This window comes from Erinaceus europaeus, chromosome 1 (genome assembly GCF_950295315.1).
Source record: "Erinaceus europaeus chromosome 1, mEriEur2.1, whole genome shotgun sequence".
Lineage (NCBI taxonomy): Eukaryota > Metazoa > Chordata > Mammalia > Eulipotyphla > Erinaceidae > Erinaceus > Erinaceus europaeus.
The window spans coordinates 120063584-120207762 of NC_080162.1; the positions used below are offsets into that span (position 1 = coordinate 120063584).

Genomic DNA, 144179 nt, shown 5'->3' on the forward strand with positions numbered 1-144179 from the left:
AGTGAGAAGTAAGGAAGAAGGTCTGTGTGCATTCTTTGTCTAGTTTTTGCTCCACTTTTCAGCCTAAGATGGTGCTAAGATTTTTGTTTGTTTGTTTCTGAGCTAACTTCATAGCTGGTATTATGGTATACATGTATTTTTATTCTTGACTTACAGTTTAACAATATTATGAAATATGCTTTTCATGCCTATAAAAATAGTCTGTGGATATGGTGAAATAGCTCACTTGGATAGTGTGTTGCTTTGCCGTGTGCAAGGTCCCACAGGAAGCTGTGGTCTCTTTCACTCTCTCTCTCTCTCCCTATTAAAATTTAAAAAAAAGTGTGCTTTCTGCTCCAAGCCTTCTTTCTTTCTTTCTTTCTTTCTTTCTTTCTTTCTTTCTTTCTTTCTTTCTTTCTTTCTTTCTTTCTTTCTTTCTCTTCTAGGGTTATCACTGGGGCATGTACCCATTCATTGGGGAAACTGACGATCCTTCTTAGCCGACTGAATCCACATGGATCCCAGTCACTTTCAAAGCCAGCAACAAGCAGCTCCTGACAGCTTTCAACCTGATGCTGTTGACTGGCTACGGAAGAAGGGCAAATGCTAGAAGAAGAAGAAGTGCCAGCATTACAAATTACTGCTCCCGTCGGCCATTTTTGTCCATTTTATTGGATAGGACAGAGAGAAATCGAGAGAGGAGGGGAAGACAGAGAGGGGGAGAGAAAGATAGACACCTGTAGACCTGCTTCATCACTTGTGAAGCCGTTCCTCTGCAGGTGAGGAGCAGGGGCTTCAACTCAGATCCTTACACCAGTCTTAGCGGGGCCCACAAACTGGAGGAACAGGGAGCCCAGAAGAAGCTGCCACCCTTTCCCTGCTGCTTTCTCACCAAGGTCTGCAGTAGCATGAAAGGGGAGTCTCATCACCAAATGACCCAAGAAGTGCAACTGAGTTGAAAATGTGTAGGCATAATTAATTGGACAAGTAAATAGCTCCCTGTCAACACCAATCAATCCATCTTGCATATCAACAACTTAGTGATGGCAGGCCTGGAGCTCCCTGCAGCTGCCTCTTTTGCTGGCTGAAGGGTGGATGGGGAACAGGCAAGGGGGCAAGCCAGGTACCATAAACTTTATGCTTTTCATAGAAGCAACCTCTCCAGGTCATCCTCACTTTCTCCGCACTCAGCAAGACCTGTTGCTCCTTTAAGTTTCCAGTGGATTGCTGAAGATTTCTGACAAGACAAAAAAAAAAAAAAGAGAGAGACAGTTTCCATTCTTTTTGACTAGTAAATTTGCAAAAGCTTTTCTTTCTTTCTTTCTTTTTAAACAAATCTATATTTCCTTTTAAAAAATATTTTCACTTATTTATTATTGGGCAGAGACAGAGATAAATTGAGAGGGGAGGGAAAGATAGAAAAGGAAAGAGACAGAGAGACACTTGCAGTAACCACTCATGAAGCTTTCCCCCTGCAGGTGAGGACCAGGAGCTTGAACCTGGGTCCTTGAATACTGTAATGTGAGTGCTTAACCAGGTGTACAATTGCCTGCTTCCCCCTCCTTTTTCCCCCTTTATCATCACTGAGGCTTCATTGCTCTGGGAGCTTTTCCAGAGAAAGACAGAAACAGAGAGACACAGAGAGAGATTGAAATAGACCACAGCTCTGAAGCTTCCTCAAGTGCTGTGGGGGGTGAGGGAAGGGTTCAAACCTAGGTCATGCACAGAGCATAATGACTGAATGGACTATTTTCATCAGCCCATGAATATATACCTTTATTAATTTTCCCAATAAGTTTAAATTCTTGACAGGCATAGTATCACTCAGATTCTATGTACAGTGGCCTTAGCAGGAAGGTTGCTTTGGAATTTGGCTCAGACCACAACACTGTTTAATGAGCACAGGTTACCTAGGCAGGGGAGTTAGTACAATGATTGTGCAAAAAAGATTTTCATGTCCAAGGCTCCACGTTCAAGTCCTAGGTTCAACCCCTCACATCGCCATAAGCCTGAGCTAAGCAGGGCTCACGCAGCGGGTATTCACGTAGTGGGTTAAGCGCAAGGATCAGCGTTAAGGATCCTGGTTGGAGCCCTGGATCCCCACCTGCAGGGGAGTCGCTTCACAGGCGGTGAAGCAGGTCTGCAGGTGTCATCTTTCTCTCTCCCCTCTGTCTTCCCCTCCTCTCTTGATTTCTCTCTGTCTTATCTAACAACAATAATAGCAACAGCAATAACAATAACAACAATAACAATAACGGCAACAAAATGGAAAAAATGGCCTCTTGGAGCAGTGGATTCCTAGTACTGGAGGCACTACGAATTACTGGAGTCAAAAAAAAAAAAAAAAGTGGGCGGTAGCGCAGTGGGTTAAGCGTACATGGGCTAAGCTCAAGGACCGGCCTAAGGATCCTGGTTCCAGCCCCCAGCTCCCCACTTGCAGGGTGGTTGCTTCATAAACAGTGAAGCAGGTCTGCAGGTGTCTATCTTTCTCTTCCCCTCTCTGTCTTCCCCTCCTCTCTGAATTTCTCTCTGTCCTATCAAACAACAATGACAAGAACAACAATAATAATACAACAATGATTAACAACAAGGGCAACAAAAGGGAAAAAATAACCTCCAGGAGCAGTGGATTTGTATTGCAGGCACCGAGCCCCAGCTATAACCCTGGAAACAAAACAACAACAACAACAAAAGTAATAACCTAGATGCAGTAAAAATTTGAGCCTATTACTGTACAGTTCTGTGAGTTTTGATAGATGCAGATGATCCTGTAATCACCTCTCCAGCCAAGGTATAGAACATCTCAAGGCCTTTCTGGTGCAAACTACTGTCCCCGCTGTGGGCAGCCACAGTCTAATTGTCACTTCATGAGGTTTTGTTCCTCTTCTTCCTTCCTAGTACTAAAACACCTTCTTCAGCTTTCTGGTCCTTTTCCCAGCTATGACACCATCTCCCCAGACAATAACTTGGATCCACCTACATATTAGATGTCAGGTACAGGCAAAAACTAATAAAGTCACGGGCCCCTTGACTTACCAGCTTTTTCAGAAATGGATACCCCAAATCTTCATCTTCAATATTCATGCCTTTAGGTTCATGATTAGTCAACGATTTGTTGTGCTTTATATATTAACTCTTTTTCAGCCACCAAGTTCCAGATGATACCATGATGTCAACCTGACTTCCCTGGGCAGACGACCCCATCCTGTGTCTTGGAGCCCTACCTCCCCAAATCCCTGCCCTCTAGGGAAGGAGAGAGACAGGCTGGGAGTATGGATTGACCTGCCAACGCCCATGTTCAGCAGAGAAACAATTACAGAAGCCAGACCTTATACCTTCTGCACCCCAGAATAACCCTGGGTCCATACTCCTAGAGGGATAAAGAATAGGGAAGCTGTCAAGGGAGGGGATTGGATATAGAGCTCTGGGGGTGGGCATTGTGTGGAAGTATACCCCTCTTATTCTATAGTCTTGTCAATATTTCCATTTTATAAATAAAATTTTAAAACATTAAAAAAGAATAAACTTACAATATCAAGATCAAGTAGGAGATTTTAATACTTGTTCAACAAAAGGAGAAGAGAACTCTTGTTCCGTGGTTCTCCTCCTTGAGCGAATAAGGGATAGGTTCTATTAAATTAAATTAAATTAAAATTTTGGAACCATGTGGTAGTGCACCTGGTAAGAACACACATTACAGTGCTCAAGGACCCAGGTTCAAGTCCCTGGTCCCCACCTGCAGGGGGAAAGCTTCACTAATGGTGAAGTAGGGCTGCAGGTGTCTCTCTGTTTCTTTCCCTCTCTGTCTCCTCCTCTCTTCTCAATTACTCTCTGTCTCTATCCAATAATAAATAAACAAATAAATAAATAAATAAACTTTAAAAATATTTATTTATTCCCTTTTGTTGCCCTTGTTTTTTATTGTTGTAGTAGTTATTGTTGTTGTTATTGATGTCATCGTTGTTGGATAGGACAGAGAGAAATGTAGAGAGGAGGGGAAGACAGAGAGGGGAGAGAAAGATAGACACCTGCAGACCTGCTTCACCACTTGTGAAGTGACTCCCCTGCAGGTGGGAGCCGGGGGCTTGAACTGGGATCCTTATGCTGGTCCTTGAGCTTTGCACCACCTGTGCTTAACCCGCTATGCTACTGCCCGACTCCCATAAATAAACTTTTATTGTCACCATTGTTATCTCTGGGGCTCAGTGCCTGCACAACAAATTAGTACTCTTTTTCTGCCTTCAGGTTATCGCTGGGCTCGGTGCCTGCACTATGAATCCACTGCTACTGGGGGCCATTTTTTTTTTTTTCCATTTTGTTACCCTTGTTGTTATTGGATAGGACAAAGAGAAATGGAGAGAGGAGGGGAAGACAGAAAAGGAGAAAGACACCTGCAGGTGGGGAGCCAGGAGCTTGAACAAGGATCCTTATGCCAGTCCTTGTGCTTTGTGCCATGTGCTACTGCCCAGCCCCCAAACCCAGTGCTTTTGATGATCATTTTTTCCTTTATTTTTTCCATTTTTTATTTGTAAATACTAATGGGTTTCAAGATTTTTAAAACTTTTTTTTAAGTAATAACTTTTTAATCTTTATTTGTAATAATCTTTTTAATCTTTATTTGTTTATTGAGTAGAGACAACCAGAAATAGAGAGGGAAGGGGGTGATAGAGAGGGAGAGAAACAGAGAGACTCACTGTAGTCCTGCAGTGCTGCTTGGCTATTCACAAAGCTTTCCCCTTGCAAGTGAAGACCGGGGGCTCAAACCAGGTCCTTGTGCTTTGTAACATGTGTGCTCAACCAGGTGTGCCACCACCCGACTCCTAAAATTTTTATTTGTGATTAAAAGCAGATTACAAGATTGTAAGACTACAATGTATATAGTTTCACATCATATCCACAACTAAAGTTTTGTGTCCCTACCCTTCTACGTTCCAGAGATAACCACCGTACTTCTCATAAGTCTTAGAAACAGTTTGCCTCTCTCTCTCAATCTCTCTCTTTCCCTCTCTGTCTTTATTTCTTAAGTTCCACCTATAAGTGAGATCATTTTGTATTTTGTATTTGTCCTTTTTGTTTTATCTCACTTGACATGATGTCTTCAAGATGAACTTTAACATTTATCTTCCTCAAATTTATTTATTTATTTACCTGGGAAGAAAGAGAACAGAGAGAGAACCAATACACTGCTCTGACAAATGTGATGCTGGGAATCAAACTTGGGGCCTCATATCTAACAGACCAATCTTCTCCTTCTCCTTCTTCTTCCTACTTTATTTTTATTGTATAAGATAGAGAGAAAGTGAGAAGAAAGAGGAAATTTAGAGTGAGAGTGAAAGACAGACACCTGCAACCCTGCTTCACCACTTGTGAAATATCCTCTGTGTAGGTGGGGAGCAGGGGCTCAGACCCAGATCCTTGAGCCTGGTGATATGTGCACTCAACAGAGTGTGCTGCGCTGCCTGACCCAATCAATTCTTTATCCCTGGCACCACTTTTGTTCTTCTTCTAGCGTTTGCCCTTCTTCCGTAGCCAGTCAACAGCGTCAGGTTGAGCCTGATGTAAAGTTTCGAGACCTCCTTTGAATCTGGAGAGGTGGCAGTGATCACCCATTTCTCTTTATATAGTGCAATGCCATTCTAAATGCAAATAAGAGTTTTTAATTTATATGTGGAATTGTTAAAATTACTCAGTCTGTATTATGTTTGTACAAGCATATGTAAATTTTTTCTTAATGAAAATTGGAAACGCTCCATAAAAAATGACTCAACTGTTATTATTTTACTTTCCTTTATGTGCACCTTCTACAAACACTCGAACTTTGGCTTAGTAGTGAATAAGGAAGGACAGAAATAAGAAGAAAGTATCTTTTCTCTTTCTCTCTGTGCCATCATTTTCAACTTAAAGTGGTTGTCTAGCACAGAGAAGTAAAGCAAGTGAGGAAGCAGATGGTAGAACTCCTTGCTCCTTTGTTTTTCTGCATGTCTAGCAAATTCTAGTTCCAAATGAAAATGAGGCCTCTGGGGTCTGTCACCTAGTCATGGATGTGAAGCACTTAACTCATCTTCAGCTGGAGTCTTGTTGCCTTCTCACACATGTGGGCCCATGGGAATTCATTGGGTTGGGCACCGTTCTATGTCAGTGAGGTAACAAAGAAATGTTGACAGGGATGCTGTCTGCACTTTTTCTGCTCATAGTGCAGTGAGACTTCACTTAAAGAACCAGAGTCCAATGAGCAAATCATTGCAAATTTCAAAATGGGAGGCCTGGAATGGAAGGCCATAGTGGAAGAGTGCAGGACTTGGCAAGCGTGAGGTCCTGAGTTCTGAGTGTACCACGTGGTTCTCTCACGAATTAATGAGCAAACACAACTTAAAATTTTTTTTTCAACATGGGGCCTGGGGATTAACTGCAAACTTTACATTTATGAAGCTCTCACTTCAAACTCTGGCACTTATCCCAACCCTAATAATGAATATCAAGATGGCGACAGACAACAATAAACCAAGGGGGCACTGCATGAGGATGAGACATCAGAGAAAACACATGTTTGAAGCCGGCTCTTGGTGACTAGGGGGAGAAATGGGTTTTCTCATCTGTGAAAACATTTTTTTGTAGTGTCAAAAAATCCAATTCTCAACGTCCCATCTAATTGCTTTTAGTTTCTTATTGCTACCAAAGTTATTGCTGGTGCTCAGTGCCTGCACGATGAATCTACCGCTCCTGGTGGCCATTTTATTTACTTATTTATAGGAAAAACAGAAATTGAGAGGGGAGAGGGAGACTTAGAAGGAGAGAGACAGAGAGACACCTGCAGACCTGCTTCACAACCTTTGAAGCTTCCCCCCCAGCAGGTGGGGACCAGGGGCTCAAACCTGGGTCCTCATGCATATAATGTATGTATTCATTTGGGTATGTCATTGCCCTGCTCTTCTAATTACATTTTGTTTATATATTTATTTTTTAAAGATTTATTTCTTGTAACATAGAGAGTTTCATGTGAGAGAGAAAGAGGTTTCTGTGTGTGTATGTTTGTGTGTCTCCTGGATCAATTTCCTCATTTGGATAGAGAGACAGAGAGAGGGAGAGGGAGACAGAGAGCCACACAACACCAGAGCTTCCTCTAGAGTTGTAACTCTCCTATATGGTGCCGGGAATTGAACCTGAGTCACACACATGGCAAGACATTCACTTTACACAGTAAGATCTCTCTTCTGCCCCTTGTGAATTTCACTAATTCACAATTAATTAGTGTCTTGGAGAGTACTAGGGTTTTAACCCAGGTCTTCATAGATACTATGCGTGTAGCACTGAGTTACATCCCTGACCTCTCCATCATGGATATTCACTTTATTTATTTGTTTATTTATCTCCAGGGTTATTGCTGAGGCTTGGAGCCTGCTCTGTGAATCCGCTGCTCTTGAAGGCTATTTTTTTTTCCCTTTTGTAGCAGCAACTTGGGGTAGAAATGTGCCTTCTGGTGACAGTCTGTGAAGGTGAGGGTGGATAGTGACAAGACAGCAGGGAGGTTCCCCCAGGCCAGTCCATGATGTGTGTTGGGTTCTCCCCGACAGGTAGTTGTGAGGAGAGAGATCTGGACCAGCCGGACCCTCCTTTTGGGGCTGAGCAGGAGGGAGAGTGTTGACGACTTGAGAAAAGAAAAGACATCAAGTCGGGAGTTCTGTTAAGGCAGTGACTCGCTTTATTGAGGAAAAGGCCACTCTTTATAGGTGGGGGTGGGGTGGGGATGGAAAGATAGGGTGAGATGATGTTAGAGGTGGTGTGAGGTGGCGTTGTGGGGCCTATGCTCTTTACACATTATCAGTTGGAGGGCAGAGGTGAATTCAGGCTCACAGGAAGTGCTGGGTCACTCTGAGGAAGTTAGTGACCATCAGTGAAACTCGAGCCAGGCTTAGGGAGTGTCTGCTGGGTCTAGATTGAGGCCAAGCAGGTCCCGACAGATGTGGCCAGGCATCTTCTCTGCTGCCTGTCCCTGTCTCTGACATATAAGTGCGGGTCCTTAGTATGGCTGAAAATTCTCTTGAGGACTCATAGTCTGCTTATCTAATTAGAAATAAAATTCTGTGGGCTTAAATGAAGAATTCAGCCTTTGGGCCTTCACTTTTGATAGGAAATTTCCAAAATTTTAGCCTCAGAATATGATGGCATATAATTGTGATGTATTTATCAGAATACCTCAACACAGAACAGAATAAATGAGAATAAAAGGTTAAGAATGTGTAGAAAGACTCAGAGCAGGTGGTTGTGTAAAAGTAGAAGGTGAAATAAATGAAAAGAAAATTGAGACAATGAAGGTCAGACTTAACTTTTACTTAGAGCAGAAAGCCAAAAAAAAATAAGATGTTTGATATATATATATATATATATATATATATATATATAAATGTTCCTAACTGTATTTATAGTAACCAAGGTTACTGCCATATTTTGTATTTAGTTGCTTGTCATGTTGGTTTCTGTAACCCTGGCTAGCTTCTGCCCTCCTAAAGGTACCCCCCCACACCACCAGTAGTGTATCTTATACTGAGGCTAAACTTTCCCAGATACAGCTACACAGGAAAGATAGCAGTAACTAAGGCAACCAGACCCTGAGCGATGGGTACAAGTCCCACCCCTTAACCTTGCAGCCTCTGCTTCTGTGATGATGCTTTATGCTCCCAAGTCCACACCATCCCTTTATAAGCCTGCACCATCCCTTTGTTCAAGGTCAGAGTTATCAGAGAGATTTGAACTCTTGCCCCACAAGTAATAAACTTCCTTTCTCCCTTCACCCACCCCAGCTCCAGTCTTCTTGATTTATAGCAGAATTCCTTAACACTTTCTTTTAAAAATTTTTTTCTTTTATTTTTTTATTTGTGATTAATAGTGACTGATTGCAAGATTACAGGGTAGAATTCCACACTGCACGAAAGTTCTGTGCTCCTACCTTCCCTATAACCACTATAGTTCTCACAAGTCTTAGAAACAGTTTGTTTCCTTTTCCTCTTCCTCCTCCTCCTCCTTCTTCTTTTTGTTCATTTGTTTTTGCAAGTTCATGTGTATCAGTTCTCTAGATTTCACATATGAATGAAACCATCTGGTAGTTGTCTTTCATCTCTTTGGTTATTTTGCTAAGTATAATCACCTTTAGTTCCATCCATTTAGTCCCAAAGGACACATCATATTTTTGATTGCAGAGTAGTATTCCATGGAATATATATCCCATAACTTCTTTAGCCAGTCATCCATTGATGGGCACTTAGGCTGCTTCCACTCTTTGGCTGTTGTGACTAATTCAGCTATGAACACAGAGGTCTGTATGTCCCTTTGAATTAGTGTTTGCCTGTTCTTTGGACAAATACCTAACAGTGGTATTGCCGCATCATAAAGTATTTGTTTAAGGGTTCTCCGTACAGTCTTCTAAAGAGGTTGCACTAGTTTGCACTCACACCAAGAGTGTGAGAGTCCCTTTTTCTCTACAACCTTGCCAGCAGTTGTCATCTCTGTTTGCACAGGTGTTGGACCTTAGCTTTTTATTAACTCCTTTCTAGCACACACTTTAATCTGGAACTGACTTTTTAATTGTATTTGTTTGCCTACTTAACATCTTTTAATGAGTAATATCATAAAAAGGAATTACCTTTGTTTATGTGTTTGTTTGCCTACTTAATATCTCTTGATGAGTCATGAACCAGTTACATCTTGTTCACTACTGGATCCTACTGACTATCTCCTGGAAGCTCTGGGTGAAGATCTAGTCGGTAAAATGTTAGGTAGGTTACATTCCAGAAGTCCTTACCTGCAGGGAAAGTATAAGTCCTGACTTCAGTTTCTTCTACAGAGCAAGTGAGTTGTATGTCTTCTCTTTGTAACACCCCCTGTACCCAACTTGCTATCATCTATTTATTACATATAATAAATACATAATAAATATTTATTTATTGGATAGACACAAACAGAAATAGAGAGGGAAGGGGGAGATAGAGAGGGTGAGAGAGAGATAGAAACCTGTAGCCCTACTTCACCACTTGCAAAACTTTCCCCCTACAGGTAGAGAGACCAGGTGCTTGAACCTGGGTCCTAGCACACTGTAATGTGCACTCAACTGGGTGTGTCACCACCCAGTTCCACCTTTTATTTTTTAGAAGAAGAAATGTTCTAGAAGGTTCTGTCATGTTTTCCTCTTTTTAAAAAATATTTATTTATTTTACCTTTTGTTGCCCTTGTTTTCCATTGTTGTTGTAGTTTCGTCTTTGTTGGATAGGACAGAGAGAAATGGAGAGAGGAGGGGAAGACAGAGAGGGGGAGAGAAAGATAGACACCTGCAGACCTGCTTCACCGTCCGTGAAGGGACTCCCCTGCAGGTGGGGAGCCGGGGGCTTGAACCGGGATCCTTATGCCAGTCCTTCCGCTTTGCAACATGTGCGCTTAACCCGTTGCACTACTGCCCGACAACCATGTTTTCCTCTTTAATTCCAATGACTTGAAGATTATAATGATAATTCAACTCATGGGGGCCAGGCGGTGGTGCACTGGGTTAAATGCACATAGTACGAAGTACAAGAACCCACACAAGAATCCCAGTTCAAGCCCTTCGACTCCTCACCTGCAGGGGGATCACTTCACAAGTGGTGAAGCAGGTCTGTAGGCATCTATCTTTCCTTCTCCCTCTCTGTCTTCCCCTCCTCAATTTCTCTCTGTCCTATACAAAAAATTGAAAAAATGGCCACAGGAGCAGTGGATTCATAGTGAAAGCATTGAGCCCCATAGAGATAACCCTGGAGGCAGAAAGAAAGAGAAAAAGAGAGAAAGAGAGAAAGAGAGAGAGAAAGAAAGAAAGAAAGAAAGAAAGAAAGAAAGAAAGAAAGAAAGAAAGAAACTCTGTTACACATTCTAAAGATGACTCAACTGACTCTGGACAATTCTCTCATCCAGTATAGGCAAAGATCTGTTCTGTGGTGGGTGGTGTGTGAATGTGTGTGGAGGTAGGTTTACTTAATAGAGGAAAAACTACTGACTTAGGTTAGTATCACTGTATCATGTCTTCATTTCACAAATACTTGCTGAGTGCACTTTTTGTGTTGGAGGAACTGAAGGAGACAGTAAATAGCACTTCGTAGTCACGCTTTCCCCATTTAGCCATCCTGTCACCTAAATTAGCTGAAGCCTCTAAGCCTTAGAGTGTGAGCCAGGTGGTGCAACTTTGTCTCAAGGCATTGTGCAATTTCAGGCACAAGCATTGTTTGAAGTTTGAAATACAGATGAGGGGTAGATTTCAGTGATATGATTTGAAGAGATGAACGTTTAAATAACCCAGCCCCTGTAGGATTGGCTATTGCAGGTAGGAACCAGCACACAAAGCCTGTGAAGAAAGGGGGCCTCGTGGTTTTGAGTTCCAATACAGCCTGGGGTGCCAAGACACACACTATTTATCTCTTCCCCTGCAATTATGCCTGTTGGAACCAGGAACAAAACCAAGCCTGAGCCTGGAAGGAGGCTCAACTCCTTGGGGCCCATAGCTGGCAGGACCACACCTTCTTTCAGAGAGGACAGAGTGGGGAGGGCCCAGAGGGAGTGCTGTAACTCTTTCTTCTCCTCTTGCTTGGTGGTTGGCCTGCCCTCCTCACCCTGTATGTGAGAGAAGGTGATAGAGTCTACTCCCAGACATGTTATGGAAGGGCCCACTTGGTTACTGAATCAGCCTGCACATCTCGGTTAGATGGTCTTTGGTTAAAGAAACAGGTATTTTATTAGACTTATGGTCATCAATATAGAAATGATCCTAGGTTCATACTCCTGCAGGGATAAAGAATAGGAAAGCTATCAAGGGAGGGGATTGGATATGGAGCTCTGGGGGTGGGCACTGTGTGGAAATGTACCCCTCTTATCCTATAGTCATGTCAGTATTTTCATTTTATAAATAAAAATTTTTTTTAAAAAAAGAACCAACTGGACTAGGGAGGGAACATAATGGTTATGGAAAAAGACTTTAGTGCCTGAGGCTCTGAGGCCCCAGGTTTAACCTCCCAGTGCCACCTTAAGCCAGAACTATGTAGTGCTCTGATAAAAACTACATTAATAAAATAAAATAGAAGGGGTCCAGGCATTAACGCACTGGGTTAAATGCACATAGTGCAAAGCCCAAGGACCTGTGCAAGTATCTCAGTTCCAGCCTCCAGCTCCCCACCTGTAGGAGGGTCACTTCCGGACCAGTGAAGCAGGTCTTCAGGTGTTTATCTTTCTCTCCCTCCTCTATCTTCCCCTTCTCTCTCAATTTCTCTCTGTCCTACCCTATAAAAAAATGTGCTCCAGGAGCAGTGGATATGTAATGCTGGCTATGAGCCCTAGTGATAACCTTGGAGGCAAATAAATAAATAAGATAAAATAAAATAGGATAGAATTAATCCAACAATTCTTTTTTAAATTTTTTATTTAAAAATGGAAATATTGACATGACTATAGGATAAGTGGGGGTCATTTCCACACAATTCCCACCCCCAGAACTCCATATCCAATCCCCTCCTTTGATAGCTTCCCTATTCTTTATCACTCTGGGAGTATGGACTCAAGATCACTGTGGGGTGCAGAAGATGTAAGGTCTGGCTTCTGTAATTGCTTCTCCACCGAACATGGGTGTTGGCAGGTCGATCCATACTCCCAGCCTGTCTCTCTTTCCCTAGTGGGACAAAAACCAACCAAAATTCTTATCCTCCAGAAAAGACAAGCAGTGATAGTAATTCCCATTCACCATTAAATCTCAAGATCCTGGGACCCATCATGGACTCTGCATGGTTTACTGTGATAGTGGGAAAGAGCACATGAGAAGTCATGACTTTAAGCTAGAATGAGTGTTAATGTCAAAAAGGCATGAGCCAGGTGACTGACAGAACCCAGGGCCCAGGAAGCCAGTCTGAAGCCCTGACAGGCAGGTGGAAAACAACAGAATAGTAGGAATTAACTGCTTATTGGGTTGGAAGGGAACTGGAAACTGGTGCCTTGGGCATGTAGAAGGTGTGTGTGTGTGTGTGTGTGTGTGTGTGTGTGTGTGTGTGTGTGGTGGTGGTGGTGGTGGTAGGGCTGATAAGAGAGGACCCTGAAAGGGTGAGGGGTGACAAATTTTAGACTTGGAAGGTTGGTCTACTTATGGTTGATGTGAGATACCAAAGTTGCTAAGCAGGTCCTAAGAAGAGGCCACACTGGAGTTTATAACACTTTGTCTAGCTAAACTGTAGATAGCTGAGCCCCTCAGGAAGTATCTGGGCTGCAGTAGAGAGGCCTTCCTTCTTCCCACTCTGTCAGCAGGGCTCAGAGTAATGGCTGTGGCTTCCAGCAGCAATAGTTTGATTTACTCTACAAATCCATTCGTCCAGTCAAATAGGAGCTGGGAGGACTGTTTCCCTCCACTACCCTAGAGAGATGACAAAAGAGCTTTGGCTATTCCCCACAGGGCACATCTGAAGAAAAAGCCCTCCCTCCTCCCTATATTCAGCCTCTCTTGGCCTCCCTGGACTTGCCTAGCTGGCTGTGCCTTTACTTCTGACTTGTCACAACCAGAATAATGAGGTGAGTGAGACACATGGGCCTGCAGCCAAATCCAATCTCCCCAGTACGTTTGTTGGGAAGGGGCCAGCTATAACTTAGAGGCAAAAAAAAAAAAAAAAATTGGTGAAAGAAGACTGTAGGGGGAGGTCAGGGTCTAGATCTGGGAAGACTTTGCTGCTTCTCAAAGGTCCACAGAAGAATGTCCATCGCCAACATGGCCTTTCTCCTGACCTTCCTTCCTTCCCCTATTACCTTTCTCTTAATTAGCCTCTTGATATCTTCTCCTCCTCCTCCTTCTTGTGCCTCCAGGGTTATGGCTGGGGTTCAGTGCCTGCATTATGAATCCACTACTCCTGGTGGATATTTTTTCTATTTTATTGGGTAGGATTGAGAAAACTGAGAGAGATGGGGAAGGTATAGGGGGAAAGATAGACACTTGCAGACCTGCTTTACTGTCTATAAAGCGACCCCCCCCTTGCAGGTGGGGAGCCAGAGGCTTGAACCAGAATCTTTGAGCAGGTCCTTGTGCTTTGCACTATGTGCACTTAACCCAGTGTGCTGCTGCCCCCCCCTTCTGTTGTTTTTATTTATACATTTTTACTCTGATTCAAAGTAGAATGAGATGGAAAGGAGCTAAGAGTCAGTGAGGATAGCTTCTGGAAGTCACCGTGACATCCTTTCAGCTGCATCAGTGAATGAGGAAAGATGGGCTATGGCCAAGTTAGATGCAACCCACATCTGGTGCTGAGCCCTGCCAAGCAGATGGAGGCAGTGGCCTGTGGGTGGGAGAAAGTTCAGGGAAAGGTCACTGGTAAAAAGAAAAGTCCCAATTTTAATAGCTGTGAATGCCCTACACAGACAAATCCAGAACTTCTGGTCTTCACCTTCAGGTAAATGAAAAATTCTTCATGTATTCCCTTGAAGTTGAAGCAGCAAGCCAACTAGAATCCAGGACAGGATTTATTTTTGGCTAACTAGTAGCTCCACTATCAAATGCATGGACAATGATGTTCACTACAGGATTTGTTTCTGACTGGAAAGAATGAGATGCTTTAATGTGAAGACCTAGAGCCTCTGGGACTACCATAATGAAATACCACAGAGGGGGAGGCTTATGCAACAGAAATGTACTAAAGGTCCAAAATCAAAGTGTCAGCAGGGGACTGGAAGACAGTTCACCCAGTAGAGGTGCCTGGTTTAGCCCCAGATCACCGTGTAGAAGGGAGTTCCACACAAAAAGGAAGCTTCTTGAACAGCGGGGGTGGAACTATTGTGTCTCTTTCTTCCTGTATCTTTTTTTTAAAATTTATTTCTTTATTAAGGAATTAATGTTTTACATTTAACAGTAAATACAATAGTTTGTTCGTGCATAACATTCCCCAGTTTCCTATATAACAATACAACCCCCACTATGTCATTTATCATCCTTCATGGACCTGTATTCTCCCCACCCACCCACCCCAGAGTCTTTTACTTTGGTGCGATATGCCAATTCCATTTTAGGTTCTACTTGTGTTTTCGTTTCTGATCTTGTTTTTCAACTTCTGCCTGAGAGTGAGATCATCCCATATTCATCCTTCTGTTTCTGACTTATTTCACATAACATGAATTTTTCAAGGTCCATCCAAGATTGGCTAAAAACGGTGAAGTCACCATTTTTTTTTACAGCTGAGTAGTATTCCATTGTGTATATATACCACAACTTGCTCAGCCACTCATCTGTTGTTGGACACCTGGGTTGCTTCCAGGTTTTGGCTATTACAAATTGTGCTGCCAAGAACATATGTGTACACAGATCTTTTTGGATGGATGTGTTGGGTCCCTTAGGATATATCCCCAGGAGAGGAATTGCAGGGTCAGAGGGTAGGTCCATTTCTAGTCTTCTGAGAATTCTTCAGACTGTTCTCCACAGAGGTTGGACCAATTGACATTCCCACCAGCAGTGTAGGAGGGTTCCTTTGACCCCACACCCTCTCCAGCATTTGCTGCTGTTACCTTTTCTGATGTATGACATTCTCACAGGAGTGAAGTGGTATCTCATTGTTGTCTTTATTTGCATTTCTCTGACAATCAGAGACTTGGAGCATTTTTTCATGTGTTTCTCAGCCTTTTGGATCTCTTCTGTGGTGAATATTCTATCCAAGTCCTCCCCCCATTTTTGGATGGGGTTATTTGTTGTCTTGTTGTTGAGTCTGGCAAGCTCTTTATATATGTTGGTTATTAAACTCTTATCTGATGTATGGCATGTAAAGATCTTCTCCCATTCTGTGAGGGGTCTCTTGGTTTGGGTAGTGGTTTATTTTGCTGTGAAGAAGCTTTTTTTTTTTTTTTTTTTTTTTTCCTCCAGGGTTATTGCTGGGCTCAGTGCCTGCACCATGAATCCACCGCTCCTGGAGGCCATTTCCCCCCCCTTTTTGTTGCCCTAGTTGTTGCAGCCTTGTTGTGGTTATTATTCCATTGTTGACGTTGCTTTGTTGTTGGATAGGACAGAGAGAAATGGAGAGAGGAGGGGAAGACAGAGAGAGAGGGGGAGAGAAAGATAGACACCTGCAGACCCGCTTCACCGCCTGTGAAGCGACTCCCCTGCAGGTGGGGAGCCGGGGGCTCGAACCGGGATCCTTACCCCGTCCATGCGCTTTACGCCACGTGCGCTTAACCCACTGCGCCACCGCCCAACCCCCCAGAAGCTTTTTAATTTGATGTAGTCCCATAGGATTATACTTGCCTTAGTCTTCTTTGTAATTGGATTCGTTTCATTGAAAACGTCTTTAAAATTTATGCGGAAAAGAGTTCTGCCAATATTTTCTTCTAAGTATCTGATAGTTTGTGGTCTAACATCCAAGTCCTTGATCCACTTGGAATTTACTTTTGTATTTGGTGAAATACAATGATTCAGTTTCATTCTTCTGCATGTTTCAACCCATTGTTTCCAACACCATTTGTTGAAGAGACTCTGCTTTCCCCATGTAATAGTCTGAGCCCCTTTGTCAAAGATTAGATGTCCATAGTCTTCCTGTATCTTTTGATCTATCTGTATCTCCCTAAGTCTGGGGCTGGGGAGACAGCATAACGATTATGAAAAAGGAATTCCATGCCTAAGGAGCCAAAGGCCCCAGGTTCAATCCACAGCACCAGCTTATGGTAATAAGCCAGAGCTGAGCAGTGTTCTGGTAAAAGTGAAGAAGGAAAAAAAGTTATGATGAGAGTGATGGAGTTGTACAGGTTAAGCCTCAGAGAAAATCCTAGCTTGCAAAAAACCAAAAATAATAACAAAGTGTCAGCAGGATTGATTTTTTTACTGAGACCTCTCTCCTTGACTTGGAAATGACCAGTTTCCCCCTGAGTGAAGACTAAGCCACCCTACTGAGCAAGTCTGTGTCCTAATCTCTCCTCAGAGAGAGATACAACTGTTTGTTACTGTTATAAAGAACAAGGAAGAGGGGCTGGGTGGTGGTTTACCTGCTTGAACGCACATGTTACAATGTGAGGATCCTGGTTCAGGACCCTGGTCCCCAACTGCAGGGGGAGAACTTTGAGAATGGTGAAGCAGGGCTGCAGGTGTCTTTCTGTTTCTTTCCCTCTCTATCTTACCCTTTCTCTCAATTTCTGGCTGTCTATCCAATAAACAAATAAAGATAATAATGAGGAAAAAAGAACAAGGAAGACGTGCATTATCAGGGGAAGGGTCCCTAGTTTATTGCTACATGGAAAAAGTAAATCCTATGGTCTGGTTGTGCAATGGATAAAGTTTTGGACTCAAGCATGAGGTCCTGAGTTTAGTCCTTGGCAGCACATGTACCAGAGGGATGTCTGGTTCTTTCTTTCTATCCTCCTGTCTTTCTCATTGATAAATAAATAAAATATTAAAAAAAAGAAGAAGAAGAAAAAGAAAATCCCAGGACCATCTGATATTGATACTAGTAGTAGTTCTTTCTGGAAAGAGGATATGATTGGTGAGTGTGATGAGGGAAACTTCCTAAACCTGTGTGTCTATGTGTCAGATTCTTCACTGTCTGGATGGCCTTAGCTTTACAACCTCTCCTGATGTGTGCAGACGATATTCCCTTGCCCATGGATACTGAATTTGGCATGATCAATGGAATGTTGATGAATGTACCCAGAGTTGAGGCCTTAAATATGTTTTAAGAGTCAAGTCTCAAACCTTCTGTGGTGCTATGGGGAAAAATACAACCTGGGAAATGGTTGGTCCAAGGAGAAGGAACTAGAACATGCTAAATAATGCTGCACTCAACTTCCAGGTAGATCTAGCAGCTTCGAACCACAGACCTATAAGCAAGAAAAGGACATGCTTGTTTGAATATACCATGCCGAGCAAAGTAACTCAGAGACTAAAGGACAAATGTATGGTTTTAAGTACGTGAAATATGTAGACTAGAGCCAACAAAATAGCTTTTCCTACATAATGTGTCTGCTTTGTCACAGTACAAGTTTGAGCATGACCTCTTCCTCACTCTGGGGGAAGACGGTGCTGTGGTGTCCTTCCCTTTGTCTCTCTCTGAAAAAGTCAGCTTGGAGCGAAGAAGCAAGCCCCTGAGCTGACGACTACAACAACAGCAGCAATGGAGATATCTAGAATAAGCAAATTCAAGGAAAGAAATTAGACTCGAGGCTAGCAGCAAAGGATTGGTGGAGGGGCACAGGGTCTATATTACTTAACAGGTACAGAGTTGTTGTGTGGTGAAATGAAAACATTTTGGAAATAGATTTTATGGTTGTACAACATCACATATGCACTCAATGCCACTGAATTGTGCACATAAAATGGTCAATTGTGTGTTAGATATATGCTTTTTCAATAAAAATAATAATAATGCCTATAGCCCAAAGTACTGTTTTTATACTTTATCAGTGGGAGTCTCTGCAGAGCCTTCTTCTCTTCTACCTTATTTTCCTTCCTCTTCTCTTTCACATCTCTCGTCACCCACAACTATACTTTCTTCCTTCTGTTCTATCTTTCTTTCTACCTTCCTCCCTCCCTCCATTTCTTTCTTCTCCTTCTCCTTCTCCTTCTTTTTGTTTCTTCAGTGAACTGAAAATACTCACTGGCTATGAAACAATTCAAAAATAACTTTATTAGTGAGATTATCCAGAGCAAACTGAGGATTTAAAACTGGAGGAGCATTATATATATATATTTTTTTTAAATTTATTTATTTATTCCCTTTTGTTGCCCTTGTTGTTTTATTGCTGTAGTTATTCTTGTTGTTGTCGTTGTTGGATAGGACAGAGAGAAATGGAGAGAGGAGGGGAAGACAGAGGGGGACAGAAAGAGAGACACCTGCAGACCTGCTTCACCGCTTGTGAAGGGACTCCCCTGCAGGTGGGGAGCCAGGGGCTTGAACCAGGATCCTTACACTGGTCCTTGTGCTTTGTGCCACATGTACTACCGCCTGACTCCCAGGAGCATCATATTTGAGTGTGGGCCACACCCTTCCGCTATTGTGGCCTCAGTTATTCAGTTAATGCAGATGGCTATATGCACAGGATGGGGTACTTAAGTTCTTCTCCTTCTCCTCCTCCTTCTGTTTTGTTCATCTGGGGGTCTCACACATGCATAATCTCACCGCTCCTGGGCTGGCTGACTTTTTCATTGAGAGACAGAGAGAGTGGGAGACGTCACAGCACTGAGGTGTCTCCCAGTGCCGTTACCACTTCCTTTTGGTGCTGAGGTTTAAACTTGGGCCATGATCATGGTAAGGCTGGTTGCCCTCCCTGCTGGACTTCTCCTTGGCCCCAGACACTTGTTTCTTCTAGAAGAGATAAAGACATTTAGTTACACGAGAGAGGAAGAATGTCATACATAATATGAGAAAAGGATTCCTTCTTCTGCAGAGTCAGATATTAGCTGTCTGTGGGAATAGCAAAAGAACTGGGGTTTTTAAAGATTTCTTTGTAGTCTAGAGTGTTCCCGCACATGTGAAGGCCAGACTGTGCAGTTTGTTTCTGGACACTTCTTCCAGAAACTTGCAACAGAACAAAGCAGGTGCAGGCCTTGGTGTGAGCAGACAGAAAAGCTTCGTAGTTGTTACCTATGGATTTTCCTTCTTTCTTTTGCTGACTTCAGGCCTTTGTAACCACTGACTCAGCAGTTTTTCAGAAGAGGGACATCTCAGATGAGCAGCTGGACAGTGAGATTTTTGTTCAGTCCACACATTTTCTCATATACCTCCCCTTCTTCTCATTTCCCAAAGTTTAAGTCTTTGGGATTAATTTAAAATTTTAAAATAGGTAATATATTAATACAATGGAGATATTTTTCAACTATTCAGAGCTATGCAGTGAAAAGTCTTCACCAGAAAAACATCAGAAAAATTCCTCAGTTGAAGAACTTTCTATGCAATGCTGGACAAGTGTTTCCTCAAAACTGGTAAGATCATCCAAAACTAGCAAAACCTGAGAAGCTGTGAGAACTAGGACGAGCCTAAGGAGAGGCAACCATCACACGTGACCTAAGATCCTAGAGAAGAAAGGAGACACAGGATGGCCTAAGGGGCCCACCCATCTTTTTTCTGCTGGGCATCCACCTGCCCCTGAACTCTCAGCATTTCACCTCCTGGACCCTGCTGACCTCCCACTACAGCTTTCTTTAACCAATTTTTTTTTTTTTTTTTTTTTTTTTTGCCTCTAGGATTATAGCTGGGGCTCGATGTCAGCACTACGAATTCATTGCCCCTGGCAGCCATTTTTTTTCCATTTTATTGGATAGGACACAGAGATATTGAGAGAGTAGGGAAAAATAGGGGAAGAGGAAGAGAAATACAGACACTTACAGACCTGCTTCACCACTTGCAAATAGACTCCTCAGCAGTTAGGGAGCCAGGGGCTGGAACCAGGATCCTTGAGTGGGTCCTTGTGCTTTGTGCCATGTACACTTAACCTGGTGTGTTACCACTCAGTCTCCCTTTCACCCAATTTAGGGAGACCTCCTCCACTTATCCTTCCCCTTCTTCTCTCCCCAGAGGAAAGCTCATGCCTGCTCTTCAGACATTATTTTCTTTATTTCCCTTATTGTCATTTGCCTCCACAACATTCCACCTTATCGCCCCATTCTAAGTCATTAAAACAGTTCTTTCTGTGACCTGGGAGGTAGTACAAGGAATAAAGTGTTCTAGCATCTCAAGCATGAAGTCTTGAGTTGGATCCCTGCAACTGTATGTGTGGGAGTAATTCTCTGTTTCTCTCATAAATAAACAGATAAACCTTGAAAAAAACAGTTTTTGTGGTCCAGGAGGTGGCACAGTTGATAAAACTTTGGACTCTCAAGCGTGAGCTCCCAAGTTCAATCCCCAGCAGCACATGTACTGGAGTGATGTCTGGTTCTTTCTCTCTCTCCTATCATTTCCCGCACCCTGTCGTTTTACGAACATCTCATAAAAACTGCAGCAAAGGTGGGCGCGAGGAATAACATCATTGCAAGGCTGGCCAGCGCCTCATGGGGCGCAAGCACTTCCACACTACGATCATCATCTCTGGCATTATGCTATTCCACGGCAGAATACTGTGCCCCAGTATGGTTCCGTAGCCCCCATGTCCACTTGGTCGATTCCAAATTATATTCCTCCATGAGGATAATTTCTGGAACCATCCGTTCCACCCCGGTTCCATGGCTGCCAGTTCTTAGCAACATTGCCCCGCCAGATATTCGTCGGGATGCGGCATCATCTAAGTTCATTTCCCACGTCTACGCTCGACCGGACCTGCCAATATACGCGGATATCTTCGCCCACCCTGTCCAACGCTTGACGTCTCGTCATCCAATCTGGCCCCTACGCCTACACTGAACTTCTCTGTTCCAGACTCTTGACGTAAAGAACAAAAACCTCATCACAGACCCCTGCAAGCGTCAACCCGGCTTTGACCTAGCACGTTATGATCGGGCCCTCCTCAATCGCTATCGAACAGGCCATGGCTGGTGCGCCGCTATGTTCCATCGCTGGGGAGCCAGAGACGACCCGAACTGCCCCTGCGGCTACAGACAGACTATGACCCACATAGTCAACGACTGCCACCTCTCCAGATTCAAAGGAGGTCTTGAAACTTTACATCAGGCTCAACCTGACGCTGTTGACTGGCTACGGAAGAAGGGCAAACGCTAGAAGAAGAATAAATAAATCTTAAAAAAAAGAAAAAAGTTATTCCTCCTCCCCACTCGACATTTTATAAAGAGAGTTGTCAGATAAGTAGACACTTTGTAAGACTCAAATATAGTGACTATCTGTATACCTGACCCCTGAGTTCTACATTCCCCTGCCATCACTCTGGTTGTCTTTCTAATCCTTCCACCACAGCTGTGCAGGTTCATCACAGAATGAAGCTCCTATAAAGCCCTTCAACACAGAACAATTGTGCCACAATGGGACTGATTTCTGAGGCATACTTTTACATTCTTTAAATTTATTTTATTTATTTCCTTTTGTTGCCCTTGATGTTTCACTGTTGTAGTTATTATTGTTGTTGTTACTGATGTCGTCGTTGTTGGATAGGAGAGAGAGAGAAATGGAGAGAGGAGGGGAAGACAGAAAGGGGGGGAAAAAGAGAGACACCTGCAGACCTGTTTCACTGCTTGTGAAGCGACTCCCCTACAGGTGGGGAGTCAGGGGCTTGAACTGGTTCCTTACACTGACCCTTGCGCTTTGCGCCACCTGCGCTTAACCTGTTGCACTACTGCCCGACTCCCCATATTTTTACATTTAATGGTTATGCCTATTCTACAACATGAATTAGAAGGGAAACACCCTTTTTTCATTCAGGGCAGCAACAGTGTTATCTTTTTAAAAAATAATTTCATTAGGAAAACGTTATTTACAAGAGAGTTGTCACAGTTTCGTATCTCCCTATGACAGATGTCTTCACACTACTGCCAACTGAAGTCCTCCACCATCATGCACTGGGTCCCCAATGCCATCTCAATTTTCTTTTGCCTCCTCCCTTCTCCTGGATTCCTTGGCAACAAAGCACATCTAGATCCATATTTCACCCTCCATTTTCCTTTTATTTCATTTCTTGTTTGTACCTGCAAGTGAGATAAACTGGTGTTTGTCCTCTTCCTGACTTATCTCACTAAAATATGATTCCTTCAAGTTCCAATCAATACTTGGCAAAGGAGATACTATAATTTCTTACAGCTATGTAGTATTCCATTGTGTAAATACAACAACTTTCTTGACCACTCATATCTGATGCTTTTCAACTTGAAGTACGTCTATATATTAGATTCTTTTTTGAGTGTGATTTCCCTCCTCTTTTCTTGTCCCCTTATATATTTTGTATTTCTCTCTTCTTTCTTTCTGGAGAAAGATCTCCAGCAGTGAGATGATATACTTGTTATTATCCTTATTTTACAGGTGAAGAAACAGGTTCAATGAATCTGGGAAACACCAGAGGAAGCCAGGCACTGTTTCTCTTATCTGAGAGAGAAGAGGAAAAACAGAAAGACACTTTGAAGTAGTAATAAGTGTAGAAGTTACTTAGGAAGGAAGTGAGGACAGGACCGTTGAAAAAATGGGGTAAGAATATATAGTTGTAGAGTTATAGAATCAGCCCATATCTGTGACCTTGGGAGAACTACTGCGGTTTCCAATGTTGGGGATGGGGACACAGAACTCTAGTGGTGGGAATGGTGTGGAATTATACCCTTATTATCTTACACTTTTGTGAGTCAATATTTAACCACTCATAGAAACAAACGATTGGAATAAAGTGGCATTAAACTACCCACCTTCATCTTGGAAAGCTGTCGTGTGTTTAAATTTTAACTTACGAGCAAGGAAAAAACACAAACTCCTTGTAGGCGCAACCCTGTCAGTCTTATATTTCTAGTACTATGTACCAAAATATTCTAAATAAACTTTAAGTATCTAAAGAGAAGAAGGAGAAGAAGGAAAAGAAGGAGGAAGAAGAGGAGGAGGAGAAAAAAGAAAGAAGAAAGAAAAAGAAAGAAAGAGCAAGAGAGAAAGAAAGGGAGTAAGAAAGAAGAAACAGGCTTCAGAGGCTGGGTGACTAGTAGACAGTGGGCAGTGGCTAGTAGACAGTGGGTTGGGTGACTAGGTAGTACGTACTATGCAGCATAGTAGTACTGTGGCAGGTACTATGTAGGTACTGCAGGCTGGGTGACTAGTGGTCAGGTAAGACTGAGCCTTACTGAGGCGACGTGACTGAAGCAGGCAGGTCTGAGAACCGCCCGACTTGCTGCAGGGCAGAGCGGGGACGTGGCCTGGACCGCGGTTTCTGTGCAGCGACGAAGTGGGGCGGGGGAGGGGACGCCCGGGGGAGGGGCAGGGAAAGCCCGGGCGGGGGCTGGATCCCCGGGTGGAGGCGGCGGGGGAAGTGGGGAACCGCAGACACCGTGAGGAGCGGCTGGGGGTTCGCGACCGAACACAGAGGTGTCCGTGTGTCCAAGGCAACTAACTCAGCTGGGGATGAGCTGTGAACGCGGCACCCCGCACGGGGACACAGTAGGCGTTCAGTGCTTCACGGACTGTTGACTGGCTACGGAAGAAGGGCAAACGCTAGAAGAAGTTGTGCAAACAGCGGCAGCGAAGAGAGAGTGTATGCGCTCCCCCCACAACAGCTCCCTGACCGTGATCAACCGAGAAGCAAAGCTTTCTGAGCATGCGCACCAGCCCCCGCAGTAGCCTCAGGAAGCCGCAGCAGCCTCATAAAGCCGTAGCCGGAGACAACCTCTAGGTGCCTCGTTAGCGCAGTAGGTAGCGCGTCAGTCTCATAATCTGAAGGTCGTGAGTTCGAGCCTCACACGGGGCACAATACTTTTGCCTTCTCAGAAAGGAAAAAAAAAACATACGTTTTAGTTCTTAACATTCGTGTACCGTGTCCTTTTCCTCTTGAGCGTCATTACCAAAATCCTAGTGCCAGGAAACTTTCTGAAGAAAGGTTTCCTCACTGTCTTTCAGCCCGGCGGACTGCTGACGAGGGACCTGCGATGGGGGGGGTGGGGGTGGCTGTCAGTGGGACACATGGTCCTCAGGAGGCAGGGGGGGAGGGGGATGTGCCGGCGGGGAACCACAGCCCTGGCAGGGCCACTAACAATGGGGGGGGGCTCACAACCCTTAGCGGGGGGGCCTCATAGCCCTTGGGGGGCTCACAGCCCGGGGGGAGACTCATAGTCTTTGAGGGGGCTCACAACTCGGATGGGGTGAGGTGGGAGGTGCTCGGAGCCTGGCGGTGTTCAGCCCTTGGCAGCTGGGTGAAAAGGCCCCTCTTCCCGTGTCTGGAGCATAAGCCCCCAGGAGGGCACCTGGTGGCATGGCCGGGGTGCCAGTGTCCAACTGGCGGGGAGGGTGCTGCACACCAGCGTTTGGGCTCTGGGCTGCACACTGACAGGTGGCAGGAGAGTCTGGCCCTCAAGGTCTTTGGGGGGGGGGGGTTCTGCAGGCAGCTGTTGAGACTTTAGCTGGCGGGACTGTGCTGATTGTGTATTTGTACTTATAGTCATTGCTCATCATCAAACAGCAAACTAAATGGAGACTTTAATAGCTATAACCACATCTTCATCCTTCAAGCTTTTTTTTTTTTTCCTCCTCCTTCATTTTTATTGGGAGCTTAATGGTATACAGTACAGTTGCTGATACTTGGGAACATTTTCTCATCTCCCCATGACAGGGGTCTGCAAAACACCCTTTCCTCACAACCGAGGTCCATTTCCATCATCATGCACCAGGACCCAACACCCTTTTCGCCCCTTCCAACCCCTTCTCCCCCAGACATTCCAGGTTTTAATGGCTGGGTGCATCAATTATAACAATGTCTCCCATCAGAGGATGTGAAGATACTATATTAGCTCACTGTCCAGGTAGATGAGACTTTCATTTGGTTCTGTAGCTGTTACAGATCCCGCCATTTGTCCAATATTTATTCCTTTATACATTTAAGCACTCAACAGTTGGTTTCATCACCCTATTGCATTCAGTGTAATTCACATACAGCCCAAGATTCCTTTATCATCTGACTAGCAGCCTTTAGTTGTGCTCAACATTTATTCAATCCCCAAAGAACTCACATTACTTAAAAAGAATGGTGTAAGGTTAAGGATATAATGTTAAGAGGCAGGAAGAGAGAATTAGAAATGTTGTTTCATTAGATGTGACAACTTGTCAAGTGTCAATCAAATATATATATAACCAAAGATAGTGGCATATAACTATTACCCACCAATAGAGTTCCACAGTGCTTTTCTAGTTTGCAGACACTCCCTTCACTCAGTACCACAATGAACGGAGGTATTTTGAACCCAGATGATGTTGCTGAGAGATAAGTAGAAAGTTGGTGTGATTAGTCCACTTCTACACTCCTATCTTCCTAAACCTCTGCATATACTAATTACATGATGCCATGGAAAGTCTGGCTTCCCAATCTGGATAAAAAGAGGCCAACATTACCTAATTTCTATGACTGTCACTTCCAATGCATGAGTGAGTCAGTTGTGAATTTATTGCCTTTCAGCTCCAAATCCACTTTTCAGAGTCTTCTCTGTAATAAGGAACAGGACTCTTAAGCATTTCTCCTACGATGTGCACCACACCAAACTGTCAGTAGGGGGTGCCAGAGGACATGAGAGGCAGAAGAGGGTTTCTTTCCCTAACTCTAGCATGCTGTTTCTCTGCCTATCTGTAGGGGCCCTCAGCTTTCTTCTTCTAGCGTTTGCCCTTCTTCCGTAGCCAGTCAACAGCGTCAGGTTGAGCCTGATGTAAAGTTTCGAGACCTCCTTTAAATCTGGAGAGGTGGCAGTCGTTGACTATGTGGGTCATAGTCTGTCTGGAGCCGCAGGGGCAGTTCGGGTCGTCTCTGGCTCCCCAGCGATGGAACATAGCGGCGCACCGGCCATGGCCTGTTCGATAGCGATTGAGGAGGGCCCAATCATAACTTGCTAGGTCAAAGCCGGGTTGACGCTTGCAGGGGTCTGTGATGAGGTTTTTGTTCTTTACCTCAGCTGACTGCCAACTCTGTTTCCAAGAGACTGGAACAGAGAAGTTCAGTGTAGGCATAGGGGACCAGACTGGGTGACGAGACGTCAAGCGTTGGACAGGGTGGGCGAAGATATCCGCGTATATTGGCAGGTCCGGTCGAGCGTAGACGTGGGAAATGAACAGATGATGCCGCATCCCGACGAATATCTGGCGGGGCGATGTTGCTAAGAACTGGCAGCCATGGAACCGGGGTGGAACGGATGGTTCCAGAAATTATCCTCATGGAGGAATATAATTTGGAATCAACCAAGTGGACATGGGGGCTACGGAACCATCCTGGGGCACAGTATTCTGCAGTGGAATAGCATAATGCCAGAGATGATGATCGTAGTGTGGAAGCGCTCGCGCCCCATGAGGAGCTGGCCAGTCTTGCAATGATGTTATTCCTCGCGCCCACCTTTGCTGCAGTTTTTATGAGATGTTTGTGAAATGACAGAGAAATGCGATCGAGAGTAACGCCAAGATAGACTGGCTGGGCTTCATGCCGGATTCTCGTACCGCCAAGCTGCACATTAAGCTCACGCGAGGCCGAGGCATGGTGTAGATGGAAAACACTGTCTGAACTGGAAGACGCTTTGAAGAGGGTTAAACCGGGAACTGCTGCTGGCTATGATAACATCACCCCAGAACTCATTCTTAACCTGGGTCCCGCGGCAAAGAAGTGGCTCGCTTCATTCTTGTCCCACATCTTGGAATCTGAGTCTATGCCCAAAGTTTGGCGTCGTGTGAAGATTATAGCGGTTTTGAAACCAAAGAAAGACCCAACACTGGCCGCCAGCTATAGACCAATTTCTCTCCTCTCTGTGTGTTACAAACTCCTTGAGAGGCTGCTTCTGTCACGTATTTCTCATCTTACAGAAAAATTCCTATCACCCGCCCAAGCTGGTTTCCGCCCAGGAAGATCTACCTGTGAACAAGCCCTGGCCCTCTCAACTTACATTGAAAATGGATTCCAGAAGAATTTAAAGATGGGTGCTGTCTTTGTTGATCTCACAGCAGCCTATGACACGGTCTGGCACCGTGGTCTCCTGGTCAAGATCTCAAGATGCCTGCCTCCATGGGTGGCCAACACTATATCGTTTCTTCTCCAAAACAGAAGATTCCGGGTGCATCTGGGTGACAAGTCTAGCAGATGGAGACCTGTCTCAAGTGGCCTCCCCCAGGGCTCTGTTCTGGCTCCTACGCTATTTAATATTTACATCAATGACCTCCCAGAAACTTCTCCAAGGAAGTTCATCTACGCCGATGACATCTGCTGAGTTACAACTCAGGCATCCAAGTTCGGCCCTCAGCTGAAGCTGAATGAGGAAAGTGACTCAAGAACCTAGGCCCCTACACCTATGTGATCCCAAGCCTCGAGGAAAGGGAGCTCTCGTCCAAGCTTTTCTTTTCTTTATCCTCCTCAGCCCTAGGTAGCCTTTAAAATTTTCATCTGTATAGTTACTCACTATGCTAGTTTAATAACTAAATGTTTCCTACTCAAACCATCCTGTAGTTCGTCTCCTGTTTGGACCCAGATTGCTGAGATCAAGTACACAATCTGTGACAGGAATGTCTGCATTAATAAGTTAAGGCTTTTGCTGACTCTGACCATTATGAAATCACTGTGGAAAGTCCTTTAGCAATTACTCAAATCTTACTCAACATCAGACAGGAGAACATGAATGAAACAGATGTCAAGAGGCCTTTAACTAGGTTAATCACTTGCATACCATCACCAAATTCACACTGGAAAGGTTTTCACTGTACTTAGTGTGGAGAAGTTAGCTGAGGCCCCCAATTAATACCATACTTTACAATGCACATGAGAGAGAAAACTTATGAATGTCATCAATATGATTTTTAGGAGGTGACCTTCTTTAACAAACTCAAGGGGGTACCAGAAATTTTATAGATGTAGCCACAGTGGAAAAAATTTGGGCATATTCAAGCTTTATTCAATTTTAAGAATTTACAGTATCATTAAAAAAAAGAGTGGCTTCCACCTGCAGGGAGAAAGCTTTGTGAGTGGTGACGCAGTGCTGCAGGTGTCTTTCTCTCTCCCTCCCTTTCCCACTTCTGGCTGTCTCTATCCAATAAATATTTAAAAAAAAAAAAAAAGTAGCTAAGAGATGTCTCACCTGGTACAACACCCGCCTTACTATACAGGAGACCCTGGCCTCAAGTCCCAGGCCCACATGGGAGCATCATGGCAGTGGGGCCACAGATGGTGATGTAATGCTATGGGCTCATTCCTTCTCTGTTTCTCTCTTTAAAATGGAAAAACAAAACAAACAAACAAACAAAAACCAGGAGTTCAGCCATGGAACAGGGGAGTTGCACATCTCAGGCTAAGGACATAAGAACCAGGGAGAGAGAATCAGAAATGTATTCTGTATATTTAATTAGATGTGCTTACTTATGAAGTGCCAGCCAAACATGCGATTCAGCTATCTGTGAACTCTGATCGAAAGCAGTGACTTTATCAAAATTCTTTCTGGGAGAAGTGAAAGCTCAAGAGAAACCCAGAAAAATGTGATAAAAAGAACTTCATGGGAGTCTGGCGATAGCGCAGCGGGTTAAGTGCATGTGGCGCTAAGTTCAAGGACCAGCGTAAGGATCCTAGTGCGAGCCCCTGGCTCCCCCACTGCAGGGAAGTAGCTTCACAGGCAGTGAAGCAGGTCTGCAGGATCTTTCTATCCTCCTGTCTTCCTCTCCTCTCTCCATTTCTCTCTGTCCTACCCAACAATGACGACACCAATAACAACCACAACAACCACAACAACAGAAAACAACAAGGGCAACAAAAGGGGAAATAAATTAAAAAATGTTTAAAAAAGGCTTCATTTGGTTGAGACTATACATGACACTCTTTAACTGGAGAGAAACTTAAAGACTTATTTTTTATTTTTATTTTTTTTGCCTCCAGGGTTATTGCCGGGGCTCGGTGCCTGCACCACAAATCCACTGCTCCTGGAGACTATCCCCCACCCTTTTTGTTGTCCTTGTTGTTTTATCATTGTTGTGATTATTATTATTGTTGTTGTGTTGCTGTCGTTGGATAGGACAGAGAGAAATCGAGAGAGGAGGGGAGATAGAGAGGGGGAGAGAAAGACACCTGCAGACCTGCTTCACTGCCTGTGAAGCGACTCCCCTGCATGTGGGGAGCCAGGGGCTCGAACCCGGATCCTTTAGCCAGTTCTTGTGCTTTGTGCCACATGCGCTTAACCCACTGCGCTACTGCCCGAACCCCAAAGACTTATTTTAAAAAATTATTTATTTATGAAGGTATAAAGAGAGTAAGAAAGAACCAGCGCCCCATGGTGGCATATACAATACTGCTTTAACTACTGTGCCATCTCATAGGTAGCCTGAATAGAAACTTAAAAAAAAAGAGGGAGCCTGGCAGTAGCACAGCAGGTTAAGCGTGCAAAGCATAAGGACCAGAGCAAGGACTGGCATAAAGATCCCAGTTCCGGACCCAACTGCAGAGAGGGTCGCTTCATAGGCAGTGAAAAGCAGGTCTGCAGATGTCTTTCTCTTCCCCTCCTCTCTCCTTTTCTCTGTCCTATCCAACAACACTGACAGCAATAACAAGGGCAACAAAAGGGAAAAAAATAGCCTCCAGGAGCAGTGGATTCGTACTGCAGGCACAGAGCCCCAGCAATAACCCTGGAGGCAAAAAAGAAAGAAAGAAAGAAAGAAACTTAAAAAGCTGTGAGACCAGAGCACCACTCAGTTGTTTTTCTCTTTAGTAATGCATCTTTTTTGTATTCCTGAACTCTACTTATGAGCCACCTGCCTTATGAACATAAAACATTTAAATGAAATAGCATGGTACTATTAACAGGTGTGTTTATGCAGTTGTACAGCTGATCTAATCAGGCATACATTCTAACAAAAGACACCTGAAGAGAGGTAAAGGACAAAGAAACAACAACAACAACAACAACAAAAAAAAAAACAGGGCTGGCAGGTGGCATACCAAGCTAAGCACACACACACTATAGTGCACGAGGACCCAGGTTCAAGCCCCCAGTCCCCACCTGTAGGGGGGAAGTTTCACAGGTGGTGAAACAGGTCTGCAGGTGTCAATTTCTCCCTCTTCCCTCTTGATGTCTCTGTCTCTATCCAAAATATATACAATAAAAATATTTAAAAAACAAAAATAAAATTGGCAATGGACAGCTAATTCTGGCTGGCAGAATCAACTAAAGTTGCAGGGGTTTATGCTGGTCTTGCAACCTGAGAAGGCTGAAAGAGAGAGAGAGAGAGAGAATAGAGGATTGCTTTATCATTTTATGTAGGACCAGGATCTCACAGATGAAAGGTAGTGCCTTTCCTCTGAGTCAACATCCTGCCCGCCCCCCCACCACACCCCTCTTTTTTAACTGTGAAAAGCAGTCATTAACAAGTCAAAAAGCATCAGAATTAAATAGAACACATAATTTTATACACAATTTTTCTGTACAAAAAGTTGATCTTCACAGGAGTTTAAAATAAATAATTTAAAAATCAGTGTCATTGATTGCAAAATAGGTATCTCTCTCTCTCTCTCACTTTCCCAAGGTGGTAAGCCTATATTGTCAAGAGATGAGGTGTTTGACGTCTGTTACGAGCCTGGGCAGTGAGTCTCTGGCGAAGATTTCTCACTCTTTCCATCAGATCTCGTTCCATCGTGTCCCACTGCATTTCTCTTTGACTGAAAGAACCTTGCAAACAAAATTTGAAATTAGCATTAGAAAAATAAGCACAAAGAGAGAATTAACAATAGTTTAATTTTCAGAGGTTACCAATGACACAGCATTTATTTTAAAGGTAAATATGTTTAAAAAAATGAACATTCTAAAAACTAAATTTCTAGAAGCAAAAGCATAACATACACCTGACTCTATGTGGTTCTATTTTAAGAAAAATATTGACTATTAAATAGAATGAACACTATCAGAGAGCTCACCTGCCTTGGTTACTTAGTATTTCTTTGTTTTGGGGATACAGATAATCTTTTACATTAGGTACAAAGCTTGTCCAAGAGAGAAATGATACAATGGTCATGCTTAATAGTAATGAGAAAAGGCATTCCAACTTGCCAATATTAATACTGCAGAATGTACACAATGACTTTCTTTTTTAAAAAATTTTTTTATCTTTATTTATTGGATAGAGACAGCCAGAAACCAAGAGGGAAGGGGGAGATAGAGAGGGAGTGAGACAGAGTGACATCTGCAGCCCTGCTTTACCACTTGCAAAGCTTTCCCCCTGCAGGTGGGGACCTGGGGCTTGAACCCAGTTCTTTGTGCACTGTACCAGTTCCTTGTGCACTGTAACCAGTACATGTGGGACTACGTGAAAGCTTGGTAGAGCTTAGGGGAGCTTGGATGGAGGTCTGGAAAGACACCCCGCTTGTTAGTCTCTCTCGTCATAGAGGTGAGCCAAGAGGGAAAAAGTCTCCTAGACTAAGCTTGCCTTGTTAGCCTCTCAAGCCCACAGAGATCTCACAGTTTCTCCTTGCTAACTGCAGGCCATATAGCTGCCTGCTTTAAGGTTCATTTACTCAAAGTTCACCTTACCTTCTGATCACAGAGGAGAACACACTTTATCACACACTCGTAACAGTGCCCTTTGATGTCCTTAATTTGCTTATCTTCTTTCTATCTTGCCTTAACTGGTTTAACCTCTATTCTCTTCTCAAATGCCTGTATCAGGAGACTAATTATATTGACCTTTATGTATCTGCATCAATTCTTGTCATACCAGCCCCCTACCATAGGGGCAAGCTGACCTTTAAGAAACCTGTAATTTCTGATGTATTTGAAAAATGTTCTTTGTTTAACTTTCTCTATATATATCCAAGCCCACCCCTGAATAAATTGAGAGTTGAGAATGTTCCAATTCTCCCCGGTGTCTCTTGTCTCTATTTTGCGTCGTCTCTTGAGCGAGCGAGGGAGAACCGGTAAGCTTACCTTCGTTGCTGAAGAGTTGCCCCGCGTGAGCCCCCGCAAGTATGCTCAACCAGGTGCGCCCCCACAATGACTTTTAATGATTAAATAAAGGTAACTTTTTTTTTAAGAGTGGCTAACATAGGAGTGTCTAGAATCAAGAGTAAAATATTCAATGTGTCGAAGTATAGTAGCCATTTCATACTGACACTGAGGGGCTAGTCAATACTGGAATTTGAAATAAAATCACACTAAAAATACACAGGTGGTGAAGCAGGTCTGCAGGTGTCTTTCTCTCTACCTCTCTGTCTTCCCCTCCTCTCTCCATTTCTCTCTGTCCTATCTAACAACGACGACATCAATAACACAACATCAATAACAACAACAATAAAACACGACATCAATAACACGACAAAAACAAGGGCAACAAGAAGGAAATAAATAAATAAATATTTAAAAAATACACTTCTCTAAAACTTAAAAATTAGAATTATCTTGATAGTGGTCTGGGAGGTGGCGCAGTGGCTAAGGCACTAGACCCTCAAGTATTGAGTCCTGAGTTTGATCCCCGGCAGCACATGTACCAGAGTGATGGCTGGTTCTTTCTCTCCTTCCATCTTTCTCATGAATAAATTTTTAAAAAAATATATCTTGATAAAAAGTTCTGATGTCATCATAAAGAATAGTTGAAAATTCTTTCATTTTACTTAGCAGTGTGGCTTCAGCTTAGTTTTGTGTTACGGCATAATTTATAGGTACAAATAAGAGTTAGCAAAACTATTTTACTCGTCACTGGCTTCTGGCTATTAATAATGAATTTAAATTAATAATTTAATGATTAATATTAGAGTATATTTTAAATAAGAAGACCATGTAAATTTCATTTAATCTACATAGCAGCTTATTAAAAAAAAAAAGATATTTTGAGGGCCAAGGTGATAACTCAGTGTTTTAGAGCACAGGATGTGCAGGGCTAAAGTCCCAGAATTCCCAGGTTCAAAACCTCCCACCACTCTGTTAGAACTGAGTGGTATTCCAATCTTACTCTCGTAAAGGAGAAAAAGAAAAAGTCAGTGGAAATTTCCCTGCTCCCATTCCCCCTTTAAAAACAAATCAGGGAGGTCAGGTGGTAGCACAGTGTGCAAAGACTGGTGTAAGGATCCCAGTTCGAGCCCCCAGCTCCCCACCTGCAGGGTGGGGGTCACTTCACAGGCAGTGAAGCAGGTCTGCAGGTGTCTATCTTTCTCTCCCTCTCTCTGTCTTCCCCTCCTCTCTCCATTTCTCTCTATCCTACCCAACAACAACATCAATAAGAACAACAATAATAACCACCACCACAACAACAACCAAAAAAGAACTGGAATTGGTGTATTGCACCAAAGTAAAAGACTCTGGGGTGGGTGGAGGTAAGAATACAGGTCCAAAAAGGATGACAGAGGACCTAGTGGTGGTTGTATTGTTATGTGGAAAACTGGGAAATGTTATGCATGTACAAACTATTGTATTTATTGTTGAATATAAAACACTAATTCCCCAATAAAGAAATTTTAAAAAAAAGGGCAACAAAAAGGGAAAAAAAATAGCCTCCAGGAGCAGTGGATTTGTGGTACAGGCACCCAGCCCCAGCAACAACCCTGGAGGCAAAAAAAAAAAATCAATTAACTCTAAGTGTGCTGGGGGAAGCTGTCATCTCTGATGTGGGTTAATGTTGTGATATATTTCCCTAAAGTGTTTTCAGCCTATCCCTTGCACAAAATTCCAACAAATTGCAGCTCAGGAGGTAGTACAGTGGGTAGAGCACTGGAATCCCAAGCATGACGTCTTCAGTCCCATTTCTGGCACTGCATGTGCCAAAATGATGCTCTGGTTTGTCTCTCATAAAAAAAAAATAATAATAAAAAACACCGGGGAGTCGGACGGTAGCGCAGCTGGTTAAGCGCACATGGCGCAAAGTGCAAAGGATCAGCGTAAGGATCCCGGTTCAAGCCCCTGGCTCCCCACCTGCAGGGGCATCGCTTCACAGGCGGTGAAGCAGGTCTGCAGGTGTCTATCTTTTTCTCCTCTCTGTCTTCCCCTCCTCTCTCCATTTCTCTCTGTCCTATCCAACAACGACAACATCAATAACAACAACAACAATAAAACAACAAGGGCAACAAAAGGGAATAAAATAAATATTTTTAAAAAGTTAAAAAAAAAGACCAATAAATATTAACTCACACCCCTCTACCTCCCCCCCCACCAAAATCAAGACAAGGGATCAAAATTCAGTTAATCAGTGTGAAACCATCTGCCTGCAGCACTCCAGAGTTAACTGTCCCAGAGCCCATTCTAGTGCTCAGAGTAAACATGTTTGAAATGGTTGTTGAAGGGAGTCCAGTCCAGTCCAGAGGAGAAAATCCAAACATCTGACAGCTTTAAAAACATTATGCTGAGATTTCCTTTTCACAAAGATGTAAAAAGTGGTTACAAATCTCATTAGTTTAGATAGTAATAAGACTTTGGAAGTCTATTCTCAAACCATCTTTTTGGGCAGTGATACTAAAGAAATGGTGTAGCAGTAATGATATTTGGCAAGTTTTTTTTTTTTCTTGAGTTGTGTTCCAGTCCAATTTTTTTTTTTTTTGAGCTGTAAGTTTCAGAATCCTTCTGATTCTACTTTCAGATTTTAGTATCAGTACCACAAGAGACTAACATCTATATGCTCCAAGTACAATAAAAGCCACAATATTGCTAAAATAGCAGAAGACATTTTCCTTGCTTATAAACTTACTCTGCAGTGAGGAGTCCATTTCAGAAATGTCACTTAACTGTGCGGTTCTAGGCAAACAGCTTGAGGTAAAGTGTTTAGTTTGGCTCCTGGGTACTACTGTAAGGTGAGAAAGAGAATGCTTGAGAGTGAATAGGAAGGAGACTTTTTTTAATTCCACATGGTCCTTAGTAAATTAAAATTGTAAAAGATGAAAAGGTCCTTTGCAATTTTCAATTCTGAGAGAGGTGTCAAACACCTGTAAAGCAGGCTAAGTATAGCTGCTAAGGATTAAAAATGGAGCTGAAGCATGTACTTAATACTTGTAATAATACAAAATAAAACTAGAAAAACAGGAATACAGAGCTATGGAATAAAATAATTCTACACATTAGATACAGTTATCTTTATCGGAATTATTTTGTTTCTTAATATGGGGCTAGGAAAATGAATACAGGGTTTCATATGGGCTCTACCACTAAGCCAACCACAGCCTGATTTATATATATATATATTTATAAAAATATTTATATATATAAAATTTATATATATTTATTTACATTATATACATATTTTCCCCCCTTTTCCTGAAATATAGGAGAACTAAGGAGTGAGAGAAAGAGGGAGATACACAAACATCATTCCACCATCCATGGAGTTCTACTCTTCTCTGTCTTTGGTGCTTTCAAGTAGCACTAGGGACTGCATTTACAGTCTCACGCACAGCACCTCATTCCCCAGAGCTGCTTTATCACAGCCTAACTTCCTCATTCCTCTCATTCTGATTAAAAAAAAAAAATTTGGACTGGGTGGTGGTGCCACAATATGCAAAGACCCAGGTTCAATTCCTCAGTCCCCACCTATAAGGGGAAAGCAGTGAAGAAGCACTACGGGTTAGTCAGCTGGTCTGTCTGCCCATCTATCCATCTGTCTGTCTATCTACCTCCCTCCCCTTTCCTCTAATTTCTGTCTTTATGCTATGAATAAAGATTTTAAAAAAAGAAAAGATAAAAGTGACTGGGTTGGAGGGGTTGTTTTCTAGGTAGGTTTGTCATAAGCACGGCCCAGATTCAAGCCCTAGCACCACATGCAAGTACTATGGTACAGGGGGAAGCTCTGGTGCTGTGGTGTCTGACTCTCTCTGAATGAAGAAGTCAGCTCAAGCAGGAGGCCTGAGCTCCCCTTGCCATTGGCTTTGTATGCTAACTCTCTTTTCATCCACCAGGTTCCAGATGCCAGCATGATGCTGACCAGACTTCCCTGGACAGATGACCTCACCAATGTGTCCTGGAGCTCTGCTTCCCCATTGCCCCACCCTACTAGGGAAAGAGAGAGGCAGGCTGGGAGTACGGATTGACCTTTCAATGCTCATATTCAGCAGGGAAGCAATTACAGAAGCTAGACCTTCCACCTTCTGCAACCCACAATGACCTTGGGTCCATACTCCCAGGGGAGGGGATGGGATATAGAGACCTGGTGGTGGGAATTGTGTGGAGTTGTACCACTCTTGTCCTATGGTTTTGTTAATGTCTCCTTTTAAAAATAAATAAATAAATAAATAAAATTATTAGTAAAAAAAAAACAAATCAATTATTGAAAATAAAATAAATTGGCATTTTACTGCCTAATTTCTGAAAAAAAATTACTAGTGACTATTTTTTAACTGAAAAATCACTCCAATAAAAGTACAAGAACATAACCCAGAATTTACTTATGGTAATAAGGCCATATTAGATGAATGAATGGATGGATGGATGAATGAATGAATAAATCTGTAATAGAAAGAAAGGCATGTATAGGTACTCACCTTTTTTTTTTATTTTTTATTTAAGAAAGGATTAATGAACAAAACCATAGGGTAGGAGAGGTACAACTCCACACAGTTCCCACCACCCAATCTCCATATCCCACCCCCTCCCCTGATAGCTTTCCCATTCTCTAGCCCTCTGGGAGCATGGACCCAGGGTCATTGAGGGTTGCAGAAGGTAGAAGGTCTGGCTTCTGTAATTGCTTCCCCACTGAACATGGTACTCACCTTTTTTATATGGATGTTTGGCATGTTCTAAAGCATCACTCAGCTCCTGCTCTAGAAACAATCGTCTAGACTCATCTGCAAGAGCTGAAGCCTTCTTTTCTGATTCCAACTGAAAGTCTTTTTCTTCAGCTTCCTCCCACTAAACAAGTGGAAAAAAAAAATGTGGTCATGAAAGGTACTACAGAGGAGTATGTTGATGGTTTTCTCTACTCCTTCATGTCACAGCCCCATGGCAGGCAGGATCTGTTTACAAACAGGCTAATTGGGGTGTGACCAGCTGCAGGCATGCCTGCTGCAGCACCTTGAAAGCAGAGATGCATTTGATGTCCCTCACGGGGACACACGGCACATGTGAGAACCAGCTGCCAGAAAAAGAGCAGTTCAGGACACTTCAAATCTCAAGCCTTCTGGGGCTAAGGTTATGAACAAATGGACCACAAGTTCCTTTATCTAATGTGCCCAATAATAACAGTCTACAAAACCCAGAGAATGAATTCTTTGCCCAGATCGGGCACATCTTGGGGGAAATGCAACCCAAAGTCAGCATTTTCTCAAAGTGACAGTGAAGTTAGCAGAAGAGAAAACAACCAAATATCTAATATGATTGAATAATGATATTAAGATGATAAATTTAAGAGAACACTACTAAAGCTACCCAGGCTCACAGAGACTAGAACTTTTCCATGCAGACAGCATGAACTTTTTGTTAAAAAAAATGTCAGCACATTAATCATGCATTAAATAGGATGCATTGGATCGACCTTCTCGTGGTGCATCCCGTGCGTACCCATTCATTGGGGAAACTGACGGTCCTTCCTAGCCGACTGAATCCACATGGATCCCAGTCACTTTCAAAGCCAGCAACAAGCAGCTCCTGACAGCTTTCAACCTGACGCTGTTGACTGGCTACGGAAGAAGGGCAAACGCTAGAAGAATTATGAAGTTTGAACAGATTATTAGAACCAGGAAGAACCACAGAGATCCATCTTATGTCACCAGTGACTAGTCTGAGTGACTTCCCCAGGTTAGACAGCAGTCACACTAAGTTTCAGAATCCAGGATACTACATACAAAGAAGAAACTTTGCCAGTGACATAGATGTTTACCAGTTGCATCTGTCCACGATATGAGAATCTTAAAAGAGCCTTAAACAAACATCAGTGAGTACTTTGTGTTTCTTCTACACAGTTTAACTTAATACCTGCCAACAACCAACAAAGCATACAGTACTTTTAAAGACAAAGACAGTACTTTTAAAGCCCAATACTTTTAAAGAAAATGTGAAAAATAATTAAACATTTGGAGGAGAATTAACTTGAATAAGCAACACAGTTCTGTATAGAGAGACGTAAAAGACAATTATAATTTCTCATGGTTTTTAGGTATTCTTACCTGTCCTATTTCTTTAGTGTGATTAATATCTATATTCTGTAGGAAGGATTCTTACACTATAGATGGGAAAGTCCTTGAAGACCACAGTTACTGAAAAGTTTGTTTTCATGGTTTTTAAGTATATAATTTTAAGCCCAGCACTTCAAAATTGTATCTGAGAATGCATAATTGGAGCATAAATGACTGAGTAGCTGTTGGGGATGGATTTAAATGGGCTCAAACTGGAATAGAATCTACTTCCCCCTAACACTTTACAAATGAACACTACATTTGATGTGAAATACTGAAACCACTTTTCTCATAGAGGAAAAAGAACCCCAAAAGAAAATACCAATAAATAACAAAGTTGTTTTTCTTTAAAGAAGAAGAAACAACTTTGCATAACATGAAAAGGTCTTATAATGATATTCATTCTACTCTCAAATATATCGTTTAACCTAGATGGAATACTACCCAGTTTTATGCAGTCTAGCCCTATTGTCAATAATCCTTACTTTAAATATGTGGGCTTTTATCATATTCATTCCTGAGAATAGCCTTAAATCCCTGCCCCTTCCCTGTCCTTGAATAATAGTGTCCTCTGCCCCCTGCATGGGCTAGGGAGAAAAATTAACCTGGAATAGTGGCTTGAAGAAAACACATTAAGGGGACCAGGAGGTGGTGCACTGGCTTAAGTGGACATAGTACAAACTGCAAGGACCTGCTCAAGGATTCTGGTTTGAGCCCCTGGCTCCCCACTTGCAGGGGGGATGCTTCATGAATGGTGAAGCAAGTCTGCAAGTGTCTTTCTTTCTCACTCTCTATCTTCCCTGTCTCTCTCAATTTCTCTCTGTCCTATTCAATAAATGGAAAAAATGCCATACCTAATGGAATACTATGTCAATATTAAAAGTATGGTCATACTCTTTGATATATCATGGTCAGAATTCAAGGTATTATATTCAGTGAGCCTAGCCAGATAAAGACCAGTACATAATATTCTCACTTGAAGATGGAACTAAAAATAAAGAATAGTCTGGGAGAACATAAGATGAAACTTTGACTGGGTGCGATGTTGGGCATCAAATCAAAGGACACTTGGAAGGAAGAAAAGGGATAGAATGAGGAAATAATGATGTCTGCTTGTGCCTATGTATTAAAAACTATACTGTATATTCCCATTTTTTGTAGTGTTTTGAGCATGAATGGGTGTTGGATTTTGTCAGGGGCTTTCTCTGCATCTATTGAGATGATCATGTGGTTTTTGGCTTTGCTTTTATTGATGTGATGAATGACATTGATTGACTTACATATGTTGAACCAGCCTTGCGTTCCTGGGACAAATCCCACTTGGTAGTGATGAACAATCTTTTTGATATACTGCTGTATCCGGTTGGCCAAGATCTTTAATATTTTGGCATCTATGTTCATCAGAGATAATGGTTTGTTTTCCTTTTTTGCTGTGTCCCTATGTGCTTTTGGTATCAGGGTGATGTTGGCTTCATAGAAGGTGGAAGGGAGTGTTCCTGTTTCTTTGATCTTGTGGAAAAACTTTAGAAGTATGGGTATTAACTGTTTCCTGAAGGTTTTATAGAATTCGTTTGTGAAGCCATCTGGCCCAGGACTTTTGTTGTTGGGGAGATTATTAATAACTGTTTCAATTTCTTTGTCTGTGATTAGTGTATTTAGGTTTTGTAGTTCTTCTTGGTTCAGTTTTTGAAGGGCATATGTTTCTAGGAATTCTTCCATTTCTTCCAGAGTCTCTAGCTTGGTGGCGTATAATTCTTCATAGTTTCTCATGATTTTCTGGATTTCTGTGGTGTTAGTTGTGATATGTCCTCTCTCATTTATAATTATGTTAATTTGTGTGTTCTCCCTTTTTTTTTTTTTTTGGTGAGTCTGGCTAGGGGTTTGTCGATCTTATTTAATTTTTCAAAGAACCAACATTTGGCTTAATTGATCTTTTGTATGGTTCTTATTTTTGATGTTATTTATTTCTGCTCTAATTCAGAATTTGACTAAATCTAGAGTAGGGCACCAAAGTAAAAACCCTGTGGTGAGGGGGAAGGTGGACATTCGGCTTCCCAGGGCGGCAGGGGGGTGGGGGTGGGTGGGTGGGATGGGGCACAGTCTTTTGGTGGTGGGAATGGTGTTTATGTACACTCCTATTAAAGTGTAGTCATATAAATCACTATTTAATTAGTATGAGAGGAGAAAAAACCCAATCACCAAATAATGTGATGATAACAATAACTATCCATTATCTTCTTGAACCCTAAGACAGCAGGAACCTCATATTTCCACTATAGAGCCTATATTACCCCAGTCCTGGAACCTTAGGGTGGGGTGCACTTTCCTGCATGCTTCTCTCAATTCATATCAAATAATACTGCTGCCAATCACAACCTGATCAACGCAACAAGTGCCACCCCAGCATGCTTCACTTCAGACTGTGTCCAGAGACTTCAGGTGTGGAATGACAACCCTTCAACTTCATTACTCGGGTGAGACCTTTCATAGTATTCTCTAATTCTATTCCAGGTAGTTCACTTCCTAACAAAGTCCTAAAACCTAGATATAGACCAGGTCCCTTGAGATAGAGCATATGATTTCACACGTATCCATAAACTAGGGCAAAATATATACCTGAAAGCAAAAGTACACAATAGTCTGCAGTGAGTACCCCCCCAACACTTCATCTGTACTATTCTAGCCTTTAGGTCCATAATTGTTCAACAATTTGTCTGGCTTTGTATGTTAACTCTCTTTTTAGCCACCAGGTTCCAGATGCCATCATGATGCCGACCAGGCTTCCCTGGACTGAAGACCCTACCAATGTGTCCTGGAGCTCTGCTTCCCCGGAGACCCACCCTACTAGGAAAAGAGAGAGGCAGACTGGGAGTATGGATCGACCAGTCAATGCCCATGTTCATTGGGGAAGCAATTACAGAAGCCAGACCTTCCATTTTCTGCATCCCACAATGACCTTGGGTCCATACTCCCAGAGGGATAAAGAATGGGAAAGCTATCAGGGGAGGGGATAGGATACAGAGATCTGGTGGTGGGAATTGTGTGGAGTTGTACCCCTCCTACCCTATGGTTTTGTTAATGTCTCCTTTTTTAAATAAATAAAGAAAGAAAGAAAAAAACTATACTGTAAATCATTAATCCCCCAATAAAATAAAAATAAAAAAAGAAAAAATGGCCACTAGGAGCAGTGGATTCCCAGTGCTGGTACTGACCCCCAGTGATAACCCTGAAGGCAAAAAAAAAAAAAAAACCCATAAAACACATTAAGAAAAGTTTTCAGGCTAGACATTATGATATAGCAGCAAAAGAAGAATGAACTAAACCTAGTTATCTAGGTCCAGATATCTTTAGTAATGTCAACAGAATCTAAATCCCAAAGCTGTTGAGAGGATCAAAGACAGACAGACACGTGTGTGTGTGTGTGTGTGTGTGCGCGCGCATACACGTCAAAGGCTCTTATTTGTCTCTTTAAAATCCATTTTTGGGTTATTCATTAAGCAGAAGCATTGAAGGAGGCTGTCTTTCCCAAATGATCTTAGTCAAGGCATCAATTCTGGACTGCCTACCTCCAGAATTCTTTCACGTGACAAACACTTTTATCTCACTTGTAGTCACTATATTTTGAGTTATTACCAGGATCTATAGGTACATTTTTCTTGTTCAAGATGTTTTACACTTTAAGGAAGAATTAGGTGAATAGTACCATTATCAAAATCAGCTTGAATAATCCAGGAAGTTAGAAGTTGAGAAACAATAATAGAAATGAAAAAGACTTAATGTGGGACCAGGTGGTGGTACACTTGGTAGAGTGCACATGTCACCATGTGCAAGGGCCTATGTTCAAGCCCTTGGTCCCACCTTCAGAGGGAAAATTTCACAAGTGGTGAAACAGTGCTTCATCAAGTAGAGGTTATCTCTTTGCTTCCCTTCCTCTTCACTCCCCCCTTTCCTCAATTTCTCTGTGTCCTAGCTAATAAAACAAACAAACAAACAAAAAAACACTATGCCAAACCTCTTCTCTAGCAGTAGCTATTAAAATAAAATAAGATTTTATTTTATATTTAAGATCTATCCCAACAGAAAATATGTGGTTTGATTATTCTTGTCATGTAAAAAGCCAATAGTTCAGAATTTAAGAGCTTAATAACTAAAAGTGTGTGACACTTCTACCTTTTTAGCTTCCTCCGCCATCACTGTATTTAATACTTCTGATTCTTTCCTTCTGTTTTCCTGAAGGAGTTTGGCCATTTCCCAGTAACATTCACCTCTCTGTAGATCATTACATCTTTGTTTATGTAAAGCTTGAATTCGCCAGTCAGTATTGAGGCACGCTTGTGTAGCTTTTGCCAACTTTTCTTCAATTAACTAAGAAACCAAGAAATTTGCAATTTCAGAATCAAGACAAGATGTATTTAACATTATGGGGCATCGTTTCCTGTATCTATGTGCTCATAAACCTTGTTTCAGATCTGTCTAGCAAAGGCTGAGGGCTTCTAAGCTAAGGGGATAAGCAGGATTCAACAACTTACAGATTCCAACACCTTAAAAAAGCAAACAGAAGAACGCTTATTCCAAGTGGGGGAGAGGAGGGAGTCTACTAAGAAAAGAATGAATGAATGAATGAACGAATGAATGAATGGTGGGATAGTCTATAATATCAATCAAGAGACTATTATAGAACAAAAGGTAGGAGAACCTTCAACTAGTTCTAGCTTTTGGAGTTGATGGGGGGTGGTGGTGTGGCTCAATGGTAAAGTACATGAATAAGACCCTGGGTTTGAGCTCTGGCACTGCATACAAAAAATTAATTAGTTAAAGGATGACAGATGGAGATTTTCCCCATCTGTCAAATATATATACATATACACTACATTTATACATTTATAGTCACCTTCTGAGCTTTTTGGTTCTGAGTTTTATTTGTGTCTATTAGTTTATGAAACATGTCTTCTTCAAGATCCACTTTTCTTCTAAAGGCATCTAACTCTTCTCTCATTTCCTTTGCAACAGCTTCTTGGCTTCTAGTAAGATTCTGCTTTAAAAAAAAAAATCACTTTTCATAAAAAAAGTCAACAAACTATACAGTGAAGCTAGAATAAAATATTTTCTTGTATGCAGAATATGCACAGTAAGATGTATAATCATCTAATTTTCAGTAGGGATGATAGAGTAAGGGACTCTGAAAGTTAATCTCATCTATAAAAGCTTTAAAAACACTAACACAATACACTTTTCCAGAAGTCTGGGAATTAACTGAATGCTTACAGCCACTCGGGAAACATTTACCCAGAAGACGCTTAGCAAAAATGTCAGTTCTTAAAAATCCAAGAGGGGAACTGGGCGGTAGCGCAACGGTTAAGTGCAGGTGGCACTAAAGCACAAGGACTGGCGTAAGGATCCTGGTTCGAGGCCCCGGCTCCCCACCTGCAGGGGAGTCACTTCACAGGCAGTGAAGCAGGTCTGCAGGTGTCTATCTTTCTCTCTCCCTGTCTGTCTTCCCCTCCTCTCTCCATTTCTCTCTGTCCTATCCAACAATGACGACATTAACAACAACAACAATAATAATAACTACAACAATAAAACAACAAGGGCAACAAAAGGGAATAAATAAATGAAAAAAAAATCCAAGAGAACAGTCATTGGAAATTTTTACTACTCATACTGTTAATTTTCTATTAAGTATGAAATCTCCTAATGCCACCACATCTTCCCACAGTCAATTGAGAGTAAAAATTAGTAAGACGGGGGTCAGGTTGTGGTGCACCTGGTTAAGTGCACGTTATAATGCGGAAGAACCTGGGTTTGAGGCCTCGGTCCCCACCTGCAGGGGGAAAGCTTCACGAGTGGTGAATCAGGGCTCCAGGTGTCCCTCTGTCTCTCTCCCTCTCTATCTCTCCCTTCCCTCTCAATTTCTGGCTGATCTCTACCCAAAAAATAAAGATAGTTAAAAAATTAAAAATATAGATTTATAAAAAAATAATAAGATTGGGGCTGGGGAAACAGCAGCATTGGTAATTTAACAGACTTTCAGTTGAACCAGAGGTCTCAGGTTCAACTCCCAACACTACTATATGCTAGACGTGAACAGTGCTCTGGTAAAAACAAACAAATACATATATACATAGTTCAAAAGAATTGTATCTAGTTCAAAATTACATGACACTTAGCCAAAGTGTAAATAAATTCCTGGCTAAGTGCTTAGAGAAGTCTGTGTGGAAACTTAAAAACTGTAAATATAAATGGATATTATGCTTTAAGTATGTCAAGAACATCATGATATACAGTTAAAGTTGTCACTAATCTGAAGCTTAAGGTGGGACTTCATTTTTTAGATACATTTTATTTATTTGTTTGTCATTGGAATAACGACAGAGAGAAAAGGAGAGGGGGAGGGGGAAATAGAGAGGGAGAAAGACAGAGAGACACCTGCAGCCCTGCTTCACCACCTGTGAAGCTTTCCCCCTGCAGGCGGGGATCAGTGGTTTGGACCTGGGTCCTTGTGCATTGTAATGTAAGCACTTAACCAGGTGTGCCACTGCTTGGCCCCTAAAGTGTTACTTTAGGAAAGCTGAAGAAACTAAGTTATGGTTTCACCACTACAGAAATGACTAACAAAATGTTTTTCCCAAGTAATACATACTTTAATAACAAAGTTCTTTTTTCCAGTGTCTTAGGAAACTGAAATATATGTATTAGATTCCAGAAGACTTAGATTTAAAGTACCTTATAGCTCTTGTCTTACATGATTGTGGTGAAGTACTGAAATAATATTTCAGTTACTAATACTCAGAGGAAAACCCAGTAAGTTCCTAAGAGATCCTGAGGCAAAATCTAGGTCTCATGTCTAGTACTTCAGACAATAAACTACATTGCTAAGAGAAAGATGAATTAAAAAACTGCAACAAACTATACATTCAGACATTCTGGTTACCATATACTTCTGGATGATACTATATTCTGCTCAAAAAGCAGGTAAAGAGAGGCCGGGTGGTGGCACATGTTACAGCGTACAAGGATTTGGGTTCAAGCCCCAGTCCCCACATATAGGAGGAAAGTGTCATGAGTTGTGAAGCAGGGCTGCAGGTATCTGCCTCTCTCCCTCTCTTTATCCCCCCTTCTCAATTTCTGGGTCTCTGTCAAATAAATAAAGGTAATAAGATAAAAAAAAAAGTAGTCTAAAAGAACATATAAATGGAACATTAAAATCATGATAAATATAATCTGAAAGGATTGTTACAAGCCATATCCCCTGCCCCCCATATTGGAAATCGCTGACCTATACCTTCTCAAGCAATCGTTTTTGTGATTCAAGTTCCAGATGTTTCATTTCTAGGTCTTTGGCTGTTGTAGCAATTTCTCGATCTCTCAGGTGCACCTATGGCAAAATGACAAACTGAATACCAAAAAGAACTTACAAAATAATAACACATGGGGGAGTTGGGCAGTAGTGCAGCGGGTTAAGCGCAGGTGGCGCAAAGTGCAACGACAGGCATAAGGATCCCGGTTCAAGCCCCCGGCTCCCCACCTGCAGGGGAGTCACTTCACAGGTGGTGAAGCAGGTCTGCAGGTGTCTATCTTTCTCTCCCCCTCTGTCTTCCCCTACCCTCTCTATTTCTCTATGTCCTACCCAACAACAATGACATCAATAATAACTACAACAATAAAACAACAAGAACAAAAGGGAATAAATAAATAAATAAATAAATATAAAAAAATAACACACTGAAAGCATTTTAAGTAATAGGCATCCAGGTTTTTGAAATCAGACTGACAAGATATTAAGGGCAGGGGGTGGGTGGATGACAAGATAGCATAATGGTTATGCAAAGAGACCCTCATGCCTGTTTGCTCCAAAGTCCCAGGTTCAATCCCTCACACCACCATAAACCAGAGCTAAGCAGTGCTCTGTTAAAAAAAAAAAAAAAAGATATTAACACTCACTGTGAAATCTAGGAATAATGCCTGAGCAAAATTAAGCTTAAACACTTACCTGGTTTTGGTTTATATGTGAAATGTAAATAGTTTAAACACATCAACTTTGTTTAAATATATATATATGTCCAAACTATTTCTAGGAAGGTACAAACTTTAGAATGATGGTGGTTATTAGGTGGGAGTACAGAATTTGGTGGTGCATCGCCTGCAATCTTGTAATCTTATAAACCATCATTAAAGCACTAATAAAAATTATTTTAAAGGGGAGTCGGGTGGTAGTGCAGCAGGTTAAACACTCATGGCACAAAGTGCAAGGACCGGCATAAAGATCCAGGTTCGAGCCCCTGGCTCCCCACCTGCAGGGGAGTTGCTTCACAGACGGTGAAGCAGGTCTGCAGGTCTCTTTCTCTCCCCTCTGTCTTACTCTCTTCTCTCCATTTCTCTGTCCTATCCAACAACAACGGCATCAATAAAACAACAAGGGCAACAAAAGGGAATAAATAAACATTAAAAAAAAAACCTGAAAAAATTATTTCAAATTACAAATTAAGTTTAATTTTTCGTGATCTGGGAGGTGGCGCAATAGATAAGGCACTGGACTCTCTAGCATGAGGTCCCAAGTTCAACCCCTGGCAGCACATGTACCAGTGTGAAGTCTGGTTCTTTCTCTCTCTCCTCCTATCATTCTCATTAATAAATAAATAAAATATTTTTTAAAAAGTTTAATTTTCTAAAACAGAGCAGAATACCCATCTCCTTATCTAACCAGATTGGGAGAACAGACAGCAGTTCCTGACATGTTACATTAGGCAGTATTATGAATTAGAAAAACTTGAGCAGTTTAAATCTGGGGTGGATAAAAATGCAAAGTATCCTTGGGGAAATATAGAAATGTACCCTCCTGACAAGAAAGATCCTAAATCAACATTTCTGCAATAAAGGACACTCAAACTGGAGAAAATGTAGAATGTTTAATGCTGTTAAATGTAGCATTTATTTAACGTTTTTCTCCTTAAACTTAAATACTTTTATAAACTGGGTTAGTAGTTATTAATTCCAAATCTGAATTTACTATATGTTATTTAAGTCATATGTGCACAGCTTAGATGTAGTTAGTTTACTTTTCTCCAAGACTGGATTACTTGGAAGTTTTTAAATCTCCTACATTTCACAGACACAATACTCATTAAACTAGAGTACTGTTTCTTGAAACCAGCTTAGACAGAGACAAAGGGAGAGAAGGAACACCACAGCACTGAAACTTCCCCAGTACAGCAGGAGCAGGGCTTCAGCCTGGGTCATACACATGGCAAAGCAGGTACACTCCCAGTTTAGACCCTCTACTGAAAAAAATTTAACATGGGCCATGTGTATGTTTATTTATTTATTTATTCCCGTTTGTTGTTTTATTGTTGTAGTTATTACTGATGTAGTCGTTGTTGAATACTACAGAGAGAAATGAAGAGAGAAGGGGAAGACAAAGAGGGGGAGAGAAAGATAGACACCTGCAGACCTGCTTCACCACCTGTGAAGTGACTCCCCTGCAGGTGTGGAACCGGGGGCTCGAACCGGGAGCCTTATGCCGGTCCTTGCGCTTTACACCACCTGCGCTTAACCTGTTGCGCTACCGCCGGACTCCCCATGTGTATGTTTTTATATTAGGAATATTTCTCGTGGTCTGGGAGGTGGTGCAGTGGATAAAGCATAGGATTCTCAAACATGAGATCCCGAGTTAAATCCTCAGCAGCACATGTACCAGAGTGCTATCTGGTTCTTTCTCTCTCTCCTCCTATCTTTGTCATTAATAAATAAATAAAAATGTTTTTTTTTTTAAAGAATATTTCCCTTCTGCATAAGAGACAGAGAGAGAAAGAGAGAGAGAGAGAGAGGAGACAGAGCTTGTGCACACATGCTTTTACTTTTTCTGGGAAAACTCTTTCATTCAGACAGACAAATATGGGAGGAGGAGAGTCTCCAAAGCACCAGAGCTCCCCCAGAGCAAACCTGTCATGGCACGGCGAGTTAGGTGCCCTGTCATAAGGACACAAGTCAATGCGACTAACTGTTCAAATACACACACACATATACATATATGTATGTTTTAATGACAGAGAAATAGGAAGAAATGATACTTGCAGGGTGGGGGTAGATAGCATAATGGTTATGCAGAGGGACTCTCATGTCTGAGGCTCCAAAGGCCCAGGTTCAATTCCCTGCACCACTGTTCACCAAAGCTAAACAATGCTGTGGTAAAATAAACAAATAAATTAATAACCTGTAGCACTGATCTACCAGTCATGGAGCTTCCCACATGCAGGTGTAGGCTGCAGAACCCTGATCTTTTAGGTAAAATGAACATTCTACTAGGTGTGCCACTTCCCACCTCTCTCTTTCTTTTTTCTTGTTACTGGAGTTTCACCACTCTGGGTTTTTTCAGATAGAGATAGAAAGACAGCACAACACCAAAGCTTCCTTCAGTGTGGTAGGGGCCCAACTTGAACTTGTGCCCACAACAAAGCAAGTGCACTAAGGTGAGCTATCTTGCCGGCCCAGCCTCGCATTTCTAAAATTTACTGTTAATAAAATATGAAAGGGAACAAGAAATAGCTAAATGGGAAAAGTAAACAAAGCTAAAGGGACTAGCTAATTAATTGGCTAGGACAATACTAATTAATTGTGAATGTTAGGACTAATATTTAACTTGGAGGTGTTCATTACATTTAGCTGAAGGTAAATGGCATAGCACAGAAAGACAAAAATAAATAAATAACCTTCCTCTCAATTTCATCCTCTAGTCTTCTTAGTTCTATTTCACGCTGATCTTGTTGGAGCTTGAGAAAACGCCTCCTCGCTGCGTCTTGTAAGTGCAACTCCTTTACTTTCAGCTCTCTCTTCACAGCAGCTAGTCTTAAATACAAAAGGGAAAAATAAAGACATTGCCCAGTACAGATCAAGACTAAAAAATACTAAATTTCTTAACTAAAGGTATGCTACCTATTTTGGTCCACTTTCCCAGTTTATCTGGTACCATTGTTAACCTAGTAGCATTTATAGTACAGAAAGGAAAGATGACAAATTATGAAGCAAGTCTATCTACATACACAAAAATGACAAAATGATCTACATGCATTAGCTACCCTTTTCGTATTCAAAAATTCATTTCAACATGTGTACTACTCAGATCTTCACATAAATTATTATTATTATTTTTTACTGCCACCATTAGACTTTGTGCCAGCAAGATGAGTCCACAATTCCAAGTGGTCATTTTTTTCCTTTCTTTCTTTTTTTTCTTTCATTTACTTGATAGGACAGAGAGAAATTAAAAGTGGAGGGAGAAACACAGAAAGAACAGTACTGCTTCACTGCTCATGAAGCTTCCTCCTTGGAGGTGGGGACCAGGGGCTTAAACCAAGACTCAAGCATGATGATGTGTGCAGCACCACCCAACCTGCTTCAGACAATTTACATCCTTTATCCGAATACTAAGATTTACTAAAATTATAAAACTAACCCAAATGCCAAAAAATTGCTTCAGTTCCAGTGTTACTGAAGACCATAAATGTTTACTCCTTTAAAATTTTATGTTAGCATCGTTATTTTATTGCCACCACGGTTACTGCTGGGGTTCAGAGTCTGCACCCTCCTTTCTCTAATGAAAGAGACACCTGCAGCACTGTCGCACCACTTGTGAAGTTTCCCATCTGCAGGTGGGGTTCGGAGCTTAAACCCAGGTCCTTGCACACTGTACAGTGTGTGCTGTATCAAGTGATCCACCACCCAGCCCTTAGAATTTATAAAATGCAAATACTTCAGAGTTCAGTACTTCTACTTAACCCAACGGAACCTATTTTATAAGAGCTGTCCCAAATTAATAATTAATAAACACTTAAAGTAAGTTTCCCAGCAATTAGGCTGTCTTATAATTTCAATTAAACATTGTATCTTATTAACATGCGTTAACATGTTACCATTGCATTAGTATGTAATTACAACTTCCTACCCTCTCCTTCAAAGTATGCAATGCATAATGAAATCATCACTTTCTTTCTACCTTCAGGTCACACAGATATTTTGAAAACACAGCTTTTTTACCTTTTGGTATCACCAAGGTTTCACACATGTACAGTTTTACCACTCCAAGCTGATTTATCAGATACAGATACAGAAACATGGGTGGGGGTAGATAGCATAATGGTTATTATACACAGACTCTCATGCCTGAGGCTATAAAGTCCTAAATTCTGCACCATCATATGCCAGAGCTCAGCAGTGCTCCGGTAAAAAAACAAAAACAAATACACAGTCCCCACAAGTAACGAGAAACAAAGACACCATAGCACTAAATACCCCCATATCACAGTACTCCACAGTTGTAGTGCTAGAGTTTGAACCTGGGCTGCATGGCAGGGTAGGCACTCTACCAGGTGCGCTATCCCTCTGACCCTGAAAAAATATCATTTTAAACCTTATTCTCCACTAAAGGCAATTTATCCAGCACTCCTGGGGTAGAGCAGATACCTTAGCCTCTAGCTTAAGCTCTGGGACCACAGGGGAGCACCAAGGAGGGAACTCCATGCATGGTGATGCTGAGATATCTCTCCCTCTCTAAAATGAAGAGTAAGAAAATTGGCCAGGGGAGGTTGCACATTTACAAAGGTCCTGGCTTCATTTCTTGACACCACAAAAATAAATAAATAAAGAAAGAAGTATTTCTTTTCATTGCAAAATAATGTTCTTCAAAGTATATTAGATCTCATTATATTATTTCTGAATAATCAAAGTTATAGCACATTCAGTACTATACGTTATTTGAACAAAAAAGGTACAAACTCAATTCTTTCTGTACATTTAAATATTTGCTTAATGGGAATACCAGACTTAATAATATTATATACTCCTACAGTGTACATTTTATGTTATAAAATAGTATAAAGTTCTATACATGTTCCCATAATGAAAGATGAATGAAATTAAAATGTAATCCTATGTTCAAACATTTTTTTTTTTTTTTTAATTTTGGAAAGAGAGAAATTGAGAGGGAAAGAAGAGATAGGGAGAGATAGGACACCTGTAGCACTGGTTCACTATTTGTGAAGTGTTCCCCAATGCAGAGCTTGAACCCAGATCCTCGTGCACTATAATGTGTGTGCTCAACCAAGTGCGCCACTGCCAAACATGTCCCAACATGTGTGAAGTAGTAAAATGTACCTCTCTCTTTGTTGCAGCATCCTCTCCTCCTCTTGTAAAAGCATCTCTCTTCTCATTTCCTCAGCTTTGCGGAGCAGTTCTTGTTTTTGGTACCAAGCTTCATCTTCAACTCTTTGCTGATCTACTTCAGCTTGCAAATTTTCAACTGTCTGCCTTAAGTAGACAATATTTAATATTACATCAAAATGCAAAAAGAAAGAAAACCATGTAATTTGAGACCAAGAACAAGCAAAACACAATATACATACTTAACTGATATATAATCAAGTATAGGAAACTACTATATACTAGAATAAATATCTTAAAGGTACTTCTGATTTCTAAAGTCTGATTTTACACAAATAATTTAAATTTATTTCTCTCTTCTTTTTTATATTTATAGCAGATTCCACTTCTATCAGACAAGGAACAATTTCACAATTACCTTTCTCTTAAGTAGTCCAACTCATCATTCCTTATTCTTTCTCGTTCCTGTGTCTGATAGTCCACAATAAACTTGGGATATTGGTTAAATACTGGATATTGACCTTTTGTCAGTGCCACAAAAACATCAAGCAGGTTGTCTGGATGAATATCAGTGGGCGTGGTATCCATGAGATGATAAGCTTCTTTAATTACAACACTTATATCCAAGTTATTCCGATGGTGAAAAAAATACTAGAGGAAAACTTTTAGGTTAAAATTGAAATTCATCTAACAAAGTAATTATAAGTTGGAACTAAAACAAGAGCTGAAGCATACAAGTATGGATTTATCTCTTAAGATTTTTCTAGGGAAGTCAGTTGGTGGTGTATTCCGTTAAGCTCACACATTACCATATGCAAGAACCTGGGTTCAAAGCCCAGCTCCCTACCTACAGGGGGATGCCCATCTTTCTCTCTTCCTCTTTATCTCCCCTTCCCCTCTCAATTTCTCTTTGTCCTAGCCAAAAAAAAAAAAGGCTGATGAGAATGTATATCTGTGCCCCAGTGATAACCCTGATGGCAATAATAAATAAAATAAAAATTGTTTAAAACGAAGATTTTCCTTCACAAATTTATTGAAGTTTTTCTTAACCCAAGATTTAAATAAAACAAACAAACAAACAATTTCGGGGCCAGGTGGTAACACACCCAGTTGAGTGCACATGCTACAATGCTCAAAGACCTGGGTTCAAGCCACTGGTCCCCACCCTCAGGGGAAAAGCTTCTCAAGTGGTGAAGCAGTGTTACAAGTGTCTCTCTGTCTCTCTCCGTCTCTACCACTCTTTTCCCTCTCAAATTCTGGCTGTCTCTATCCAACAATAAATAAAGATAATTAGAAAAACTAATTTCATATTTGTAACATGTAATAAACAATTTCAGCCACATCATGAACTTCTGAAATAACACTTTCAACATTGTAACTCAAAATGAAGGCTTCCTTTAGAATAAAAGAATATTTCAAGAGTAACAAAAAACTTTGATTTTGACTTTTTACCCTTAAAATTAAAAAATGAATTCTATTATTATTATTGGTATTATCTTTATTTACTGGAGAAACAGCCAGAAATCAAGAGGGAAGGGGGTGATAGACAGGGAGAGAAACAGAAAGACACCTGCAGCACTGCTTCACCACTCACAAAGCTTTCTCCACATAGGTGGGACTGGGGACTTAAATCCAGGTCCTTGTGCACTGTAACATGCGTGCTCAAGTAGGTGCACCACTATCTGGCTCCCCAAAATGAATTTTGATATTAAATCTATCTTTGAAAATCAATGATTCTTATTTTTAAAAAAACATCTTGGGGGGGGTGGGTGGTGGTGCACTTGGTACAGTGAACTTATTATCCCTGGTCCCTACCTGCAGAGGAGAAGCTTCACATACAGTGAAGCAGTGTTGCAGGTTTCTCTCTTCCTCTCTCCATCTATTTCCCACCTCAGTTTCTTTCTTGCTGCAATAAATAAAACAATAAAAAACAAAGTCTCTGCAATGGCCTACTCTGCCATGCATTATGATCTAGGTTCAAGCCTTAATTTATTCTGTCTAATAAAAGAACATCTGGGGGCAGGGTGGTGGTACACCTGGTTGAACACACACCCAGGTTGGAGCCCTGCTCCCCCCCTGCAGGGGGGACACTTCATGAGTGGTGAATCAAGTTTGCAGGTGTCTATCTTTCTTGTTCCCGCTCTATATCCCTCCTCCCCTCTCAATTTCTCTCTTTCCTATCAAGATTAAATAGAAAAAAAAGAAGAAATAAAAAATGGAAAATGGCAGTGGGGAGCAGTGCATTTGTAATGCCAGCACCAAGTCTCAGCTATAACTCTGGTGGCAAGTAAATAAATGTACATCTTATTAAATACATCTTATTAAAAATCATCTCTCTACTTTCTTCTGGTCAATTTCCTGCTGAGTCTCAAATTCTCAGTTACCATTCTGCAGTCATCTGAATTATCACGGACCAGTGTGCCACTGGTAAAACTAAGCAAGCAATAAATTTACATGGTCTGGGAGATGGCTCAGTGGATAAAGCTCTGAACTCTCAAGCATGAGGTCCTGAGTTCAAGCCCCAGCAGCACACATACCAGGGTGATATCTAGTTCTTTCTCTCCTCCTATCTTTCTCATTAATAAACAAAATCTTTAAAAATAATAAATTAATTAATTTAATTAAATAAATCTAGTAGGTATACTTTATATAGGCAAAAACTCACAAAACCCCATAATCACCATCTTTTTCTTTTTTATTTAATTAAATTAATTAATTAATTAATTAATTATTTTAATCACCATCTTTTTCTAAAGTGATGGTTTTGTGGCTAAGTCTGCTCACATTACTTACTGCATTGTCTATAAGCAAGGATGTTCCACTACAGTGTAACCACCTAGCATCAGGACCTGGCATGCCATAGATACTCAATAAGTGAATTGATTTTTAATTGAAGTGAGTGAAATTTGAGAACCACTATTGAAAATAAAAAGAATATTTACCTCAAAGTCATCTTTAAGATTACAGTTGAGCAAAGGTGCTCTGGAGCAAATATTGTAGGCTACAACACTCATCAGGAGAAATGATGGATGGTTGGAAAAGACATTATCAAATAATTTTAGCCACTCCTCTCTTGTCAGTACTTCTGAAAACACAGTTTCAAGGAGAGGCCATGCATATAGCTAAAGTAATAAGAAAAAAAAATTAGTTTTCTTGGGGAAAAAAATCATAGTAGCGTTACTGTTAATACTCCCTTATGCTTGATTTAGCTATTAATATTATATTAAAAAATACTGTGGCAGGGCATGAAGTTCAATAGTAGAGCACAAGCTTCAAGAGCAGTTGATCACCAGCAACAAGAAAAACCAAGCAAACAAAAATCCCTCCAAAACAACAACAGAAAGCTAAGATAATAATTGTGAAAAGAACTACCTTAATCTGGACCCTTCTTTACAGACTTTCAGGGAAGCAGTTAAGTGAAGAAAAAAGGATACCGTTAAATTAAAAAATGTAGCACCGTTTTTCACTGCACTCGACAAGAGAATTGTGTCACTCAGACCAAAACCAATGCTTGCTTCCAAAATAATGCAATTCTAGTAAGCCTAGAGCTCTTCTTACCTGGGAAGTTATATCATGGTTTATGAAGTGTTGCAGCAGTTCTTTGTCATGAAATGCCAAGACATTTTCAACCATGCCAAGAATATTGATAGGAGGATTGGGGAAATACTCAAACCAGTGTTGACACCAATTGGCTACAAAAAAGTTAAAAGATGATCTTTGCATTTCTGTACTATCAAAGCACTTTGCTGTTCATAAATGTATTTAATCTATGTCCTCAGCATCTTCCTCATCTTTAAAGAAAAACAACTATTTAAGTACTAGAAAAACTTTTATTTTTTATTTATTTCTCACTTCTTTACTCTGGGATTAATGGTTTACAGTTGACAGTGAAATACAATAGTTTGGGGGGTCAGGCGGTAGCACAGTAGGTTAAGCGCAGGTGGTGCAAAGTGCAAGGACTGGAGGAAGGATCCTGGTTCGAGTCCCTGGCTCCCCACTTGCAGGGGAGTCGTTTCACAGGTGGTGAAACAGGTCTGCAGGTGTCTATCTTTCTCTCCTCCTCTCTGTCTTTCCCTCCTCTCTACATTTCTCTCTGTCCTATCCAACAATAATGACATCAATAACAATAACCACAACAATGGTAAAACAACCAGGGTAACAAAAAAAAAAAAAAGGCCTCCAGGAGCAGTGGATTCGTAGTGCAGGCACTGAGCCCGGGCAATAATCCTGGAGGCAAAAAGAAAGAAAGAAAGAAAGAAAGAAATACAATAGTTTGTACATTTGTACATGCATAACATTTTCACATAACAATACAACCCCCACTAGGTCCTCCTCTGCCATCATGTTCCAGGACCTAAACTCTCCCCTCTCCCTCTTTTATTTCGGTGCAATATACCAACTTCAGTCCAAGTTCTGCTTAGAGTTTTCCATTCTGATCTTGTTTTTCAACTTCTTTTTTTTTTTTAATATTTATTTTATTTATTTATTCCCTTTTGTTGCCCTTGTTGTTTTATTGTTGTAGTTATTATTGTTGTTGTCGTTGTTGGATAGGACAGAGAGAAATGGAGAGAGGAGGGGAAGACAGAGAGGAGGAGAGAAAGATAGACACCTGCAGACCTGCTTCACCGCCTGTGAAGCGACTCCCCTGCAGTTGGGGAGCCGGGGTTTGAACCGGGATCCTTATGCCGGTCCTTGTGCTTTGCGCCACCTGCGCTTAACCCGCTGCGCTACAGCCCGACTCCCTTGTTTTTCAACTTCTATCTATAAGTGAGATCATCCCAATTCATCCTTTTGTTACTGAATTATCTCACTTAACTTGCTTTCTTCAAGCTCCATCCAAGATGGGGTGAAAAAGGTGAAATCACCATTTTTAACAGCTGAGTAGTATTCCACTGTGTATATTAGAGAAAAATTTAAAAACTCATCATGCTAACAGAGTATTTAATTTTTAAAAAGATATGACATTTTTAGTCAGAGCATCCAATAAAAAATGTTAATTAAAACCTGCAAAAACCTCTATAGTATTCCTAACGCTAGCTACATGATGTTTGATTCCTGAAGACTTGTGAGTTACTGAAAATGGCTCTTCTGAAAAATGGCTGACTCTTCTGAAAATGGCTCTTCTGGGAGTTGGGTGGTAGTGCAGCGGGTTAAGCACATGTGGCGCAAAGTGCAAAGACCCTGGAAAGGACCCCGGTATGAGCCCCCAGCTCCCCATCTGCAGGGGAGTCGCTTCACAAGCGGTGAAACAGGTGCAGGTATCTATCTTTCTCTCCTCCTCTCTGTCTTCCCCTCCTCTCTCCATTTCTCTCTGTCCTATCCAACAACGACAACATCAATAACAACAACAATAATAACTACAACAATAAAAAAACCACAAGGGCAACAAAAGGGAATAAATAAATAAATATTTTTTAAAAATGGCTCTTCTATGAACCACCATCCTATGGGATTACTAATGAATGTTAATTTTCTCAAGTCAACTAAAAGTCACACCCAATTAAAATTAGAAGAGTTTATAAAATGCTCAAAATTACAGTTCTATGTTGACAATAATACACATCAATGAGCACATAATGTGTTCCCTATCCCTTAATGCTGTGAGAAGAATGAAGGTCCTAACTCTTAGGAGAGACTGACTTGACTGTTCTTTTTTTTTGTAATTACCTTTATTTATTTATTGGACAGATAACAGCCAGAAATTGAGAGGGAAGGGGTAATAGGGAGGGAGACAAAGAGACTCCTGCAGCACTGCTTCACTACTTGTGAAGCTTTCTGCCTGCAGATGGGGGCTGGGGCCCTGGACCTGGGTCTTTGCGCATTGTAATGTGTGCTCAACCAGGTGCACCGCCACCATGCCCCCGAGAGAATGACTGTTTTATACTCAGGGTAATAAACAACCACTACAACAGATATTAAAACTAACTGAACACTTTTTTATTTTTAGTATACTTGACTTAGAAGGAGAATTGATCAGTGACAGTGGTAATCTCTGAAAGCCAATAGAAAGCATAATCCATTCTACTGATTTCTAAAGTAGATTTAAACTGACTCAGTAACCAGAACCCCACACAGTATTTGCCAAAAAATAAGTAAGATTATCATTCTATGTTGTTCAATTAGCCTATATCTAACCACCACAGCTTAATTATTAACTTCAAATTAAAAAAAATTTAAATATTGAGTTGTGGTTTCATCCTTTGAAATAAGCTCTCCTTTTGCAAAAGCAAGCTTTGGGGCTGGCTGGTTATGCAATAGAATTTCATGCTTGAGGCTCTCAAGTCCCAGGTTCAATCTCTAAAGTCCACTAAAAACTAGCATCAGTGCTGGGGGAGGGGGACACATAGGAGTGTTGAATAATGGTTATACAAAAAAGACTTTCGTGCCTGAGGCACCAAAGGTTCCAATAGAAAAGTTCCAGGTTCAGTCCCCAGCACCATCATAAACCAGAGCTAAACAGTGCACTGATCAACAGAATACTGAATTACATAACGATCTATAAAGTTATTTCCATTCACTCTAAATTTATTATTTCACTTATTAGTATATATTTAAACTCGAGTTAATAGTTGTTTCACAAATAAAATTTTTCAAAAACTAAACTTTAAAGAAATACATAAACTTACTTGACTTTTTTTTTTTTAATTTTTTTAAATTTAATTTATTTCTTTATTGGGGAATTAATGTTTTACATTCAACAGTAAATACAATAGTTTGTTCATGCATAACATTCCCCCACTTATTTGACTTTTTAAAGACCTTAAAAAGGGAAATATGGTTCATAAAATTCATTAAGTAAATACTATGTCTCAGACACTGCAAAACTTGAGAATTTTAACCACCAGGCACAAAAACAAAGCCCATTTTTTTTTTCTTTGTCTCCAGGATTACCACTGGGGCTCAATGCCTACACTATGAATCCACCACTCCTGGAGGATATTTTTTTCCATTTTTGTTGTTGTTATTGTGTTTTGTTATTGCTGTTGTTGTTGCTGTTGGATAGGACAGAGAGAAATTGAGAGGGGAAGGGAATAGAGGGGGAGAGAAAGACACCTGCAGACCTACTTCACACTTGTGAAGTAACTCCAGTGGGAGGCAGGGGGCTCGAATCAGGATCTTTACGCCAGTCCTAGTCCTTCATGCCATGTGCACTTAACCCGATGTGTTACCTACCACTTGGCCCCAAAAGTCCTAATTTTTAAACTTAATCTCCATCAGTGGAACACTGTTTTCCATTAGACAAGAGGAAACCCTACTTTTATACAGCAAGTTTTGGTTTTCTCTCTCTCTTTTTTTTATTTGATGTCATCACAGGAAAATGATTTGAGGGCCCAGAGAGACCACTAACTGAAAGCAAATACAAGGAAATGATAATTGTATGAAGATCCTCTACCAAACCTTGTGAAACTACTCCAAGTCATACTAAACTCTACACGAATTCTTAAAAAACACATTCCTAAATTACTATATTCCTTCAAATTTTCTTCAAGGTCCAGCTAGACTGTAAAACTCAAAGCCAGAAACTATTTGATTAAGTACTTTGTTGTCTTTTGTAGGTCTTTCTACTTCCGTGCTGCACTTATTGAGTCACTGTACACTACTGTGCACTTTTACTTTACTTTAAAGTATATATTTTCCCCAAACTTATGGACACATGTGCACATGTGCTCTATCTCAGGGGTCCTGGTCAACATCTAGGTTCTGGGTCAACATACTCTGCCACTCGAGGAAGATGGATCCTAGAATGAGTGCAGCCTAGAATGTTCCTAGCTATGACCACAGAATGTGAACTCAGATCTACAGGGATGCAGAGGTTGCACAGGCTCCTGTGCTGAATATGGGCCCCAGATGAGACTGATGGGGCTTACAGTTAATGATATTTATATACTTTCCCCATATTTAGGAGCTACTTTCTTCCCTGATCCAGCTTTCTGGTCCCATTTCCAACTGTGATACCATCTCCCCAGATAATACCTTTAGTCCATGTGCATCTTAGCTGTTGGGCTTAGGCAAAAATTAGTAAAGTCACAGGTCCCTTGGAATATACCTGAAAAAGACTTCCTAGCTTCTTCCAACATGAAGATCCCAAATTTCATCTGCTATACTCTCACCTTTAGGTTCCTGATTATTAAACAATTTGTTCTGCTTTATATCTTAATGCTTTTTTCTGCCACCAAGTTGCAGATGCTACCATGATGCCATCTTGACTTCCCTGGGCAGACAACCTCACTAGTGTGTCCTGAAACTCCACCTCTCCAGAGCCCTGCCCCACTAGGGAAAGACAGAAACAGGCTGGGGGTATGGAACCACCTGCCAATGCCCATGTCCAGTAGAGAAGCTATTACAGAAGCCAGACCTTCCATCTTAAAAATCTTCCACCATAAAAATCTTTGGTCTATATGCCCACAGGGATAAAGAATAGGGAAGCTTCCAATGGAGGAGATGGGATGTGGAACGCTGGTGGTGGGAACTGTGTAGAATTATACCCCTTAGGGAGTCAGGTGGTAGTGCAGCGGGTTAAGTGCAGGTGGCGCAAAGTGCAAGGACCAGCGTAAGGATCCTGGTTGGATCCCTTGGCTCCCCACCTGCAAGGGAGTCGCTTAACAAGCAGTGAAGCAGGTCTGCAGGTGTCTATCTTTCTCTCCCCCTCTATCTTCCTCTCCTCTCTCCATTTCTCTCAGCCCTATCCAACAATGATGACAATAATAATAACTACAACAATAAAACAACAAGTGCAACAAAAGGGAATAAATGTTTAAAAAAATTATATCCCTTATCAATAATTATTAAATCAATAAAGAAAACAAACAACTCAAAGCCAGAACAATGGCTTACCCCACCCTATGCTGCCATCTCAAGTGGTCACCACCAGCGTTCCACATCCCTGGTTGAATCCCCTGGCTCCCCACCTGCAGGGGAGTCGCTTAACAAGTGGTGAAGCAGGTCTGCGGGTGTCTATCTTTCTCTCCCCCTCTGACTTTCCCTCCTCTCTCCATTTCTCTCTGTCCTAGCTAACAACGATGACATCAGTAACAACTACAACAACAATAAAAAACAAGGGCAACAAAAAGGGAAAATAAATAAATATAAAAAATTATATAAAAAAATAAATACAAAGGAAGAGAGGAACCACAAAACTGCTCCACCATCTCTGACCCCATAACACTGCTCCACCATCTATGGAAAGACTCCCCGCCCACAATCTATGGGACCGCCCTGGCCCCCTCAATAATGTTTCATGTGATGTTGGGGCTTGAACCTAGAGCTTTGTACTTACTAAGGTGCACACCCCACCAGGTAAGCTATCTTCCAGTCCACAAGAAAAATCATAAATACTTGTCCATGAAGTTAGTTATAAAATTGTGACATCCAACAGCTTAAACATAGAAAAAAAGTCTAAATGGAGAACAGGAAGACAGAACAGAGAAAACTCTGTGTGTGTGGGTGGTGGTGGTGAGGAGTGGAGGTGGGAGAAGGCAGCAAAGTGAAAAAAGAAAAAGGTTTACAGCCAAGTGGTCCATTTTATCCTCAAGCCTCAAAAGTTACAACTATAATTATTAAATGCTGCAGAAATAAATCCACCCTTAGTTTCATTATTTAACGATGATTTCAATTATTTACTTACTTATAAGAGTAGCAACCACTTCAAAGCAGATGAGCTGATTATTCTGGAATAACTTTACAAACGGAAATGCCAAAAGAGGAAGATACGGTGTGTCACTGAAGATGTCAGACCAGTGAGCTAATGCAGATAGTGTTCTGTGAATTAAATAGGGAGAACAAGACCAGAAATCAGTTCACTAAAATATATGAATATATAAGGGGCCAAGAGGTGGCCCATCTAGGAAACATGTTAGGATACACAAGGACCCCAGTTCAAGCCCAGCTCCACCACTAGCAAGGGCGAAGCTTCACAAGCTACTGTAAAGCAGTGTTGTAGATGCCCTCTTTCTTTACCTACCTCACCTTTCCCTCTCAATTTCTCTGTCCCTATTCAAAATAAATAAATGAAAAGTAACTTTGGTAAAAATTTTCTCTCCCACTATTTATCTAGCTATGTCTCCACCATAAGACAGAGCTAAGCAACACTCTGGTCTTCCCCTCATTCTGTATATCTCATTAAAATAAAATATTTTTGAAAAGATTTGTACTTTAGGAGACTTCTAGAGGTGGGGCTACGAAGCAGCAGCAGCTTTGTTTCTCTCCTCTACTCTCCCTGGTCAACTAGGAATACCAAAAGAGATCACCTGGGACTGCAACAAGACAGGACTAGAACAACTTCAGGAAGCCACCAAGTCATGGGTGAGTGCAAACATGTGAGGCTTGTGGACAATGTCAGGAAACTGTGAGGATGTGGTAGAGCCTGGCAGGGGATGCCCTGAGGAGTGCGTCTATCCTGTCAGTCTCTCTCTTAACCAAGAGGTTGAGCAAGGAGGGACAGGAGTAAACCCAAAGGTTTGACCTGTCTTATCAGACTCCCTGTCTCACAAAGCACACTGCATTCCTGATACTATGGCCTGCTCCCTTATTATCTACATAATCATTGTTTTGCCTGAAAGATCCCCACCCATTCCATTCCTTTGATCTATCTTCTTTCTACCCTCAAGACCCTCCTTGCCTGCAGGGTATGATTAATTCTAACAGGTAAAACCCTTTCCACAGTTGCTAAGGAAGTTCCTACCTTTCCAGCCCCTGTTGCCTTTCTCCGACCCTTTCCAAACCATGTCAAGCCATTTCCGTTCTAACTTGCCACTTCTGAGTCCGACCTTTAAAAGCCTTGGCTCTCTGATCAATAAAGAATCAAATTGCCTCACAACTGTGAACTTTTTAAGTACCTTATTTAGACACTAGTCAATCCAGGCAAGGGTGGTCAGTTTGTTTTTTTAATTTCTCCATTGGGAATTAATGTTTTACATTCAACAGTAAATACAATAGTTTGTACATGCATAACATTCCCCAGTTTCCTATATAACAATACAACCCCGACTAGGTCCTCTGTCATCCTTCTTGGACCTGGATTCTCCCCACCCACCCACCACAGAGTCTTTTACTTTGGTGCAATACGCCAATTTCATTTCAGGTACTATGTGTGTTTTCTTTTCTTTTTTTTTTTTCTGATCTTCTTTTTCAAATTCTGCCTGAGGTGAAATCATCCCATATTCATCCTTCCGTTTCTGACTTATTTCACTTAACATGAATTTTTCAAGGTCCAACCAAGATCAGCTGAAAATAATGAAGTCACCATTTTTTACAGCTGAGTAGTATTCCATTGTGTATATATCCCACAACTTGCTCAGCCACTCATCTGTTGTTGGACACCTGGGTTGCTTCCAGGTTTTGGCTATTACAAATTGTGCTGCCAAGAACATATGTGTACACAGACCTTTTTGGATGGATACGTTGGGTTCCTTAGGATATATCCCCAGGAGATGAATTGCAGGCTCATAGGGTAGGTCCATTTCTGGCCTTCTGAGGGTTCTCCAGACTGCTCTCCACAGAGGTTGGACCAATTGACATTCCCACCAGCAGTGCAGGAGGGTTCCTTTGACCCCACACACTCTCCAGTATTTGCTGCTATTACCTTTTCTGATGTATGACATTCTCACAGGAGTGAAGTGACATCTTATTGTTGTCTTTATTTGCATTTTTCTGACAATCAGAGACTTGGAGCATTTTTTCATGTGTTCTCGGCCTTTCGATCTCTTCTGTGGTAAATATTCTGTCCAAGTCCTCCCCCCATTTTTGGATGGGGTTATTTGTTGTCTTGTTGTTGAGTTTGGCAATCTCTTTATATATTTTAGTTATTAGCCTCTTGTCTGATGTATGGCATGAAAAGATCTTCTCCCATTCTGTGAGGGGTCTCTTAGTTTGGGTAGTGGTTTATTTTGCTGTGCAGAAGCTTTTGAATTTGATGTAGTCCCATAGGTTTATACTTTCCTTAGTCTTTGTAATTGGATTCGTTTCATTAAAGATGTCCTTAAAATTTATGCAGAAGAGAGTTCTGCCAATATTTTCCTCTAAGTATCTGATAGTTTCTGGTCTAACATCCAAGTCCTTGATCCACTTGGAATTTACTTTTGTATTTGGTGAAATACAGTGATTTCAGTTTCATTCTTTAGCATGTTTCAACCCATTGTTTCCAACACCATTTGTTGAAGAGACTCTGCTTTCCTCATTTAATAGTCTGGGCTCCTTTGTCAAAGATTAGATGTCCATAGGTGTGGGGGCTCACTTCTGGGCTCTCAATTCTATTCCACTGGTCAGTGTGTCTATTCATGTTCCAGTACCAACCAGTTTTGATGACAATGGCCCTATAACACAATTTGAGATCTGGGAATGTGATGCCTCCAGTTCTGTTCTTTTTTCTCAAGATTGTTTTGGCAATTCTAGGTCTTTTCTGGTTCCAGATAAACATTTGTAGCACTTGTTCTAGTCTCCTAAAAAATGTGCTTGGGGTCTTCATGGGGATAGCATTAAATTTGTAGATGGCTCTGGGTAGTATATTCCTTTTGATGATGTTTAATTCTTCCAACCCATGAACATGGAATATCTTTCCACTTCTTTGTGTCTTTTTCAATTTCCTTGAGTAGTGACTCACAATTTTCAGTATACAAGTCTTTCACTTCTTTGGTTAGGTTTATTCCTAGATATTTTACTGTTTTTGTGTCTATAGTAAAAGGAATTCATTTTTGGATTTCAATTTCTTCTAACTTAGTGTTTGCATAGAGGAATGTCACTGACTTTTGAATGTTAATTTTATAGCCTGACACCTGACTGTATTGCCTGATGATTTCCAAAAGCTTCTTGCTAGATTCCTTAGGTTTCTCTGTGTATACTATCATGTCATCTGCAAATAGGGAAAATTTGACTTCTTCTCTTCCAATCTGTATGCCTTTAATTCCTTGCTCCTACCTGATTGCTATGGCAAGAACTTCCAACACTATGTTGAATAGTAATGGTGATAAGTGGGCAGCCCTGTCTAGTACCTGATCTGAGTGGAAATGCTTCCAGTTTTTCACCACTGAGTATTTTGTTGGCTGTAGATTACCTATATATAGACTCCACTATCTGCAGGAATTTTCCATCTGTTCCCATTTTTTGTAGTGTTTTGATCATAAAGGGATGTTGGATTTTGTCAAAGGTTTTTCTGCATCTGTTGATATGACCATGTGGTTTTTGGTCTTGCTTTTATTAATGTGGTGGATCACATTGATTGATTTACGTATATTAAACCAACCTTGCATCTCTGGGATAAACCTCACTTGGTCATGATGAACAATCTTTTTAATAGACTGCTGTATTCTGTTGGCTAGAATTTTGTTCAATATTTTCGCATCTATGTTCATCAGAGATATTGGTCTGTAGTTTTCTTTTTTGGTTGTGTCCCTGTCTGCTTTTGGTATCAGAGTGATGTTGGTCATAGAAGCTGGCAGGCAGTATTCCAGTGTCTTCAACCTTCTGGAAGACTTTTAAAAGTAGAGGTATTAGTTCTTCTTTGAAGGTTTTGTAGAATTCATTTGTAAAACCATCTGGTCCAGGACTTTTATTTTGGGGGAGATTTTTGATAACTGTTTCAATTTCATTAGCTGTGATTGGCCTATTCATGTTATCTACTTCCTCTTCACTTAGTTTTGGAAGTTGGTAGGTATCTAGGAAATCGTCTAATTTTTCCAGGTTCTCTAGCTTGGTGGCATGGTGATCAGTATTTTGAAAAGTACTCAGAGAGGGACCTAATAACATACTATATAGAATAGTTAAACAACAAGAAGAAATATAGGAAAAATGAAGCAGGACAAGAGTCCAGCTAAAAGCCCCCAAAGGTTGAAGCACCTAATAATAAGGTCAACATTCAAATGCTAGTTAAGGAAATAGTCTCAGGAGTGAGTAAAGAGTTTGAAAGAATTGTCATCAGAAATACAGAAACAACAAATGAGACTATGGAAGAAAACACTAATTATCTCAAGGTCATTAGAGAGCTGAAAGCTGAAATAGCTAAGAACACAACTAGCTGAACAAGCTAAAACAGTATCAGAACAGGGTAACAAAACAGATGAACTCAAGAAAACAGTAGAGGGAAGAGAGAATAGAATAAATGAGGCTGAAGACAGAATTAGCAAGATTGAGGACTAATTAGAGACAACAAAAAAAGAAGTAAGAGATCTCAAAAAGAGATTAAGAGATACTGAAAACAACAACAGAGACCTATAGGATGACTTCAAAAGAAATAATATATGCATTATTGGCTTACCAGAAGAAAAAAGAGAGGGAGGGGAAGAAAACATTCTTCAGGACATAGTAGCTGACAACTCTATTCTAGACAACATCAAAGACATAAAGGTTCAAGAAGCCCAGAGGGTTCCAAACAGAATTAACCCAGACTTAAAGACACCAAGACCATCATATTTAGAATGGAAAGGAATAAGGATAAAGAAAGGATCCTGAAGGCTGCAAGAGAACAACAGAGTCACCTACAGAGGAAAACTCAGAAGATTAGCAGCAGACTTCTCCACAGCAACACTATAGGCCAGAAGAGAATGGCAAGATATCTACTGAGTGCTCAATGAGAAAGGCTTTCAAACAAGACTGCTGTATCCTGCTAGACTGTCATTCAGACTAGATGGAGGCATAAAAAAACTTCTCAAACAACAGTTGGAAGAATCAACAAATGGGAGTCAGGCAGTAGAACAGCAGGTTAAGCACAGGTGGTGCAAAGTGCAAGGACAGGTGAAAAGGATTCCGTTTTCATTCTCCAGCTCCCCACCTGCAGTGCTGTCAGTTCACAAGCGGTGAAGCAGGTCTGCAGGTGTCTATCTTTCACTCCCCTTTTCTATCTTCCCCTCCAGTCTCCATTTCTCTCTGTCCTATGCAACAAAGATGACAACAATAATAACTACAACAATAAACCATGGGCAACAAAAGAGAATAAATAAATATTTAACAAAAGAAAAGAATCAACTATCACCAAGCCTGCCCTGAAAGAAGTTCTGAAAGGTCTTCTATAAACAGACCACCATAAATAGGCCATATAGCAGAACGCTCTAAAAATCTACAATAATGGCGTTAAAACACCTTCAATCTTTGATATCAATAAGTGTCAATGGCCTGAATTCACCTATTAAAAGGCACAGAGTAGGAAGATGAAAACACAATACAACAATATGTTGTCTACAGGAAACCCACCTAACTCAACAAACAAACACAGACTCAAAGGGAAAGGATGGAAAACTATCATAGAAGTCAATGGCCCACAAAAAAGGGCAGGAACAGCTATTCTCATATCTGACACAATAGACTTTAAAATAAATAAAATTCAAAAAGAGGGATAGACATTTCTTAATGCTCAGAGGATCAGTCAACCAAGAGGAGTTAACAATTATTAACATCTATGCACCCAATGAGAAACCATCTAAATACATCAAACAACTACTAAAGGAGCTACAGCAATATATTAACAGCAACACAGTAATAGTAGGGGACTTCAACACCCCACTCTCTCAGCTTGACAGATCATCCAGGCAGAAAATCAGTAAAGACATGAGGGAGCTAAATGAGGACATAGATAAACTAGAACTATTGGACATTTTCAGAGTCATTCATCCCAAGAAACTGGAATACACATTCTACTCAAGTCCACATGGGTATTCTCAAGGATAGACCATATGTTAGGCCACAAAGACAGCATCAGCAAATTCAAGACCACTGAGATCATCCCAAGCATCTTCTCTGACCACAGTGGAATTAAACTAGCACTTAACAATAAACAAAAGATTAGTAATAGCCCCAAAATGTGGAAGCTCAACAGTACACTACTTAACAACTACTGGGTCAAAGAGGAAATAAAGGAAGAAATCAAAATATTTCAAGAGTTCAATAAAAATGAACATACAAGGTATCAAAGCTATCAAAATATTTGGGACAGGTAAGTCAGTACTGAGAGAGAAGTTCATAGCCATACAAGCACACATTAGGAAACAAGAAAAAGCACAAATAAACAGCCTGATTGCACACCTTAAAGACCTAGAAGAAGGACAAAGGAACACTAAAGCAACCTGAAGGACAGAAATAACTAAAGTTAGGGTAAAAAAATCAATAACATTTAAAATAAGAAAACCATACAAAAGATCAACAAAAGTAAATATTGGTTCTTTGAAAGAGTGAACAAAAACTACAAAACCTTAGCTAGACTCACAAAACAAAAAAAGGAGAGATCCAAATACATCAGAATATAAATGAAAGAGGAGATATCACAACAGACACTGCAGAAACATATCATGCAAGGCTTCTATGAACAACTATATGCCACCAAGCTAGAGAACCTGGAAAAATTGGACGATTTCCTAGATACCTACCAACTTCCTAAATTAAATATAGAGGAACTAGATAATATGAACAGGCCCATCACAGCTAATCAAATTGAAACAGTTAACAAAAACCTTCCCAAAAATAAAAGTCCTGGACCAGATGGTTTAACAAATGAGTTCTACACAACCTTCAAGGAAGAGCTAATACCTCTACTTTTAAGAGTCTTCCAGAAGATTGAAGACACTGGAATACTCCCTTCCAGCTTCTATGAAGTTAACATCACTCTGATACCAAAAGCAGACAGGGACACAACCAAAAAAGAAAACTACAGACCAATATCTCTGATGAACATAGATGCGAAAATATTGAACAAAATTCTAGCCAACAGAATACAGCAGTCTATTAAAAAGATTGTTCATCATGACCAAGTGAGGTTTATCCCAGAGATGCAAGGTTGGTTTAATTTACATAAATCAACCAATGTGATCCACCACATTAATAAAAGCAAGACCAAAAACCACATGGTCATATCAATAGATGCAGAAAAACCTTTGACAAAATCCAACATCCCTTTATGATCAAAACACTACAAAAAATGGGAACAGATGGAAAATTCCTGCAGATAGTGGAGTCTATATATAGGTAATCTACAGCCAACATCATACTAAATGGTAAAAAAACTGGAAGCATTTCCCTTCAGACCAGGTACTAGAGAGGGCTGCCCACTATCACCATTACAACAAAGACTAAGGCAACTATAAACTTATGGGACTACATCAAATTAAAAAGCTTCTGCACAGCAAGAGAAACCACTATCCAAACAAAGAGACCCCTCATAGAATGGGAGAAGATCTTTACATGTCATACATCAGACAAGAGTTTAATAACCAAAATATATGAAGAGCTTGCCAAACTCAACAACAAGAAAAAAAAATAACATCATCCGAAAATGGGGAGAGGACATGGACAGAATATTCACCACAGAAGAGATCCAAAAGGACAAGAAACACACAAAAAAATGTTTCAAGTCTTTGATTGTCAGAGAAATGCAAATAAAGACAACAAATGAGATGCCACTTCACTCCTGTGAGAATGTCTTACATCAGAAAAGGTAACAGCAACAAATGCTAGAGAGGTTGTAGGGTCAAAGGAACCCTCCTGCACTGCTGGTGGGAATGTCAATTGGTCCAACCTCTGTGGAGAGCAGTCTGGAGAACCCTCAGAAGGCTAGAAATGGACTTACCCTATGAGCCTGCAATTCATCTCCTGGAGATATATCCTAAGGAATCCAACACACCCATCCAAAAAGATCTGTGTACACATATGTTCTTAGCAGAACAATTTATAATAGCCAAAACCTGGAAATAAGCCAGGTGTCCAACAACAGATGAGTGGCTGAGCAAGTTGTGGTATATATACACAATGGAATACTACTCAGCTATTAAAAATGATGATTTCACCATTTTCAGCTGATCTTGGATGGAGCTTGAAGAAATCATGTTAAGTGAAGTAAGATAGAAACAGAAGGATGAATATGGGATGATCTCACTCTCAGGCAGAAGCTGAAAAACAAGATCAGAAGAGAAACCACAAGTAGAACCTGAACTGGAGTTGGTATATCGCACCAGAGTAAAAGACTCTGTGGTAGGTGCAGAGGACCTAGTAGGGGTTACATTGTTATGTGGAAAAATGAGAAATGTTATGCATGTACAAACTATTGTATTTACTGTCGACTGTAAAACATTAATCCCCCAATAAGGAAATTAAAAAAAAAGATTTATACTTTAAAAATATCACAAATAAATACGTTGTTCTTTACCTTTTATTTTTCTCTTAAGTTCTTGGAAATAGTTCCTACAAGCCTAAGTACAGCTTCTCCATAAATTACAGATATGGAATGTGTAGAGATACTTTATTCTTTAGGTTGGTCTTAATGGGCACTTATGTTGTGCTTACTACCATTTTTGCATATCACTTTCCACCCAGGAATATAGATGTGGATAGAAGTGGGACTTCCGGGGCCAGGTGGTGGCGAACCTGGTTGAGTGCATATATTACAATATGCAAGGACCCGGGTTCGAGCCCCCAGTCACCACCTGCAGGGGGAAAGCTTTGCAAGTGGTGAAGCAGTGCTACAGGTGTCTCTCTGTCTCTCTCCCCCTCTATCATCCCCTTCCCTCTTGATTTCTGGCTGTCTCTATCCAATAAATAAAGATTTAAAAAATTTAAAAAATAATAAAGAAATGGGACTTCTTAGTCAAAGAGAAAAGAACAAATCAGAGCACTACTCTCGTATATGTGATGCCAGGGATCAAACACTGGCAAAGTGTATGTTCTACCAGGCTTGCCACTGCCTGATTCCATGGAATTAAACTCTGAATTTCATGCTTGTTCAGTCCAGTGCCCTAAGTACTGTACGACTTAACCATTCCACTATTTATCCTTATGAGAGACAGAAAGACCCCAAGCACTGTTCAGCTCTAGTATATGGTGGTGCTCCAGACTCAACCTGTGGCTGTAGCTACCCACAACCTCTGTGCTCTAAGACTGTTACCTCCTAGGTACTGGGATACCCTATTTTCTCCATATTGCCAATGTACTTTCTTTTTGAACTTTTAATTCAGGGAGAAGTGGTATTTTAGTGTAGTTTCAAAAATATATACATGCATATAAATACAAATTTTTCTGTGAGCCAGGCGGTAGCGCAGCGGGTTAAGCACACATTGTGCAAAGCACAAGGACCGGCATAAGGAACCTGGTTCCAGGTCCTGACTTCCTACCTGCAGTGGGGACCGCTTCACAAGTGGTGAAGCAGCTCTGCAGGTGTCTTTCTCTTCCTCTCTCTGTCTTCCTTCCTCTCTCGATTTCTCTCTCTCCTATCCAACAACAATAACAACAGCAACAACGATAAAGAACAAGGGCAACAAAAAAGGAAAAAAATAGCCTCCAGGAGCAGTGGATTTGTAGTGTAGTGAGTCCCAGCAATAAACAAAAAAAAAACCCTGGGAGTCAGGTAGTAGCTCAGCGGGTTAAGCGCATGTGGCACAAAGCGCAAGGACAGGTGTAAAGACCCCGGTTCGAGCCCCTGGCTCCCCACCTGCAGGGGAGTCACTTCACAGGCGGTGAAGCAGGTCTGCAGGTGTCTATCTTTCTCTCCCCCTCTGTGTCCTCCCCTCCTCTCTCCATTTCTCTCTGTCCTATCCAACAACGACAACATCAAAAACTACAAAAAAAAAACCAAAAAAACTACAAAAAAAAAAACAAACCTGAATTTTTTCTGACCACAGCACTGTTAGCTCTGGTTATGGCCGGGTGTGAGGGATTGAACCTGGGACTTTAGAGCCTCAGGCATGAGAGTCTCTTTGCATAACCATTATGCTAAAACCCCTGCCCTAACAACGAATTTTCTTTTTTTCCTTCCTTCCTCTGTCTTTCCCTCCTTCCCTCCCTTCCTTCCTTTATAAGAGCACTGCTCAGCTCTGGCTTATAATGGTGCGGGGGACTGAAACTGGGATGATGGAGCCTCAGGCATGAGAGTCTGCTTAACCATTACGCTGTCTACCCCTGTCCTAAATACGTTATTTGTCAGTGTGGTTTTAATAGGCATACTTTCATTACAAAGAAAGTTAAGCAGTATCATTTCATGTTTAGAGACCATTTTCACTGATATTAACTATTGAATATGTTCTCAGTCCTTTTTTATTTTCACCATTTTTTTTGGGGGGGGGTGGCCTTTTTTCACTTTTATTCATGTGAACATTATTTATTTTGCCTCCAGGGGTACCACTGGCCTTGATGCTGGTACTATTTATTTACACTCCTAGTAGCCATTTTTCCTCCCCCCCCCCTCCAGCCTTCTATTCTAGAGAAATTAAGAGAGGAGGGGGAGACCAAGAGGGAAAGAGAAAGATGGACATTTGTAGACCTGCTCCATTGCTCATGAAACATGTACACTGAAGGTGGGGAGTGGAGGGCTTGAATCTGGGTCCTTGAGCATAGTACTGTGTGTCTTAACCTGGTGTGCCACCATCAGTCACCCCCCTGCCCCTAGAAATCAGCTTTTTATTTTCCAAATATTTTCTTGATTGACTTCTCTAGGTCTGGGAGACTTTTCAGAGTTTCATTCATAGTGATCTCTTCTGGACAGGTCATGGTTACTACCTGACTGAGGATTTGGATTTACTTTTGAGACTTTTAAGGACCCCTCTCCTCTTTGTTACTCAACCACAGCACCACTCAGCCCCAGCTATATGTTAGTGGTGGCAGAGATGGAAAATAGGTCCCATGTACTATTGCTGTGCAATCTCCAGAGTCCAGCTCTTCCTCCCTTTTTAGCTTTTGTTTTAAAATATTTTTTAAATCATCAATGAGGTGTGTGTAGGGGAAGAACCAGAGCATCACTCTGGCATATGTGATGCCAGGGATCAAACATGGGAACTCATGCATGTGGATTCAATGTCCTAACTCCTAAGAAGCTGTTTTGAAATAATTTTAGGCTTAGAAAAAGCCATAAACAAGCATAAGGACTGTTGTATGCTTTACATTGGGTAGTTCTCCCCCGCCAAGAGAATTGGATCAGTCCAGTTAGTTCCGCGCGGGGGGGGGGGGGGGGGGGGGGGGGGGGGGGGGGCTGCTTGGCCCCACCCCGGAGGAACCCCGAGAGAGGGTTCCAAAGTGCCAGAGTTTCAGATTTCCAGGGTGGAAGAGTTGCAGAGTTCGAGAGTTCGAGAGGGTTCCTGAGTTTCAGAGTTGGAGAGTTAGAGAGGGTTCCTGAGTTCTTGAGTTACAGAGTAAGAGAGAGTTCCACAGCTGGAGAGTTGAAGAGTTCCAGAATTCTGGAGTTGGAGAGGGACAGAGTGAGAGAGAGTGCTTGCGCCGCCGCAAAGAGACAGCAGAGTTCTGTTTGGTGATTAGTTTGGTTTAGTTTATGAATCGTTGTTCCTGAATAAAGAAATACAGCTTCCCTGCCCAGCCGTTGTCTCAGCGTCTCTGTTACCCGCCCGTGAAGCTAGCCCGGCCGGCTGGAGCCTCCCGAATTTTAACAAAGGACCAGTGTAAGGATCCTGGTTCAAGCACCAGCTCCCCACCAGCAAGGGAGCTGCTTCACAGGCGGTGAAGCAGGTCTGCAAGTGTCTGTCTTTCTCTCCTCTCCATTTCTCTCTGTCCTATCCAATAACAATGACATCAATAACAACAACAATAATAAATAAAACAAGGGAATAAAATAAATATTAAGAAAATTAAAAAATAAAAATAGAAAAAGAAAGCCATAAACATAAGTTTCTGTATGATTTCCAAATTATTCTAATAATATTTTGCATCAGTTTAGTACAATTACAGTTTAGTACAAAACTCAAACTAGAATGCTTTTTAAATAAATTACAGAATTCATTTACATTTTACCATTTCTCCACCAATCCGTTTTCTACGTATCATTTCTTCTTTTTTTTTTCATTTCACCAACTTGGGACACAACATTAAATTTTTGGTTGCACCACCAGTGTAAGAATTCATCAGCCTCTTCTTATGCCACCAACATTTTGAAGAATGCCAGGCAAGTTATTTTGTAAATTGTCCCTCAATATGGGTTTGTTTCATGTTTTTTCATGACTAAACTAAATTTTGTAAGAGTGCGACATAAATACCACAGAAGTAATGCCCAACTTATTCATGTTTTATTGCTGGGAGTTTTGAGCTTGGCTAAGGTGGCATCCATTGAGTTTCCATGATAAGAAATCACCACTTGTCCCATCTATAACTAGTAGATGCCTTAGGGGATGATAGAAAGTATGGTCATACATTGTACATACCTCTGCAATACTCTGAGTAGTTTCCTACTTTTGATGGGGTATTTCTTCTGAAGGTTGAGAAATGCCACGTGAATACCCTTATCTATTAGATTACTAAATGCAGTGTGATTTTCAGGCAGTTGTAGCAGAGAGCGCCAAATGAACATTCTGAAATTAAAATGCAATTTTAACAACAACAAAAAAAAACTGGGAAGTATAGAAATTGATTTAAAATAAGAGTATTTTAAAATACTCTTTGAAAAACAAAAAGTGGGGATTCGAGCGGTAGAGCAGCGGGTTAAACACACGTGGCACAAAGCGCAAGGACCGTCGTAAGGATCCTGCTTTGAGGCCCCAGCTCCCCACCTGCAGAGGAGTTGCTTCACAGGCAGTGAAGCAGATCTGCAGGTGTCTATCTTTCTTTCCCCCTCTGTCTTCCCTTCCTCTCTCCATTTCTCTCTGTCCTAACTAATAATGATGGCATCAGTAACAATAATTAAATATAAAAATAATAATAAAAAGTGCAACAAAAAGGAAAAATGAATACATATAAAATTTTTTAAAAAAATAAAGAGTACTTATTAACATGATAAGAAGAGAGACATAAGGCAGAGAACCAGAGAATCACTTTGGTACAGGTAATGCTAAGGATCGAACCTATGACTTCATGGTTTTAAGTCCAATACTCTAGCCACTGCACCGCCTCCCAGGCCACTAAAATAAAAAGAATTTAAATTTTACCTGTATTTTGTTGGATATTCACCATAGCCCTTTAATAAAATTTGCAAACGCTTTCTGCTTAGTCCATCAGAAAATTCATGCTATAATAATAAAAATAAAAATAAAAATGGTACTCATAAGTAACAATAAAAGTGAGAAGGTAACTAGTTTATTTTCCAACTTTAGAATCACAGTAAGTATATAACCATCTAAAATACAATATTTTTTTTAAAATGCAAAAAAAAATCATCCTTAGCTTGAGCCCATGACATTTTATTTGGAAGGGAGGCTGGGAGATAGCACACCTGATACAACACACATTTAACTATGTGTGAGGACCCAGGTTCAGCTTTGCAGTCATTACATTGAAGTACTGTGCAAAAGGGAAATTACTACAGTACTTTCCTGTCCCTCACTCTGTATCAGAAAAAAGATGAAAGCATCCACTGGTAGCTATAGAATCTGGTATAAAGTCTCAGGAGAGAGAGAGAGAAATGGAGGGAGCGAGGAAGGAAGGAAGAGATCTTTACATGTCATACATCAGACAAGAGTTTAATAACCAAAATATATAAAGAGCTTGCCAAACTCAACAACAAGAAAACAAATAACCCCATCCAAAAATGGGGAGAGGACATGGACAGAATATTCACCACAGAAGAGATCCAAAAGGACAAGAAACAAATAAAAAAAATGTTTCAAGTCTTTGTCAGAGAAATGCAAATAAAGACAATAAATGAGATGCCACTTCACTCCTGTGAGAATGTCTTACATCAGAAAAGGTAACAGCAACAAATGGTGGAGAGGTTGTGGGGTCAAAGGAACCCTCCTTCACTGCTGATGGGAATGTAAATTGGTCCAACCTCTGTGGAGAGCAGTCTGGAGAACTCTCAGAAGGCTAGAAATGGACCTACGCTATGATCCTGCAATTCCTCTCCTGGGGGATATATCCTAAGGAACCCAACATATCCATCCAAAAAGATCTATATACGCATATGTTCTTGGCAGCACAATTTGTAATAGCCAAAACCTGGAAGCAACCCAGGTGTCCAACAACAGATGAGTGGCTGAGCAAGTTGTGGTATATATATACAACAGAATACTACTCAGCTATAAAAAATGGTGACTTTACCGTTTTCAGCTGATTTTGGATGGACCCTGAAAAATTCATGTTAAGTGAAGTAAGTCAGAAACAGAAGAATGAATATGGGATGATCTCACTCTCAGGCCGAAGTTGAAAAACAAGATCAGAAGAGAAAACACAAGTAGAACCTGAACTGGGGTTGGAGTATTGCGCCAAAGCAAAAGAATCTGGGTTTGTGGGGGGAGGGTGGGGAGAACATAGGTCGAAAAAGGATGATAAAGGACCTAGTGGGGGCTGTATTGCTATATAGAAAACTGGCAAATGTTATGCATGTAGTATTTACTGTCAAATGTAAAACATTAATTCCCCAATAAATAAATTAAAAAATAAAAAATAAAAAGCTTCGGGGGTTGGGTGGTGGTGCAGTGGGTTAAGCGTAGGTGGCGCAAAGCGCAGGGACCGGCATAAAGATCCTGGTTCGAACCCCCGGCTCCCCACCTGCAGGGGAGTCGCTTCACAGGCAGTGACAGGTCTGCAGGTGTCTATCTTTCTCTCCCCCTCTCTGTCTTCCCCTCCTCTCTCCATTTCTCTCTGTCCTATCCAACAACAAACAACATCAACAGTGGCAATAATAATAACCACAACGAGGCTACAACAACAAGGGCAACAAAAAGGGGGGAAAATGGCCTCCAGGAGCGGTGGATTCATGGTGCAGGCACCAAGCCCAGCAATAACCCTGGAGGGAAAAAAATAAATAAAAATAAAAAATAAAAAACTTCTGTACAGCAAAAGAAACTAATACCCAAACCAAGAGACCCCTCACAAAATGGGAGAAGATCTTTACATGTCATACATCAGACAAGAGGCATTATAATAACCAAAATATATAAGGAGATTGCCAAACCCAACAACAAGAAAACAAATGACCCCATCCAAAAATGGGGAGAGGACATGGACAGAATATTCACCACAGAAGAGATCCAAAAGGCCGAGAAACACATAAAAAAGTGCTCCAAGCCTTTGACTGTCAGAGAAATGCAAATAAAGAAAACAATGAGATACCACTTCACTCCTGTGAGAATGTCATACATCAGAAAAGGTAACAGCAGCAAATGCTGGAGAGGGTATGGGGTCAAAGGAACCCTCCTGCACTGCTGGTGGGAATGTAAATTGGTCCAACCTCTGTGGAGAGCAGTCTGGAGAGCCCTCAGAAGGCTAGAAATGGACCTACCCTATGATCCTGCAATTCCTCTCCTGGGGATATATCCTAAGGAACCCAACGTATCCATCCAAAAAGGTCTGTGTACACATATGTTCTTGGCAGCACAATTTGTAATAGCCAAAACCTGGAAGCAACCCAGGTGTCCAACAACAGATGAGTGGCTGAGCAAGTTGTGGTATATATACACAATGGAGTACTACTCAGTTATTAAAAACAGTGACTTCACCATTTTCAGCTGATCTTGGATGCAGCTTGAAAAAATTATGCTAAGTGAAGTAAGTCAGAAACAGAAGGATGAATATAGGATAATCTCAAGCTCAGGCAGAATTTGAAAAAAAAGATCAGAAGAGAAAACAGAAGTAGAACTTGAACTTGTATTGGCGTATTGCACCAAGGTAAAAGACTCTGGGGTGGGGTGGAGTGGAGGTGGGGGGAGAATACAGGTCCAAAATGGATGACAGAGGACCTAGTAGGGGTTGTATTGTTATGTGGAAAACTGGGAAATGTTATGCATGTACAAACTATTGTATTTACTGTCGAATGTAAAACATTAACTCCCCAATAAAGATATTAAAAAAAAAACTACCTCAACACATACATTTTAAATGTTCAAAGATAAATATGCAAGAATATTCACCAATGCACAAGTTCTATTAATGGGAGATTATTGATACTACCTAAATGCCAAAAATAATACTACATAATACTAACAAAAATAATACTACATAAGCAATGTAATATGGTATAGCACCATAAATGACATGAACAGATACTCAGTCTATTAAGTCATAAACATGTCACAGACCATGCTATAGCATGATTAAAATATACAAAAGTAACACATGCCAACGCATACATTCTAACATATGCAGAAAACGTGTAAAAGAACACAAACCACTATTAACAATGGCTACCTCTGATAATCTTAAGAAGTAGTTTGGGGGGCAGGGCAAACATATTTTTAATATATTTCCTTCAATTCTTACTCTTTTTAATCCCTTACACCAGCATAACCAAACAAATGGGTACAACCAGTAACAAACTAAAATTTAACATTCTCTAGGAACTACGGCCTAGTGGCTAGAGCACTGGTTTCACAAGCATTAGGTCTGGAGTTCGATCCCTGGCATTCCATATGCAGGAGTGATGTTCTGGTCTTCTCTCTCTCACTAACAGATACATTTTCTTCTAGGAACCACTTAAAGCAAAAAAAAAAAAAAAAGTAAGTAAAATCAGGTTTAATGTATTTTATTTTCCATGTAGTCAAAATATAATAAATTAGTGATATTTATTTGTTCATACAAATTTTTAATTAGCTGACATTTTCTTCCCCATTTAAATACTTCAATTTACATTAATCATGTTTTAACTGGCCACATATAGCTAGTGGCTAATAAAGGGGCAGTGAAATTCTTAAAAAAAAAAAAAAAGCCCGGGAGTCAGGCAGTAGCGCAGTGGGTTAAGTGCACATGGCACAAAGCACAAGGACCCATGGAAGGTTCCCGGTTTGAGCCCCCGGCTCCCCACCTGCAGGGGGTCGCTTCACAGGCAGTGAAGCAGGTCTGCAGGTGTCTGTCTTTCTCTCCCCCTCTGACTTCCCTTCCTCTCTCCATTCTCTGTCTTATCCAACAATGACAACGACAATAATAAGAACCACAACGTTAAAAACAACAAGGGCAACAAAAGGGAAACTAAATTTAAACAAAAAAAAAGCCCACAAACATTCTTAGTTGAAAGCATGCACTAATTTTATGTTAAATTTAAATTTCATATTAAAAAGTTTTAAAAGTGGGGCTGGGCAGTGGCGTACCTGGCAGACTGTACACACTACAGTGCCCAAGGATGGGTTTCTGCCCCCCCCACCCCCCACCTGCAGGGGGGAAACTTCATGATCAGTTGACTCTCCTCTATCCCTCTCAACATCTGTTTCCATCCAAAAATATTAAATAAATAAAAATATAAACAAAAATTTTAAAAAGCACATTACAATTTCCTTTAATTTCCAAGGCAGGAGTTATGACAGCCTAGAAATCATATTCCTTTCTTTTTTAATATTTGTTTATTTATTTATTCCCTTTTGTTGCCCTTGTTGTATTATAGTTATTGTTACTGATATCATTGTTATTGGATAGGACAGAGAGAAATGGAGAGAGAAGACAGAGAGGGGGAAAGAAAGACACCTGCAGACTTACTTCACCACTTGTGAAGGACGCCCCTGCAGGTGGGGAGCCAGGGGCTCGAACCTGGACCCTTACGGTGATCCTTGCGCTTTGCGCATCATATTCCTTTTTAATAAGATGTTACTTATTTTAGGTAAGAAAGACCAGAGCACCTTACAATGGAGCTATGGACCAAAGCCAGGAACTCAAGCTTGCTGAACACGCACTCTACCTGGTAGGCCACTCTCCAGTTGCAGATTATGATATGTTTTTACCTCGTTATTTTCAAAGTGACCCGTCAGATCTTGCTTTAATATTCTAGTTTTTGTCTTGCTTTCCCTTGATTTTGCTGGCCGCTGCACTCTCCCTGATGATACTTTCAGCTTGAGATCACCAGATCTCATACTCTTGGGTAAGTCTTCAATTACTTTCACTAAAGGAGGAGGTGGCTGAATGGAAGAAAAAAATCAGTTGTTATCTTTGGAAAATAGGCTTGTTAACATAATTTTAAAACATGCCTTACTATGTATTATTAATTTTTTTAACTTTAATTATTTTATTTGATGATAGAAATTTAGAGGGAAGAGGGAGGTAGGGAGGGAGAGACCTGCAGACCTGCTTCACCACTGTGCAGCTTCCTCTGCAAGTGGGGTCTGGGGGCTTGAACCCTGGTCCTTGAATACTGTAATGTGTGCACTTAAGCAAGTGTGCTACCACTCAGCCCTAATATATGTAATTATTTTTCAGGCAAGAAAACAGCAATAAATACAATTAAATTATTTTTTTGAGAGCTGGCATTAAGTTTAAAAATACTACCAATCCATTTTTACATTTGTATGATAAAACTAGTAGAATGGTAATAATCTTCAGCAGGAGCAGTTAATATGTACAGCTTTCCAGATCCATACAGAAATATCCTTTAGATTCTAGCAAATTTTTTCTGAGGGAATTTGCTTAATGACTTTCCCAAAAGCATAGGGTTTCTGCCTTATACTTGGTTACTTTTTAAAATCTGTACAGAGACGGTTGTTGGTCCCTTACTATGATGTCAACAGTTTAAGAGGCAGCTAAGGCTGAATGGCTTAGATCCCCAAACATAATTCTCTCCTGATCCTTTCTCTTGTCTCTGTTTGTCTCTGCCAGGTTTCACTGCACTGGGGGGAGAGAGGGAGAGAGAGACACACAGACAGACAAGACAGTACAACACAATACAACAGTACTGAAGCTTCTTCCAATGCACTGAGGGTCATTTAAAAAGCAAAACACCAATCAAAAAGAATACAATGTGAAAAATGTAGCATCAAAGAGACTGAAAAGAATACCTAATTATAGCACGAGTGCTGAAATCAGAAGACATAACGTTGTTTTGTTTGACACTTTGGCTGGAAACCTCTTTGCTTAAGCAACTGTTTCTTGCTGCTCTATACTTGCAAATGTCTGTGAATAATAATGACTATTGATTTTAGAGTTATAAACACATTTTCACCAGTACATGAATTCACAAATACACAATCCATGAATAATGAGGATTGACTGTATACATTTACACACTTAGATAAAAACCTGAGAAAGCAGACCTTACAAAAATCATCTGAGAATGGTTAGACTGTGTATGACATTATGTATTTGCTTGTCTGTATTTCTTTTTTGCTTTTTCTCTTCAGTTAAACACTTATTACTTGTCTAATTACAGAAAGGACAAAGGGACCAAGGTCATAGTTTATAGTAAGAAGTTCAACATATTAAGATAAGAACATATATGCCTGCTAATAACTATCAGGCCCTTAGGCTAGGGCATGTCCTTTCTCTGTCAAATGAATGGTTAGATTAGGTGACCACCAAACACCCACCTGGTGTTACCATGAGACAGTTCCAGTTTGGAAAGGTAACACACAGAAAATCAAATTGGTTAACAAGCTAGGGAAGTTTTAACTAGTCACAAGAGTGGGAAAAAGACTTAGACAAAATAAATAGTGTAGAGGCCTAGGAACTTAGCATAAATGAGGCCCTGACATCATAAAGGAACATCGAGGATAACACTAGCAGCAAAGGTTAACAGAACAGCAAAGATGATGGAACAGTACTTTAGTTACTCTTTCCCTTTCTCATACTCTCATACACCAAAAAGATACTTTTGTAGAAGAACAACAATTTAAGAATGAAGAATAAGTGTGAAATCAGGTCTGGAGATATGGCTTTAGATGAAAAAAAAGAGAGAGGTAACTGGACAAAGTCCAAGAAAATCAGAAAATTCATAAAGACTTTGTTCTTGGTGATGTAGTTTAATCTTAAAACAGATTTTAAAACTGATGAGGGCTGGGAGACCACATACCTTGCTGGTCTCTAGCACTGGGTTCAAGCCTTGGCACCTCACCAGAGAGCCAAGGATGGCCCTGGAGGTGCTCCATGGATGGTGTCCTTTCCCATTCTTCAAACAAGCTGGTATTAGTTACTTGAAAACATACCTTATTTACTTCTTGTGTTAAAGCTTGAACTGAATATATGTTCAGGCTACCATTTTCCATAATAGAAGCAATGAACCGTCCATGAGGGCTAATTGCTGATGAGTGGATTCCTTCATCAGGACTCCCAATTTCAAAAAGAAGTTTACAAGTCTGTATATTAACAAATCTCATAATTCCATCTTGACTCAGCACTCCAAGAACCTAAGAGAGAAACCATAATGTAAGAGTTCCTCAAAACACATTTAAAAGTCAAATGCCCCCCAGTCAAACTACACAGACACACATGCATGTATATTGATACACACACACACACACACACACACACATTTTAACCTCCAGGGTTATCACTGAGGCTTGGTGCCTACACTATGAATCCACTGCTTCTGTTGTTCCATTGCTGCTGTTGTTGTTGTTGGATAGGACAGAGAGAAATTGAGAGAGAAGGGGAAGATAAGAGGGGGAGAGAAAGATAGATACCTGCGGACCTGCTTCACCACTTGCAAAGCAACTCCCCTGCAGGTGGGAAGCTGGGGGCTTGAACCAGGATCCTTGAGTGGGTCCCTGCTCTTCATACTATGTGTGCTTAACCCGATGTGCCACCGCCTGGCCCCCACACAAATAATTTAAGGGAAAGACAGTGAGAGATTATATTTGTGAAGTCAGTATCTATTTTAACTCTCTTATGACTCAGAGAGATTTGTTTTGTTCACATATGGCTATAGCCAAATCAGCAAGAGGCCCACTATGAAATCTATGGAAAAGGTCACCTAACAGTCACCTCTTCCCACAGGTGGCCCACGTGTTCACTTATGTACTACAAATTAAACTTGAACTATGCACAGGCTTCAACAGTGAAGAAGGCAGAAGACTGACTGTTCCTCCTTCATCACACCCACATTTTAAGATGCCCACTCACTCCTGCCACAACACACAAATCTGTCATTATTCAGTCTAAGTGCTCAAGGCTGCTGGAGTGGTTACGAGGAAACCTGGTCTTTTATGGTGAAAAAAACCCAAAAAAACCCAAAACCAAGGGCAGGGTGGTAGCATACCAGGTTGAGCGCACATGTTCCAACACTCAGGGACCCAGGTTCAAGCCCCTGGTCCTCACTTGAAGGGGGAAAGCTTCACAAGTGGTGAACAAGGGCTGCAGGTGTCTCTCTCACTCTCTATAATTCCCTTCCCTTGATTTCCGTATCTATCTAATAAATAAAGATTAAAAAAATTGGAAGTTGGGCAGTATACTGCACAGCGGGTTAAGCACACATGGTACCAAGTACAAGGACCGGCTTAAGGATCCCGGTTCGAGCCCCTGGCTCCCCACCTGCAGCGAAGTCACTTCACAGGCAGTAAAGCAGGTCTGTAGGTGTCTATCTTTCTCTTCCCCTCCTCTCTCCATTTCTCTCTGTCCTAGCTAACAATGACAATAATAACTACAACAATAAACAACAAGAGCAACAAAAGGGAATAAATAAATAAATATTAAAAAAAAAATCCAAAACCAAAAACTAACTCATATAGTTAAGGGGGAAAGGGGGAGACATGTACTGAAAAGAGCTGAAGCAAATAAACCACTCTTTTGCTTTGTCTACCAGACACCGTCTACCTGCCCTGTCCTGGCGGCTGGTAAACAGTGCTACCATGTAATTGCTTGAACTACCGGGTCACTTGCTACATGAAAGTTTTATTTTATTTTATTTTATTATTTATTTTTATATTTATTTTCCCCTTTTCGTTGCCCTTGGTTTTTTTATTTATTTTTTATTTCTTTATTGGGGAATTAATGTTTTACATTCAACAGTAAATACAATAGTTTGTACATGCATAACATTCCCCAGATTCCCATATAACAATACAACCCCCACTATGTCATTCATCATCTTTCATGGACCTGTATTCTCCCCATCCACCCACCCACCCCAGAGTCTTTTACTTTGGTGTAATACTCCAATTCCATTTCAGGTTCGACTTGTGTTTTCTTTTCTAATCTTGTTTTTCAACTTCGGCCTGAGAGTGAGATCATCCCATATTCATCCTTCTATTTCTGACTTATTTCACTCAACATGATTTTTTCAAGGTCCATCCAAGATCGACTGAAAACAGTGAAGTCACCATTTTTTATAGCTGAGTAGTATTCCACTGTGTATATATACCACAACTTGCTCAGCCACTCATCTGTTGTTGGACACCTGGGTTGCTTCCAGGTTTTGGCTATTACAAATTGTGCTGCCAAGAACATATGTGTACACAGACCTTTTTGGATGGATACGTTGGGTTCCTTAGGATATATCCCCAGGAGGGGAATTGCAGGGTCATAGGATAGGTCCATTTCTAGCCTTCTGAGAGTTCTCCAGACTGTTCTCCACAGAGGTTGGACCAATTGACATTCCCACCAGCAGTGCAGGAGGGTTCCTTTGACCCCACACCCTCTCCAGCATTTGCTGCTGTTACCTTTTCTGATGTGTGACATTCTCACAGGAGTGAAGTGATATCTCATTGTTGTCTTGATTTGCATTTCTCTGACAATCAGAGACTTGGAGCATTTTTTCATGTGTTTCTCGGCCTTTTGGATCTCTTCTGTGGTGAATATTCTGTCCAAGTCCTCCCCCCATTTTTGGATGGGGTTATTTGTTGTCTTGTGTTGCCCTTGTTTTTTATTGTTGTTGTAGTTATTATTGATGTCGTTGTTGGATAGGAAAGAGAGAAATGGAGAGAGGAGGGGAAGACAGAGAGGGGGACAGAAAAAGAGACACCTGCAGACTTGCTTCACCGCTTGTAAAGTGACTCCCCTGCAGGTGGGGAGCCTGGGGAGGCAGGGGCTCGAACCAGGATCCTTATGCCTATCCTTGCGCTTTGGCCCACGTGCGCTTAACCTGTTGCACTACCGCCCGACTCCCTACATGCAAGTTTTGAAGTAGTTAGAAACAGTTTGAAGGTGACAATCCTCAAAGTATGTTCTTCTCTATTCTTCTTCTTCTAGCGTTTGCCCTTCTTCCGTAGCCAGTCAACAGCGTCAGGTTGAGCCTGATGTCTGCTTGTTGCTGGCTTTGAAAGTGACTGGGATCCATGTGGATTCAGTCGGCTAGGAAGGATCGTCAGTTTCCCCAATGAATGGGTACTCACGGGATGCACCACGAGAAGGTCGATCCAATTCTTCTCTATGGTATCAGTTTATGGGGGGGGGATCCTCACTAGCAGTTAACACAACCTGTCTGGAGAGCAATGTGGCCAGATCCATCAAAAAGATAAACGCCCCTAACTATGACACCATCATTTCAACTCAGAGATTATCCTATAGACAGGCTGCATGAGTTGATGAGTGTAAAAATGTATTCAGTGCAACATTATTTGTAATAGAAAAGAACTTTTAAAAGTTCAAGTATCCAGTAATCAAGGGCTAGTTAACATTACAGAATATTGTGCACCCATAAAATATTAAGCTCTGTACTTTTATATAACAACCTTCTAGGTGAAGAAAACTAAAGTATGAAGCTTAAAAAAGTATGGGGGGGGGGCTGCACAAGATTATATATATCATCTCCCCAGACAATAACTTGGGTCCACCTGCATATGTTCAGGCTCAGAAAAAAACTAGTAAAGTCGTAAGCCCTTTGGAATATAACTAAAATTGGCCTACTAGTTATATTCAAAATGGAGACCCCAAATCTTCATCTGCACTCTTCCAGCCTTTAGGTTCATGATTAGTCAACAATTTTTTGGCTCTCTATGTTAACTCTTTTTGCAGCCAGCAGGTTCCAGACACTACCATGATGCCAACTGGACTTCCCTGGGCAGATGATCCTACCAATGTGTCCTGGAGCCCCGCTTCCTCAGAGCCCTGCCCCACTAGGGAAAGAAAGAGACAGGTTAGGAGTATGGATCAACCTGCTAATGACCATGTTCAGCAGGGAAGCAATTACAGAAGCCAGAACTTCCACTTTCTGCACCTCATAATGACCCTGGGTCCATACTCCCAGAGGGATAAAGAACAGGAAACCTATCACAGGAGGAGATGGGATACGAAGTTCTGATAGTGGGAATGTGTGGAGTTGTATCCCTCTTATCCTATGGTTTTGTCAGTTTTTCCTTTTTATAAATTAAATATATATATAAAAATATACATACATACATACATACATACATATATATCAACAAGGGTTATAGAGAATAAAGAATGTGGTCCAGGAGCTATTAAGTATGAGGTCCCATGTTCAATCCCTGGCAGCATATGTACCACAATGATGTCTAGTTCTTCCTCCCTCTCCTCCTAGCTTTCAAATAAATAAATAATAATAAAAAAAAAGAGAATAAAAAACCAGGCAGATGGGAAAGAAATTTCCCTATATGCTTTTTTTTTTAATTTGGTTTACAGCTGTGTGAATTTATTACTTAATCAAAAGAAATTAAGATAGTGCCATCGAGGTAGCAAAACAGACTTCCATGCCTGAGGCACTACAGTTCCCAGTTCAATCCCCAGCACCACCAAAAGCCAGAGCAGAACAGTGTTTTGGTAAAAATAAACAAATAATCTTAAATTAGAATAGATGTGATTAACACATTATTATTTCGTTGCAAGATCACTGACAATCAAGCTAAAATAAAAAAGGTAAGATTTGACGTGTACTCAACAATCAAAGAGGAAAAAGTAGGGGCTGGGAGGTAGTCCGCCCAGTAAAGTCTACATATTAGCATGCATGAGGACCTCAGTTCTAGTCCCCATCTGAGAGGGAAACTTCATGACTGGTGAAGCAGTGCTGCAGGTGTCTCTTTTCTCTGTCTCTCTCCCTACCCCTCAGTCTCTCATTTTCTATCAAAAAGAAACAAAAGGGGAGTCAGGTGGTAGTGCAGCGGGTTAAGCGCACATGGTGCCAAGTGCAAGGACTGGCGTAGAGATCCTGGTTCGAGTCCCCGGCTACCCACCTGCAGGGGGGGGGGTCACTTCAAAAGCGGTGAAGGTCTGCAGGTGTCTATCTTTCTCTACCCCCTTCTGTCTTCCCCTCCTCTCTCCATTTCTCTCTGTCCTCTCTAACAACAATGACATCAATAACAACAACAGTAACTACAACAATAAAAAACAACAACAAGGGCAACAAAAAGGAAAGTAAATTAGAAAAAAAAAAGAAACAAAAGGGGTAAAGATGGACACCAGGAATGGTGGAGTTGTTATGTAGGCACCATGCTACAGTGATAGCAGAGATAAACATTTCATAAAGCTGAAGTAACCAGTTAAGGTTGATAAAACATAGTACAAGGGTAGAAGAGATAGCATAATGGTTATGCAAAAAGACTTTCATGCCCAAAGCTTCAAAATCCCAGGTTCAATCCACCACAGAGCAGTGCTCTGGTTTATTTCTCTCAGTGAATCTTTCTTTGTCACTCATTAACATAAAAAAATAAAAATGTTTTCAGGGCCAGGTGGTGCACACCTGGTCAAGTACTCAAATTAGTTTGCAAGGACCTGGGTTCAAGTCCCTGGTCCCCACCTTCAGGGCGAAAGCTTTGCACATGGTGAAGTAGGGCTGCAGGTGTCTTTCTTTCTCCCTCTCTACCTCCACCTCCTCTCTCAATTTCTCTCTGTCTCTATCCAATAATAAACAAAATTATATAAAATAAAAATAAAGTACAACAAAATGAGATAATTTTAGTTCTAGATAATTTTAGGAGTTTTGAGAACTTAATTTTTTTAGTTTAGTTTTAAAACCTGCATAATAATTTGAATGCCTTTCTTACCTATGATGAAAAAAGTCTTTAAGGACCAAATAAATAATAGCATGCCAAGCACTCTATATACCAAAAATATATATTTAAAGTATACTGATTTCAGAAAAGGAGTAAATTTTCAGAAATATAAAGAAGGTAAAATAATTTGCAATGTGTTACTTTTCTATTGTGTGCACTGTCCAATCTTTATACTCTTCACAAAAATATATTAGGAATTTCAAATTCTTGTTAATAATGAAGGCATAAATTAAATAGGAGAGGTAAATCACTCAGACAGACATGATCTATATTAAAACAAAAGGTGGACTCTATTTATGCTACAAACCTGATTAGAACCAGCGTCGAAACTATCAGGAAGAAATTCTAGATGGCGAATAGCTCGAACTTTAGTGGGCATTTGGATAATTCTAAATAATTGCTTAGCTTCCAAGCACCACAAATGAAGATGATTTGATTTGCCTCCTGCAGCTAAGATTCGACCATCTCTATAAAACAAAAAGGTGGTAAAGTTCAGAAGAATTACTGATAGCAGCAGTGTTTGAAAAATATCTATGATGATACAAATGTTCTCTGTTTACAATATGCCCAGTAAAGACACATGTCATTGCTGAGAACTTGACAAACAACACTTCCAAATAAATCCTTTTTTTTTTTTCCTCCTTTTAAGGCACTTGGCTCTTGAGTGGTTCTTTGCAGTTCCTTTATATCTACCCATGGTTTAAAGAACTGCAGATATGGCACCCACTGACAGTGCCATGTCCTACCAGGCTACCTAAAAAAAAAAAAAAAAAAATTATGGCTGGGGAGATAGCATAATGGCTTTGCAAAGAGGCTCATGCCTGAGGCTCCAAAGTCCCAGGTTTAATCCCCCACACCACCATAAGCCAGAGCTGAGCAGTGCTCTCGTTAAAAGCAAAAAAGAAAGAAAGAAAGAAAGAAAAAAAAAAAAATATATATATATATATAGAGAGAGAGAGAGGGAGAGAGAGAGAGAAATAGAAAGCAAGAAAACTGAACAGTGAGTATATTAAATAAAACTCTGGAGACAAAAAAAGGTGAAATCCAGAATATGAATTCTTCATGACAAACAGTAATTGTTTGACAAGCTGGAAAGAAACATCAAAAAGAAAACTATTTCAGCCATGAAATATGACTCTTACTTTGTTCCTGATTAGAACAAGCTATCTAAAAAACTGGACAAAATAGAGAAATTAGAATAAAGACTGGATGAATAACATTAAGAAATCTATAATTTAGGGAGCTGGGTGGTATCACACCTGGATGAGTGGACATGTCACCATGTGCCTGGATTCAAGTCCCCGGTCCTCACCTATAGGGGGAAGCTTCACAGGCAATGAAGCAGTGATGTATGTCTCTCTCTTCCTATTTTTCCTCCTTCACCCTCAATTTATGTCCTATCAAAATAAAATATACTAAAAAAAAAAAAAAAAAAAGCTGACAATTTAAAAAAAGCACAACTAGTACTATGATTATCTTTCAAAGAAGACCTCCAGAGAGTGGTCCAGAAGGTGGTGGTGCAGCGGATAAAGCATTGGACTCTCAAGCGTGAGGTCCCGAGTTCAATCCCTGGCAGCACATGTACCAGAGTGATGTCTGGCTCTTTCTCTCTCCTCCTATCTTTCTCATTAAGAAATAAATAAAATCTTAAAAAAAAAAAAAAGACCTCCAGAGATTTATACAGAAATATTTGTGGATGAAATGATGTGATCAGGTCTTGCTTTAAGACAAGGCAATTAGGAGAAATGGGTACAGCACTTTGATGGTGGGAGTGTGGAAGACACTCCTTACTATGTACACATATTATATATGTAAATCACTAACAATATATATTTAAAAAATTAGCTGTGTGGAAAACTGAGAAATGTCAAACATGTACAAACCACTGTATTTTACTGTCTACTGTAAACTATTAATTCCCCCAATAAAGAAAGAAGATTAGAGGGAGTCAGGCAGTAGCACAGCAGGTTAAGCACACGTGGTGCAAAGTGCAAGGACCGGCATAAGGATCCCAGTTAGAGCTCCTGGCTCCCCACCTGCAGGGGAGTCGCTTCACAGGTGGTGAAGCAGGTCTGTAGGTGTGTATCTTTTTCTCCCCCCGTCTTACCCTCCTCTCTCCACTTCTCACTATCCTATCCAGCAATGGCGACATCAATAACAACAATAATAACTACAATAAAACAACAAGGGTGACAAAAAGGAATGAATAAATAAGTATTAAGAAAAGGAAAAAAGATTAGCAGGAACCAAAAATCTAAAAAATGAAGGTGGGAAAGCCTGAGCAGAATGGCAACATATACAATGTGACTGTAAGTGGGCCACACCAGCACTAACAACCACAACTGAGCAATGTTCTAGTCAAAACAGGAAGTAGTAGTACGTAGGGCCGTGGGTAGAGTATCAATGGTTATTAGCTGATGACTACTAGAGCCAATGAGAGTAGTGTGTTTAGGGGCTTACTCATTCTACAAAGTGTTAATAATTTTGCACAGTAAAAACTTAAAAAACAAAACAAAACAAAAAAAAAAACCTTCAACAGACAATCTCTAAGTTTGTTGGAAACTTACTCATATGATAGTAAGATAGTAAATGAAATACCGTAAAATCTGAAGTTGAACTTCTTAAAATTAAAAGCTGTCAGTATCTGAAAAGGCACGTTACCTGGTGACAGCAAATACTTTATATGACATAGAAGAGCTGTCAGGTGGAGCCGGCAACTGATATTTGCAAAGAAGAGTATCACATTCCCAGGCAAAGATGGAATTATCTTTAAAACAGCTGAGGATGGTATTACTTAACGGTAGAAAGAAAACCTTAAGAGGGAGAAAAAGGTTACTGTTTGTATAATGATCAGCTAGTCCTCTCTAAATTTAAAATTATACAGGTAGCCACTTTCCTTAAAAATGACATTTTTTAAAACAGGAAGAAAATACAATTAGAATATGTGACAGAATTATACTAATACTTCGTATGCTATTATAAACTAACAATAAAAGGCAAATCTCTTCAAATAGAAAAATAGGTCGCTACAAATCTATAAAATAGCAACAAGTCAAAAGTATTCAACCTTATAAATTATTTAAATGAATGTTTGTATGTATCAAGTCTATTTTATAATAATGTACATACACAAACTATGTATATACTAACAAATACATATTTATAAACTTGTTAAAGTTTATAACACTGTGTTAAAGACTAATAACGCCTTACACATGAAAAATCACTCAGTGTTGGTAACAGTAGAGGAAAAAGGAACTAAAAGCCGCTGCTTTCATAGAAACTCGTTGAAGATATTGTATAACATAACTCAAACTTAAAAAAATACATGTGTCTTCATAACTGGTCTGTCTTCTTACAAGTTAATCTTTAGAAACAGCCAGCCAAGTGCTTTTAGATAAATTATGTAAATGTCTGTTAACATTTGTAAATGTACAAAAGTTGAAATCAAATGCCTGAGCACCTTTTATTAGAGAGAGAGTAAAGTAAGAAAAAGAAAATAGGAAAATATCAATGACTGAGGGACAAAATATTCCTGACCTTTTTCTTAAAATACCCTCAAACAATTTTAGATAGTCCACATGGTTTGTTAATTACATCTCTAGTTATGTACTCTTTAATTCCCATTCATGGTTTCCTTAACTGCCTCAGTTATAATTGTAACACTTTGTACTTCAATATATTTTGCCATTATTAAAAAAAATCAGGTCCAGGCTGCCTCACTCTCCAAAGGGAGAAGAGGAAAAAAGGAAGGACACCTAGAAGTAGTAATAATAGGTGGAGGTGTAACTTCGAAAGGAAGAGAAGGCAGGACCATAGAAAAAATAAGCAAAGGGGGCCAGGTTAGTACTAAGAGCAAGACCAGCACAAGGATCCATGTTTGAGCTCCCAACTCCCCACCTGCAGGGGGGAATCTTTACAAGCTGTGAAGCAGGTCTGCAGGTCTCTGTCTGTCCCCCATCTTCCCTCCTCTCTCAATTTCTCTCTGTCCTATCCAATAAAATGAAAAAAAAAAATGGCTGCCAGGAGCGGCGGATTCATAGTATAGGCACCAAGCGATATCTCTGGAAGCAAAATCTGTATATGTACAGTTATAGAAATAATAGTTATCCTGTATCTGTGACCTTGGGAGTACCACTGCAGTTTCCAATGGAGGGAATGGGGACACAGAACTGTGGTGGTGGGAACAGTGTAGAATTATATCCCTGCTATCTCAAAATTTTGTAAATTAATAATAAATTACTAATAAAACTTTAAAGAACAACGTTAATTTTCATTAAGCAGCATGTTTTGTAGTGAAAATTAAGGATTTTCATCAGGATTAATGCTACTAAAACATAATAAAAATTGCTAACTCAACTGTATCAAGCATGGATGCCCTTCCTCATAACCTCCTCACCATTATCTGTGACTCACTTTGTCAAAGGCAGTTTCAGGCAGATATTTTGCCAAGAGATTTATTATATTGGAAGATATATTAAAAAATTATAGAAAGCATTTGCAGTGAGTACATTATAGTCTATAATAAATATATTCAAATGATGTTTCAAAACTAATGTCAAAAGATGTGAGCTAATTTTTTTTTATAATCGGCAAGGGCTTTTTTTCTAGAAAAGTAATAATGTTTATTTCTACAGGGAGAAGTAAGAGCTTAAAAGTTAATGAGCATCAACTGCTATTTTAGGAAAATAGCTGTGATACATCACTTACATGATTATACATTACTAGATTTGTGATTTTAATTGCCAAATTTTAATACTTATCAAATTGTTTCTAATCAATCTTGCCATTATTTTGATTGTGTCATCTCTTGACAAAAAAAAAAAAACCTTGAAGGGCAATTAACAAAATGTACTTTTTGAGGTAGGGTATAGGGATGGGGTGACAGCTTTTCATCACAAAGTATAAAAATCTTAAACTTTTTAGTTCATTTTTGAGAAAGTATGTGAAGGGGCCAGATGGTGTTGCACCTGGTTGAATGCACATGTTAATAATGCTCAAGGACTCAGATCTGAGCCTCCCTCCAGTCCCCAGCAGGGGAAAAGCTTTCTGAGTGGTCAAGCAGTGCTGCAGGAGCCTTTCTCTCTCTCTCTCTCTCTTCCCCCCTCCTCTTGATTTCTGGCTATCTCTAGCCAATAAATAAATAATGATAATAAAAAATAAAAAAATAGAATGTATGTAAATGCTTTGTAAAGCTTAAAGAGCGACTCAAGGTCAAATGTACAATTCAGAAGAAATATAGTTAAATGCACAATGTATATGTAACATGTTCTTTATTAAGTGTTTTCTAGTATCCATTATAAAACTTTTTCCAACATGCACTGAACCACAAGAATTTTTTAAAAAATTTCTTCTCCAGAGTTTAACTTTCTAACTATAGAGCAAAATTTCCTACCTCCAAACTTCAACTTTACTATTAATAGAATTTACTATGTGCACTTGCTATATGGTCCAAAACTTATGGTTTATCTTATCAGAAAGAGAAAACATAGATGTAATTTAATAGGCTTGGAATATCTCTAAGATTCATGAAACCCAGACATTGTGACCAAATTAAACCAGAATAGGAACACTATCTGAGGAGAACTGTAAGTTAACTCCAGTACCATGAACTTTCTTTACTTTAAATCTATCATAAGTAGGGAGGGGTTAGTGGCACACTTGGTAGAACACACGTTATTATGCACAAGGACCTGAGTTCAAGCCCTTGGACCCTACATACAAGGAATAAGCTTCATGAGCAGTGAAGCTGTGTTGCAGGTGTCTCTTTGTTTCTCCCTATCTTCCCCCTTCAACTCAACTTTCTTGCTTTCTTTCTCCTTTCCTTCCTTTCTTTCTTATTGTATTTATTTATTACCAGAGCACTGCTCAGCTATGGTTTATGGTAGCGCAGGGGATTGAACTTGAGACTTCAGAGCTTCAGGTATCAAAGTCTTTTGCAGAAAGCCTCTTTGCATAACCATTATGCTACCTACCTCCACATTCCCTTTCAATTTCTGTCTGTCTCTATTAAATAAATAAATAACAAATATTTAAATCTAACAAAAAATACAAATATAGAAGACAATTTGTTGTATTCCCTACCACAGAACTGATGGTAGAACTAATGCCCTGGTTCTTTTTAAGATTAATTTATAACTACTCATATTCTCAACAGTATAAAACAAGAGTAACAACTATCTGCCCTCCAGTTTTTGCATTGTGCAAGAGTTAAAAATAATTTTTACATTTTTTTCTTTAACTTTTTAAAATTTTTACTTATTGCATAGAGATAGTCAGAAATCAAGAGGGAGGGGGAGATAGAGTGGGAAAGAGAAAGAGAGATACCTGCAGCCCTGCTTCACCACTCACAAAGCTTCCCCTCTGCAGGAGGGGACTGGTGGCTCAAACCCGGACCCTTGCACACTGTAACGTGCACTTAACCAGGTGCGCCACCACCCGGCCTCTACATTTTTAAGTTATTTAATTTTAGATCACTGTAAATGTACACACGTAACATCCTAATTTTGATCATAGTCTGCTAAACCCAAAGTATTTATTATCTGGGTGTTGAGAAAGTTTGCTGGCAATCATGTTCTTCTTATTATAGAAGAGTATATTCACAGGCACAGCTCTACTAAACTTACCCCTTCTATATTTCATTTTATTTTCATATCACTAACATTGGAGTAATGTTAATAAGTAAATCCACCATAGGGAAAGGGAAAAAAAAAGGAATGAACTGATACAACACAGATGCATCTCAAAAGCATCAAACTGACAAAAAAAGCTTCACACCTCCCACTTCTGATTATGTAAAATTTCAGAATAAATCTATGGTTAAAAAAAAAAAAATCGGGAGTTGGGCTGTAGCGCAGCGGGTTAAGCGCAGGTGGCGCAAAGCACAAGTACCGGCATAAGGATCCCGGTTCCAACCCCGGCTCCCCACCTGCAGGGGAGTCGCTTCATAGGCGGTGAAGCAGGTCTGCAGGTGTCTATCTTTCTCTCCCCTCTCTGTATTCCCCTCCTCTCTCCATTTCTCTCTGTCCTATCCAACAACGACTACAACAATAAAACAACAAGGGCAACAAAAGGGAATAAATAAATAAAATAAATACTTAAAAAAAAGTAAAAAAAAAAAATCATGGGGCCGGGTGGTGGCACACCTGGTTGAGCGCACATGTTACAATGCACAAGGACCCAGGTTCGAGCCCCCAGTCTCCACCTGCAGGGGGAATGCTTTCCAAGTGGTGAAGCAGTGTTGCAGGTGTCTGTCTCTCCCTCTCTATCCTTTCCCTCTCGATTTCTCGCTGCCTCTATCCAATAAATAAAATAAAGGTAATATATATATTTTTTTTAAATCACAGAGGGTTGGGTGAGGACTCACCAAGTAGAGTGTACATGTTAACTTGTGTAAGGACATGGGTTCAAGTATCCAACTCTGTGAAAAAGCTTTATGACTGGTGGAGCAGTGCTACAGGTATCTCTCTCCTGTTTCTTTCTCTCTCCTTCTATTAAAAAAAAAAATCAGTGATACCTACCTATAGAGAAACATAGGGGCTTATTGTGATGATAACAATGAGGGCTGCACAGGCTATAAAGGTACGTCAAAACCTAACTAAGGAATACTTAAGATTGTGGGGCTGGGTGCTGGCATACCTGGTTAAGCGCATATGTTATAGTGTACAAGGACCCGGGTTCGAGCCCCCAGTCCCCACCTGCAGGGTGAAAGCTTGCTTTGGTGAAGCAAATCTGCAGGTGTCTCTCTCCCTGTCTATCCCCCCCCCCCTCAATTTCTGGAAGTCTCTATCCAATAAATAAATAAAGATGATAAAAAATTTAAAAAAAATAGTGGTCTGGGAGGTGGCGCAGTGATAAGGCTTTGGACTCTCAAGCATGAGGCCCTGAGTTTGATCCCCGGCAACACATGTGCCAGAGTGATGTCTGGTTCTTTCTCTCTCCTCTTATCTTCCTCACTAATAAATAAATAAAATCTTTAAAAAAATTAAAAAATAGAAATACTTAAGATTGCTAAATTTCACTGTATATATGAAGTTTACATGGACATAATTGAAACCTAGTCAATTAAATGCACTTACATATTTATGATGGCTATAATTTATGATTTACTTATGGCTGCAATTTATCTGTTTATTGTTATTATTTCACTTACCTATTTATTTATTTATTTTTACCAGATCCCTGGCCAACTGTGGCTTATGGTGGCGCAGAGGACTGAACTTGGGACTTTGGAACCTCAAACATTAAAGTCTCTTTGTATAACCATTATGCATCTACCCTGCTGCAATTTATTTTTAAGGGGGGGGGAGGAGGGTGATGAACTGAAAAAGGAACAGACAAATGGGCAGATCTATAATATAACATAGTAACACATAAGTAAGATAGAGGCAGTATAGTAACATGATTTTAAATCTAGATATTGGCTTGGGGGGCGGTCGGTAGTACAGTGGGTTAAGCACACATGGTGCAAAATGCAAGGACCCGGAGAAGGATCTGGGATTGAGCCCCAGCTCCCCACCTGCAGGGGAGGGAATACTTCACAAGTGGTGAAGCAGGTCTACAGTTGTCTATCTTTCTCTGCCCCTCTGTCTTCCCATCCTCTTTTAATTTCTCTCTGTCCTATCCAACAACAGCAATAACTACAACAACAAAATGGAGAAAATGGTCTCCAGGAGCAGTGGATTCCTAGTGCAGGCACCAAGCCCTACTTTTTTTGGAGGCAAAAAAAAAAAAAGTTTAAAATAAAAAAAAAATCTAGATATTGGGTGTAAATGTGTCCACCCTGAAATTCTTACAGATCTACTTCATGTATGAACATTTGCATTACAATATACTGAAGGTTGAAAACTAAAATTAAAATAATCAAAACTATCACTTTGGAACTTGAAGTCACATCACAATAACAATAATAAAATCAGGGGAAGGGGTAGATAGCATAATGGTTATGCAAACAGACTCTCATGCCTGAGGTCCCAAAGCCCCAGGTTCAATCCCCAGCACCACCATAAGCCAGAGCTAAGCAGTGCTCTGGTTAAAAAAAAAAGTGTACAGAAAACATAAGACTTTAAAAATAATAATAATAAAATCAGCACAGTGTATTATAATAGAAATAGGCAACATCTTAACTACAGATCACTTCACTTTGCTTGCTGCTGAGTGAAAAAAGCTTAACTCCATGGGGCAAAGCCAATCATTTACTCTTCTATCCTGGATAAATTCTGATGGCCAAGAAACTTATCTGAGAAGCACAACAGATTCCCCCCTCACTGACCTTTTGTATGCCCACAGACTGAAGAATATTCAGCTTTCTTTTTCTCTGAAAGGTATCCAAGTCCCATAGCTGGGCTGTATCAGAAGAGGTAGTGATGGCGTATCTCCCAGAGGCATGCACTGAGATTGAGAAGACTGATGACTCATGTCCCCTCATCCAGCTAACGAGCTCCTTGGTAACTGTGGGAACAGTAAAACAGTTGTAGAGGTAAAACACTATACACCTTTGAGGCAGTGATTCAAATGATGGCTAGTCTGATTAATAATAGCTTACGTGCCATGTAAGAGATTTTAGGCTTCCTCTTTTAATAGTTCATGTAGAAGAGAACACTTTGAAGAAATATGGTGAAATACATTGGGAAGCAGGAAGAGACTTGACAAGACTAATCTATTTGTCACTGTAATAATCCAGGCAGGAGAGAAGTAGAGTTTAAACTAAAAACATGGCAATGGAGAAACAAATTCATGAGCTGTGAAGGAGAGAAGTCAAAGGACTTAGTGATCAAATTGAAATGAACTGAAATGACTGAAATGAAAGAAGACCAAGGAGACAGCACAGTAGTGGAGCACAGGACTTGTCTGAGGCCACAGGTTCCATCCCTTGCACTGCATCTCTAAGAGCCAAGCAATGGTCTGGTCTCTCCCATCCTTTAATAAAAACAAATCAATCGGGAGTCGGGCTGTAGCGCAGCGGGTTAAGCGCAGGTGGCGCAAAGCACAAGGACCGGCATAAGGATCCCGGTTCGAACCCCGGCTCCCCACCTGCAGGGGAGTCGCTTCACAGGCGGTGAAGCAGGTCTGCAGGTGTCTATCTTTCTGTCTTCCCCTCCTCTCTCCATTTCTCTCTGTCCTATCCAACAACGGCAACAACAATAATAACTACAACAATAAAACAACAAGGGCAACAAAAGGGAATAAATAAATAAATAAATAAAAAGAAAAAAAACAAATCAATCTTTAAGATGACTAGATAAAAAGTAAGTTACGACTCCGGTTGGCCTAGTTTAATTTTTTTTTTTCTTGCCTCCAGGGTTATTGCTGGGGCTCAGTGTCTGTACCACGAATCCATAGCTCCTGGAAGCTTTTTTTTTTCCTCCTTTTGTTGCCCCCGTTTTATCGTTGTTGTGGTTATTATTGTTGTTGTTGTTGATGTCCTTGTTGGATAGGGCAGAGAGAGGAGGGGAGACAGAGCGGGGGAGAAAAAGACAGATACCTGCAGACCTGCTTTACCACTTATGAAGAAGTTGAGTGCACATGTTACTGTGCTCAGGGACCTGGGTTCAAACCCCAGTTCCCACCTGCAGAGGGAAAGCTTTGTGAGTGGTGAAGCAGGGCTGCAGGTATCTCTCTTTCTCTTTCTCTATCTCCCCTACCCTCTTGATTTCTGACTGTCTCTATCCAATAAATAAAGGTAATAGAAAAAAAATTTTTAAGTGCACGAGGAGTAATACATAAAGTACTGCAGGAAGAAAATTATGAACCTAAACTTTAAAACTGGTTCTGAAGTGTGTTTGCAACCCCCAAGCAGAGAAAACTGTCCAGTAGGGAAAATACCAAAAGTCCTCAAAATAATTAACAGAGTAGTAAAAATATGGATTTTTAATTTCTCTGCATTTTTTCTGTATATGTTAAAATTTTCTGTGGTAGAAATGTTTTACTTTTATGATCAGAATTTTCTTCATCTGGAAAACTGAAACTAGATTGGGACGATAGTACAGAATAAACACACCAGACTTTCATGTCTGAGGTCCAAAAGATCATAGGCTCAAGTCCCAGCATCACCAGATGAGCAGTGTTCTGGTGTTCTCTCTGAAAAATTTTTTAAAAATTTAAAATTTAAACAAAAAATTTTTTGCCACTAAGGTTATCTCTAGGCTCGGTGCTGGCAATATGAATCCACTCCTGGTGTTTTTTATTTCTTTTTAATAATTTTTTAAATTATTAGATAGGACAGAAAATTGAGAGAAAGGAGGGAATGGTAAAAGGGGGAGAGAAAAAAGGACAGACACCTGCAGATCTGCTTCACTGCTTGTGAAGCGGCCCCCCTGGAGGTAGGAAGCAGAGGCTCAAAGCTGGGTCACCGCTCTTGGTAACATGTGTGCTTACTGGGTGTGCCACCATCTGGCCCCCCTAAATCTTTTTTTTTTTTAAGCATCACATAAAATACACACAGAAAAAAAAAAAACTGAAAGAGAATAATCAGAAAGCAATGGAGAAACCTGGGGAATATTAAGATACAAAATAGGTCAAAAGTAGACAGAGAGAGATAATCCCCTAGGGGAAAGAGTAGTGGTTTCCAAACACAAGTCTAAAGTCTGGCTTTAGTTAATAATCAATTTTTTATTGAGCTTCAGAGAAATGAGAAAAATAAAGATAGTACTACCCTTTAATCTAGTATTAAGTCCTTCTAAATGGTGCTTTAAAAAAAATCTCTTGCAGGCAGACCGGGAGTATGGACCGACCAGTCAACGTCCATGTTCAGCAGGGAAGCAATTACAGAAGCCAGACCTTTCACCTTCTACAACCCACAATGACCCTGGGTCCATGCTCCCAGAGGGATAGAGAGTGGGAAAACTATCAGGGGAGGGGGAGGGATATGGAGACTGGGTGGTGGGAATTGTGTGGAGTTGTACCCCTCCTACCCTATGGTTTTGTTAATTTATCCTTTCTTAAATTAAAAAAAAAAATCTCTTGCTTTATGAAATGAGGTTATATAGTATTCCAGCTGTCAAAATTAAAAGTTGACAAGTATTACTGGGGTTTCTCAACCTTTTCTTTTTTAGTTGTCAGGAAAACAAGTCTAAGAACACTAAACAATTGCAGAAAAGAGACTGCTAAGAAGCAGCCAAACATAAAGGAGAAGCAAGAGAGAGAGCAGTGTGAAAACTACTTCTTTAATTCAAAGTTTTAAATACTAGGGGCTGGGTGGTGGTGCTCCTAGTATAGCACACACACTACAGTGCACTAGGGTCTGGGTTCAAGCCTCACCTCTGCTCCCCACATGCAAGGGGAAGCTTCATGAGTGGCTAAGCAGTGCTGTGGGTATTTCTCTCTCCCCTCCCCTCTTAATTTCTATCTCTAGCCAATAAATCAGAAATAAATAAATAGTGCTCCAGGAGGTGGCACAGTGGATAAAACACTGACTCTCAAGCATGAGGTCCTGAGTTCAATCCCTGGCAGCACATGTACCAGAGTGATGTCTGGTTCTTTTTTTTTTTAATATTTTAATATTTATTTATTCATTTACTTTGTTGCCCTGTTGTAGTTAATATTGTTGTTACTGATGTCATTGTTGTTGGATAGGACAGAGAGAAATGGAGAGAGGAGGGGAAGACAGAGGGGAAGAGAAAGATAGACACCTGCAGACCTGCTTCACTGCTTGTGAAGCGGCTCCCCTGCAGGTGGGGAGCCGGGGGGCTCGAACCGGGATGCTTATGCCGGTCCTTGCACTTTGCACCACTTGTGCTTAACCCACTGCACTACCGCCCGACTCCTGATGTCTGGTTCTTTCTCTCTTCCTATCTTTCTTACGAATAAATAAAATAGTAAAAAAAAAAAAAAAAAGAAGAAGAAAAAAAGAAAAGGAAGGAAGGAAAAAAGAAAGGAGGGCCGGGTGGTGGCCTACCTGGTTGAACGTATATGTTACAATACGCAAGGACCCAGGTTTGAGCCCCTAGTCCCCACCTGAAGGGGAAAAGCTTCACAAGTGGTAAAGCAGGGCTGCAGGTGTCTCTCTGTCTCTCACCCTCTCTATCCCTCCCTTCCCTCTTGATTTCTGACTGTCTCTATCCAATAAACAAATAAAGATAATAAAAAAAAAACATTAAAAATAATAAATAAATAAACGTAACCAGTTTTAGAGCACACCTAGTTAAGTGCACGTTACCATTACCATGTGCAAGGTCCTGGGCTCGAGGCCCCACTCCCCACCTTCAGGAGGAAAGCTTCATGACTGGTGAAGTGGTGCTGCAGGTGTATCTCTTTCTCTCTCTGCCACTCCCTTCTATCGCTTTCTCAATTTCTCTCTGTCCTAGCAAATAAATAAATAAATAAATAAAAGTTAAAAGTAAACAATAAAATTAAAAACTAAAAACTAATAATGTTTTAAATGATATTAAGAAGTAGGAAGACATGTATAAAGTTGGTTTTTTAAAGCTCTTCTTTTTTAATATTCATTTACTTATTCTCTTTTGTTGCCCTTATTGTTTTATTGTTGTAGTTATTGATGTCGTCATTGTTGGATAGGACAGAGAGAAATGGAGAGAGGAGGGGAAGACAGAGAAGGGGAGAGAAAGATAAGACACCTGCAGACCTGCTTTACTGCTTATGAAGCGAGACTCCCCTGAAAGTGGGGAATCAGGGACTTGAACTGGTAAAGTTGATTTTTTAAATGGAGATTACCAGTGAAAATAAAAGTCTCAGCAACTTTGGTGGTCATCTTTGGAAGGTGGGAGGGTGGAGATACAGAACTTTGGTGGTGGATGTGGAACTACACATTATAACCTTATAATCTTGTAATAAACTATTAATAACAAATGATTCCATAGTATAAACAGAATGATTAGGTCTTTGTTAGAATATTAAAAGGCATATGCATAGAAAGAAGACTTTTTTTAAACAAATTTAATCTAAACTCTGGTTTCTGGTGGTGCTGGGGATTGAATCAGGAACCTAGGCTGCCTTGGGCATGAAAATCTTCTTTCCATAACCATTACGCTATCTTCCCCTCCCTTGTAAAATACTAGGGGTCTCCAAGCATTATTAAGGGATGCCTGTTTTTGTTTTTTTTTCCCCTTGTGTACACAGCAAGGATAATGGTGATTGAGAAATCCTGGTTCCACTGTTCATAAGTTGTGGGATCTTGGTCAAATTACTTCTGTGCCTCAATTTTCTAATTTGAAAAATGGAATAGCAACAGTAGTCACCTCTATGGGTTATTATGATGAATGAAAAATTCACTAGCAAATATATGATGTCTCAAAACAGTAAACACTTGTGTTTCCTGTCATTACTCTTACTGTTGATCTTTATCTATCTTCTGAGATATTATAGATACTTCAATAGCAAGAAAAAAAACAATTCAAATGAAATACCCTTTTTCTCTTAGAATACGAACTTCATTTATAGAACTCTTGAGTTTTCTTTTCTATCAAATAATATGATATGGTATAAAAATACATAGGATCGGGTGGAGGGTAGATAGCATAATGGTTATGCAAACAGACTCTTATGCCTGAGGCTCCAGAGTCCCAGGTTCAATCCCCTGCACCACCATAAGCCAGAGCTGAACAGTGCTCTGGCTAAAAAAAAAATAAATAAATACATAGAACCAGAAAAGTACATAGGCTATATATATATTTTTTTTTGGGGGGGGGAAGTATAACAGTCATATACCTGAAGACTTATGGTTCAGTTAATTAGAGCTGAACAATGTTTTGATGTCTCTGTCTCTCTCTCAAATAGAAAAAATACAGAAATCATTTAAAAAAGTTATTCTTAAATTTTTTTCATTGGGGGAATTAATGTTTTACAGTAAATACAATAGTTTTACATGCATAACATTTCCCAGATTTCCACATAACAATACAACCCCCACTGGGTCCTCTGCCATATTAAAATTTTTTAAATATTATTTTTATACTTGTGCAGTAAGAACTTTGGCCTTCAATGACACACACACATATATATATATATCCATCCTTTGTTCAGGCTCCTAGGATGCAACCTCTATGCCCCTAAAATTTCCATGAGTGGAATACTTGTTACTTATGGGAGGCCTCTCAAACAACAGCAGATAGTTTCTGCTAAGGAGAAAGACTTCAGAGCAGGCACGAGTCACTCTAGAAACATCAACCATGTGACTGGTTAGATGATTGGGTCTATGAACCAAAAATTCTTAGCTTGAGCAATCAATCACTATGGAACTCAATCTCAACAAAAATCTCTCGACAACAATGGCTAGATGGATCCCTTAGTTTATTTAACACATGGATAGCCTCGCACTGAGGTTGGCAAGATTATAAGCCCCTTAGGGCTTATACTGTAAGATTTTCTTCTATAAATCTCCTCGATTCAGTGGTCCAGGAGTGGCAAAGTAGACAAAGTGTTGGATTATCATGGATACAATTCCAAGTGCTATCCCCAGCAGGGTATGTGCCAGAGTAATGCTCTGGTTCTTTCTTTCTCTCTCTTAAAAAAAAAAATCTTTTTTTATCTTTATTATTGGATGGAGACAGCCAGAAACTGAGAGGGAAATAAGTGACAGAAAAGGAGAGAGACAGAGAGACACCTGCAACACTGCTTCTCCGCCTGCAAAGCTTTCACCCTACAGGGGGTGTTCAACCAGGTACACCACCACCTGCCCCTTTGATCTCTCTCATTAAGAAGGAAAAAAAGTCTCCTAGGTCCTACCCTGTGCATCTATTTGGTCGATTTTGTTTTTTTTTACCAGGGCACTGCTCAGCTCTGGCTTATGGGGGTGCAGGGGATTGAACCTGAGACTTTGGAGCCTCAGGCATGAGAGTCTCTTTGCATAACCATTATGCTATCTATACCTCCCCTTTTTGGTTGATTCAAATATGTGCCCTTTCACTACATTAAAACTAAAATCAGGAGTTGGGCGGTAGCGCAGCAGGTTAAGTGCAAGTGGCGCAAAGCACAAGGACCAGTTTAACGATCCCGGTTGGAGCTCCAGGCTCCCCACCTGCAGGGGAGTCGCCTCACAAGTGGTGAAGCAGATCTGCTTGTGTTTCCCTGTCTCTCCTCCTCTCTGTCTTCCCTCTCTCAATTTCTCTCTGTCCTATCCTACAATGATGACATCAATAAAACAACAATAAAAAAAAAAGGGCAACAAAAAAAAAGGGAATAAATAAATATTTTAAAAAACTAAAATCATTCTATTATGCTTCTTCTTCTTTTTTTTTTTCCTTTTAACCATTTCTGGCTTATGATGGTGCAGGGATTTGATCCTGGGACTTTGGAATTTCAGACATGAGAGTCTGTTTGCATAATCATTATGCTATCTACTCTGCCCAATGCTCCTATTTTTATTAAGATTTATTGACTGGTTGATGAGAAAGAGAGCAAGGGCAAGAGAACCAGAGCATTATTCTAAATATGTGGTGCTGGAGATAGAACTAAGGACCTCATACTTGAAGTTCCTATGACTCATCCACTGTGCTGCCTCATGGATCACATTAATTATACTTTTTTCCTGACTTCTATGAGTAATTTCAGTGAATTATCAAATCTGAGGTAGTTGTGGGGAGCCATGAATGTTTTTCCACATGATCTGACAAGAGGATACCCCTGAGATTCCCAGACTTCTAGCCAATAACTGAAGTAAGGGTAGTCTTGTGAGAACTCTTCTCTGAGACTGTACAGATTTGGCAAACTCCTTACAGTTATTCAGCCTCTATTTCACTTTGCTTCAAGATAAGCAGGAAGACTTCTTACCTGTATCGAAACATTTAACAGAATAGTCAGCTAATGCCACAAGGAACTCAGACTTCCTGCGAAGATTAAAGGCCAGAGCAGTGCAAGCTTGTGCTGTTCGCTGAACAAGATTAAACCTATTAAGAGATGATTGTGTTAGTATCAGAAATTCTTCCCCAAATCATAAATTTTACATCTGCAGATCCCTTATGGATCAAGAAAATGAAGGCGAAGTAGACAGCATAATGATTATGCAAAGAGACTCTCATACCTGAGGCTCCAAGGCCCCAGGTTCAATCCCCTGCACAACCATAAGCCAGAGCTGAGTAGTGCTCTGGTAAAGAGAGAGCAAGAGAGATTAAAAAAAAAAAAAAAAGAGCTCCCACGCGACGTTGGGAGATCAAGCAGATGACGTGAGCTACATGCCATGAAAAGTGAGTTCAAATTTTACTTACAAAGGATGGGAAGCCATCACACACTGCTAAGCTCAGCAGAAATTATGGCTAGGTTTGCCTGACAGGAAGATAATTCTGGTAGCAATGAACAAGGATGGAGGGACAAGAAAGAAGTGATCACTAAGAAAACTACTAGAGGGAGTTGGGCTGTAGTTCAGCAGGTTAAGTGCAGGTGGCATGGCTGCCAGTTCTTAGCAACATTGCCCCGCCAGATATTCCTCGGGATGCGGCATCATCTAAGTTCATTTCCCACGTCTACGCTCGACCGGACCTGCCAATATACGCGGATATCTTCGCTCACCCTGTCCAACGCTTGACGTCTTGTCACCCAATCTGGTCCCCTATGCCTACACTGAACTTCTCTGTTCCAGACTCTTGGAAACAGAGTTGGCAGTCAGCTGAGGTAAAGAACAAACACCTCATCACAGACCCCTGCAAGCGTCAACCGGCTTTGACCTAGCACGTTATGATCGGGCCCTCCTCAATCGCTATCGAACAGGCCATGGCCGGTGCGCCACTATGTTCTATCGCTGGGGAGCCAGAGACGACCCGAACTGCCCCTGCGGCTACAGACAATGACCCACATAGTCAACGACTGTCACCTCTCCAGATTCAAAGGAGGTCTCGAAACTTTACATCAGGCTCAACCTGACGCTGTTGACTGGCTAGGGAAGAAGGGCAAACGCTAGAAGAAGAAGCGCAGGTGGCTTGAAGCACAAGAACCGGCATAAGGATCCTGGTTCGAGCCCCCAGCTCCCCACCTGCAGCGGAGTCACTTCACAGGCAGTGAAGCAGGTGTGTAGGTGTCTATCTTTCTCTCCCCCTGTCTTCCCCTCTTCTCTCCATTTCTCTCTGTCCTATCCAACAACGACATCAATAACAACAATAACTACAACAATAAAACAAAAAAAGGAATAAATACATATTTTTTTAAAAAGAAAACTATTAGAATAATTAAGAATCTCAGGAGTGAGTATAAAGTAGAAAGGCAGTATCAGGATTTGCGTAGAGAGAGGCCTGGTGGTACACTGAACTGAAGAGAAGTAGGAAACGTAGACATGGATAAGTAGAGTGTGTAAAATGAAGAATTAGTATCTTTTAAGTTTGTTGTGTGAGTAAATGAATGAAGTAAGTGCTTAGAGTATTTATCACATAACTAGAATTTAACTTATAGAAAAATTAAGCTTCCAAACTTGGGCAACAGAAGAACAAGTTTGAGGCAGAAAATAAAGCTGCTTCTCTCTCTTTCTTTCTCTTAAAGAGCTAATTTACTACATGAGAGAGAGAGCTTCACATGAGAAAGAGGGAGAGAGAAGGGGATAGTGGTGCACCTAGTTAAGCACATGCATTGCAGTGTGCAAGGTTGCAGGTTCAAGCCCTCGGTCCCCACCTACAGGGGGAAAACTTCACCAGTGGTAGAGTAGGGCTGCAGATGTCTCTGTCACCTTACTTCTCTGCCTCCCCATCCCTCTCAATTCATGTCTCTACCTAATAATAAATAAATAAAAACATTTTTAAAAGGTTGACGGAAGGAAGAGAAGAAAGAAAGAAAGAACAAAAGAAAGAGAGAGGGAGGGAGGGAGGGAGAGAGAGAGAGAGCCAGAGTACCACTCTGGTACAAGTGTTCCTGGGGATTAAACCAGGAACCTCAGAAATTCAGTCCAGTGCTCTATCAAGTGAGCTATGCCCCAGACACCTCAGTCTGGTTTTAAACATGTTTAGTTTAAGGCCCTTGCAAATTGTTAAGTGTTGCTGTCCAAAAGAAATACAATACAATATGTAACAAAATTTTCTTCAAGTCACATGTAGCTAGTAGCTCCTATATTAGATATCCCAGTGTGGAAGATATCCCGTAGGTAGAAGCTGATCTGAATATATATGTATATGTATATATACAGATGTATAACATGGCAGCTGAAGCTTAAGACTTGGTGGCAGAGTAGTAATATTACCAAAGGGAATGCTTGGAGTATGAAAGGAAGAGTCCAATATACGTTTTAGTAGCTTAGTATCAGTGAGGTAGAGAAGGTAAGAAAAGAGTATGACTTGAAGCAAAAGAAAAGGATTTTAGGGATGAGGGGAAGATAGGTAGTGTTTTAATAAGATGAAAAGTAAAAAGAGGGAGTTGGGCGGTAGCTCAGCAGGTTAAGCGCAGGTGGCACGAAGCACAAGGACCGGCATAAGGATCCTGGTTCAAGCCCCCGGCTCCCCACCTGCAGGGGAGTCACTTCACAGTTGGTGAAGCAGGTCTGTAGGTGTCTATTTTTCTCTCCCCCTTTCTGTCTTCCCCTCCTCTCACCATTTCTCTCTATCCTATCCAACAACAACAACATCAATAACAATAACTATAACAACAGTGAAAAACAACGGCAACAAAAGGGAAAATAAATAAATATAAAAAACCTGAAGATTTGTTTATGTACAATTTCCTAATTTAATGTAAATTTAAACTAGGAGATATTAAATAATCTTTCTCTTATTAAAAAAAAAAGTAAAATTTAGAAAGATTCTGGGGGAACCTAGTAGAATAGGCTTTAAGACTGACCTGTCAACACCCATGTTCAGTAGGGAAGCAATTACAGAAGCCAGACCTTCCACCTTCTGCATCCCACAATGGCCTTGGGTCCATACTCCCAGAGGGTTAAAGAATAGGAAAGCTACCAGGGGATGGGATGGAATGGGATATGGAATTCTGGTGGTGGGAATTGTACCCCTCTTATCCTATGGTTTTGTCCATGTTTCCTTATTATTATTAAAAAAAAAAATCAGGCCTGATCGCAAATGTTCTGTTCTGCCACTTCTTGGGTTTATCTGTAAATATTTATAAATGGAGGAGGGATAGTCCACACAATTAGAGTAACAATCACACTGCAAAGTCCCATGGAGGCTACAGAAAACAGGAAAGTAGTAAATGACTGGAATACACAAAGGAGACTGGAAAGGAACTAGCACCAGTTAAGTAAATGCAATACTAAGAATCATTAATGTTGAGGCTCATTATTCTCAAGTGGAGTCAGTCAAGAATTATTTTTATTATGCTTATCAGTGGGAACAAAGAAGAGCTAGTTATTTTGATTTCAGACTGGGAATTGGCAAGATCAGTCAAGGAGAAGAGGTATCCACTAGTTTCTGGGTAAAGCATACATGGTGCAGGTGCAAGGACTGGAACAGTGATCACAATTCAAGCCCCCAGCTCCCCACCTGCAGGGAGGTTGCTTCACAGGTAGTGAAACAGGTCTGCAGGTATCTAGCTTTCTCTCCCCCTCTTTGTCTTCCCCTCCTCTCTCAATTTCTCTCTGTTCTGTCTAACAACAGCGACAGCAATAACAACAGCAATAATAACAACAACGATAAACAAGGGTAACAAAAGGGAAAAAAATAGCCTCCAGGAGCAGTGGATTCATAGTGCAGGCACCAAGTCCCAGCAATAACCCTGGAGGCAAAAATAAAATAATTAGAAACTGTAATTAACACATTCCTACCCTGTAAGGCACATATAAGTAATATCATCTTTTCCTAAATACCAAAGAACTATCAAAATCAAGTTTCCTACCAACAAGGATATTCTCCCACATTGTCAACATAACCATCAACCTCAGAAAGTCACATTAATGTATTTCCTGCCATCTCATCCCCAGGCCCTATTTAAGTTTGCCAGTTGTCAGAATAATGTCCTTTACAGAAGCATTTAGCTCTGCTGTCTAGATTCCTGAATTTGCTTGTCATGTCTTCAGTTTCTGTCCATGTGGAACAGCTGTTCAGTCCTTTTGCAGCTTTCATGATCTTGAGTCTTGTGAAGAATACAGACCTGTCACTGTACAGTATCCTTACTTTTCATTTTATCTGGTGATTTCACCTCTTAAACTCATGATATATGTCCTCGGTAGAAATATCACAGAAAGGGTGGGGGTATAGCATAATGGTTATGCAAAGTGACTTTAATGCCTGAGGCTCTCAAGTCCCGGCTCAATCCCCCACACCACCATAAGCCAGAAGTGAGCAGTGGTCTGGTAAAGAAAAAGAAAAAAAGAAAAGAAATATCACAGAAATGACACTGTGTTCTTTTCACCACATCCTATTAGATGACACAAGATTTTTTACTTTTTCCACTACTGGCTACATTAACTATAACCATTTGATTAAGGTGATGATTGTCAGGTTCCTTCACTATAAAAGGACCCATCTTTTTTTCAGTAATTAAGAATTTACAGGGAGATATTCTCTCACTATGCAAATATCCACTCTAATTAAAGCATTTATGTCTGTTAATTACAACATGAATCATGAATTTCTACTTTGTCCAATGGGCTATGATCTTTTACTATAGTTATTTTAATGCTTAAAATTGTGTCCAAATGTCCATAGGGGTCTTCTTCAAACTGATATTTTGTACTTTTGACATATCCCCATGATTTTTTAATATTTATTCCCTTCTGTTGCCTTTGTTGTTTTATCATTGTAGTTATTATTGTTGTCGTCACCGTGAGATAGGACAGAGAGAAATGGAGAGAGAAGGGGATGACAGAGAGGGGGAGAGAAAGATAAGACACCTGCAGACCTGCTTCACCACCTGTAAAATGACTCCCCTGCAGGTGGGGAGCCGGGGGCTGCAACCGCCAGTCTTTGAGCTTTGTGCCACATGCACTTAATCCGCCGCACTACCGACCGACTCCCATCCCCATGACTCTTTGATCTCTTCTTAATGGCTTTATCAGAGACGTACTTATAAGACAGTATTGTCACATGGGTGCAATTTCTCATCCCTCCATGATAGGTGTCTACACACCACTCCCATCACCAACCTATGTCTTCCTTCACACCGTAGTGCACTGGACTGCCATTGCCCTCTCATCCCTCCAGTCCCTGTCTCGTCCCCGTTGGCATAGCCACAAGAGACCATAGCTAGTTCCAGTTTCACCCAATAATTTGCTTTTCCCTACTTGTTTCTTAGCTTCCACCTGTAAGTGACATCATCTGGTAGTCATCCTCCTCCTGGCTGATCTCACTTAACAAGATTCCTTCAAGTTCTAGCCAAGATGAGGTGAAGGAGATGATCTCATCATTTTAGGCAGCTGAGAGGTGTTCCATATTATGTATATATACCAGAAGTTTCCTTATGATCTGTCCTTGGGCATCTGGGTTGTTACCAGCTTTGGGCTATTACGAATTGTGGTGCTATAAACACAGGTGTACATAGGTCTATTTAGGTTGGTGTTTCTATTCTCTTTGGATGGATCCCTAGGAGAGGGACTGCTGGGTGATAGGGTAGGTCTATTTCTAATGTTCAAGTGTCTCCAGACTGTCTCCCATAGAGGTTGAACCAATTTACATTTCTACCACAGTGCAGAAATGTTCCTTTATCCTAAGATCCTTTATGCCAGCATTTACTATTTCTGTCCTTTCTAGTATGTGGCATTTTTGCAGGTGGGAATGGTATCTCACATAGGCCAGTGTGATGCTCTGGCTCCCCCATCACCAATTTTAAAGTTTAAAAAACTTAATTTTCTTAAACATCTAAACATATGTTTACCTAAACATCTTAAACATATCATTCTATCCTATATACTTAAGTTTTAAAAAAATTTTATTTATTTATTGAATAGAGACAGCCAGAAATTAAGAGGGAAGGGGGAAATAAAGAGGGAGAGAGATTGAGAGACATACAAAGCTTTCCCCCAACAGGTGGGGACCGGGGGGCTTGAACCCAGGTCCCTCAGCATTGTAACATGTGTGCTTAACCTGGTGCGCCACCACCCGGCCCCACCCAACTACTTTTCTGTCAACATTCATGACGTTTTTTAAAAAAAACATGGTACCTAAAACATGGTAACAACTTAATAATTCTTTGAGTGAATAATAAACAGCACATACTAAAACAGGTGAATTAACAGTATACTAAAAACATTTGCTTACCTATTTCCATGTAAGTCAAAAAGATAGATATTTCCTTGATGATCCCCGGCAATTAAACAATCACCAGAGCTATCAAAAGCCACATTCAAAAACCGCAAAACTTTGGGAAGGTAATCTGAAGTGTTGTGAATGATGTTCACTATAATCCTGTAAAAAACAATGTACACACACATTAAATACCTTTGAAGGGATTTGTGCCTTTACATTTCCATTCTTTCCTCTGCTATTGTCACTCCTCTCCTAGAACAGATCCTACAATAGTCTCTAAAAGCAGTTCAGAACGTTGTGCATTATCTAAGTAGCTACTGTTCACTGGCTTATCAAATACCTATAACCTCACTGTGGCAGACTAGTCAAGACAGAACTAAGAGTAATTGACAGGCCTGCGCCTTCCTGTCCTCAGAAAGCTTTCAGTTTTGATAGAAAATAAGAGAAAAGAGGAAGGAAAAGGAAAGGGAGGGGAGGGGAGGGAAGGGGAGGGGAGAGGAAACATCTGTATAACTGCTTCACCATTTTAAAACTGACCCCAGTTCTTTCCTGAGGTCTCTTCTCCTACTGAAATAAGACAGTCTTAAGAAAACATGTTTACATGCAGCCTGTGGAGTGGTGCAGTGGTTTAAGTGCTGGACTCTCAAACACAAGGTCTCACATGACATTGCCCCACAAGTGCCAGAGTGATGTTCTGGTTCTCTTCCTCTCTTTTTCTCTCATTAACTAAAAAGTATATCTTTAAAATGTATTTACTACTTTAACTATTGTCCAGTTATCACGGTGACTTTCCCAAGAAGGGTGGAAAACAACAAACTGAAATGACAAGTAACATCAAAGTGTTCCTGGAACAACTAAATTCACAGTAAATCACTTTTCCCTCTGGCCTTTTTTATTTCCTATAACAATTATTGTGTGTGTGTATTAAATATTTATTAATTTTGGATGGAGATAGACTGAAATGAGGGAGGGGGAGATAACTAACCTACAGCACTGCTTCAGTCTCTGTGAAGATTACCCCTACAGGTGGGAACCAGGGGCTTGAACCCAGGTCCTTGTACACTGCAGCATGCAAGTTCTACTGGGTGTACCAGTGCCCAACCCCAACAATTACAATATTTTCAAATAACAAAATTACATGATTACTGTTCAAAATATAATATAGAGGAACACTAATAAAGTGGATTATAATTCTGCTATCATTGCTCAAAATATAGAAAATACAAAAGAACAGGGGGTTGGGCAATGGCGCACCTGCTTAAGCACACACTTTACTGTGCACAAGAACCCAGGTTCGAGCCCCACTCTCTACCTGCAGGGGAGCCGCTTTATGAATGATGTCTCTCTACCAACCTACCTCTCCCCTCTCAATTTCTCTTTGTCCTATCATATAAAATATGAAAGGGGAAAAAAAAAGGATAAAACGGCCCCTGGGACTGGTGGATTCATAGTGCTGGCACTAAGCCCCAGCAATAACCCTGGTGACAATTAAAGGAAAGCAAAAGACAAAAGAACATTAATAAAGCTGATTATAATTCTTCCATCTCTATGTAACCACAAAGAACTATTTATTTTAGAATTGCTTTTCAGTTGCTTTCACAAATTGCCTGACAGAGTTTCTCATTCCTTAAACATAATAAAAAAGAATAAAAAAAAGAGGCCTCAACAACAAGACAACAAATAATCCCATCCAAAAATGGGGGGAGGACATGGACAGAATATTCACCACAGAAGAGATCCAAAAGGCCGAGAAACACATGAAAAAATGCTCCAAGTCTTTGATTGTCAGAGAAATGCAAATAAAGACAAAAATGCGAAACCACTTCACTCCTGTGAGAATATCATACATCAGAAAAGGTAACAGCAGCAAATGCTGGAGAGGGTGTGGGGTCAAAGGAACCCTCCTGCACTGCTGGTGGGAATGTCAATTGGTCCAACCTCTGTGGAGAACGGTCTGGAGAACTCTCAGAAGGCTAGAAATGGACCTACCCTATGACCCTGCAATTCCTCTCCTGGGGATATATCCTAAGGAACCCAACACACCCATCCAAAAAGATCTGTGTACACATATGTTCTTAGCAGCACAATTTGTAATAGCCAAAACCTGGAAGCAACCCAGGTGTCCAACAACAGATGAGTGGCTAAGCAAGTTATGGTATATATACACAATGGAATACTACTCAGCTATAAAAAATGGTGACTTTACTGTTTTCAGCCGATCTTGGATGGACCTTGAAAAATTCATGTTAAGTGAAATAAGTCAGAAATAGAAGGATGAATATGGGATGATCTCACTCTCAGGCAGAAGTTGAAAAACAAGATCAGAAAAGAAAACACAAGTAGAACTTGAACTGGAATTGGCGTACTGCACCAAAGTAAAAGGGTGGGTGGGTGGGGAAAATACAGGTCCAAGAAGGATGATAGAGGACCTAGTGGGGGTTGTATTGTTATATGAAAACTGGGAAATGTTATGCATGTACAAACTATTGTATTTACTGTCGAATGTAAAACATTAATTCCTCAATAAAGAAATTAAAAAAAAAAAAAAGGAGTCAGGCTGCAGGTAGCACAGTAGGTTAAGTGCACATGGCGCAAAGCGCAAGGATCAGCGTAAGGATCCCAGTTCGAAGCCCCAGGCTCCCCACCTGCAGGGGAGTCGCTTCACAGGCAGTGAAGCAGGTCTGCAGGTGTCGTCTGTCTTTCTCTTCCTTCTCTGTCTTCCCTTCCTTTCTCCATTTCTCTCTGTCCTGTCCAGCAATGATGACATCAGAAACAACAATAATAACTATAACAATAAAACAACAAGGGAAAAAAAAAGGAAATAAATAAACATTAAAAAAAAAAAAAAGAAAGGAAAAGAAATTCCTAAACACCAAGACACACCAGTCTTTTAAAGTCTTGATCAAGTCCTAAGACAAGCCTGCCGGGCAGGTATGCAACTGATTATCCTCACTTACAGTCTTATAGTTAACTGACCCAGTTTCTCATGACTTGGACTTTAAAGTCTATCTGCCAAGCAGGGTTAGATAGCATAATGGTTATGCAAACAGATGCTCAAGCTTGAGGCTCCATAGTTCCAAGTTCAGTTCCCAGCACTACTATAAGCCAAAGCTGAGCAGTGCTCAGGTAAAAAAATAAATAAAGTCCATCTGCCACAGAGTGTGTTTCCCTTGCTTCCTTCAAACACCATAATGATAGATTGTAAAGAACGAAAGGAAAGCTTTGCTTTCATGGAAAAAACAAAGACACTTAAACAAGGAACTTGGAGTAGGACAGGCGGTAGCTCACAGGGTTATTCCCACATAGTACAAGGAACTTGGTTTCTATTTCACTTTTTTTTTTTTGACACTTGGATGCATATTTAGATATTTTTTAACAATAGGAAAGACTTACTGTGGGTAGGGAACTAGGCCATAGCGCACACTGTGCAAAGCACAATGACCTGTGTAAGGATCCTGGTTTGAGCCCCAGGCTCCCCACCTGCAGGGGGTCGCTTTGCAAGCGGTGAAGTAGGTCTGCAGGTGTCTATCTTCCTCTCCTCCTCTGTCTTCCCCTTCTCTCTGGATTTCTCTCTGTCCTATCCAACAACAACAATAGCTATGACAACAATAACAACTATGACAAGGGCAACAAAATGAGAAAAATGGCCTCCAGGAACAGTGGATTCGTAGTGCAGGCACCGAGCCCCAGCAATAACCCTGGAGGAAAAAAATAAAAGAATTACTGTGGGTTAGCAAGAACTTACTGTTTAGAGAACATCTGAGGTAGTGGTAGTATCTATATAAATTCTACATTTGGGAAGGAAAATCACTAAGGAATTCCTACTCCAGACAATTTAAAAAAATTATTCACTGGAGTTCGTGACAAATAACATTTTAAAAAGATCATGATTTTTTTTTTTACCATATATGCAAAAAAAGAGAAGAAATCCAGAGCACCACTCTTCAACATATAGTGTTGGGCTTCAAAGCCGGAACCCAGACATACAAATCCAATCAATGCTCTACTAGTTGAGCCATCACCCCAGCCACAGGGACAACAGCATTTTAAGACATGACAACAGCCAGAGTCAAACAAGCTGCTATGTCTAGCACCATGTGAGATTCTCCTAGTCGGCACTGAATGTTTTGTTGAGGAGTAATAACAGAAACAGAAAAATCACTAGCACGTTACTGAACATGAGGTCAAGTCATGTAGTTCAATCTATAAAAATCCTAGAGAATTAGAAACAGTAAAATCACTATGTGCAGCAAAGGAACCAAGGTGGCACCACTTTGGAGGCAAAAGCTCTCATTAGTCAGAGGAGGGTCAAACAAGACATTATTGAAAACAGTGAAAAGAAAGCCTGGGAGATATGAATAGGTACAGTCCGGAAGATTTTTAGGGCAAAGTGTAAGACTGTAATAATGGATATACGTTCAATCTCTTAAAAGTGGGCAATATTTTGTACCAGTAAAATAGCTCACCTGGGAGGTAGACAGCATAATGATTATGCAAAGAGACTCTCATGCCTAAAACTCTAAAGTCCCAGGTTCAATCCCCCACACCACCATAAGCCAGAGCTGAGCAGCGAGCAGTGCTCTGGTAAAAAGAAAAAAAAAAAAAAAAATCACCTGGATAGTACACCTGTTTTGCCATGTATATGTACACCTGGGTTCAAGCATGGTTCCCCACCACACAGGGGATAGGTTAGGCGCTGTGGTATCTTTTCCTCTCTCCATCTCTTTCATTTAAAAAAAAAAAAAAGTTGGCTCCAGGCTATGAAGTCACAACAAAACAACAATAAATAAAACAAGAACAAGAATAAGTCCTAATGTCAACTGTGGGCCTTGGGTGATTACGCAAGTCTATCAATTACCAACTCATGTACCACCCTGGGGAGGCATGCAAATAACCAGGGAGCCTGTGTTATGTGTATGAGGTAGGAGGTAAGTGAGAAATCTCTATTTTCCACCCACTTTTTTTGTAAACCTAAAACTCTCCTAAAAAAAAAAAAGCCTATTTAAAAAACTGAATAAACAGCAGCACTGGCCTTATTAGAAGCCTTCCCTGTACTGCAGAAAGTAGGTCCCTAACACAAATAATTTGTGAGTACAAGAACCTGAAGTCTGTTTTGTTGTATCATAGTATCACAACACTTAGCAGTCTAGCAGAGTAGACACTCCAAAAAGAAAAAAAAAAGTGGGTGGACGTATGGCTGTCAGAAATATTCAATAAATCAAGGATGGATGAACTGCCATGTTTGTAAGGTGTTCATCTTGCCTCCTCCCTCCAGAGATCTTTTGCAGTACAATAAATACTGTTAAATAACGCGGCCAGGGAGGTGGTGCTGTAACTAAAGGGATGAATCTGAGAGCACGGGGTCCCGAGTTTGATCCCCGATGTGACATGTACAAGAGTGATGCTCTGGTGTTTCTCTCTCTCTCTCTCATTAATAAATAAGTAGTGCTCTGAATCTCTCTCATTAATATAGGGATCTTTATTTTTTTAATATTCTTTTTAAAATTTTTATTATTTTTCTTAAATTTTTGTTTATTTATTTTCCCTTTTGTTGCCCTTGTTGTTGTAGTTATTATTGTTGTTGTTGTAGTTGTTCGATAGGACAGACAGAAATGGAGAGAGGAGGAGAGAAACATAGACACCTGCAGACTTGCTTCACCAGCTGTGAAGCGACTCCCCTGCAGGTGGGGAGCCAGGGGCTTAAACCGGGATCCTTACGCCTGCCCTTGCGCTTTGCACCACTTGCGCTTAACCGCTGTGCTACCACCTGACTCCCGAGGGATCTTTATTTTTAAAGATGCATCTATATTTTAAAGTATTTCAGACACTGCAGGCAGGGTCCTGACACTCATCACAAGTGCAAATGCTCTCGAAACCTCAATGCCTGAGAACCCTGGCCCAGGGCAGGGAGATGGGCCCGGTGTCGGCTGCAGGTGGCTTGCAGGCTCCCGCACTCAAGCTCTCTGCGCTTCCGGGACCACGAGGGGTAGAGCCTCAGCCTCCCGTCCTTCCCCTGCCCCTTCTCCGCTCCTCCCCAGCTGTCCATCAAACTGTTCTGCAAACTCGCGGCTCCGCCCCTCATTGCCCTCTAAGCCCCGCCGCTGCCCGCCGCAGTCCTTACCCGTCCCGGGAGGCCGGGGACGGCTTGCGGTGCCATATTTTGCCGCTCTCTTTGTTGCCCAGGTCGGTGCTCTGCATGCTGATGCCCAGGCGGCGGGTCGCCTGCTACCCAGTAGACAACCGTCAAGGCACCTTCCCGGCAGGCCCCGCGCTCCTGGCCCGGGAAACTTGAGGACCCGCCCACCAACATACATCTCTGCAGACCGTATCAACCTTTACTACACATGGTGTACGTAATACTACTGTCAACCAATCGGAAAGGAGCTTTCTCCCTAGCTCCGCCCAGACACTCCCTCACGCTGAAGACGTAGAAATTGACCAACGACCTGCGCTTAGGCTCCGCCCACAGTGGCCCAAAGCGTTCTGGGAATCGTAGTTTGCTGCAGGTGGCTCAGGAGTGAAGAAAAGTCTTTAGGAATTCTGCATTCTAAGGGATTTGAGGGACTCTTAGACTTCCAGCAACTCAATTAAGTGTTTGTTTTCTGTGAACTCTACCATTCCTCCGAAATTTATTAGGGGATTGTAGATGACACTGATGAAAGCAAAAAAAAGAAAAAAAAATTTTTTTTGAGAACTGAGAGATTCCTTCTATAGAATTGTTGGGCTCAAAAGAATCTTGAATGAGGGGCCGGGTGGTGGCGCACCTGGTTGAGCGCACATGTTACAATGCGCAAGGACCTGGGTTTGAGCCCCCAGCCCCCCACCTGCAGGGGAAAGCTTTACAATTGGTGAAGCAGTGCTGCAGGTGTCTCTCTGTCTTTCATCCTCTCTATCCTTCCCTCTCGACTTCTGTCTCTATCCAATAAATAAAGATAATAAAAAAAATTAAAAGAATCTTGAATGAGTCCACACTTCGAGACTTTTTCAACAGCTTCTGGATTATATTCATTAATTTTATAATGTATAGAAGGGACTCCCAACTGATTTGCTGTTAAATCCGTCAATCCTGGACCAATACTAAGCTCAACAAGGCACATTACCAGAGGACAGGGAACCGAACTGGGGCTCTCAGGAGTAAGAATCACTGTCCTACATTGAGACATCTAGCAAGCTGCTCCATTCTTGGCCTGAATCAACAATCTGTGGGCTCATGTTGAAAGAAGACCTTGGAGGTCGGGCGGTAATGCAGCAGGTTAAGCGCAGGTGGCATAAAGCGCAAGGACCAGCTTAAGGATCCCGGTTTGAGCCCCAGACTCCCCATCTGCAGGGGAGTCACTTCACAAGCGGTGAAGCAGGTCTTCAGGTGTCTGTATTTCTCTCCCCACTCTGTCTTCCCCTCCTCTCTCTATTTGTCTCTATCCTATACAACAACAAACGACATCAACAATAACAATAATAACCACAACAAGGCTACAACAACAAGGGTAACAAAAGGGGGAAAAATGGCCTCCAGAAACAGTGGATTCATGGTGCAGGCACTGAGCTCCAGCAATAACCCTGGAGGCAAAAAGAAAGAAAGAAAGAAAGAGAGAAAGAAAGAAAGTGAGGAAGGAGACCTTGAGGGGATGGGGAGATAGCACAATGATGATATAAAAGGCTTTCATGCTTGAGGTTCCAAGGCTTCAGGTTCAATCCCCAGCTCTCCAGCATAAGTCTGAGATATGCAGTGCTCTGGTCTCACTGATTTTCTTTTTTTTTAAACTGGAGCCTTGCTCAGCCCTGCATCATGCTGTTGCAGAAACCTCAGAGCCTCAGGTATGAAAGTCTCTTTGAGGGAGTTGGACTGTAGCACAGCAGGTTAAGCGCAGGTGGTGCAAAGTGCAAGGACCAGTGTAAGGATCCTGGTTCGAGCAGTGGCTTCCCACATGCAGGGGAGTCACTTCACAAGCAGTGAAGCAGGTCTGCAGGTGTCTTTCTCTCCCCCCTTCTCTGTCGTCTCCTCCTCTCTCCATTTCTCTCTGTCCTATCCAACAATGACAATAATAATAACTACAACAATAAAACAACAAGGGCAAAATAGGGAATAAATAAATAGAAAGTCTCTCTGCATCACTATTATGATACCTACTCCTGCCCATCACACTCTCTCTGTATCTTTCTCTCTGTGTATCTAGCTTTCATTACTAAAGATAACTATGTAAGAAATGGCCCAGTTGATTGTAACCTTTTCATTGATGTCTATTGGTCCAGTCTGACTACAGACCCCTGACTTTTACATGTCTACATGACTACAATCATGCCTTGTTTTTCTTCAAAATTAGCTGAGACTTCCCAGCCCCCTCCTCACTCTTCCTTTCCCATTATATACACATTGTCCCAGCCAAAATCCCCTTCCTTGCACTTCCTTTCCCATTATAGTAGACCCCAGACTCACTCTTAATATCCATTCCCATTCCCTTTTCCTGAACATGGTTAGATTGTGAGCCAGTTGAAATGACTGCCTAGTAGTTACCATTTTTCTCTCTTTAAACCTATCTCTCATTACTGAAAGTATTAACAAAGTAAAGTAAAATAGGGGGCTGGGCAGTATTGCATCAGGTTAAGCACACATGGCACTATGCTCAAGGACCAGCATAAAGATTCCTGTTCAAGCCCACAGCTCCCCACCTGAGGGGGGGGATCACTTCACAAGCAATGAAGCAGGTTTTCAGGTGTCTGTCTTTCTCCCAGTCTTCCTCTCCTCTCTCGATTTCTCTCTGTTCTGTCCAACAACAACAGCAGTGACAACAATAACAATAAGTACAACAACAAGGGCAACAAAAATGGGAAAAATGGCCTCCAGGAGCAGTGGATTTGTAGTGCCGGCACCGATCCCCAACTATAACCCTGGAGAGACCAAAAAATAAAATTAAAGTAAAATAAAAATTTTAAAGAAAGAAGTCCTTGAGCTGGGAGACAGCATAGTAGCTAATATCACTCTCTCTGTCTCTCTCTTTCTCTCTGTCAATAGCTAAAGATAACAATGCAAATAAAATGAAAATATTTAAAATAAGACCTTGGACTTAGGAGTTATTTTAGGAGTTCTGCCAAGACTTTCATGTCTGTGGTTTCAAGAACCCTGTTTCCATCCCCAGCACCACCTTTTGCTTGAGCTGAGCAGTGTTCTGGTGTTTTTCTGACTGGATCTGTGTCAGGAATTGCAGGCCACTCTGGATTCCCCACCCCCCTGGCCACTGAGGACAAGGGTCAGAGCGGCTCCCCAGGGAGTCCCGGGGTAACTGCATGTTGGGGGTGATGTGCCTGGAGAGAATCTCAGACTCATTCAACTCCAGGAGTGGCCTCGGAAAGGTGGGCAACCTGTTTATTGAAAGAAAAGGCAGGCAAGTATACCCCTACTCGGGGGGCGGGAAGGTTGAGGTAACCACTAACCCAAACACAGAGCAACACAATGCATAGTCACATTTTGACCAATAGACTGTCTGATTACAAGTAAAAGGTTACCATACAAGGTTTGGTCACAAGCTTTACAATGTACATTTTTCTGGAGGTAGATTGCAAGCACTTTAGGGCAGCAGGAGGGGAAAAGGAGGCAGCTGAGCAATCAGGATGTTTGTTGGAAGTTTTAAGGTTAACCACACACAGTAATCCATGGTTTTTAATTAAAGAGGGAAGCAGGGGCAGTGGCATGTGTAGAAAGGTGCCCATGCCCAGGGGTCTAGACATCATAAATTCCAGAGACGGGGAGACCTGCCATATGTCAATCCACAGGGGGCAGAGTTTGGGGTGACCCGCTCAGACCTCATGGAAACTACGGCCTGTGCCAGGAGTCAGCCCCAGTGAAAGTAATTAAGAGTCCCTGAAGGAAAGGGGAAGTCAGCGAGATGAATGAAATAAGAGACATGTCAGCTGCTTCAGGTGCAGGAGAGAGGTGTCTCTGCCCTCTGTCTGCAGAGGTTTATTATTTAAACACTTTTTGCCTGGATATAGTTGACATTATGTAAGATTATTTTCATTAACATCAAGGATACAGATGACATCATGTATAATTATTTTCATTAACATCAGGTATAACCTTAAACAACATTATTATTATTATAGGTATGTTTTCCTTAGAAAGTTCCCTAGGTCTGGGGCATCCTGATCTCCCCTTGAAAGTTTCTTGGGTCTGGGGCAGCTTAAATTTTCCCTTAAAAGTTTCCTTGGGGGAGGCGGGTGGTAGCTCAGCGGGTTAAGCGCACGTGGCACAAAGCACAAGGACTGGCCTAAGGATCCAGGTTCTAGCCCCCGGCTCCCCACCTGCAGGGGGCGTCACTTCACAAGCGGTGAAGCAGGTGTGCAGGTGTCTGTCTTTCCTCTCTGTCTTCCCTTCCTCTCTCCATTTCTCTCTGTCCTATCCAGCAACAACATCAATAATAGCTACAACAATAAAAAACAACAAGGGCAACAAAAAGGAATAAATAAATATTAAAAAAAAAAGTTTCCTTGGTCTGGAGTAGTCTAAATTTTCCCTTGAAAGTTCCCTTGAAATGACTATCTGTGTTTTGACCATCTTCCTGTTCTGAACTTCTGTATCAATAAACATTTTCCCCTGGAGCTAAATCTAATATCTTTTCTTCTTAACCCATTTTTGGGTTGGTCTGACTAGATAATAAACCAAGTTTTTTGTAATATAGTAAACTGTCCACTTAAAGAAATCTGCTGTAAAGTAAGCACACACCATGGGGGCTCTCTTCTGGTTAACCTTTACATATGTGAAAGTTCACTGACTTTTAGCTAATGAAAGTTTACTTCCTTCTACCCATATATCCTAAAATCAGCTATTTAACTACACAACTTAATACTCATCATAGATGCCTGTATTTGTGAGTGAGGGTAAGCAATAGGGCCTCTTCATATTTAGATGGAGGTCACAGTCTGCCACTCATGCTACAAGCTTTTGGTCTGAGTCCAGCTAATTGAGAAGCTGTAGTGCTGATAAGTAGTTCTTTTTCTGAAAGCCTCCCAATGGGTACAGCAGCTTCTGCTCCTAGGCCATTTTTAGTCTTGTCACACTCACTGCCATAATTGTCACTATGTACTTCCTCTGGGAATCTCTTTCTATAGTCCCCAGGCAATATTTGTGTATTTGCAATACAGCCAATAAGTTATCAATGTAATTAAAAACAAATCGCTTCTGTTTAGTCTAGAACTTCCCGCTCTGCAGTAGGTTCCAGTCCGTTTGGACTTTGTCTGGCAACAGATGTGACGTCACCTCTGCCATTACACAAAAAGGATGAATAGTTTCGGTTTAGTACTGGCTTGCTCAGACTTTGTCTGACAGCAGCTGTGACGTCGCCTCCATCAGGCCTGGACTTTCCGGGACAGAGGGCCCATTCTCCAACAAGGAACAGGGAATGAAAACAATGTTCAGAGAAATACCTTAGCAATTCATTTGGCTCTATTCACCCTAGTAAGGTGGACAGGTCCATGTCCACAAGGCTGCAACACAACACAGCAGGGCCCTGCTGAGTGGCCCTTGCTCCCATTGGACAGCCCCTTGGTCTGTCCTATCCAACAACGACATCAATAATAACTCTAACAATAAAACAAGGGCAACAAAAGGGAATAAATAATAAATAAATATTTTTTAAAAGAAGGTTCCTGGAGCTCTGCCTTTTCTCCCCCCCCCCCCCCCCCCCCGTGCCATGGGCCAGTCCCCTTCTGTTTCCTGCACTGTTCAAGCCTCTGCTGGAGTGGTGGGCATAGATGAATCAGTGGAGTTCCAGGATTTCCATGCACAGGGACCAGGGATTCCCACCTGTGGGGGCAGGAGAGGTAAAGCAGGTCTGCAAGGGTCTCTCTTTCTCTCTCCCTGTCTATCTCAGACTCCCCTCTATCTCTCAGTGTATTTAAAAATCAAAGAGAAGGGAGGAGTCGGGTGGTAGCACAGCAGGTTAAGCGCAAGTAGCGCAAAGCGCAAGGACTGGCATGAGAATCCTAGTTCAAGGGCCCAGCTCCCCACCTGCAGGGGAGTAGCTTCATGGGTGGTGAAGCAGGTCTGCAGGTGTCTTTCTCTTCTCCTCTCTTTCTTCCCCTCCTCTCTCCATTTGTCTCTGTACTATTCAACAACAACATCAATAACAACAATAACTACAACAATAAAACAACAAGGGTAACAAAAGGGAATAAATAAATATTTTTTAAAAATCAAAGAGAAGGAACAAATAAATGCGAGGGGCTTGGGAGAAGCCACTAGCATCCCTGGATTCAGAGTGCTGGCAGAGCCTCAGCAATCAACCTCAAAGTATCAAAACTAGAAAAGGGATGGAGTTAAATAGCATAATTGTTATGCAAGTACACTCTCATGCTTGAGGCTCTGAAGTCCCAGGTTAATGCCCAAACCATCATAAACCAGTTAATCCATGCTCCAATGCACGGAAATAATAATAATAAGGAAAAAATGAAAGGAATGGAAAGAATAAACAAACTAAAGGAATGTGGATTGAGAGGGCAAGAGATGGAGAGACACCTGCACACCTGCCTCATTACTCATCCAGCTTCCCCCCTAGAGGTGGGGACCAGGGGCTTGATCTTGGGCCCTTGCACATGGTAATGTGTTTGCTCAAGCAGTTGTGCCACCGCCTAACTTCCTCTTTATTTAAAAAAATAATTTTATTGGGGTCTAATGGTTTTCTTTATAGTGTTTACAGATGGGTAAAATTCCCATCTCAACATAAGTGTTTTCAAGACATTCTCGTCCCCAGCTTAGGTCCTTTTCACCATCAGGTACCAGGACCCCTGCCTGCCCCAAGCTCTCTCCCCACCCTCCTTCCCCAGAGTCCATTGTTTCGGTGCAATACACCGAACCCCATCTAAGTTTTACTTTGTGCTTCCCATTTCTGTTCTTAACTTCCACCTCCTTGTGACATCATCCAGGATTTTTTGCACCATCCTTGGTTGATTCCATGTAATATGAGTCTCTCAAGCTCTATCCAAGATGAAGCAATGGAGATGCCTTTATTCTTCTTAACAGCTGAGTAGTATTCCATTGAGTATAGATGCCACAACTTTCTTAGTCATTCTTTTGTCATTGGAGTTGTTTCCTAGATTTAAGACATGAAGCAGCCTTGCTCCAAGAGAGACCCTTGATAGGAAGAAATGTATGTGAATCCAAATTCAGGAGGAAGGGACTGCTGGAGGTGAGGCCAGGTGGCCCCGCCCCTCCTGTCAATGCCCCACCGCATCCCACTCTAGGCCCCGCCCCCACAGTTCAGCTGGAAGTCTAGCTCCCCTGTCACTGCCCATTTCCAGTAGTGTCACTGGCCTCTACAGTTATACAGATAGGAAGACACTGACCAAGCCTGACCTCAAACCAAAACAGACATGGACAGAGTAATGATGTTCAAAAGGATTTATTCACATAAGCACACACACAGAGTCTCACTCATACAGGGGAACTCAGCCTCTCTAAGAAGGCTGAGGGTTCACTAGCTGGAATGGCTCGAAGATTTATTCACATAAGCACATAGAATAGCCATTGTAACAACTTATACATGTAAAGACACAGGAACTCACACACACACACACATACACACCGACCTCAGGAGAGCTGAGGGGCACCCCCCCTCAAGCCAGAGTCCCAAAAGTGGCCCTGTTACTTGAGTGAGAAAGACAGAGATGCTAGGAGCTCATCTCCTTTTGAAGGGTCCAAGGGAGGGGGTGGTATTACATCTTGAACAATATCTTGAGCAAAGCAAAAGGCACAAATTACACATTACATCTTTATCTAAACGGTATATTCTAATCTCTATCTATGGCGTCAATCTTTTATTACAGCAGAGCAGGTATACATAAGCAAAATGAGCTGGTAAAGTTGAGTGGGTATTTCAAAAATTCAAACTGCCACATTAACATGTGTTTTACAACATCTTCTTGTAAGTTCAAATGAGTCATCTGTGGCTGCCCAGATGATTCGGATGTTCCTGGGGGAGAGATCAGTTTGCTTCTCAACTTTTACTGTCTTTTACCTGTAAAGCTAGTCATTAAGATGGAGGAACTCTCAAAATGGGGAGCTCTTGTTCTCAGAACCCTTACCCTCATTACATGGTTAGAAAATGGTTTTTGTTTTGTTTTGAATAGAGCCAGAGAGAAATCCAGAGGGAAGACAGAGAGGAAGTGAGGAAGTGAGAGACACCTGCAGCCCTTCTTCTTCTTCTAGCGTTTGCCCTTCTTCCGTAGCCAGTCAACAGCGTCAGGTTGAGCCTGATGTAAAGTTTTGAGACCTCCTTTGAATCTGGAGCCCCGCTTCACCACTAATGAAGCTTTCCCCCTGCAGGTGGGAGATGGGGGTTTGAACCTGGATCCTTGCACATTCTAAATGTGCACTCAACTAGGTACACCACCACCTGACCCCGAAAGTGTTTTTTTTTTTAAAGATTTTTTTATATTTATGTATTTCCTTTTTGTTTCCCTTGTTTTTATTGTTGTTGTAGTTATTATCGTTGTTGTTATTGATGTTGTCATTGTTGGATAGGACAGAGAGAAATGGAGAGAGGAGGGGAAGACAGAGAGGGGGAGAGAAAGATAGATACCTGCAGACTTCTTTCACCGCCTGTGAAGTGACTCCCCTGCAGGTGAGTAGCTGGGGCTCTAACCAGGATCCTCACGCCACGTGCACTTAAACTGCTGCCCTACTGCTCCATTCCCGAAAGTGTTTTTAAATGAAGAGAAAGAGTCTGTGACCATGGGGAAGTAAACAAACACACCAGAGAACAGTAGCCTCAGGAGAAGGGCAGCTTCCCTGTCTATTGTTCTCTCTCCCTCTCTATCTTCCCCTCCTCTCTCAGTTTGTCTCTGTCCTATCCAATTCAAAAAAGTGAAGAAAAAAAAATGGCCACAGGAGCAGTGGATTCTAGTCCCAGCACTGAGCCCCAGCAATAATCCTGGAGGCAAAACAAACAAACAAACAAACAAAACGGCATTGAATAATAAGCAAGAGGTGATACAGGACTTGGATGGATAGCATCTCCCACCGCTCAGAGCACTAACCATTCATCCTCATCACCCAGGCCACTGCTAAGGGCTAAATGACATGGGTGATCCCATCGCAGCTTCCCTATGCAGGGGGCTGAGGGACATAGGTGACTTAGGTGGGAGGAGGGCGGAGGAGTTCCTGGTGCCTTGTCAGAGGACATTCAAGGTCACTGTCTCTGCCATAGGTTCAACCTGGACCTGGGTCCCAGTCCACCTGCTCTGGGCCTGTTCTGAGCGCCCTGCCCTGGGCTGTCTCCTCTGGGTGCATGAGCACAAGCCGGCCGCCCCCCAGCCCCCTCCTCCCTCGTCTTTGGTGATGCTGAAGCAAACCGCGGAGACCCCCTTGCGGTGGATCAGCTGGAAGCCAGAGCCCAGAGGAGCCGGCAGACCCAGACCCAGGTGTGGACGGTGCCGTGAGCGGGGAGGGGTCCAGGGCCGTCTGTGCTCCCCAAGTCCTAGGAGCAAGGGCTGCCCCTCCCAGGCCGCGAACCCCTAACTCTGTGAGCTGCACCTGCCGGGGCTGCAAAAGTCCGTGTGGACAGACTGAGGGCCTGACCGCGGCTCCCCAGGAGGGTGGGCTCTCCGGGTGGGGTGCAGGTGGGAGCTGTAATCTCTGACTCCCTCAATGCCACCCCCATCCTGGCAGACAGGAAGGTCTCCCGCCGGACACACAGTCCAGACAAGGCAAGTGTCAGGACAAAGGCTCCGTGGCTGGCCACACACCTTCCCTGGTCGAGTGAGGGCTGCCGCAGTGGGTGCTGGGGCGGGTGTAGGGTCGGGCTGTTAGGGTGGGGTGCAGGTAGGGGCGGGACTGCACTGGGTGAAGTTGGGGTGGGGTGCAGGCCAGTCCAGCGTGCTCCCTCTTGAAGCAGCACTGAGGACCCGCCTCCCCGAGCAGGGAATGGAGGGGAGGGAAACAACCAGTACCTGCAGCACGGGACAACTGAGCCGCCTTCTAAGAGTCATCCGTCAAACGTCATCACATGTCACATGAACGCGGGTCTTCCCGACTAAGGTGAGAATTCTGGTATGGGCGGGGCCAAGGCCTGGAGCCAGTTTCCAGTTGTGTGGGCGTGCCCTCAATCAAAGGCTTGCAGTGGGCAGGGCTACCAGCATGTGGTAGGGCCAGTGTCTGTAGCACCTTTTTTTGTTGTTGGAACTACTTTTCTTTTTTCTTTTCTAAATTTGTGATTAATAGTTAAGTTATAAGAAGACATTGTGTCCTTTGAGATAAGGTGGATGGAACTGGATGGAGGATGATTATGCTCAGTGAAGCAAAGAGTTGAAGGACAACTGCAGAATGGTTTCATATGTAGAATATAGACAATTGAATATGCAAAAGTGAAAAGCCAAAATATCAAACTATATTCGAGAATGTGGGCCAACTATAGTAGTTATCTATGGGGTGGGGAAGGGACATAGACATTTGATGATGGGAGATGTAAAAAATAAATAAAAGAGAAATAAAGAAAGAAAAAAATGAAAGAGAGAAAACTGGGTTTCAGGAATGGGATGTAGATCTCCAGGCAGGAGGTATGGATTTTAGTTTTCGGATGACATTATAGGAAGTATGACTAGGTATATGCGATTACTCAGAATAATAAGGATTAAATCCCATACCAAATCAATGGGGGGGGGGGACTAGAAGGGGCATTCTTCATTTCGTTCTTTCTTTCTTGTTTTTTTTTTTAAACCTGTGCACTGATCAGCTCTGGCTTATTGGTGCGGGGCTTGAACCTGGAACTTCAGGCATGAGAGTGTAATTGCATAACCATTATGCTATCTATCCCACCCCATTTTCTAGTTCTAATACCACCAAGTTGATTGCTGAGGCTCTGTGCAGCCTTCTCAATCTAGGGATTCAGGGGTTTCCCCCAAACAACCCCTCCCACTTGTTCTTTCTCTTTGATTTTTAAATACACTGAGAGATAGAGAGGGAAGGCTGAGATAGGGAGAGAGAGAAAGAGAGATCCCTGCAGACCTGCTTTACCTCTCCTGCCCCCACAGGTGGGGATCCAGACTCCAACCCTGGTCCTTGTGCATGGAAATCTGGGAACTCCACTGGTTCATCACAGCCCAGCACCCCAGTATAAGGCTGAACAGTGCAGGAGACAGAAAGGGACTGATGTAAGGCACAGAGAGATGGGGAGCAAAGGCAGTGCTCCAGGACCCTTCTGTGCCCAGTCTGCCAGGACAGGAAAGTCCTGAAACCGCTGCAGCAGCACCATATCAGGCCTCTGCTGAGCTGAAGCCAGCTCAGTCTTTGAATATAGAGGCTGCTGTTTTCTCATCGTGCTGCTGTGCAGCTTCTTCCTGGGCAAGTTCAGATGGGAGGAACTGGACGAAGGTATCTGCTCTACTGATTAGTGTCTCATAGGGCAGGTCCTGAGGAACAACAGGTGGTAGACTGAAGCCATGTTGCAGTCACAATCCAGGACCTCCTGTTCTCTATATAACTTGATATTGGGGGTCGGGCGGTAGCACAGCGGTTTAAACGCATGTGGTGCAAAGCGCAAGGAACGCATAAGGATCCCGGTTCGAGCACCCCCCCCACCTGCTGGGGAGTCACTTCACAAGCGGTGAAGCAGGTCTGTAGGTGTCTATCTTTCTCTCCCCCTCTCTGTCTTCCCCTCCTGTCTCTATTTCTCTCTGTCCTATCCAACAATGAAAGACATCAACAATAACAATAATAATCAAAACAAGGCTACAACAAGGGCAACAAAAGGGGGAAAAAATGGCACTGAGCCCCAGCAATAACCCTGGAGGCAATAAATAAATAAATAAAAATAATATGAAAAACAAACAAACATGATATTGGCTGCAAAGTAAATGGGCATCAGTGGGTAGCAGGCCAGGAACAAGTCATATAAACGTACATCATGCCTGAAGTCAGATAGAAATGGTCAAACCAGGTAATGAGCCAGCTGAAGGCAAAGATGGTCCCAACTTCGGCACTTTGCACAAAGTCATGGAGTTCTGGATTCACCTGGTCAATGATGGGCATCAGACAGTTTAATGTATGCCTGGTGTTGTCCATAGTTGGATCCACGAAATCCCTGAGCTAGTGGGTAGACAGTTTTTCTACCAGCGATGTTGCCAGCTTTTCACTAGCAAAAATATGACCAGAGTAATGTCATGGTGTGGTCCAGGAGATGGCACAGTGATAAAGCTTTGGACTCTCAAGCATGAGGTCCTGAGTTCCATTCCCAGCAGCACATGTGCCAGAGTGATGTCTGGTTCTTTCTCTCTCCTTTCTCATAAAGAAATAAAATCTTAAAAAAAAATAAATAACAATGTCATGGTATGTAGGTCTAATGCGTATTTGAGCATGGATGGTTGACCCCCCAGAAGTCTGTCAGTCTCCCACTGGCATGCCAGCCATGGTGGTTGAGCGAGATGGGCTGGAGTATGCACCACCCCCCTCATAAGTTTTGCCTTCTTTAAGTTTCTTACACCTGAGAGCCCCAGTTCAGTTCCCTGCCCTTCAGAGGCTTACCAGCTGAGATAACCTTTACTGACTTGGCTAAGTATAGAAACCAGTTTTCTCCTGTAGAAAAGAGTGAATTTAGGGGGTTGGGTGTTAACACAGCAGGTTGAGTGCACATGGCACTAAGTGCAAGGACCGGGTAAGGATCCCGGTTCGAGCCTCCAGCTCCCCACCTGCAAGGTGGTTGCTTCAAAAGCGGTGAAGCAGGTCTTCAGGTGTCTATCTTTGTCTCCCCTTCTCTGTTTCCCTCTCTCAATTTCTCTCTGTCCTGTCCAACAACAACAACAGCAATAACAATAAACAACAAGGGCAACAAAAGGGAAAATAAATAATAATAAAAAAAAGAGTGTGCAACATGGAAAATGCAAACTCTCCAGATCCCTGGTCAAAGAGGAAATCCCTTGCCAAAGTTTAGTTTCGCATCCCCCTTGTAGTGGGCAAAACTCTGTGCCTGCTGTATGGATTTTCCGTTTTCCTAGCACTGGGCAATCCCCAAGCCAATCTGACTTCTCCCCCCTCGCTCTCTGCCTTTCTCTCTCTCTCTCTCTCTCTCTGAATTTATTTATTTATTGACACCTTCAGACTTGCTTCACCGCCTGTAAAGCAACCCCCCTGCAGGTGGGGAGCCGGGGGCTCGAACTGGGATCCTCAAGGAGGTCCTTGTGCTTCCTGCCATGTGCTCACTGCGCTACCGCCTGGACCCCTGAATTTATTTATTTATTTTTTAATGCATCAATATAGGATGCAACATTTTCAAGTTGTTATTTATTGCCTATCACATACCAACAAGGAGAGACAGAAACACATACACTTAAAGTGCCTTGATCTGGATGATAAATTTTATGCACAAGCTATTTATGACTTCAACATTGGTAAATTCAGTTATACCCATACTTCTCAATGATGATAATACATAACCTACAATACTCCCTCAACTCAGTAATTTCCTTTTTAATATTTATTTATTATTGGATAGAGACAGAGTGAAATTGAGAAGAGAGGGAAGACAGAGAGGAAAAGAGACAGGACTATCAGCACTTGCTGATAGTCTTTGCTCATCTGTTGTAAGTTCTTCCCTGATATAAGAAGCCCTGCTTCACCACATGTGAAGCTTTCTCCATGCAGATGGAAGTCCCGGGGCTTGAACCTGGGTCCAATGTATGCCATTCTGTTGTTACAATAGTGGTGTTGGTAGGTGTGCCCTGGCTATACAGTGGGGCTGGACTCAAGGTCAGTGGCCCAAAGAGAGAGCTGAGGTTTTTTTTTTTTTTAAATATTTATTTATTGCCTTTTGTTGTCCTTTTTTTTTTTTATTGTTGTAGTTATTGATGTCGTCATTGCTGTTGGATATAGAGAGAAATGGAGAGAGGAGGGGAAGACAGAAGGGGAGAGAAAGATAGACAACTGCAGACCTGCTCCACCACCTGTGAAGCAACTCCCCTGCAGGTGGGGAGCCGGGGCTCGAACCGGGATCCTAACGGCGGTCCTTGCGCTTTGCGCCACCTGTGCTTAACCCGCTGCGCTACCGCCCGACTCCCTAGAGGGCTGAGTTTTTTGCTGCACATGTTTAAAAATTCAGAGAGCAATGCTGAACTGAAGGGTTTTGATGTAGATTCCCTGGTCATTGAGCAGATCCAGGTGAACAAAGCCCCCAAGATTTGCCACAGAATTTACAGAGCTCAGGGTCAGAGTAGCACCAACATAAGTTCCCCCTGAGATGATCCTCACTGAAAAAGAGCAGACTGTTGCTAAAAAAAAAAGAAGAGGCGATTGCACAGAAGAAAAAGATATTCCAGAAGACAGAGGAAGAAAAAAAACATATCACGTGGGAATAAGTTCAGCATAAAGTAAATTCAACTAAAAGTACCAAAAAGAAAAAAAAAAAAGGAAAAGAAAGAAGTCTTTTTAAAAAATTTAAAAAGGGGGAGTCGGGCTGTAGCGCAGCGGGTTAAGCGCAGGTGGCGCAAAGCACAAGGACCGGCATAAGGATACCGGTTCGAACCCCGGCTCCCCACCTGCAGGGGAGTCGCTTCACAGGCTGTGAAGCAGGTCTGCAGGTGTCTATCTTTCTCTCCTCCTCTCTGTCTTCCCCTCCTCTCTCCATTTCTCTCTGTCCTATCCAACAATTACAACAACAATAATAACTACAACAATAAAACAAGGGCAACAAAAGGTAATAAATAAATAAATAAAATAAATATTAAAAAAAATTTTAAAAGGGGAGTCGGGCAGTACTGTAGCAGGTTAAGCGCAGGTGGCACAAAGCACAAGGACCAGTGTAAAGAGCCTGGTTGGAGCTCCCAGCTCCCCACCTGCAGGGGAGTCACTTCACAAGCAGTGAAGCAGGTCTGCAGGTGTCTTTCTTTCCCCCTCTGTCTTCCCCTCTTCTCTCAATTTCTCTCTCTCCTATCCAACAACAATAACAACAACAATAATAACTACATCGATAAAACAACAAGGGCAACAAAAAGGGATTTTTTTTAAAAAAAGAAGCTGCATATATATATATATATTTTATTTTTTTATTTAAGAAAGGATTAATTAACAAAACCATAGGGTAGGAGGGGTACAACTCCACACAATTCCCACCACCCAATCTCCATTTCCCACCCCCTCCCCTGATAGCTTTCCCATTCTCTATCCCTCTGGGAGCATGGACCCAGGGTCATTGTGGGTTGCAGAAGGTAGAAGGTCTGGCTTCTGTAATTGCTTCCCCGCTGAACATGGGCGTTGACTGGTCGGTCCATACTCCCAGTCTGCCTCTCTCTTTTCCTAGTAGGGTGGGTCTCTGGGGAAGTGGAGCTCCAGGACACCTCGGTGGGGTCTTCCTGATGACATCTGGAACCTGGTGACTGAAAAGAGTTAACATACGAAGCCAAACAAATTGTTGCGTAATCATGGACCCAAAGCTTGGAATAGTGGAGAGGAAATGTTAGGGGGGTACTCACTGCAAACTCTAGTGTACTTCTGCTTTCAGGCATATATTTTGCAGTAGTTTACGGATACGTGTGAACATATGCTCTCTCTCACAGAAACTGGTGTATATCTAGGTTTTGGGACTTTGTTAGAAAGTGAACCACCTGAGATGAAATTAGAGTATACTATGAAAGGAAAGGTCTCACCCGAGTAATGAAGTTGAAGGGTTGTCATTCCACACGCGAAGTCTCTGGACACAGTCTGAAGTGAAGCATGTTGAGGTGGCAATCGTTGTGTTGGTTAGGTTGTGATCGGCAGATGCAATATTATTTGATATGGATTGGGAGAGGCATACGGGAAAGTGGGCCCTATCCAAGGGTTCCAGGACTGGGGGAAGTAGAGGCTCTATAGTGGAGATGTGAGGTTCCTGCTGTCTTAGGGTTCAAAAAGACCATTGATAGTTAATGTCATCATCACATTATTTGATAATTGGGTTAACTTTGAAAAGTCCTTTTATTAGGGTTTGCTGTACAGTACCCAGTATCTTGTATATAGCTGTGCTATTGGATGCTTCTGATCTACTTGGTCTTTCTTCCCCCCTCTGTCTTCCCCTCTTCTCTCAATTTCTCTCTCTCCTATCCAACAACAATAACAACAACAATAATAACTACATCGATAAAACAACAAGGGCAACAAAAAGGGAATATTTAAAAAAAAAGCTGCATATATTTTTAAAAAATTAAAAAGTGGTATAGAGGTCACACAGCTCCTATCCTAAATACAAATAGACATGGGCCCTAGGTCAGATCAATGAGGCTTACAGTTAATGGTATTTATATACTTTCCTCATATTTGGGAGCTACTCTCCTCCCTGATCCAGCTTTCTAGCCCTATTCTCAACTCTGAAACCATCTCCCTAGACAATACTTTCAGCCCACCTGCATGTTAGCTGTCAGGCTCAGGTAAAAATTAGTAAAGTCATGGGGCCCTTGGAATCTACCTAAAATAGACTTCCTAGCTTCTTCCAACATGAAGACCCCAAATCTCATCTGTTCTACTCTTACCTTTAGGTTCCTGATTATTAAACAATTTGTTCTGCTTTATATCTTAAAGCTTTTCAGCCACCAAGTTGCAGATGCTACCATGATGCCATCCTGACTTCCCTGGGCAGATGACCTCACCAATGAAACATTTAACCTTTCAGAAACTAGAAGCACTTAATGTAGTTAAGACACAAGATGCACAAAGAGATATTATGTAAAGGCTTAGAATCTGCAAAGTCTTAAGTGCAAACAGTTATTATTTTTACTATATGGATGAATGACAACATAATAAGAGTACGACAATAGCCTAGAACACTGTGTGGTGAACTTTCAAGTAATAGGCCCTAACTTTGATCCTTGGCATTACATGTGCCAGAGTGGTGCTCTGGTTCTTTTTTTCTCTTCTTCATCCTTCTCCTCCTCTCCCTCTAATAATTTTAAAAATTGTTTATATATTCATGAGAAAGATAAAGAACCAGACATCATGTGCAGCTGGGAACTGAACTCAGGACTTCATGCTTGAGAGTCCAGTGCATTATCCATTATGCCACCCCCCAGACCACAATAAATCTTTTTTTAAGTGTATAACACATGTAAAAGTCAGAGTATAAAAGACCCAGACTGGTATTTTAAGGAGTTTGATTCTTATCCTGAGAAGAAACATGTTGTTGGCATATTGCACCAAAGTAAAAGACTCTGGGGTGGGTGGGTGGGGAGAATACAGGTCCATGAAGGATGATAAATGACATAGTGGGGGTTGTATTGTTAAATGAGAAACTGGGGAATGTTATGCATGTACAAACTATTGTATTTACTGTTGAATGTAAAACATTAATTCCCCAATAAAGAAATAAATTTAAAAAAAAAGAATAGGGAAGCTATCAGGGGATGGGATGGGATATGGAGTTCTGGTGTGGGAGTTGTGTGGAATTGTACCCCTCTTATCCTATGGTCTTGTCAGTGTTTCCATTTTATAAATAAAAACTTTAAGAAAAAAAAAAAAAGGAAACATGTAGTGTCTAGATATAGTCCTTTTACTGAAATGGGAAAAAGTAGTTTGAGGGCAGGGATAGATAGCACAATGGTTTTGCTGGATGCTCCAAAGTCCCAGGTTTAATTCCCTGCACCACCATAAACCAGAGCTGAGCAGTGCTCTGGTAAAATAAATAAGTAATAAGTAAATAAATAATAAAAAAGTAGTTTGAGGCTTGAGGCAGAAAGAGGATGCAAACTTCAAAAAATCATGAAAGGTTGACCAGTCACCACATAAACAATCCAAAGAGGGACCAGCTAGGTGACAATGGTGTATTGGTACATTATGTAGGAAAGTTGGCACAGCAAAAGGAAAAGTTGCGTTTCATCAGTAGAACAGAAATGTGTCCTGCTGCTATGTGTTGTAACCCCTGGCAATGGTTTCCTTTTGCTAGATGGCTTGGTGTTGTGGGGGGTTGGGGGTCTCATACAGGTGAACTGTGACCTGTTGCACCTTCCCTCCACCTACCTTCCATTTATCCCTTATAATCTGAGTGAAAAATGAAAAAGAAAAATAAAACGGATGTGCTCCAGGCTCCCTAAATAAATATTCATGCCTAGGTGTTCTAATAAAACATACATGAAAGTGAGCTAGGGCAATGTTTCATGTGTAATCTAAATGAGTTGGCACTGACAGCTGAAATGGCACTGTATCAGTGGTAAAGGGGAAATGTGATGCTGGTAAAGAACAAACACCTCATCACAGACCCCTGCAAGCGTCAACCCGGCTTTGACCTAGCACGTTATGATTGGGCCCTCCTCAATCGCTATCGAACAGGCCATGGCCGGTGTGCCGCTATGTTCCATCGCTGGGGAGCCAGAGACAACCCGAACTGCCCCTGCGGCTACAGACAGACTATGACCCACATAGTCAACGACTGCCACCTCTCCAGATTCAAAGGAGGTCTCGAAACTTTACGTCAGGCTCAACCTGATGCTGTTGACTGGCTATGGAAGAAGGGCAAACGCTAGAAGAAGAGCAGGCAGCATGATCATCCCAACACGCAGGCAGAAAGTGCTGGCATAGACTAGATTTTCTAAACACTGGCTAATGTGTAAGGAAGCCTGGAGGGAAACCTCTTTACTCTTTTTAAAAATTGGTAGTGGCTGTAAACCTCTAGCCTTGCAGTCCTTCCCTGGGGCCAGGAGAGGAGCAGGGTGTGAGATTCTTGGCCCCTACCATGTCCACAATTGTCGAAGATGCCATCTCTGCTTGAGTCATTGCAAAATGCCCCACCCTATAGCTCCAGCATGATTTCATAACTCCTCTATTAATTGGGTGTAGGTTTAAATATGATTGGCTTGTACCAACCACTAAGAGGTTCTCTGTCTGACTCTAAGTTTGTGTCCTAAAGTACTCTCTTTGATGTTGAGTTTGACTCAATAGAAACTTCCATGCAAAATAAGGCCTGACAGTTTAAGAGGACTGAGAACTTTCACTGAGTTCATGAAATATTTTGTGTAAGACATTTTCGTCTGTTTGTTTAAAGCAGATTTTTAAAGTAAACGTTGGCTGATTATGTGAAGATATTCTCATGCCTGAGGCTCCAAAGTCCCAGGTTCAATCCACCACACCACCATCAACCAGAACTGAGCAGTGCTCTGGTAAAATTAATTAATTAATTAGTTAATTAATTCATGCTGGGGCCAGGTGGTGGTGTACCCTGTTGAGCACATGTTACCATGTTCAAGGACACAGATTCAAATCTCTGCTCCCTACCTGCAGGAGGAAAACTTCACAAGCAGTGAAGCAGTGCTTCAGATGTCTCTTACTTTCTCTTTCTATCCCCTCTTTTCCTCTTGGTTTCTCTTTTCTCTACTCAATAAAAATTTAAAAAGTAAACGTGTGAAAAAAATAAAACTGCTAGGGAGATTACATAGTGGTTATACAAAAGACTTTCATGCTTGAGGCTCTGAGGTCCAAGATTCAATCCCAAGTACTGTCAAAAGACAGAACTGAACAGTGCTTTGGTTTCTATTCCCCCCCTTCCCTTCCACCTTCATTTCTTCTTCCTCTCCCTCTCTCTCTGTATCTCTCACTAAAATAAACAAAATATTTTATAAATTAAAAAAAATAAAGGTTGGGGTTGGGCAGCGGTATACCTGGTAGAGTGCATATTATGTGCATGGATACTGCTTCAAGCCCCTGGTCCCCACCTACAAGGAAGAAGCTTCATGAGTCATGGAACAATAATACAACTGCCTCTCTTTCTCTTTCTCTCTATACCACCTCTCCCCCCAACCCCCACACACAATTTCTAAAAAAAAAAAAAGACACACCAGGAGGCCGGGAGTAGATAGCATAATGGTTATGCAAAGAGACTCTCATGCCTGAGGCTCCAAAAAATCCCAGTTTCAATGCCCTGTACCACCATAAGGCAGAGGTGAGTAGTGCTTTGGTTAAAAAAAAAAAAAAAAAGAATAGAAAGAAAGAAAGAAAGAAAAGAAAAGGAAAAACACCAGGAGTGGTGTATTCTTCATGCAGGGACTGGGGCCCATTGATAACCCTAGTGAGAATTAAGAACAATAAAAAAAAAGGGGTCAGGTGATGGCATACCTGGTTGAGCGCACGTGTTACAATGCACAAAGATCCAGGTTTGAGCCTGCGGTCCCCACCTGCAGGGGGAAAGCACATAAGTGGTGAAGCAGTGTTACAAATGTCTCTCTCCCTCTCTATCACCTCCTTCCCTCTCAATTTCTAGCTGTCTCTATCCAATAAATAAATATTTAAAAAATAAAAAAGAACAAAAAAAGGAAGAAAAATTGCTTGTAAACTTTCTACCAGAGAAATTAATATTGAATTAAGCTACTATAAGTTCTAGTATAACCCATTTTGGGACATTTCTATGACTGTGACATCAGAGAATGGTGGGAATATCTCCCACAGGCCTGAATAATTAGCTTGATTCTCAGGCTCACAGCAACACTTATGGGCTCAGAAGACAACCTGTCAATCAAGTGTGGCAGGATGCTGGTAAACTATGAGCAAAATGACTCTAATTGCTGTCAAAGAGGAAGACAGCTGATTGAGCTAAGCATTTATTGCCCACTAAGGCATTCTGGGATAAGGTAGCTGATTGAGCTAAGCATTTATTGCCCACTAAGGCATTCTGGGATAGAGTGGCATCCTTCCTCTAGTGCCTGCTCTGAGTGGTATGCGTGGAAAGAGACTACACAGAGTGACTAGCAAGAAAAGCAGCAGCTAACAGACCCTTTCTTCTCAAACAAATTTCATCATGTTTTAATGGATTCTCTAGTCCTTTCCAACCCAGAAGTAAAAGCCATCTTTCTCAAATATACTTATTAGTTATTATCATTATTATTTGGCAGGGGACTATGCCAAGCATCAAGCCCAGGATTTCAGACATGTAAAGCATACTCTACCATGAAGCTACATTTCTTTTTTTTTTTTAATATTTATTTATTCCCTTTTGTTGCCCTTGTTGTTTTATTGTTGTAGTAGTTGTTGGATAGAACAGATAGAAATGGAGAGAGGTGGGGAAGACCTGCAGACCTGCTTCACCGCTTGTGAAGCAACTCCCCTGCAGGTGGGGAGCTGGGGACTCGAACCGGGATCCTTATGCCGGTCCTTATGCTTTGTGACACCTGCGCTTAACTTGCTGTGCTACAGCCTGACTCCCCCATGAAGCTACATTTCTAACTTCTTCCTTTTTTTTTTTTTTTTTGTCAGTGGGCCTTGATAGCTCCAGGTCAACTTTTCAGAGAGCAAGAGACAAAGAGACAGAGAGTAAGACACCCCAGCTCCAAAGCTTACCTTTTCCCCCTGTTGTTTTCACATCTATATCAGAGAGACTCAGTTTAAGGTTGATTAAAGAACACTACCTTAAACACAGCTTAAGGTAGAATAAAGAACACTAGGGGCCAGGAGGTGGCACACCTGGTTAAGTGGACACAATACAGTGCACAAGGAACAGGGTTCAAGCCCCTAGTCCCCACCTGCAGGGGGAAAGCTTCATGAGTGGTGAAGTAGGGCTACAGGTGTCTCTCTGTCCCTCTCCTCTCACTTATTCTCTGTCTCTATGCAATAATAAAGGAATAAAAATATAAGAATAAAGGATACTAGGAACACACTTGTGGTTCACAGTCAAGCTTTTGAACTTGTTGCAATAAAGGAAGCTGAGCTTTAGAGAAAATTGTAGCATTTGAACAAAAGAGAATAGGGTGGAGTTTTAGTAAAATTAAAATGAAAGTAGAATATTGATAAACTCAAAGCTGAGAAGTAAATAGGGTCCTCTTTCTCTGTAAACCTCAAAGGTTGAGATACCAACTATCTCAGGTTCAATCCCCAGTGCCATCAAAAATCAGACCTCTACAGGACCTTGTCCTCAATGTGGATCAACAATGGTAGATCTCCTAAGGGAGACTGGGTCAGCATACTCTAGAGTCAACATACTCTGGGTCAATGTACACTAGAGGAAGACGGGTCCTGAAATGAGTGCAGCCTGGAATGTTCCTACGTATAACTACAGAATGTGAGCTCAGACCTACAGGAATGCAGAGGTTACACAGGCTCCAGCAAGGACTATGGGCCCCAGATCAAAATGAAGAGGTTTACAGTTATCAATATTTATATACTTTTCCCATATTTGGGAGCTGCTTTCCTCCCTGATCTAGCTTTCTAGTCTCATTCCCAACTCTGACACCATCTCCCCAGACAATACATTTAGTCCACCTGCATGTTAGCTGTCAGGCTCAGGCAAAAATTAGTAAAGTCATAGGCCCCTTAGAATATACCTAAAATAGACCTCCTAGCTTTTTCCAAAATGGAGACCTCAAATCTCATCTCTATATTCTTGTCTTTAGGTTCCTGATAATTAAACAGTTTGTTCTGTTTTATATCTATTTTATTATTATTGAATTTTTTATAATTTATTTATTTATATTCAACTTCCGGAGGCGGAGCTATGAGCAGCAGATCACTTCCCCTCCTCTCCTCTCCTCTCCTCTCCTCTCCTCTCCTCTCCTCTCCTCTCCTCTCCTCTCCTCTCCTCTCTTCTCCTCTCCCAGATCAACTAGGAATACCAAAGGAGACCACCCGGGACCGAAACAAGACAGGACTAGAATGATCACAGGAACCCAGTAAATCACCGGTGAGTACAAATACATGTGGCTGGTGATAGAGAGGAGAGAGGAGCCTAAGGAGAGATTAAGTGACTGCTAACAGTTCAGCAGTTTATCAGTGGAGACACCACCTCCAGTCTGCTCCACCAACAAGGGGACAGCTTAAGGGAGGAGAGGACTCCCCAGAGACTCACCAAGTGCAACTCTGAGTCTCCATTGCTACTACCCTCAGAATCTGAAACAGCAACATGGAGGGACACTAGGGGACAGAGATCTAACTGGGAAACTCAGGAGAAGACCTATACCTCAGTGGCATAGCTGAGGGGCTGTGAAAGTCTCTTTGCATAACCACTGGATTATCTCTGCCACACCCTGCTTTATCTTAGTCAGGAGTCAGTGATTAAGCTAAGAAGCCTATTGATAGTTTAAAAGCCCTCAAGCTCCCATAGCCTACAGGGAAGAAAAAAAAAAAGAGGCTTTTAAACCACTGAGCTCCAACTCAGGGATTGAAACAACTGTTAACTTCCACCACTGTGAACCCTTTAATTAACTTACTTAGACACAAGTCAATCCAGGCAATAGTGATCAATAATTTGAAAAATACTGATAAAGGGAACTCATAACATAATATATAAAATGGTTAAAACAACAAGAAGAAATCTTGGAGAATCGAACCAGGACAAGAGTCCAGCTAAAAGTCCTCCAGAGGGTGAAGCACAAAATAACATGTTCAACATCCAAACATTAGCTAAGGAAATAAAAACAGGAGTGAGTAAAGAATTTAAAAAATTGTAATCAGAAATACAGCAACAACAAGTGAGACTATGGAAGAAAATACTAATTATCTCATGGTTATTAGAGAGCTGAAAGCTGAAATCGCTGAGCTAAGAATGCAACTAGCTGAACAAGCTAAAACAGTATCAGAGCAGGGCAACAAAATAGATGAACTCCAGAAAACAGTAGAGGGCAGAGAGAATAGAATCTATGAGGCTGAAGACAGAATTATCAAGATTGAGGATGAATTAGAGACAACTAAAAAAGAAGCAAGAGATCTCAAAAGGAGATTAAGAGATGCTGAAAACAACAACAGAGTCCTATGGGATGACTTCAAAACAAACAATATGCACATTATAGGCATACCAGAGGAAGAAAGAGAAGGAGAGGAAGAAAGCATTTTCCAGGCCATAGTAGCTGAAAACTTCTCTAGTCTAGACAACATCAATGACATAAAGATTCAAGAAGCCCAGAGGGTCCCAAACAGAATTAACCCAGACCTAAGACACCAAGACATATCATACTTAGAATGGAAAGGAATAAGGATAAAGAAAGGATCCTGAAGGCTGCAAGAGAAAAACAAAGAGTCACCTACAAAGGAATACCCATAAGGTTAGCAGCAGACTTCTCCATACAAACACTACAGGCCAGAAGAGAATGGCAAGATATCTATCGAGTGCTCAATGAGAAAGGCTTTCAGCCAAGAATACTATATCCTGCTAGAATGTCATTCAGACTAGATGGAGGCATCAAAACCTTCTCAGACAAGCAACAGTTGAAGGAATCAACTATCACCAAGCCTGCCCTGAAAGAAGTTCTGAAAGGTCTCCTATAAACAACCAGACCACCAGAAATAGGACATATATCAAAACAATCTAAAACTCTACAAGAATGGCGTTAAAATATCTTCAACCTTTGATATCAGTAAATGTCAATGGCCTGAATTCACCTATTAAAAGACACAGAGTAGGAAGATGGATCAGAAAACACAACCCAACAATATGCTGTCTACAGGAAACCCACCTAACTCAACAAGACAAACACAGACTTAAAGTGGAAGGATGGAAAACTATCATACAAGCCAATGGCCCACAAAAAAGGGCAGGAACAGCTATTCTCATATCTGACATGATAGACTTTAAAATAGATAAGATTAAAAAAGATAGGAATGGACACTACTTAATGCTCAGAGGATCAGTCAATCAAGAGGACCTAACAATTATTAACATCTATGCACCCATAGAGAAGCCATCTAAATACATCAAACTTCTACTGAAAGAGCTACAGCAATATATTAACAGTAACACAATCATAGTAGGGGACTTCAATACCCCACTCTCTCAACTTGACAGATCATCCAGGCAGAAAATCAATAAAGACATAAGGGAGCCAAATGAAGAGATAGATAAACTAGAACTATTGGACATTTTCAGAGTCATTCATCCCAAGAAACTGGAATACACATTTTACTCAAATCCACATGGGCCATTCTCAAGGATAGACCATATGTTAGGCCACAAAGACAGCATCAGCCAATTCAAGAGCATTGAAATCATCCCAAGCATCTTCTCAGACCACAGTGGAATGAAACTAACACTTAACAATCAACAAAAGATTAGTAACAGTCCCAAAATGTGGAAGCTCAACACTACACTTCTTAACAACTTCTGGGTCAAAGAGGAAATCAAGGAAGAAATCAAAATGTTTCGAGACTTCAGTGAAAATGAAGACACAAGCCATCAAAATATTTGGGACACAGCTAAAGCAGTCCTAAGAGGGAAGTTCATAGCTATACAAGCACACACTAGGAAACAAGAAAAATCACAAATAAACAGTCTGATTGCACATCTTAAAGACTAGAAGAAGAACAACAAGGGAACCCTAAAGCAACGAGAAGGTCAGAAATCACTAAAGTTAGGGCAGAAATAAATAACATTGAGAATAGGAAAACCATACAAAAGATCAACGAAAGTAAATGTTGGTTCTTCGAAAGAGTAAACAAAATTGAAAAACCTTTACCCAGACTCACAAAACAAAAAAGGGAGAAGACCCAAATAAATCGGATAGTAAACGAAAGAGGAGATATCACAACAGACACCACAGAAATTCAACATATCATGTGAGGCTTCCATGAACAACTATATGCCACCAAGCTAGAGAACCTGAAAGAAATGGACGATTTCCTAGATACCTACCAACTTCCAAAACTAAGTAAAGAGGAAGTGAATAACATGAACAGGCCCATCACAGCTAATGAAATTGAAACAGTTATCAAAAATCTCCCCAAAAATAAAAGTCCTGGACCAGATGGTTTTACAAATGAATTCTACAAAACCTTCAAAGAAGAACTAATACCTCTACTTTGAAAAGTCTTCCAGAAGATTGATTGGAATACTCCCTGGCAGCTTCTATGAAGCCAACATCACCCTGATACCAAAAGCAGACAGGGACACAACCAAAAAAGAAAACTACAGACCAATATCTCTGATGAACATAGATGTGAGAATATTAAACAAAATTCTATCCAACTGGATACAGCAGTATATCAAAAAGATTGTTCATCATGACCAAGTGGGGTTTATCCCAGGCATGCAAGGTTGGTTTAATATATGTAAATCAATCTATGTGATCCACCACATCAACAAAAGCAAGACCAAAAACCACATGCTCATATCAATAGATGCAGAGAAAGCCTTTGACAAAATACAACATCCCTTTATGATCAAAACACTACAAAAGATGGGAATAGATGGAAAATTCCTGAAGATAGTGGAGTCTATATATAGCAAACCTACAGCCAACACCATACTCAATGGTGAAAAACTGGAAGCATTTCCACTCCGATCAGGTACTAGACATAGCTGCCCACTATCACCATGGCAAAGGCTATAAGAAGAAGAACTATCACCATTACTATTCAACATAGTGTTGGAAGTTCTTGCCATAGCAATCAGGCAGGAGCAAGGAATTCAAGGGATACAGATTGGAAGAGAAGAAGTCAAACTCTCCTTATTTGCAGATGACATGATAGTATACATGGAAAAACCTAAGGAATCCAGCAAGAAGCTTTTGGAAATCATCAGGCAATACAGTCAGGTGTCAGGCTACAAAATTAACATTCAAAAGTCAGTGGCATTCCTCTATGCAAACACTAAGTTAGAAGAAATTGAAATCCAGAAATCAATTCCTTTTACTATAGCAACAAAAACAATAAAATATCTAGGAGTAAATCTAACCAAAGAATTGAAAGACTTGTATACTGAAAATTGTGAGTCACTACTCAAAGAAATTGAAAAAGACACAAAGAAGTGGAAAGACATTCCATGTTCATGGGTTGGAAGAATTAACATCATCAAAAGGAATATACTACCCAGAGCCATCTATAAATTTAATGCTATCCCCATCAAGATCCCAAGCTCATTTTTTAGGAGAATAGAAAAAATGCTACAAATGTTTATCTGGAACCAGAAAAGACCTAGAATTGCCAAAACAATCTTGAGAAAAAAGAACAGAACTGGAGGCATCACACTCCCAGATCTCAAACTGTATTATAGGGCCATTGCCATCAAAACTGCTTGGTACTGGAACATGAATAGACACACTGACCAGTGGAATAGAATTGAGAGCCCAGAAATGAGGCCCCACACCTGGACATCTAATCTTTGACAAAGGGGCTCAGACTATTAAATGGGGAAAGCAGAGTCTTTTCAACAAATGGTGTTGGAAACAATGGGTTGAAACATGCAGAAGAATGAAACTGAATCACTGTATTTCACCAAACACAAAAGTAAATTCCAAGTGGATCAAGGACTTGGATGTTAGACCACAAACTATCAAATACTTAGAGGAAAATATTGGCAGAACTCTTTTCCGCATAAATTTTAAAGACATTTTCTTTTTTTTTTAAATTTATTTCTTTATTGGGGAATTAATGTTTTACATTCAACAGTAAATACAATAGTTTGTACATGCATAGCATTCCACAGTTTCCCATTTAACAATACGACCTTAAAGACATTTTCAATGAAACAAATCCAATTACAAAGAAGACTAATGCAAGTATAAACCTATGGGACTACATCAAATTAAAAAGCTTCTTTACAGCAAAATAAACCACTACCCAAACCAAGAGACCCCTCACAGAATGGGAGAAGATCTTTACATGCCATACATCAGATAAGAGTTTAATAACCAATATATATAAAGAGCTTGCCAGACTCAACAACAAGACAACAAATAATCCCATCCAAAAATGGGGGGAGGACTTGGACAGAATATTCACCACAGAAGAGATCCAAAAGGCCGAGAAACACATGAAAAAATGCTCCAAGTCTCTGATTGTCAGAGAAATGCAAATCAAGACAACAATGAGATATCACTTCATTCCTGTGAGAATGTCATACATCAGAAAAGGTAACAGCAGCAAATGCTGGAGAGGGTATGGGGTCAAAGGAACCCTCCTGCACTGCTGTTGGGAATGTCAATTTGTCCAACCTCTGTGGAGAACTCTCAGAAGGATAGA

General features: G+C 41.2%; 1 protein-coding gene and 1 non-coding gene across 6 annotated transcripts; one reads left to right on the plus strand and one right to left on the minus strand.

Moving 5' to 3' along the window:
- Nucleotides 1-24227: 24227 nt before the first annotated feature.
- TRNAM-CAU (transfer RNA methionine (anticodon CAU)) lies at nucleotides 24228-24300 on the plus strand. Its single transcript has one exon. It is a non-coding gene; the product is annotated as a tRNA-Met (tRNA).
- Nucleotides 24301-30932: 6632 nt separating this feature from the next.
- Nucleotides 30933-116621, minus strand: TBC1D31 (TBC1 domain family member 31). 5 transcript variants are annotated; one of them, XM_060195577.1, is made up of 22 exons: nucleotides 116433-116621; nucleotides 110324-110470; nucleotides 103977-104092; nucleotides 96523-96701; nucleotides 89913-90064; nucleotides 87559-87718; nucleotides 81513-81713; nucleotides 79323-79496; nucleotides 74607-74686; nucleotides 73887-74033; nucleotides 61400-61533; nucleotides 55333-55466; nucleotides 54717-54896; nucleotides 52193-52425; nucleotides 51769-51921; nucleotides 49329-49464; nucleotides 45905-45997; nucleotides 43514-43657; nucleotides 42793-42987; nucleotides 37222-37360; nucleotides 35211-35306; nucleotides 30933-31213 (listed from the first exon to the last, which is right to left on the minus strand). In XM_060195577.1, exons 1-22 carry the CDS (start codon nucleotides 116507-116509, stop codon nucleotides 31080-31082), a joined length of 3204 nt encoding a protein of 1067 aa, XP_060051560.1. In that variant the 5' UTR covers nucleotides 116510-116621; the 3' UTR covers nucleotides 30933-31079. The 5 variants fall into 5 exon arrangements, with proteins under 5 accessions (XP_060051560.1, XP_060051565.1, XP_060051587.1 ...); XM_060195582.1 differs by having other exon boundaries at nucleotides 43514-43654; nucleotides 116433-116620; XM_060195604.1 differs by lacking the exon at nucleotides 54717-54896.
- Between the last annotated feature and the right edge of the window lie 27558 nt (nucleotides 116622-144179).

What these genes read in the sequence shown, in the direction of transcription:
- TBC1D31 (XM_060195577.1), bottom strand. Translation starts at nt 116,509, where the DNA reads ATGCAGAGCACCGACCTGGGCAACAAAGAGAGCGGCAAAATATGGCAC. An exon ending in TCGACGCTGGTTCTAATCAG is followed by an intron (nt 81,714 to 87,558) that starts GTTTGTAGCATA and finishes TTTCTCTCTTAG; the next exon opens with GTTCTTGGAGTGCTGAGTCA. An exon ending in AAAAACGATTGCTTGAGAAG is followed by an intron (nt 43,658 to 45,904) that starts GTATAGGTCAGC and finishes TTTTTTTTAAAG; the next exon opens with CAGAATCTTACTAGAAGCCA.